Source organism: Mustela erminea, chromosome 8, assembly GCF_009829155.1.
Source record: "Mustela erminea isolate mMusErm1 chromosome 8, mMusErm1.Pri, whole genome shotgun sequence".
In the NCBI taxonomy this organism is placed as follows: Eukaryota; Metazoa; Chordata; class Mammalia; order Carnivora; family Mustelidae; genus Mustela; species Mustela erminea.
The window spans coordinates 32,061,643-32,205,821 of record NC_045621.1 but is presented as its reverse complement, the minus strand read 5'-3'; the positions used below and the strand labels follow the sequence as shown (position 1 = coordinate 32,205,821).

The 144,179-nt window shown below is 42.2% G+C and overlaps 1 protein-coding gene across 3 annotated transcripts; it reads right to left on the bottom strand.

Moving 5' to 3' along the window:
• Positions 1 to 68,491: 68,491 nt before the first annotated feature.
• On the bottom strand, positions 68,492 to 138,757 carry ACSL3 (acyl-CoA synthetase long chain family member 3). Of its 3 annotated transcripts, none has more exons than XM_032354964.1 (16): positions 138,475 to 138,757; positions 115,144 to 115,201; positions 100,060 to 100,476; positions 90,898 to 91,075; positions 89,511 to 89,620; positions 88,515 to 88,653; positions 85,974 to 86,124; positions 83,947 to 84,070; positions 83,429 to 83,500; positions 81,789 to 81,928; positions 79,595 to 79,767; positions 77,919 to 77,993; positions 76,511 to 76,702; positions 74,989 to 75,103; positions 73,189 to 73,346; positions 68,492 to 69,998 (listed from the first exon to the last, which is right to left on the bottom strand). In XM_032354964.1, the coding sequence occupies exons 3-16, from the start codon at positions 100,435 to 100,437 to the stop codon at positions 69,841 to 69,843; spliced, it is 2,163 nt and encodes a 720-aa protein (XP_032210855.1). In that variant the 5' UTR covers positions 100,438 to 100,476; positions 115,144 to 115,201; positions 138,475 to 138,757; the 3' UTR covers positions 68,492 to 69,840. The 3 variants fall into 3 exon arrangements, with proteins under 3 accessions (XP_032210855.1, XP_032210856.1, XP_032210854.1); XM_032354965.1 differs by having other exon boundaries at positions 115,173 to 115,201; XM_032354963.1 differs by lacking the exon at positions 115,144 to 115,201.
• Positions 138,758 to 144,179: the final 5,422 nt, after the last annotated feature.

Here is a 144,179-nt window from a genome sequence, read left to right as displayed (position 1 = left end):
GAATTATTAATTACATCTACTCTATGCCACAATGTTAAGAGACAGCAGTGTTAAAGAAGTAAATCCATCTTCCCCATATTTTCTCCTACTCTATGACTCGTATTTCCATGTTCTTAACAGTGTCTTTTGGAGAGCAAAACTTCCTTCTTATTGATGGAGACCAGTGAATCAAAATGTTTTATGGTTTGTGTTTTTTTGTATCTTAAGAAATTTTTGTCTAACCCAAGATCACAGAAATTTTCTCCTGTGAATTTTATAGCTTTAGCTCTTACACTTAGATCTATGATTCATGTCAAGTTAATTTTTGTGTGTAATGCGAAACTTATTTTCTTGTTGCGTAGTCCGACCGCTCCAACATTACGTATTAAAAAGACAATTCTTTTCCCATCGAGTTGTCTTGAAACCTTGATCAAAAATCAATTAATTATATGTGTAAGTCTATTTCTGAGCTCTTTATTCTGTTTTTTTGATCTATCAATCTTTGTATCAGTGCCAGGCTGTTTTGATAAATCCATTCTAAGCTGGCATTTTAAATGAGTCTAAGATTTCTGCAGTCCGTACTTAGCTGAGTGTCTCTAGTCAATTGAACATTTGGTGAAGGCTTTGCTTACCTCAGCCCTGTGAGGTAAAAATTACCATAACCATTCCATAGATAAGGAAACAGAAGGTCAGAGAGGCTAAGCGAATTGCCCAAGCCAGACCAAGAGTAGTAGGCTAAGGATTCAAACACAGGTCCGAACAATGCCCGAGTCCATTCTCTTTTTCCCTGCCCTTTGCCTCATTCATTGAGAATCAAGAAAGGGACTGAGTAAAAGTAGAAAAGAAAAGATGGGTTTTTTCCAGCTTTCTTTTAAAAAGTGAATTCCCGGGGCACGTGGTATCTCAGTCGGTGTAGTGTCTGTGTTCAGCTCAGCTCATGATCTCAGGGTCCTGGGAATCCATGCTCAGCGGGGAGTCTGCTTCTCCCTCTGCACCTCCCCCTGCTCCAGCTCCCTCTCTCTCTCAAATAAATAAAAACTGTAAAATAAAGAAATAAATAAAAAGTTAATTCCTACGTGGCCAGACGTAAATACAAGTGTGTATTTACAAACTGACTCAAGCATAAATGCTATCATGCAATTGCAAACTGTTTATTCTGAACTCATGCTATCAGAAACTTTGGGGGCTACACCAACCTTACTTACTTAGTATGTTCCAGAAGCTATCAGTGAAATAGTCATATTTTTATCCTATCTCCATATTGTCCTAGTAAAACAGTTTCCCTTGTGCTTATATTTACAGCTGATTTCTGATCTTGTTTTGATTTTTTTTTTTTCCCCTACCCAATCCCGACCCACAACTTTCTCCAGAGCTTTGAGTATTTTAACTTCCTGGTAACGTCATTTTCACCAAATGACCCTGGCCACACATCTCTGAAATTATGTTAGCAGCTTCTGTGACTAAACAAACTCGGTGATGGGATAAGAGCATCGTGGTGAGTCTCATCAGACTGAACGTAAGCCGGGAGTCCAGAGTTCTGACCCCACTCGGCCTCCCCCGTGCTACGTGACTGACTCAATTACATCATTTCTCTGTGTTTCAGTGCTGGCCCCTCAGGCATGTCAAGACTAGGATAATTAATTGTCTCCAGATACTCAGAAATGTCCCATAATCCACAAGGATAGCCATCTTCAGAGTAAGGAACAGAGCAGAACAAGATATGGGATCACCAGGCTGCAGGACTGGCCGAATATTGCAAAACGCAGCTCTCAGTGTCCAACCCTGATGTTGCTGTTCCCAGAAACCCTTTCTGAAAAGTTGTGTCTGGGAACTCTTGCTGTGGTCATCCTTTGTAATACCCTGAGTCACCGTCCCTGGACACATGCTTTGTAGCATTCCTAGCACTTGGAGTAAAACAGCACTGGGTATCTGCTAGTGCTCAAGAAGGTCTCCAGACCCCTCCTAGAGCACCAGCTGTGTCTCAGGGGCATGTGGCTGTGGGCAGGACATCACCCACAAGTGATTAGGATGCAAGAACTCGGCACTCTTAAAATTGGAGAATGCCTGATAAAGTTGTCATTAACTGGCCCTTGTTATTTATTCAGACTCTTTTTTGCCTGGTACTTATTTAGCAAATACTTGCATAGTGCCTGAAATGTCTCAGGACTGCTATAAACACCTCACAATTTTTTTTTCTTATTTAATCCTCCCCAAAAAATCCTGTGAGATAGGCTCTGGGATCATCCCTATTACATGGATAAGGAAACTGAGGCACGGAGTGGTTGGAGTAGCTTGCCCCAGATCACATGGCTAGTAGATGGCAGAGCTGGCCCCAGAAGCCAGAGCTGAGATTTTGAATACAGAGTCTTTGAGTCTCACCACCACCCCGCATGGCCCATTCTAGTTAACTGAGTGTCGCAGGCACAGCACTATGCCCTGAATCTGCAGGAGGTGAGAAAAGAGAGAGAGAGAGTCTCAATGTCTCCTGCAACCTGCAACCTGTTGGACACGGAGGACTGGGGCCATACCTGTACCTGGAAGAATCTGAAGAATCAGTTCTGGCTCTGAAGAAAGGCTGTTGAAAAAGGAAATCTCAGGATCCCAGAGTTTAGTTTCTGATAGGACAGATGTGGGCCACACAGGAGGGAGCTCAGGTCTGTCTAGACCTGAGATACAGACTAGTTCCTGCCCAAGATGGCAGCCCACGGGCTAAGGGAAGAGCTTTGTTCCCCACATCCAAAGAAAGGGCCTGGAATGGAGGCAGAGCCCATGGTCCTCCCCAACAATGGCTTTCAGTCTTCCCAAACCCAAGGGGAGGGGAGCACTTAGGGAGAGGGAAGGACAGAAGAAGTTTAACTGTAAATGAACTTGAAAGGTTCCTACCATCATGTGGGAGTAAACTATTTAATTACCAAACAGGGGCTGCTTGGGGAGACTAGAACAGCCAGAGGACTTTTTGTTACCTAAGAGTGACCAGAAAGGCCGTGGGATTGGCTCCCAGACTTCCACCCTGGGGCAGGGGAGGAAATGGCCCCAGAGAATGAGTCTGAAGAAGTAACAGGACTCATCCTAAGGGTTGCCTTGTGATGACACCCTGCAAGCCTTGCCTGTTCATCAGGAAATTACACGTGCAGAACGCTGGCCCCAGTGCCTGCAGCTGTTGAGTGTCCGCTTATCACAAATACAAAGCAGGGTTACAAAAACACAAAAAGACAACATATGGGGAGCTCCATGGCAGGATCTACCTTAAATTTAAGTTGAAGAACTGGAAGTGATTGTTCACAGTTTCATTCCGAGCACCTAGAGTAGAACAGTAGCAAGAATGTTCCAGGGACTCGTCACAGACGTTCTTATTTAATTTCCATAAGACCCCAGGGCAGGCTGTTCTGAGCACAATTGTATAAATGTAGAGAATGGGGTCTGAGAAGGCAAGGAGCTCATCCTGCTCCCACAGCAGGACACGGCAGACCTGGGATGGGCCATCCTGCCTCCCACTGAAATCATGCCAGACACGTACTCCGTTCCCAGGACGCACACTGCTCGGACGTCGCTGGTCACTTCCTCTGGCCCCAGCTAATAAAGGGGTCAGGACTGGCTTTAGAACACCACTGACAAAGGGTGCTCGTGAAGGGCTTTGGTGGGTCCAGTGGAGGAGGGCAAAGCGGACAGTTTTTTTTTTTAAAGTTTTGAAGCCCTTCAAAGATTTTCTTAAACCCTCTAGGTAACAGATTATAACACGGGGCCCAATAAAAGCTAAGAGGCAGACTATAGTTAATATAGTATTACATACTTGACAGCCGCTGAGAGTAGATGCAAAGCATTCTTCCCACAAAAACCGAAAAGTGAGCTGTGTTAACTATGTGAGGTGATGGATGTGTTAATTATCTTGGTCTTGGTAAACATTCTACCATGTGTATGTATACCAAATGATCACATGGTACCCTTTAAATATATACAATCATATCTGTCCATTATTCCTTAATAAAGTTTGACAAAAAGAAACCTAAGAGACAGAGCTGGAGTCTAAGTCACAGGACAGCCCAAAGCCAACAGGCCATAAGAGTCTATTTTGCCACAGCCATAACTGTGCAAGCAGTCAAGGTCAGCCCCGCTGGGCATGGAGAATGGGCAACTATCCAAGCACTGCTCCCCTGTTGAGGTCCTGTCGGCAGGATTTACCTACAGGATAACAGCTGGAACGAAAAGAAACCAAAACTAGCTCTTCATGCAGGGTAGCAACTGCAAAGAGGCATCCTGCTTCCTGTAAGAGATCAAGGAATGAAGACCTGGATACGGGCATGTGAAGTCTGATACCCAGAGCCATGCTAAGAGAGCAAGCATTCCTTCTGAGCTCAAGAAATAATTCACCCCTGCACATAAGCAAGAAGAGAGTGTCAGAAATGTTGATTCATACTGAACAGTGAGCATGAGGAGAGGAGAATGTACCCCTGCTCTGTCTGGGAATGAGGGAGTAATGGGGAGGGGGACGTGGGAAGTGAGAAAGCCACACAAGCATTTAGTCATTGTCCACCAGTTGGATGGCTTCAGAGCTTGGTGTCTTGAATTAATCTTTCCAGAAATTTCAACCAGACCCCATCACAATCCTGGCCCTGTGCTCCACTGTGCATAACCTAAATAAGTGATATATTCATTTGGTCTGTATCTCTTCATTTACTCATTCACTGATTCATGTATTCAAATAAGTACCTATATCCTACAACCTAAACAAACAGGTATTTTGTAAAATTAAAGGATCAAAACAATGACAAAACATTTATATTGATTATAAAGAAAAGAAGTCAAAATAAAAATTGGAATTGGACAACAGTGGCTGGCATTGGAACTTTGTCAGATCCTAGCTTCCTGAATAAATGATATTAGCTTCCTCTTTGAAGGAGACCAAACATTTGTCTACAGTGGCTCACACTCCTCCCGGCAGCTCAGACATGGGGCTATGATCCCCATCTCGTGCTGGATCATCATGGCGCTGCTCAATCCTTCAGCAATTGCCTAGTGTGAGAGCAGTCAGGCTCAGCCCTGGGATGACTCCATGACACAGGTAAAACCCATGGAAAGCCAGGCCCTCAAAGCAAGTCTCCTGGTGAAGTGAAACCATTTTATTTTTTTCCAGAAGGAAAAAAAAAAAAAAAGTCTGAGGCTCACTTGACAGTAAGTACCCTATTGCCTTTGCTATTATTTCTGGTGTAAAGAATTAAAATTTTTCCTAGAAGTGGAAAGGCAAATTTTACCTCTTCCATCAGTCTAGGAAAAGGCTAGTTAAATTATCCAAGCCACCAAGGCATAAAGAAAAATAATAATCACCACAGCAGTGAGGAATGAGTAGAAAAGCAGAGGGATTAAAAATACGGGTTCCAGAATCAGAGGTCTGCACTCAGGTCCTAGTTTCTGCCACTCACCAGCTGTGTGGTCCCAAGCTACTTATTTAACCTGAGTCTGCTTTGATGAAGGTTGTTGTAAGGACTAAATGAGATCATCTATAGACTTCGTATACTGTCTAGCAAGTACTAAGCACTGCATAACTTAAGTGTCAATGATTAGTCCTTACTGCGGCCAGGCAATGCTCCTAACAATTTTTTTTTTTAATGTTATGTTAGCCACCATATAGTACATCATTAGTTTCTGATGTAGTGTTCCATGGTTCATTATTTGCATATAACACGCGGTGCCCATTACAACATGTGCCCTCCGTAAAACCCATGATGGACTAATCCATCCCCACCCCACCCCTCTCCCCTCTGAAACCCTCAGTTTGTTTCCAGAGTCCATAGTCTCTCATGGTTTATCTCCCCCTCTGATTGCCCCCCTTCATTTTTGCCTTTCTTCTCCTAATGTCCTCCCATGCTATTCCTTATGTTCCACAAATAAGTGAAACCATATGATAATTGACCATACGATAATTGATAATCTACTTGACTTATTTCACTTAGCATAATCTCCTCCATTTCCACCCATGTAAATGCAAATGGTGGATATTCATCCTTTATGACGCCTGAGTAATTAATATTCCATTGTGTATGTGGACCACATTTTCTTTATCCATTCATTTGTTGAAGGACATCTCAGCTTCTTCCACGGTTTGGCTATTGTGGACATTGCTTCTATGAACAAAGACAAATTCTAAATGGATGAAAACTTCAATGTGAGATGGGACTCCATCAAAATCCTAGAGGAGAACATAGGCAGTAACTTCTTTGACATTGGTCAAAGCAAATTCTTACAAGGCATGTCTCCAAAGTCAAGGGAAACAAAACGAAAATGAAGTATTGGGACTTCATCAAGATAAAAAGCTTCTGCACAACAAAGGAAATGTCAACAAAACAAAGAGGTAACTCACAGAATGGGAGAAGATATTTGCAAATGACACCAGAGATAAAAGGTGTCAAGATCTATAAAGAACTTCTCAAACTCTATACCCAAAAAAACAAGTCAAAAAATGGGCAGAAGACATGAACAGACACTTCTCCGAAGAAGACATATGAATGGCTAACGGACACTTGAAAAAATGTTCAACATCATTAGCCATTAGGGAAATTCAAATTAAAACCACATTGAGATACCACCTTACACCAGTTAGAATGGCAAAAATTCACAAGGCAAGAAACAACAAATGTTGGAGAGGATGTGGAGAAAGGAGAACCCTCTTACACTGCTGGTGGGAACACAAGCTATTACAGCCACTTTGGAAAACAGTGTGGAGGTTCCTCAAAAAGTTAAAAAGTAGAGCTACCCTATGACCTAGCAATTGCACTACTGGGTATTTACCCCAAAGATACGGATGTAGTGAAAAGAAGAGCCATATACACCCTAACACTTTTTTTAATTGAGATAATAATTGCCACACCATAAAATTCATGATTTTAAAGTGTACAATTCAGTGGTTTTTCATTTATTCACACTGTGCAACTACTGTCACTACCTAATTCCAGAACATTTTTATTGTCCCCAAAATAACCCCCATACCCATTACCATCACCCTGCTCCTTCCAACCAAGAGCCTTCTGTCTGTATGGATTTGCCCACTTTCGATATTTTATAGAAATAGAATCACATGGTTTGTCTGGGTGGCTCAGTTGGTTAAGAATCTGTGCCTTGATTTTGGCTCAAGTCATGATTTCAAGGTTGTTGAGATTGAGCCCAGCTTGGGGCCCCACACTGGGCATGGGGCCTGCTTGGTATTCTTTCTCTCTCCCTTTCCCTCTGCCCCTCCCCCTATTCACTCTCTCTCTCTCCCTCCCTCTCTCTTTCAAAAGAAAGAAAAGAAAGAAAGAAAGAGAAAGAAAGAAAGGAAGAAAGGAAGAAAAAAAGAAAGAAATAGAATCACACAATATGTGGTCCTTTATGACTGGTTTCTTTCACTTGGCACAATGTCTTCAAAGTTCGTTCATGTTGAAGCTGATGTTAGGACTTCCTTCATTTTTAAGGCTGAATGATATTCCTCTGTGTGGATCTACCCCATTTTGTTTATCCATTCATTGGTTGGTGGATATTTATGTTGTCGCTGCTTTATGACATTTGCGAATAATGTTGCTGCAAATATTTATGTACAGGATTTTGTTCAAACATACATATTCAATTCTCTCAGGTATATACCTAGGAGGAGGGTCACTGGATCCTTTAGGAATTCTATATTCAACTTTTTGAAGAACCACCAAACTGATTTCCACAGAGGCTAACAATTCCATATGCTTGCCAACAATTTTGAGGGTCCCCTTGGCCATACTTGTTATTTACCTATATTTGATTACAACAGTCCTAGTGGGTGTAAAAGAATATCTCAGTGTGTGTGTGTGTGTGTGTGTGTGTGTGTGTGTGTGTGTGTGTGTGTGTGTGTTTTAAGATTTTATTTATTTATTTGACAGACAGAGAGAGGTCACAAGTAGGCAAAGAGGAAGGTGGAGGGAGGGGGCAGGCTCCCTGCTGAGCAGAGAGCCTAATGCAGGGCTCAATCCCAGGACCCTGAGATCATGACCTGAGCCAAAGGCAGAGGTTTAACCCACTGAGCCACCCAGGCACCCCCTCAGTGTGGTTTTGATATGTATTTCCCTGATGGCTAAAGATGTTGAGCACAGGCATTATGTTCATTTGTATATATTATTTGAGAAATGCTGTTCAAGATTTTGCCCTTTTTTTTTTTAACTTGGGTTGTCTTTTTACTGTTATGTTGTAAGAATTCCTTATATACTCTAGATATTAAACCCTTATCAGATACATGATTTGCAAACACTTTCTCCTAGTCCGTGAGTTGCCTTTTCATGTTCTTATTAGTGACCTTTGATCCACCAAAGTTTTTAATGTGATAAAGTTCCACTGATCTCTTTTTTCCTATTATTTCCTATGCTTTTGTTGTCATTTCTAAGAAATTGTTGTCCATCCAATGTCACAAAGATTGACACCTATGTTTCCTTCCAAAAATTTATAGTTTTGGCTTTTATATTAAGTTTTATATTAAGTTTCTTGATCTATTTTGAGTTAATTTTGTATATGATGTGAGGTAGAGGTGCAAATACATTATTTTGCATGTGGATACATTTTCCCCATTGAATCGACTTGGTACCTTTCTGGGAAATCAATTGACATAGATATTTGGCATTATTTGGGAGCTCTCAATGCTATTCCATTGATTTATATGTCTAGCTTTATGCCGGTACCACATTATTTTGAACTCTGTACCTCTGTAGTTAAGTTTTGAGATCAGAAAGTGTGAATCCTCCAGTTTTCTTTTTCTTGTTTAAGATTTTTGGCTATTCTGGGGTTTTTGTAATTTCTTATAAATTTTGGATTCAGCCTGTCTCTGCTAAAAAACAAAGACAATTGGAATTGTGATAGGGATTATATTGACTCTGTAGGTCAGTTTGGGGAGCATTGCCATCTTCATAATATCCAGGCTTCAAATCCATGAACACAGATGATTTTCTGTTTACTTATTTAGAAATATTTGATTTCTTACAACAGTGTTTTGTAGTTGAGAATGTATAAGCTTTATACTTTATCCAATAAGTTTATTACTATGTATTTCATTCTTCTTTGATGGTAAAGTAAAAGGAATTTTTTTTCTCATTTTATTCTCATTTTGTTCATTGCTAGTGTATAGAAATACAATTAACTTTACATAGCAGTATATTCTGCAACTGCATTGAATTTGTCTATTAGTTCTAACAGGTTTATTTTTAGTAAATTCCTTAAAAATGTTTTATATATAAGATCAGGTCATCTTCAAATAAAGATAGCTTTATTTCTTCCATTTCTATCTGTGTTACTTTTATTTCCTTTGCTCGTCTAATTGTTGTTTGTTTGTTTGTTTATTTGTTTACTTTTCTGGACTGATTCTGTACCATCTGTATTCTTTGTCTTGTGTGCCTGAAATCTGTACTTGGTTTGTTTAATAGTTAGCTGATGGGGCACCTGGGTGGCTCAGTGGGTTAAGCTTCTGCCTTCAGCTCAGGTCATGATCTTGGGGTCCTGGGATCAAGCCCCACATCGGGCTCTCTGCTCAGCAGGGAGCCTGCTTCCTCCTCTCTCTCTGCCTGCCTGTCTGCATACTTGTGATCTCTGTCTGTCAAATAAATAAATAAAATCTTTTTTAAAAAATGATTAGCTAATGATCACACAATGATTTATTTTCCTTAACTCCTAGAACCAAAAAATTTCCTAGTCATCATCACAGGATTCTGTGTGCAAGTTGGGGCACACCTTCAACACTCAGACAGGCAGTTTATGACTCTGCCTTAGCCTTCACTTCCCACTCACACAGAGCTTTACTTTCAGCCAGATGTGAGAGCCTACAGTCTATTCAGGTCTGTCTTAAGCACGCACAGCCCCCACGCAGGTGTGTGACTCTCTAGGTTCCCAGGAATGTGTCAGAGCTTTTCAAAACCTCTGTGAGAATCTCATTCTTCAGTTTTGTTTTGTTTTTTCCTTTTAAGTGTTCATTTTTGGTTTTTTGGTAAGTTTATTGCTGGCCCCAACCATCATCCACTGCCTCAGATAATCACAAAGTTAATCAATGGCCTCTAATTATTTCAACAAGTGCCCTGGTTTTCCTCAATAGACAAATTTGAGCTACGCAAAGAAAGACAACTTTGCAAAGAGTGTCTCCCAGGGAATGACTAGAAAGGTAAAATAATAGCAATACTCTGAAAATGATGTTTTAAAGGTGTTCTATGCCATTCTGCTCCCTCTGGTGGCTGCCAGGCTACTGGATTTCAGTGTGATTTCATTTTCAGGCTGTTAATTTTTCAGGCTACTGCAGAGTTGAAAAGCAGAGTAGGAACAGGATAACTTAAAACACCATAAAGCATGTTGTTCTTACTGAAATTCAGTCATTTTTCCTGAATAAACAGGCCCTAGATTGTGGCGAGCCTTTGGTTAATTTCCAGGGTTCTGAAAAAGTCAATTCTGACCATTTTTGCCAGTTTTCTTGATGCCTTTATCAAAGAAAGGATTTTCAGAGGTCTTTAATGTGCCATTTTCACTGACATCTCATCAGCCTAGTATTCTGAATGCATTATAGCACTGTGGTCAGAATTTGGGCTCCAGCAGCTAGACTGGGTTCAAATCCCAGCTCTACCAGTTACTAGCTATGTCACCTTAGTCAAGTTCCCCAACTTCTCTGCCTCATTTTCCTTCTCTAGGAAATACAGATATAATAATAGTATTTACTGCATCCGATTATAGTAAAAACTAAGAATTAATACATGAGGGTACCTGGGTGGCTCAGTCAGTTAGACATTCAACTCTTGATCTCAGCTTAGGACTTGATCTCAGGGTGGTGAGTTAAAGCCTTACATTGGGCTTCACGCTGGGCATGGAACCTATTTTTTTAAAAAGGGGGGGGGATTAATACATGAAGAAATCCTAGTATAGTGCCCAGCATATCGTAACAATTTGATAAATATTGGTAATATTGATGCTGCTATTATTGTTATTGTTATTATGTCATTCCTCTAAGCATTGTTAGGGGAAGAGCTATTATTCTGTCTGTTTGACAAATGGAGAAAGGGGAGCAGAGAGAGGGGAGGGAACTTGCCAGGGGTCACACAGCTACTGGTCCTGACTGTATTGCCACAAACCAAGATGTAAGGTGACCTCCAAGTTTATGTTTTCTTGTGCCACTGATCCACCATCAGGAAGTCAGGGAGTGGAGGCAAATATGACAGAAACTAGCTCTGTGCCTGCAAACACTGATCCCCTGAGAACCAGAGACTCCGACTGCACCTCCTCTTTTTAGTATACCCAGCAGAAAAGGGAGAGTGAAAGTCCATGTGCACCAGTGGTACAAAGTAAGCCCCGGGGTGAGTGAAGAGGGGGAAATGTGCAAATGGAGAAAGCGCTCTGGGAGTAAAAATCAGTGAGGTGAAACATCATGTTCTCCACATTGATCTTCACCCTTCCTTACCATTGACAGGAAGGATATTCCTTCATCAGTTCCAATTTATATTTATATCGCCACTTTCCAGGGTCTGGTGGCATCCGGAAGACATGGCTAGCCACTCCAAATTTGTTACCTCAGTGTGCACCCCACTATGAGGTCCAAAACCCTTGCAGCCCACTCCCTATGGTTGCCACCTCCTGCCATCTGTCCTAGGTGGTTCTATTTATCAAACAAATATTAAGCATCCTCTCTGGGCAAAGGACACATGCCGTGGGGTATGGGGGCTCTTCATTAGTGGAGGGGAGTCCAAAGATAAGAAACATCTCCAGCTTCAAGAAGCGAAGAGACAAGTAGAAAAATAAGGCAAAAGCTCAGCCAGGTGGAGAGCCATTCGTCCCAAGGGCCACCAGTAGGGTAGAAACCATGGGTCTCGTGGTTCTAAAGGAAGTACACCTTCATGGGTGGATTGGAGAGCCTTCGCCTTAATGCATGGCTAGGAGTTGAGTGAGAGTTCAGTGGGGTGGCAGGAGTCTGGTCCCGGCGCCTGGAGCTGCCTCATGAAAGCAGAGAACACAAGACATGGTCAGGCACACGCTGGGAGAGGGGGAGCCACAACAGATGGGGGCCTCATGCCATGGCAAAGAATGTGGGCACAACACAAGTGTGACTAGGGGGAACCTCTAAGAAATTGGAAAAGGGGAACCCCATGGTCATGTATGGGAGGTAGGTTACCTAACAGAGCAGGACTTTGAAGGTGGAGGAGGAGGGTGTTCACTTCTTCAGAGTACAGCATGGCAGTGGAAGCTGGACATCCTTTCCCACTGGAGGCAAGACTCTATGGGTCACCAACACTCAGGCATCCTTGGCCCCTCACCTGTCATGAACCAAAATGCTCTATGAGCCTAGACAGCTAGGAAACTGAGTAGGAATGGTGTAGGGGCCATTCAGGAGCTGACAAGTGTGGGATGCCTCTCCTGTTGGGTCACAGGAAGGGCGTGTGGCCCAACCAGCAAGGAATAGAGGCTATTGCTGTCCTTCTGGGAAGAGAACCAGGACAGCAACAGGAAGAAAGGAAGGGAGGAACTGGATGTGAGCGATATCATCGGGATGTACCAAAGGCGGAACCAATGGCACTTGAGTTTTTTTCTTTCTTTCTTTTTTCTTTTTTTTCTTTCTCTAAAACCATATTCGGGGCACTTGCAGACACTCCCAACACACCACCCACTCCACTCTACCCCCTCAAGTGGGCAAGTGTGTGGCATGAGAACATCACCTTCAGCGCATGGAAGATAAGCTTCCCAGAGATGGAAGAAGACTAATACAGCCTGTCATGTTCAGGCTTGGAGAGGAAGGCAGACCTCAAGAAATGAAGGAGCCAGAGTCTGGATGTCTGGGCTCCAGGTTACCCTTTACCACATTGGGGCCATGGCCAAGATCTCAGAAAGTGCCTGAGGGGGAGGACCAGGGCCTGTGAAGAGCAGTGAAGAGTATCCCGCCACGTGAATGTGGATTCAAGGAGCTGAGGGGCACTGCACATTAACCCAACACCATAACAGCTCAGGCGCAGGACACCCTTTGGGGACCACGATGCTTCCAGGTCTGCCAGGCACCTCACATGCTGTCTAGTGAGAGTGGGAACTGCCACCTGGAGCTCAAAAACTTTTTCCCAAATCACTTAGCCACTACCTGGAGCTGGTTGGTGTGGTGTCGGGGTGGGAGGAATCACCAATCAACCTACCATGAGGCTGGCCCAGGGCACATTAGGGCACCCTAAACAATGTGGGAAGACAGGAAGAAGATCAAAGGAAACATTAACATCCGGGTGAAGGGTGAAGTTAGGAGGATATGCTAACTTGGAATAGAAACGTGTGTTCCTTTTGGGAACAAGTGCCAACAGCACAAGACATAATCTGCCCCCTATTGCGCAAAAGCTCTTAAACAGTGAAGTTCCTCTGAGTTGCTATTTCCCTGGTCTTCCAGCTGTTCACCCTGGAACACTGCCTCTACCACCTCCCCCCCCACACACACATCTTCACCTTCCCTCTACCTTCAAGACCTGAGTCAAGTGCCAATCCCACAGCTGCTGCTTCTCTCCCCTCACCCTAAAGAGACAGCTCCCCACTCTGCATTCCAACAACCTTTGCTTATGGTCAATTTATGGCTCTGCAGATGGGTATCTAATTATCTTGCATGGGCACCCAGGTGGCTCAGTCAGTTAAGCGTCTGACTCTTGATTTCAGCTCAGGTCATGATCTCAGGGTTGTGAGAGGGAACCCCACACTGGGCTCTGCACTAGGCTTGGAGCCTGCTTAAAATTCTCTCTCTGCCTTTCCTTACCCTCTCACTCTCAAAAAAACAAAAAACAAAAACAAAAAAAAACTAAAACTCTTGCAAGGCAGTACATAGTATGTGTCCAGCAGGGTATAATTTCCTAGCAATAGGGGTGATACTTTATTCGTGTTTATTCCCCCCATCCCACAGAACCCAGCCCAGGGCCTAACTATATTTATATTATCTATTTATTGACCTGACTACTCAGTGTTTGACAGCTTTCTGGACAAAGTGCTTTCTCACAAATGACTAGAATTGTCAGAAAGTTCATATATCAGCCCAAAACTGTGTTCCTGTAGCCTCTAAATTTTAGAAGTCATTGCTTTTCTTGTTGTGACTCTCTTAGAATATTTTCCTCCGTCTTCTACACGATAGCCAACAAATATTTGAAGTCAGCATTCATCCCTTGCCTGCCCACCCTCTTCTTTCTCCTCTTAAACATACTCATAGTCCGAAAGGGGCTATAACGTAACTAGACACTAGAAAGAGAACAGGAAAAATGAAGTTCAAAGACAGAGAGCGCCTTGTTTTGGTTTGAGGTTTGGATGAGATCCAGCTCCCCAACTCTATGATCCATTCTCAGGGAAGAAAGACACATGTCCCTGGAACGCTCAGGGAAAATAGTGGAATTCTGTCACTGCCTCAAAGGGCACCAAAGGAAGAACAGGCTATACCTGTTGACAGGGCAGTCAAGTGATGCTTTCGGCTCCCCAGCGCTTGTGTGCAGTTTTCCTGGAGACCAATACTACCTTCATGGAGCCATAAAGACCTACAGAAGCATGTGTTTCACTCAAGAGACTATGGGACCGCAGGGATCATTGAACCCATGTCTTTCCATTTGCAGGCAAGAAAACTGAGGCCCAAAGAGAGGAAATGAATGAATAGTTATCTAAATGTATCCTCACAGACCTAGATTTCCATTGTCTTTAACTGGGCTCACCTCTGTCCTCAGCAATTACAATTTCAGGCGAAAATAGAATGGCTCTCCCTTCCCCTGTTCCCTGATACTTCACATCCTCACCAAAGTACAGACCCGCAAGATTAGAGCTAACAAATGCTTTAAAAGTTGTCAACTCTGAGATGTCATGTGGAGCCAACAGCTGATGCCAGTTGTCCTGATGTCCAAGTTCTCAGGTTCATAGATCATCTTCTTGAATGTTGAATATGTTCATTTATAACATATGCATGCATTGTATATTTTAATATGTATCAAATGTAATATTTCTAAAAGATCATAAAGGAAACTACATGTGAGTGACTTCCATCTACATTCTTTTCCTTCAAGCGAAGAGGAAAGAGGAAGACAAAACAAAAGGACCCTGAGAATTTTATAAGGTTTTGTTCTAGCAAAAAGGGGCATTTTGAGGCTGTTCAAACATTGGTTTTATTGCCATATAGTGTGCACAATACACATTCAGGACCCCTACTCCAGATATCTTTTACAAATGTTATTTAGTAAAATGTTTTTATGCCTGATAGATTAATGATGTATCATTGAACTAAACCCAAATACAATGTATCCATCAGAGATGTGAGAACAGCGTTCTCATAGGTCAGCAATGAGCCAAAGGCGGCTTTTTTTGTCCTCCTCTGCCTGAGCCTCATCTCATTGCCTGGATAGGTGAACAGGAGGGGAAAATCTAAGAAAAGAACAAATGGAGTAAAGCAGAGCAAGAGGAGAGAAAGCTGAAGAAGGAAACTCCATGTCCAGAAGAACACAAGGAAACACACGGAATAGCAGTTAAAATGAACACAATGGAGAGACGTGTCTCAACATGAATGTCAAAATATAATAGTAGAAAAAATAAAAATAAACTTGAAAATTTAAAAACAGGGGCACCTGGGTGGCTCAGGGGGTTAAGCCTCTGCCTTCGGCCCAGGTCATGATCCCAGGTCCTGGGATCGAGCCCCGTATCAGGCTCTCTGCTCAGTTCCCCTCCCTCTCTCTCTCTGCCTGACTCACTGCCTTCTTGTGATCTCTCTCTCTCTCTCTGTCAAATAAAGAAATAAAATCTTTTTTTAAAAAGAGGAAAATTTAAAAACAAAAATACATATTAGACCTTGAAAGCAAATTGCAGGAAGCTACATAGAGTATATTACTTCACTAAAGCTTCAGCATGCAAAACAATTTGTTCTGCATGGATATGAACCTAACAGTGAAAGTATGAAAAAACTGCACAGGAGTAGTGATCACCCAGTCAAGCTGGAGGTAACATCCCAGCAGGAGAAAAGAGAGGAAAGACAGGAAAGGAAACTAGGAAAGAGAATGAGGGTAGTGGCTTCGCTTGACTCTGCATGGTTGTGCTTCTCAAGCTGCGTGGGGACTATCCATGCATTTTCTGTATTATTAGCAAATAATAGACCTTTGTGTATGCCTAAAGTACTTCCTAGCCAAAAGAACTAAGTCAGTGTTACCCCCAAAAGAATTGGAATACCTGTCCCGCTGCCTCTTTCTTTCCTCTCCATCTCTCTTTTCTCTTTCTCACTATCTACTCATCCCTATACAATACATAGTTTACATACATATATATTAGGGAAAGGAAAGATTAAATAGTGGATGAGACAAGTGATAGATGATAATGATGACAGATAGAAGATGGATGGATAGATAGGTAGATAGGAGATAGGTATGGGAAGACAGGATCACTATTATATGCCAAGTGCTTTCCATGATCTCTTGTTTAATCCTTATAGTGACCCATCTTACAGATAAGATAACTGAGGCACAGAGAACCTATCTCACAAAGCTATCAGGTGGCAGACCCCCAATCAAGCCCAGGTGAGTGTGATCACAGCATTTACTGATCTTCTGAGCCATGATACTACTTGAACTAAAGAAGCCAGAGGCATTCAAGAGTTCCCATCCCTGGGCTTCTGGGTGGCTCAGTGGGTTAAGTACCTGCCTTCGGCGCAGGTCATGATCTCAAGGTCCTGGAATCGAGACCCACATCAGACTCCCTACTCAGTAAAGGAGACAGTATCTCCCTCTCCCTCTGGCCCTCTGCCCACTTGTGCATTCTCTCTCTCTCTCTCTCTCTCTCTCTCTCTTGCTCTCAAATAAATTAAAAAAAAAATCTTAAAAAAAAAAAAAAGTTCCAGTCCTGCCTCTAGAAATCCAGAGAGAGGAGAGCTTGAGAAATTTTTAAAAATTTTAAAAAATAAAAAGTAAAATAAAAACAAGTAAATAAGAATGAATGGGATGGACAAAATAACTTATTGTTAACAGAAAGGAAACCGCCACCCAGGTTCCATCTTCCTAATTTCTGGCTGCAGCTGAATGAGGTCCAGCCTTTTTCCTCACAGCACCAAGGAAGAGACATGCTAAGGAAGAGAGCACGTGTCTTCCAACACGCAAATAACTGCAGAAGCTTCTTATTTGTCACAGCCACGTGCTACAAATCTTCTGTCCTGTTTGACTCACATCAGTTTACACATCAACATCAAAATGTCCATGCTTTCCTGCACTACAAACCCAGTGTCTTGTGAACACTAGAAAGTTAGGGAGGCCTTCTTTGAAGAATGCTCCTTCCCTGGTTCCAGCATGAACACTTAGCTGCATTGCCCCAAAGGCTCAGGATCAAACCCCACCAGCAGCAATGATTCAGTAGGAAACCTCACCATCCTGATACTTTTGCAACTGCCTGTCTTTTTCAAAACCAACAGTGACGTCACATAGTAGGAAATAAAATACATTCGTAGAAAAATTTGACCTGAATATTTAAAATTCAAATAATAATTCTTACCATTTAGATGTGTGGAGACTTAATAGGCTTATTCTTATTTGAAAATTGCATGTGTAGGTTGTTTGGGATTAAGATTTTAAAGATACATACCGCTTAACCATCTGCTTTGTGTTTGCTCTTAACATTGAAGTTGTGGTTAAATGATACATATTTTACATTTAAATATTTGGAAACATGGCCAAGATTCATTAAGAAAAGCAAACATTTAGCTCCCCATTTCCTCTGACTAATTTTCAGAACACTTTTGTCTATGCCTTTCCTGGAGAGTGACCCTTCATCCCACCAAAGACAGATATGTTCATTTCAATGATTTCAAAGAACATCAGAAATGAAACTCATAGTGCCAGAATATAGGTATTACAGATGCTCCCTGGAGCACAGAACAAGGAAGTAGTTCTCTGGACTACACGGAAGAAGCTGAGCTCGCTTGGGCACATTCTCCTGCTTACAGAACAAGTCTTTGCCTGTATTACAAGACTGAATGGATGGGACATTTCTACAAGCATCACAATGTGTCATTTCCTTTCTTCCTCTTGCTTTGACCAGGGTCAATAATGCCATCATCTTGACTATTTGGGACGTAAGCAGTCCAAGCTGCATGCTTAGCTGATGATTATGCAACAAGGAAAGTTTCATTGTTGCAAGTTGTGGCAAAGATGTCTAGCTGTCCGGCAAAGACTTGCGCTTTCATCCTATTGTATAGAGATTCTGTGAGGAAATGGCTGTCAATCCAGAAAGATATTCCCCAATGCCTTTACGCTTGGTGAGGTCAGTCCTCATCAACAGAGCATGAGTGAAGGGATGAGTATCACATCTCAGATAACAAGCGGTAAGAAGCCAGTATGTTATCCACAAGGTGGAAGGGAGCTGGATCCCTGAATCACTCACTGCATGGAAGGCAGCATGTCCGAAGCCAACTTGGACTTCATATTCATATTCAGAAGCAGTAACTTCTATGGTGTTAAGCCACTGAAGTTTGGGAGTTTCACCGTAAAGCAACTCATCTGATTACTAACATGTGATTTCAATGAAAACCATCTCAAAACATAAAAATATCTCCCCAGCCAGTAAGTTACCTGGAGCCCTTGCCTACATGCTCTGCTCGTTAATGAAATGATGAGATTGCAGACCCCAAGGCTGTGACATCAGTGCCCCCTCACTAAGAAAGAATAACAAATTAACTTGAATCAGCCCCAAGAGGACCCCACAGTAGCCACTTCGGACAGTCCCCCCACAGTCACCCATGACACAGCACCCAGACTCAGAAGAAGAGCCCCCAAATGATTTCTATCTTTGTTTAAGAATAAAGTATGTGAAGAATACTGAGATACACAAATCATTCTGTTTTAAATTTCTGGAAGTCCCTTAAGCCCTCTGTTTTACCGCACTAAATAATGAAAGGCTTAGCTAAAATTGCCCTTTGCAGAAAGGTTCCCCCCCCCCCGCTTTTTTTTTTTAATATCTGGGCTTTTCAATCTGTTCCATCAACTTAGTCAAACAGGTCACAATTGAGATCAGAAGGAAAAAAGTCAAAAAGCCATTGAATTCATTTGGCACATGACCCACTGAGGAAATGGCTATGTAAATACAGCCCTAGCTTAAAGCCTTCTGTTTGCTCAGCTGTGTTTATTTAAATTAAATATTAGCCCTAACTAGGTCCAATATTTACCGTCTAACCTCCATTCTCTCACCTGAACTTGGGGTTCTAAGTTGTGGGCAAGTAGGACCAAGAAATTAAATACTTGTGGTATGCTTATTTTCACGTGAATTCAGGTGAATGCCATAAATTGGGGCCAGGGGTTCCAGAAACACAAGCCTCGGTGACTTGAAGCGTCAGCCTGTTTTGAAGCAAAGCCCAGTCAGTGCCTTTCAAACACTTTTCTAGTACTGGAGCCCGTATTTCTCAAGTAAGCTTACGCAGAACTCAAATAAGCCAAGGAGGCACATTCTGAGCTGCTGTAATTAAAGCCCCTCCCCTCACTGTTCCCCCTTTCCCTCTGGCATCCCTGGGGCTCCTCTGTCAACATCTGGGTTCCAAAGTCCCAACTCAGAAGAAACCGAGGCCCCGTAACATGCCCATAGCCACTTAGCCAGTGAGTGGCTGGGCAAGGACTGGAAAGCATCCCAGCTCCCAGCCCTGTACTCTTTCCACATGATGGGCAGGGGCTAGCTTCTTCTCTAAATATGTTCACGTCATCTCTGCATCCATGAGTTTCCTGCTTAAATTGGGCGCATTTCCAGAGACACTTAGCTTCTGGTTCTGAGGTCAGTTCATGCAGCCACTTCTGTCATAGACACCAGCATCCTGGTGTCCAGAAGTCTCATTCAAGGGTGGCTAGGAAGTCCTAGAAGTGAGCGCTCTCCATGCAAAGTGACACCCCTGCACACTCCCTTGCCCATCTCCTCCCTTATCTCTGAGCGCTGAGCAGGCCCCCAGCCCCTGCAAGGCCCTGCTTCCTTGTGTCTGAAACAGGAAAGTGAGGGTGCTGCCGGCTAGAGTGATGGGGCAGGGCACCTGGCAAACATCCCCATCAGTATTTCAACCCAAGGGCAACAGAGGAGCCATAGGAAATAAGACCCAAACATAATGTTCTTCTTGAAAACAAAAATGGGGAACAAAAATTTGGGTTCCTTGGTTGGAAAGTCGTGTTGTTTTTCGGTAATCTGTTCATTTCATCTCCGGGGTTCTCCAAATACTTGTGCTGTTTGAGCACCGCAGCGGGCATGTTTTCTCGTCTTTCAGTGGCAATATATTCCCAGAATTCCAATGGAATACATTAACTCAAGCCTCCCACCCCAGCTGCGCGTGGAGGGCTGTGCGTGAAGTGACACATGACTTGCGGTGTTCGTGCAGCAGCTCTGTAGACTGTGGACCTGGACCCTCTCCCTGCAGGAGACAAGCCAGTATATCCCATACACCAGTGGTTCTCAAACTTTAGTGTATCTAAGAACAATTGGGGGGGATTTTTTTTTTTAAGATTTTATTTATTTATTTGACAGACAGAGATCACAAGTAGGCAGAGAGGCAGGCAGAGAGAGAGGGATGCAGGCTCCCTGCTGAGCAGAGAGCCCGATGCGGGGCTCGATCCCAGGACTCTGGGATCATGACCTGAGCCGAAGGCAGAGGCTTTAACCCACTGAACCACCCAGGCGCCCCGGGGGGGGATTTTTTTTTAAAGATTTTATTTATTTATTTGTCAGAGAAGAAAAGAAAAGAGAAAAGAGAAACGAAAAGAGAAGAGAAGAGGAGAGGAAAGAAGGGGAGGGGGAGGGGTGGGGAGAGGAGAGTCGAGTCCCTCAAGCAGTGGCTCTCACCCTGGGCTGTATCTCTGGAGCCCTGGGGAGTTTATAAATGGACTTCAGGGGACCCATGACTTCCCTGAAGTTGAAGGTAATTTTTGTGTGTGTGGATATAGAGATCTTCCAAGGAAGATTCTTCATTTTCCTCTGATACCTGACCCACAGAAAGGAAAGACCCACCTCCCTCGAAGCTGAAGTACATAAACTCAAACCACATACATCTCCCCCTGTGTAACCTTCCAGGTAAACCTTTCCCTCGCACCCTTGTCCAACAAAAGCAGATATTCAAGGAGTTGAATCATTCATGGGACCCTAGTTGTCTTTTATTCGCCATTTGCAGGAGCAGAGAAGGGAGCGGAGAAGATCCTCAGAGCCTGGTATCTCTTTTACCAGATGAGAAATGGAAATCTAGAAGGTCGTTTGCCCAAGGTCAGCTCAGCTGGTAGCTGGTAGAGCCTGGGGTGGCACCTGCTAGGCATCACCTCCCACCCTGTCCTGCTGCCCCCCCCCACCGCCCACTCCTCCTCATCCTTCCCTAACCACCCCCACCCCCAGACCATCCAGGTCAAAACAAGTTTATCTCTATTAAGATGCAGTTTAGGTATCGGGAACACACAAGCCAGATGAGTATGTTTCCATGTACACGTACTTAGGAACAGCATTCCCTTCCACGGTCAAAAGTGTCCCAGTCTGAACATCACATGAGTTGGTCACCCAAAGCTTGAGGATCTGCTTACAATTTTCACTATTCTCCCTCAGTGGGAAAAATTAATCTATTTCTGATACTTCACAATTCCTTTCATGAAATTTAACAACTTCTATGCACGGGGCTTGCAAACCAGCTATCCACAGGCCGGATGCTGCTTGGAAATGTATCTGGGGACTCAGCACTTTTTTAAAAAATGATCTTAAATGGCTATTGGGCATTTTATTTAATTTGAGAAAGTTCACCAAAAAAGCCTGGATTTGCAGGTTTCTCTTAAAAAATTCTGCATGACAGAGGCCCCATTTCCTCCTGACTGCCATTCCCTGGCCCAGGCTTTTGGGTTCAACACAGCCCTGCCCCGAGGCCTCGAGTCTGTGGTCTCTCCATTTATGTGAATTTATGTATATGTGCTATGTATGGCTGAAGGCGAATGTTCAAGTACTGACCCCAGTACCTCAGAATGTAACCCCATTTGGAAATAGGGCAATGGCAAATACGATTAGTGAAGAGAAGGTCATGAGGCAGGGCCCCTAATCCAGTAAGATTGGTGTCCTCATAAAAAGGGGAAATTTAGACACAGATTTGGACATAAAGACACACACAGGCGAACCCCATGTGGATAAAAAGGCAGAGACTGTGGCAACCTGTCTACAGGCCAAGGAAGACAGCTCCCAACCACGCAGAGAAATGCCCCGCCCCACCCCCAATCCCCACCCTCAACAGAATCATCCAGGCCTTCATGTCAGCAATGCCAAGGCTGACATAGTCTGACAAGGCTGACATATGCCCCTGACATAGTCCGATGCCACAAAATAGGAGCGTGCCACATGAGCCACGTATCAGACACTCAGACTTGGCCTCAACTCATTTCATCCACCCCACGACCCCCAGGACACGAGGTCATTATCCCCACTTTGGAAACTGAGGTTGGCATCGAGATTAACGAACTTGCCATCATCCGAGCCCTGGAGTTCGGTCTCAGAGCCCTTGTTTTCACCCAGACACATGGGTCAGTGGGCTGAAGCCCAGAACAAACCAAACATTTCCTCTTTCCAACCCACATTTATTCAGGGGAGCATCTCTGAAAGGTCTCTCTTCGGCCTCAACTCGTGGAAAATACTCATTATAACCTCCTTTGTCACGCAGAGCCCAGCGTGTTCTGTCTGGCAAAAAGGGACTGGGACTAGATGCAATCAAGGTCCCCTCCTTCCGTGAAATCACCAGGCTAGGCAGGCAGCTCATCACGAAGCGGGAAACAGCAGAAGTGACTCCCAGGCTTTGAGCCTAATGCGTTCCTTCCTTAGGCAAATCGTGTTATAAATATTTGAGAAATGGCGCAGTCAGCCGGAAATGAACATGGCCTCCATCTCCCGGTTTCCCTCTGTAACCTGGGGCATATGCCCTGGGTCACATTTATACGTAAATAGCGGCTGGGATGCCGGGCTCCCAAGGGCAGTCTGCAGAGACCCCCTCTCCAAATAAGGAGCAGAACCCCTTACTCCACCAACCAGGGCTTCAGATCCGGGGCTCTTCCGTGGGTCTCAAACCTCGGTGCCGTCATCCCTGCTCCCTCAAATGGGGGAAATAATCATACGAACACAAGTAAGATGTCTGCAGCAGTGCCTGGCTCATAGTAACGGTTCAGTAAGTGTCAGCCATCATCAGTGAAGGCACACTGCTTTCTCCCTGGGTGACCTTGATCGGCTTTCTGATCTGTAAAATGGGAATCATAGGAAAAACACACTCTGCCGGCATCAGTATATTTTTGTGCGAATTAGAAGGAAATATGGATTCCAAATTACTGTGTGCATTGCAGCACTGTACAAGTGTACAGGTGTCCCTTTCCTGCCTCTGTTTTGGGGATAGGGACCGGGCTCCTCCAAAAAGGCATTAGCAGGAATGCAATACCCAGCTCTATCTCTCACCCTCCAGGGTAAGTCTTGGGACTCACCAGGCACATTCCAGAGCCTGCTTGGCCTCACATCAACCCTCCTACCACCCGATCGGTCAAGTCTCTTTCTCTCTTCAGCATGATTTTGTCCCAGGGCCCTACCCTGTCACTGGGCACTGCTCAGACCCATGCCTGGCTACCATAAGAGATTTCAGTAACTGCATCTCGGGCAAATGTTCCTGGAGCCCAGGTTCGGGTTTGGTTTTTTTTTCCCATCTCCGAGAGCTCCATGCCAATGTTCCTGTTCTCCCGGCAGCTTCCATCCTCCAGAAACCATTAGTTTCTTCACCTGTAAACAAAGGATGGATTGTCCAGATACCCTGCTTCACACTCAGGCCATAAAAAGCCATCTCGGACCCTTATGAAGATGGTCACCTCCCTCCACTACCTTCTAAAGATGATTCCCCGGACAACTGGTAACCCCATAGCCAGGCCGTCTCTTCGTTTGGGGGACCCTACTTGTTTTTGATACTTGGGGGCCCCAGATTAACTTCTATGAGAAAACACTATTTGGGGAGGGCTTTGGAGGCCCCAAACACCCCAGAAATGGTGTAAGTGAACCTGAGTTCTAGACTTCCGAGGATTCAATCAAAAGGACCCAATATTGGGGCACTTGGGGGGCTCAGTCAGTTAAGCATTCCCCTCTGGGTTTCAGCTCAGGTCATGATCTTAGGGTCACGGGATCGAGCCCCGAATCAACCCCCACTTTCAGTTTGCTTGAGATTCTCTCCCTCTCATCTCCTCCCCTCACCCCGCAATACCCCTGCTCCCTCTCATATGTGCTCTCTCTCTCTCTAAAATAGATAAATAAATCTTTTTTTTTTTTTTTTTTAGAAAAAGCACTCAATATTTTTTTAGAAAACCACAACTCTCAAACTCCTTGACCACCTGACCCCCTACTCACCTTGGTTCTAACTAAACGTTTAGTGAGGCAGAGATCACTGCACAGGGCCACCATATGGAAAGGAAATACATGAACGTGGCATGGGAAAGAGCTTTGACAAACAAGATGCACGATTATTAGCATTATCTGCTCATTCTGTCTTCCAGGCTGACTGTTCCAGAGAAAGCCGCAGAGACTGTTCACGGCGTTCGGAGCCTTGCCCGCTTTCTTCTTCTGACAGGATTCACCCAGGCACTCAGATCCTCCCTGTGAACTAGGACAGTGCTGGGGTCTGCACTGTCACCTTCTGCTTGTGTCAGGGCTGCAAACCTTGCAACAAGATCGCTGCAGGAGAGACGGAATTCCAGTCCTCAAACACATAGCATTGGACAAGCTGGCACCCTTCCGAAGGTGCCAGAAATGTGTGTGGGAAGGATCATTTTTAAAACACTTCTTGGAGGAGCGCCTGGGTGGTTCAGTAGGTTGAGTATCCGACTCCTGGTTTCAGCTCCAGTCCTGACCTCAAGATCATGAGATCGAACCCTGTATCAGGCTCTGTGTTCAACATGGAGCCTGCTTGAGATTCTCTCCCTCTCCCTCTGCTCATCTCTCTCTCTCTCTCTCTCCCCCTCTCTCTTTCTCTCTCTCTCTCCCTCAAATAAACAAATAAATAAAATCTAGGGGTGCCTGGGTGGCTCAGTCGGTTAAGCATCTGCCTCTGGCTCAGGTCATGATCCCGGAGTCCTGGGATGGAGCCCTACATCGGGCTGCCTGCTCAACCTGTTTCTCCCCCTGCCCCTCACCCCACTCATGCTCACATTCTCTCTCTCTCTCTCTCTCTTTCTCTCTCTCTCGTAAATAAATAAAATCTTTATAAATAAATAAATAAAATCTTAAAAAAAAATAAAAACACTTCTTAGAAATGAAGTCTAAGATATGAACTAATCAGGCAGCAACCAATGTCCAGTGTGGCCTTTACACTAGGGTTGGTTAGGACTTTTCTGTGAAGGACTGATAACTGCCTCTCCCCCACTAACAAGTTAGGAAGAAATGAGGCCTGAGCCTCGGAATCCTGGAGAGACCAGCAGACGCCTTAGTCTTCCCAGAGCTGAGAGGGTATGTGTCCCATCCTGATGGGATCTGGAGAGCAAGGTGAGGGCACAAAAGGAGCTCCCTAATTCCCTCAGAGGAAGGGCTTTGCAAATCCCAACAAAGCTTGCCCCTAGTTTCTATTGCTATGTAACAAACCTTCCCAGACAGTGGTCTATACGATACCAGCACATGCTTCTATCTCTCCTGGTTGCACGGGCTCCCCTGCAACCAGACCTGCTCCGCTCATGGTTGTCAGGGAGCAGTCAGAGATCATGTTGGAGGCTTGTCCGCTCACACGACTGGTGCCTGGGCTGGAAAGAACCAAGCAGCTGGGGGTTAGCCGCTAGCATTCCTCTGATAGCTCTCTCTGCCTCTGGGTGGTCTCTCAGCCTCTGGGTGGTCTCTCCCCACGATCCCTCCAGTGTGGTGGCTCAAGTGTAGGTCATTCTTAGGCAGCTGCTCTGCGCTGTAAAGGCACAGGGGAGAGGGAAAGAGGCAGAGAACTGGGTGGACACCATGTCGCCTGTCTGATCGAGCCTTGAAAGTTATGCAGTGATACTTTCATTGCATTCCATCGGCTAAAAACCAGTCCCTACACTGGCCCGCATTCAAGGGGAATTAGATCCACCGTTTGATGGAAGGAGTATCAAAGAGTTGCATGTTTTAAACTCACACAGTGGTTTTCAACCCCACTTACACCCGAGAATCCCCCAGGGAGCGCTCGATGCCCATGTCCCACTCCAGCCGAGGTAGACTCTCCCTCAGTGGAGCCCAGGCATCCGTCCCTCAACAACACGAAACCAAGTTTAAGAGCCACGGCTTTAGACAGACATAATTTGTGAAGGTACCTAAAACTTATGCCTCCTAATGCTCACTTATTAACCTCAGCAAACCCAACGCTGACCTTTCGTAATAAATATATTTTTTATTTATAAATAAATATATATATTTGATATATAACATGATATAAGTTTCAGATGTACCACATAATGACTCGATATTTGTGTACATATATATTTTGAGGAAATACACATGTGTGTATTAAGCTATGTGAATGCACATATCTGTAAATATTTCTACACGTAAATATCTCTATCAGGCTACCCATGGATTTACACTGATGTCTCCAGCTCTCACTCATCACAGCACGAATAGTTCCAGGCACCCCTCTGGCTCATGGGTTAGATTACATCCTTTTCCAACAGCAAGAGGCCTGGCTCCCAGCATCTGTTATCCACTTACTTGTTCAGTTCCAGTGTGTGTGTAAGTGTGTATGCGTGTGTGAGAACACCCATAGTGGCCTCAGAATTATGCTATTTGTCTATATTAAGAGATGATCACCACAATGCCTGGTTAGCACCCATCACTGCACAGAGTTACAGAAATTATCTTGAGATGAGAATGTTTAAGATCTAATCTCTTAGCAACTTTTCATATCTAATACAGCATTTTTTTAAGATTTTATTTATGTATTTATTTGTCGGAGAGAGAGAGAGAGAAAGCACAAGCAGGGGGAGTGGCAGGAGGGGCAGAGGAAGAGGCAGGCTCCTGGCCAAGCAAGGAGTCCGATGTAGGACTTGATCCCAGGACCCTGGGATCATGACCTGAGCCGAAGACTTCACTGACTGAGTCACCCAAGCATCCGTACAGCATTAACTACAGTCACCACGCTGTACATTGTATCCCCATGACTTATTTTATAACTGGAGGTTTATACCTTTGACTCCCCTTACCCATTTCACCAGCGCCCCCAGCCCCCTGCAATAAATATTTTTAAATATCCTATGTTTTCAATTAAAATTCATGGGTAATATAATTTGCCTGTACAGTTTGCCTATTTGCCAAAATAATAATAATAATAATAATAATAAATATAATATATAATAATAAAATAATAACTCGCCTACTTCCCAAAATAGCAATATATCAACCTAACTACCATAGAAGGTAAATACAGAAAGGTAATTTATAATATGGTGGGGTTAATGTGGAGCACAAACTCAGCCATCATACCTGGCTTGCTAAAATGTAACACAGAGGCCGCTGAGGGCAGGACGGGTTTTCAAGAAACAGGTACACAAGCCTTTGAAATGCGGAGGCCTGGGGACCACTCTGCAGTAGAAACCCTGCTAGGGGCTGCCTTCCTGGAAGCTTTCTTAGTCCAAGCAGCCACCCTGTGATCTAAGCACTGTACGCAGTGTTCCTTAGGCTCTGTTCAGCACTCCGAGAACATGCAGATTAGCATATCATATCTTTTCTGTAAACAAATCCTGGGGCGGGGGGAGTCGTGGAGGGAAGGGAGGGAAAAATGAAACAAGATGGAATTGGGAAGGAGATCAACGGAAAGAGACTCTTAATCTCAGGAAACAAACTGGGTGTTGCTGGGGGTGGGGAAGTAAGGATGGGGTGGCTGGGTGATGGACCTTGGGGAAGGTATGTGCTATGGTGAGTGCTGTGAATTGTGTAAGTCTGATGAGTCACAGACCTGCACCCCTGGGGCAAATAATACATTATATGTTAATTTTAAAAAATTTTTTTAAATCCTCCTAGTTTCAGCAAGACCCCTTGTCACACCTCATGTGCTTGAGAAACAGTGATAAGGATTTGTGATTATCCTGAAGGACCAACAAAACCAGGGGCAAAGAAGAACAAACGGTCTTGGTCTCTGAGCGTTGATGGCCTTGCCTTCTCCAGTCTTTCACAGCGAAGGGGGGAGGCACCTTTCATCCATCGGTGCAGGGATGGCTGGCATTCCCGGCAATGATACAGTAACAGGACTATCCCTAAGCAGGTGCTCAGACTCCACAGAATCGCGTGTCATGTAGTCAGACTGTTGCGCTCTGTGTAGAGTCCCCATGAATGTGACCACTACAACTGCACGCTAGCACGATGTGTTGTGCTGGGGACTCGAGCGCGGTGTGAGCTGCCTGATGTCATTAGTGTGACTTCTCCAAACAAAGCAACCCCTAATACCCTCTTCTCATAAGGATGCCATATTGAGCCCTCTTTAATGACCCCATCTTTTTTTTTTTTTTTAAGATTTTATTTATTTATTTGACACAGAGAGATCACAAGTAGGCAGAGAGGCAGGCAGAGAGAGAGAGAGGGAAGCAGGCTCCCCGCTGAGCAGAGAGCCCGATGTGGGGCTCGATCCCAGGATCCTGAGACCATGACCTGAGCCGAAGGCAGAGGATTAACCCACTGAGCCACCCAGGTGCCCCTAAAGACTCCATCTTAACTGAATTACCTCTTTGCAGGCCCTGTGTCTACACAGTCACATTCTGAGGTACTGGGGGCTGGGGCTTCAACATGTGAACTTGATCCATAATAGTAACCAGCTCTTGGGAAGCTTCTAAACAAAGCAAAGTTGTCATCTTCGACCCATTTTCAGAGTAATTGTGTTCCAACAAAACGTATTATATATTATTGAAACTGCACCCGCACCAACACCAGCATTAAATTTATATGTGAAATGGAGAGAGATTCTAGGCTCGGTTCATTAAAAACAAGTTTTACACTTACATGGATGTCCCATTGGACATTTGACGATTGTGAAGACTGAGAGACAATTCATGTGTGTGGGACTGAACACAGTCAGGCACCACCAGCTTCCCCCTACTAACTGCCAGTAACCCTGCTTCCATTATTGTGATGCTCAGAATGCCCCCTAGGGGCCAGAACTGGTTTGACTGAGGATATCGGATTTAAAGGAAGCCAAGGATAAATCACAACTAAATATTTCTCTTGTCAGTGAAAAATACTACCCCCTATTTTATTTGCTTAGCAAGTTTTGTTATTAGCATTTCTAAAATTGGGGGCAGACTATTATTGTATTTAATACTTGAGCTTAACTGCAGGGCTATGTGACTTTACCCAATGGAAAGTACCGAAGGCAAAGGGAATCCCAAACAAAAGTTGTTTTGCTTTTAGTCTATTCCAAATTAGCCACACCGATGATGCTGTCAGTTGGCCTAATAAATAGTCCAAAGTTGACAGCATGCAATAGGGGAGAAGAAGTTTTTCCCCGTGTTACATTCTTGGGAAGAAAAAAAAAAAAAACAAAAAACAAATTTGCCATTGATCAAATTTTCTAAAAATGTTTCAAAGTTTGAATGTTTACTTTGAATTTGAGGTCATATGTGTACACACAAGTAAAAAAAAACAAAGAACATTATAAAGAAAAAACATCGTTGTTTAACGAGTAATAATATTGTGCCCCAAATCCCAAGTAGGGCGAGCGGTGAAGCCAGCAGGTGGTGAAGTCACATACCCAGCACAGGTCCGTCTGACGCCAGAGTCATGCTGTCCACCCCCACACAATACAACATGGGTGGGGTATTTGGGAGAAGGACCAACACAACAGAGCCACACACTGTGGAATGCTCAGCATTTCTCCAACAAAGCAAGGGGACTTTGCTCTCAGGTAGAGCATGTGGGATGCTCCCTTAAAGCACTTCATGATCCATCACCTGTAGGTTCTTACTTATCTTTGGACAAGGCCTAAATGTCACTCAGACAATCAATGTCTAAGTCTAGAAGGGGAAAAAAAAAAAAAAAAGACATTCTAAAACATACATGCTTCAAGTACTCAGGCTGAGCCTCAACTTAAAAATATTTTAATGTTCAAATGCATTATTACCTTAATGGTTAGAGTTTTTTTTTTTTAAGATTTTTTTAATCTTTTTTTTTTTAAGATTTTATTTATTTACTTGAGAGAGAGAGAGAATGAGCAGGGGATGGGCAAAAGAGAAGGAAAATCAGTGAGCAGGGAGGCTACACAGGGCTCAATCCCAGGATCCTGGGATCATGTCCTGAGCTGAAGGCAGATGCTTAACTGACTGAGCCACCCAGGCACTCCTTTATTTATTTATTTATTTATTTATTTATTTGTTTATTTAATATTTTATTTATTTATTTGACAGACAGAGATCACAAGTAGGCAGAGAGGCAGGCAGAGAGAGAGGGGGAAGCAGGCTCCCTGCTGAGCAGAAAGCCCAATGCAGGGCTCGATCCCAGGACCCTGGGATCACGACCTGAGCAGAAGGCAGAGGCTTTAACCCACTGAGCCATCCAGGCACCCCCCAGGCGCTCCTTTAAAGGTTAGGTTTTAAATCGCCTGAAAATTAAAATATTATATTCGTGTTTGGATATTCCCTCCTCCAGCTCATGTAAGAGGTTTCTTTGTTGGGTCCTTTGAGATATGCCAAGGTAATTATACTTTTGCAAAGCTGGAGATAAAACCGCCCCACATGACCCAGTCTGTCCATCAAGATAATGTCCATGAAGACCCAGTCTACTCCTGTTCTCAGCATTCAGGAGTTTCTTGCCCAGAAAGAAGAGAGTAGGAAGCTAAAGTCTGAATGCTGTTGCTTTTTAACTGATTTTCTTTTGATTACAGCTATTGATTCTTTTATAGCACGAGAGAAATCATTTGTGGTCATGTCTATATGTTGAAAAATAACAGACACCTTCTAAAATATTAGCCAGAAGAGTTTTAATAGTTTCCATGGCCAATGTAAATCATAGCTCAAGTGATGACAATAATAGTTTGATACATATTTGTTGAATTAGCAAATGGATGGTATGATGGTTCAAAGCACATAAACACACTAGAAAAGTCAAAATGACCTGGAATAGTCAATATGGTGACAGACATGACAAAAGTCCCATCTGAATGTCATCTTCTAGGGGATAGAAAAGGGATTTTAATTTAGCCAAGGCATTCAAAACCATGTGTTTTGGATAATCTTCTTAGACACAATCATTATTTTTATTTTAAGTCGTTGAATGATTCTCAAGGACTTCATTCTGGCAAGAGAAAGACATTGTTTATAATTCATTAGATGCATGTTACAGTATTTTGTATTCTGTAATTTTAGCCTGAAATCCCTAGAGTCCCCACCACAGACTCTTCCCCCATGGTACTGAAATTTTCTAACAGTACAGGATTAAAGAACAGACTCTTCTAATGGCATGTGACCACTGCTGTGGGAGATCCCACACCTTTTCCTTGAGACTGGTACCCATAGGAGCACCACATACACATGTTACTCAGTATGGGTTATAAATCTACATAAGTTCAGAAAAATCGTGATCAATTAACATTGGACTTAATGAAGCCCTTTTTTTCTTCCACTTCCATCTCCTCCTAACACAGTCAGGGTTGCCTTCCATGACTGATGAAATCATGTACGCATGGTGGATTCATCCAGGTCAATGTCATGAGAAAAATACCCAAAAGGTACACAATTACAGTCTAATCATTGTGTCATAATGTATACAGACTATTATGCTAATTTGACAACAGCCAAATGGAATTTGAACAGTGCAACTCATCTTCCTTTCAGGTCATCCCTATTATACACCACCCTGCTGACCATCTGGCAATTGATTTCAGGGAATGATTGAACATTATTTCAAGCCTGCCCAGAGACCAAGGGAATCTGACAAAATGGAAATATAATGATTCAATTGCGGGCCTAACATTCACAGATTTCTAAGACTTTTAAAAATTATTTTTCTTCTCAGCACACATTTACTCAGCTGTTACGTTCCCTGCATGGGACAATATATCAGACATCAAAAAATGAATAAGGCTTGCCCCTCAAGAAATGCATCGCTAAAGCAAAGGAGAGAGAGTATACAATGACCTGTAACGTAACGTTGGTTGTTCACTAGGGTAGCCCCAACCAATGTCATTGTGAGTACGCTGGCAATGTACTTAGTCTAAACTTAGTGTGCTGTAAATATATGATACATAGAAGATCTCAAACAACTTGTTATACCTCCTTTATAAGCATTGCATTGTTACATGTTGAAATGATATTTTTAGGTATATTACATTCAGGAAAATATGTTTTTGAAATTAACTTTTGCATTGTTTTCATCTTTTTCAATATGGCTATTGGGAAATTTTAATTCCATATCTGGCTCAGGTTATACTTCTACTGGACTGCACTGATATGGTGTATGTGCTACAGAAAGACAATTGCACACAGAGGAAAAGGCAATAGATTCTGCTGGGCAGAGATTTTGAAATTTAATGCATGTTGGTCTTGAAGGGATTACTTTAGAAGAAGTTTGGGGAGAAAACCAAAATGGAAGAAATAGAGGAAACATCCCAGAGGCCTTAAACTCCTTGGCGAGTCTGTGGAATGGCTGGTAGACAGGGGTGAGAGAAGAAGGGAAGCCAATAGCCATAGTCTAGGCTGGGAAGCATATGGAGGATCCAGACAGGTAGGGTCTTGTCCAACCTAACAACGAGTCCAACTTGATCCAATGAACTAAGGAGCATCATCAAAGGTCTTTAAGCAGGTGATTGACATGATCAGGACTTGCTTGTTCTGGGAGCAGAGAAGAAGCTGAGGAAGGGAGAAACCAGAAGAGAGACCATTAGAAAATCAGTCCAGGAATAATGAGAACTTGAATAAGAGTGATGATGGGAAGGCAGCCATCAATGAGACACATCAGCTCAATCTCAAAGCACCAAATAATGTGGTGCTTTCTTTGAAGTCAGGACAGAGTTTACCCGCCAAGCTCATGCTTACTTTCTATCTGATAAATGCACTTAATCTTATTGTCAACCAATAAAATTGTAGAGAATTATATTTTTTGAAAGATTTTATTTATTTGACAGAGAGAGGGTCAAGGAAGAGCTCAAGCCAGGGCATGGGTGGGGGGAGGGGGAAGCAGACTCCCCACTGAGCAGGAGCCCCATCCAGGGCTCCATCCCAGGACCCTGAGATCATGACCTGAGCTGAAAGCAGACGCCCAACCTACAGAGCCACCCAGGCGCCCCTGCTGAGAATCATACTGATTTTCAGACAGAGTCTCTAGAATTCATAATCTCTACGTTCTTTAGGGCTTTCTTCTCATTCATCCTGAGTCCACAGAGGACGATAAGAGCAACTTCTTGCTAAGTCAGTGCACGTGGGGTACTTCCTCATGAGACAGGCTCGCTCTTTATCTCCTGCCGTGCCGTTGTTGCAAAAGACGAGTCCACGCAGCCAGCCCCGGACTTGACTTGCTCTCCTTCCACTTTCCTTTTGCACAAAGGCCACTGAAATCTGTCCTCTCATTCCTCTCTTGTTTACATAACAGCTACTTCGGTCTTCTGTCCTCTTTTTGTTTTCCCTTGGGGAGAACAATGCTACTGTCCCCAGGATTCATGAGAAAAAATGAAGAGTATAGTTCAATTAGCACTCGTCAGAGGCAAATATTGGAGTGTTCCAAGTAAGTAGCAAGACATGAAGCTAGCAGAAGTTAGTGGAGGCTGAGAAGGGGAGATGGAAGGCAAGGGCACAAAAATAGTTTAGCCCTGTAAAGAGAGCTAGAAAGAGAAAGTGAAATATTTAATTTTATTGAGAAGGAAATTAGTAGAGGAAGTGAGATTAAAATACACATGCATACACGTGAGTGTATGTCCATACACACCCACACACAAACATGAGATCCACTGACTATGGCTGTAAAAGTAGGAATCTTCGTTTTTTTAGTCAATATGTGTCTTCGTTCTCAAGAGCCTACTGGATGATTGGTATCATTTTCAAATCTTCACAGCAGCTTTCTGAATGGAACCTCCTAGAAAGTCATCTGTAACAAAACGTGAAACTGACTCATAAAGTGAAACATTCGATTTCCAGACATCTCAGTGTATGACTCAGTTAGCCAGACGACATGATCTGCTCATAAGAAAGTGTAGGGGATTCCATTCTCCAAAGTAAACACTCCAAAGTATTCTGTACTCTGTTACTGACCAACCAGGATATCCTAAAATACTGGTGGGGGCTGGGAAGTCAGAAACTGCCCCAATCAATCAGGTTTCTTAGTTGTAAGCAACAGAAACCAACTCTGGCTATATTAAGTTAAGAAAGAGAGAAAGAGAGGAAGAAAGGAAGAAGGAAAGAAAGAAGAAGGAAAGAAAGAAAGAAAGAAAGAAAGAAAGAAAGAAAGAAAGAAAGAAAGAAAGAAATTGAAAACATATGGAATAATTCACAGAAGTGATAAAAAAGTAAGTAGAAAAGTAAATAGAAGAAAAGCAAGGAATCAGGGAAGCTCTGGAGAACTAAGTAGCAGGAACCAAGGACAGTCTGTTCAGGGAGCTAACATCAAGATTCATCAGGTTACCCCATAATCCTCTGCATTACTCCATGTGATGTCCATGTTTTCTAGGGAAAGAGCTTTTTATCAGTGTAGTTCGAATCACCGATCCTCTTGTCTAGGGAAGACAAACTTCCTTGATTGGCTGTTCCTCCAAGCCTGAAAGCAGCAGAGAAAGTATGGTTGAGACTTCTGAATGGAAGAAGGCGTGTAGGGCAGGCAAAAGCAGCAGTGTCCTCTACAAGACCAGTACCCTTTCTGCGTGCATGCTATCCACCATCTTCACCCACCCACCCACATGGTTCACCTTCAATCCACTTTCTCCAAGATGCCTTTTCTGGATTTACAAGTCCTATCGACCTCTTTCACTTCTGAACATATTCAGTACAGCTAGTCATTCACACATTCATTCAACAAGCATTTTCAAGCCTTCACTATGTGCCAGGTACTCACTCCATGGTGTACCCATTTTTCTTCTGATGGTCCCACTCCTCTCCTTCATGTTTCAGGTATAATTGTTCACATTTGGGAACTCAATTAAGATGGTGCAGCATTTATTGGTCATTTATCAATCTTTGTTGCTAAGTCTCAACCTTGGACCAAATGCTCCAACCTAGATACAACCTCTGAAATTACTTTAAAAACCTGTACTACCCAACTACTGATAAAACCAAAGACCTTAGACATACTTGCAGGACAGATCAAGTCTAACTCTAAGTGATACAAGCAACGATCTGAGTTTACACTTAATTTGCTGTTATTCACCCCATCAATAAACAATACCATTGGATGTGTTTTTTGTATAGGACACTTTTCTACACAGAGCTGACATACAACAGCACACACTGATACACCTATCTCTGTTTTGTTAAAATAGTGAAAATTCCCATGGTGGCTAGTCAATAGTCACTGTCCTAAGCCTCCAGGCACATTATTACCACACTAGCCACATCCCCTTTGTTATGACTCCTCCCCCGAACCCCACCTTCTCACAGTCCAGTGACAAATGGTTCATCTTTGGCCCAGAACTCTGGTCTAGCCATCAAGCCAGTGTCTGTTCTGTTAGGTGCCCACACCATCCTTATCAATAAATATTTCTAATATCACCCTGGTTCTAAGTATGATGTTGGGGTTAAAGATGGGCAGACCTTATCTTTAAAGCACTTGCAGATAGAGTACTACTAGCAATAAAAACGAACAAAGTAGATAAATCTTAAAAACCTTGTGTTGAGCAAAGGAAACCAGACATAAAAGAATGCATATTGTATGATTCCATTTGTACAATGTTCTAGAGCAGAAAACAAATGAACTTTGATAATATAAATCAGAAGAGTAGTTCCTTGGGGTGGAATGGAGGAGGAGGGTGTGTCTAATAGCTTAAAATCTATTTACTTTGCTGTATGTGAATTATACTTAAAAAAGAGCTTAAAGTCCGATGAGGAAAACAGCACCTTCAAAAATTAGTTTAATGCTCATTAGAAAGCCAATGTCCCACAAGAGACACAGCTAGAACCTGCATAGACAAGTGGTTATGACCATTTTCTCTTGGGTTGTGCCCAGCTGTCCAGATTTAAATCTTGTTCGGTGTTGGGGTACCTGGGTGGCTTAGGGGGTTAAAGCCTGTGCCTTCAGCTCAGGTCATGATCCCAGAGTCCTGGAATGGAGCCCCACCTTGGCCTCTCTGCTCAGCAGGGAGCCCGCTTCCCCCCCACCGGCCCCCACTCTGCCTACCTCTTTGCCTACTTGTGATCTTTGCCTGTTAAATAAATAAATAAAATCTTTTTTTTTTTTAATCTTATTTTGTGTGACTGCAGGCAAGTTACTTTAGCTCTCTCAGCTTTCTCATCTGCAAAATGGTCACAATAACAGTAAGTATCTAGGGTTGTTATAAGAGTCGGATATATTACCCATTGAAAGCATTTAGGGCATTTGGTACATGGGAGGTATACAACAAATGTGCACTATTAATGAGATAATTATTGGACTTCACAGAAGGAGGTTGTGTCCCGCTGGGAAAGCCCTGAGAAGGAACATTTGGGCTGAGATTTGAAGAACTGATTATAAAATGTGGCCATGGTGAGAAAGGAGGACTTTTTATGTGTGTGTGCTCATCTGGCCACTCTAATCCAAGAATTCTCTGCAGTCTCATCTTCTCAAGCAAGGAAGTGATCTTCCCTTTGGCCATGTTATCACTCTCTTGACATGCGCCCTCATACACTTGCATTTATTTTTTTAAATATTTTATTTATTTATTTGAGAGAGACAGAGAGCATGAGCGGGGCAGGGCAGAGGGAGAGGGAAAGGCAGACTCCCCACTAAGCAGGGAGCCAGATGCAGGACTCCATCCAGCACCCTGGGATCATGACCCAAGCCAAAGGCAGATGCCCAACCGACTGAGCTACTAGGTGCCCCGACAGTTGCGTTTAATAAAAAAATTAACCAATTAGTATTTAAGTATTTACTTTGTATTTATCAGTCTTCTCTAGGAGACTAGAAGCTGTAGGTGGCCAAGACACTCACTTTTATATCCCCAGGTGTTAGCACAGAAACTTTCAGGAATTACTTAGCTGTAAATGAATAAATAATAAATACATCATTTATTTTATATAAATCAAATTATGTTTACTCCATTCGAGTCAACTTAAACTATGTTTATGGTGGACCAGGTTTCTCTGTGGGCATAGCCATTTTCTCCAGGTGAACGCTGGGCAAGTGAGTGAGGTCCTCTATAGGCCAGTGTCCTCACATGTAGACCAGAGTCATAAGAGTTCATCTCCATCGATTTGTTGTTGTTACAGACAAGGGAACGTTCGTAAAGCATTTATCACTGTGCCTCTCTCATGATAGGTGATCAAAAAATGGGGTCATTATCAGTGTCGAAGAGTCATCATCAGTCCCTTCACCCAAACTGGAGCACTACATCACTCCACCCAAGATGTCATTATGCCAAAAACATTAAAATCTATTAAAATACTCTTGACTGTACATATCATTCAATCCTTCTTCTCAAATTCCTCCCCCAAACCCAACTGGCAAAGTGTGGAATAAGGATGATCAGCTTTGTCTTCATTGTATACAGCTGGCCCAAGAATGCATAGCAAAGACATTTATCCCTGTAAGGGCCTGGTTAGCCAGAGGAAGCCATTTCCTTATAAACTTGGATTGACCCTGCCCTTCCCAGAGGAACTTACTCGCAAACCCCGGATATAGGGGTGAGCCAGGCTGGATGGAGACATCCAATCAATGGGGCCTGCACATATTTACTATGGTGAATTGAAATTCAATTGGCCACCCGCATTGCCCACCGAGCATGACTGTGCAGTTTCCCTGTGTGTTGCAATCTCATTGGCCACCTGTGGGTGGGCCGGGCTCAACCACCTCTATAAAGGTTAGTCTGTGAGGTGGTGGGGGGTGATCGTTGTAGGGGTAGTTGTTAGGAGCTGCGCTGCTGGGAGCAGTGGCTTTGGGGTCATTGTAGTCATCAGGAGTGGTAGTCGTCGGGAAGCAGCATCACGGGGGGGGGGGGGGGGGGGGGGGTGTCATCGTCGTCAAAGCAGTGTCGTCAGGGGTGGCATCGTCAGGGTCGCCGTCACCTCTTCATAAGAGACAGCCCCGACCAGTGGGTTTGATTTTCGATGCTTGGTGTGAAATAAAGCTTTGCTTGACTTTTGCTTTGCATCAATCTCATTCCTTGATCATGGACCCTAACAATCCCAATACCAACCTTTGTCTTTTTCCAACTCTAAGATCAAATTTCCTTTTTTTTAAGATTTATTTTTTGGGAGCACCTGTGTGGCTCAGTGGGTTGAGGTCTCTGCCTTCTGCTCCGGTCGTGGTCCCGGGGTCCTGGGATTGGGCTCCGCGTTGGGCGCTCTGCTCAGTGACGGGCCTGCTTCCCTTCCTTTCTCTCTGCCTGCTTCGTTGCCTGCTTGTGATCTCTGTCTGTCAAATAAATAAAATCTTTGAAAAAGATTTTTTTTTTTATTTTAGAAAGAGAGAGAGAATGCGTGAATGGGAGAAAAGGGCAGATGGAGAGAATCTTCCATCAGACTCCCCGCTGCGGGCAGAGCCAGACATGGGGCTTGATCTCATGACCCTGAGATCCTGACCTGAGCCAAAACCAAGAGACAGAGGATTAACTGACTCAGCCACCCAGGTGCCCCAAGATTATACTTTCTAATGCTTTCCAATAGTGAGTGTGTGAGTTTTACTAAAGTATTTTAGAATGTATAGAAATCTCACACCTACTGTATTTCATTTTACACTTCCATCAACCTTATTATAACACCTTTCAAAATAAAGTTAGAAAATGAGAAGATAACATAATCTGTCCCCACCTACACCTATAGCAAGGGTTAGGGCCAGGTTTCTAAATTCAAGTTTTCTGGCTCTGAACCTGACATTCTTTAGCTTCCAGTCTAGATGTCAGTTTCTGGAAATTTCTATAGCAGGGGAATAATGACCTCTCTGAGTGTCTTTGTATCTGGGTATGATGAAGCTCGATGTCTGACTTTGTCTGACCCCCAGGTCTAAGCTCCAGGGAAATCAGATCGTACGTGATAAGCACAGCCTGAGGCTTCGAGATTTTAATTAGCCACTGGCCTAGTATGAATTTCCTGCAGCAAAAGTTCAGCTGAATAAAGTCCAATCACCAGGCAACAAACATCATTGGAAAAACTCCCACCTTGAAGAGGTGGTGAAAGAGCCCATCACGGTAGTAGAGAAAAATAAAAGTCCTAGATGTGGGAGCCTCCAGGGTGGGCCAGCTCAGATGACCCGACCACCTACGGGGCTCCCCTTCCATTGTTTGTTTTTTTCCCTGCATCAAGTTATACTCAGTTTCAATGTGGTGACATCATTTTCTTTTTTATCCTTTATGAATTATCACAAAACATAATAGCATGCTTTACATACATATATACATATTCAAGTGTAATTGTAAGCTTTTTTTTTTTAAGGTTTTATTTATTTATTTATTTATTTATTTATTTATTTGACAGAGATAGAGGGAACACAAGCCAGGGGCACAGCAGAGGGAGAGAGAAAAGCAGACTCCCTGCTGAGCAGGGAGCCCAATTCGGGGCTCGTTCCCAGGACCCCAGGATCATGATCTGAGCCAAAGGCAGAGGCTTAACTGACCAAGCCCCCCAGGCACACCGTAAATGTTCTTTTAACCTTAATAAACATACTAAATTCTTCAGCGAGGAAATCAATGTGAAAGCTTCAAGCCATATCTGGGCATTCAGTAAACGCTTACTAACCTAGAATCTGCTGAAATACCTTTCCAGGTGCCTTTCAGGGCTTCACAAAATGGCACAAAAGCAAGCTTTCCTCCTAACTCCACCATGGTACTAAATATACCCACAAAGCAGAACTCTTTGGAAGCCCTAGTCCCTTGCCTCCCCGATTCTGATGCATCAAAACACTATTAGATAGAGTTTCAAAGTCAAAATAATCAGACTACTTTTCACCACCAACCCTGGAGAAATAAAACTGCAAACAACTCATTAGAAAAAAAGGCATCTTGATGGCTGTCCAAAATACTATATCACTATTTAACATTTTCTCTGGGACGCTTTCTCTCTAACTATTGGAGAGGGGGAAAATCCCCGGTTCTCTACACATAGATATGCATGGACCATAGGCTCAAATTTCTCACATGGAAGCCTTGACAGATCCCCCCTCTGAAAAGAAGGCCCACCCGGGCTGATGCTTCCTCATTTGCATTTTCCCTCCCCAGCTGCCTGAGTAAATGTCATGATTTTTAAAATGAAGTCTGGTTTTTTTTGCCCAAATCCAAAATGTCTTTATTTGCACCCTGGAAATGCTGACATCAATTGCCTTACAAATCCAGGGAGAAAAAATCCCAGTTAATTGTAGTTGACAAGACAGTAGCATCTCATAATGGCAGGCACACGGTTTGACGGCAAGGTGTCTGTTGCCATAGTTACTCGTAAGGTAAGACAACGGCAGCTCCAGAAATTAAAGTGTCACGGAAGGGAGAGTGACTGCATATCACTTAGCTAAATGCGCCCACGTGGCACCTTAACTGATTATTCCAGAGGGATGCTACCTTCCTCCAGGTGAAGCTGATAATCGGGAGCAATGGCCTCTGGGAGACCGATTTTCTCAGGGCTTTTTCTTCTAGATCCCAAAAGACTGGTGAAAAGGATCCCTTGATAATTCTTTAGAGCAATTCTTCAGCCTGTGCTCTTTCGACGTTTTAGAAATGGAATGTCACATCAGTTGACCACTTGAAACATTTTAGACTCTCTAATACCCGCTGCCTCCACCGCCAAAGAGGGACAAGCCGAGTTCCCAGTGACTTGTCCTATCTATACCATAGCAAGCGACCACGTCCGCCTTTTCCCTTAAATGGTTGGATTCTAAAACAAGCGCGCCGGGAATCAAAGTATGTATGTTCTTACCTAAGTGTATATTTTACCAACTTAAACAAATGAGACAAATTGATGAATGTCTTTAAACCATTTATACAGGAGCGCCTGGGCGGCTCAGTCAGTGAAGCGGCTGCCTTCCGCTCAGGTCATGAACTCAGGGTCCTGGGATCGAGCCCCATGTAGGGCTCTCTGCTCAGGGGGAGCCTGCTTCTCCCTCTCCCTCCGCTGTTCTCCCTGCTTGTGCTTGCTTTCTCTCTCTCTCTGACAAATAAATAAAGAAAATATTTAAAAACAAACAAACAAATCATGTATACACATACATGTGTCCACAATTTAAGGATTCTTGGTAGTGTTTACACAGTGCTTTTGCTCCCTTCCATCAGAGGAGAACATTGAGTCAGAAATAATCCATTTCCGGTTGGCCCAGCTCGTTTCAGATGGCTCCCAGAGCCATTCACAACTCCTTGGAGGCTTTTGTGAGGTAAATAAGCATAGAATACAATTTCTTTAGAAAAATAATGTTAAGTTTATTATATAGCAAGGAGAGAAGGAGTTAAAGTCTTAATGATAGAAATAATGCTCTCCCTATATAAGACTACACTGTGTGGTGAAAAAGAAACACACATTTTCTGTGATGGAATATACTAGAAGGCAATGAAATAGACTAGAAGGTCGGAGTATAATACTCACCAACATGTGCAGTGCTACCCTAATCCCACTACTTTTCCTAAGAGAAAGGGTCTCTACAAAAATTAGAATATAGGAATATAAAAACAAATGGGAAGCCTAGATTCCTCACAAAATCCTGCCTGCAAAAGGTATGATGTTTCTGCTTCTTATCCAGAAAAACAAAAATAATGTAAAAGAACTATTATTCTTTCCTATTTGGTACAAACTTCTGGGGAGAAAAATGCGCATTCGCAAGCATGCACACAAATCTACATATGTATGATGTATTCATAAGTATTAGCATATCACTGTGATTCAGGTCCCAGGATTCAGCGAGTCTAATATTTTTGTATCTGTCAATATTTCTCAGTTGCCTGGGATAACCTGAAAGTTTCAAGCCTCTTTTCCCTGGTGGCTCTGTGTCAGAGAAGATAAAGGAAAAGGAAATCAAAAGCCCTAATTGCATCAGCTGACACTGGAAGGGACAGCCGAGGGATCACAGGCGAAGGCTGGCAACCAGCCCCTTTTCTCACAGAGGAAAATTACCAGAGAAGAGCAGCCAGCGCCGGGTGGTCTCCTCTCATCTGAGACGGAGCAGATGAAGTTCTGCAAAGATGGGAGAGGGAAGCCCGGATTCTACCTGCAGGCCACCTGGTGGCTGAGCATCCCCATCTCCGAGCAGGTGGTACCCTCCCCCCCCACACCCTTTGGGACAGTGGACGGATGGACAGAGGGCATGAAACACTACTGGTCAAAAGCCCCACAGGTGCTTCCTAGAACAGCTGCAACACTAAGAGTCAACAGAAAAGCGCTCACAGTGTGGGTGACCACCAGCTTGTTGATAATACAGTTGTAGAACTGGAAGCCCCAGGAAACCCGGCGGCTTCTCCCGGTGCCGGAAGAGGTGAGATGCGGGGAGGCATGGTGGTCCAGCTGCTCGGACCCACAGGACTGCCACGACCAAGAGTAGAGGAAAAACAGAAGTCAACGGAAATATGGTGCTGCAGAGATAATAGAGAGTTCAACCTACTGTCCCAAAGGACATTGTTAGGAGCCTCAGGAGGGTAAAGACCCTCTGACTTATCCCCTGCTCTATTTCAGCTCCTAGTAGAGAAACTGGCTCATAAAGGCACTCAAAACATTTTACATGAATAAATGAATAAACAAATGAACGAATGAGACATTGCCTACTTTTAAAGAACTCTAATCATAAAAAAAAAGTTGAATGCGAGGGGCACCTGGGTGGCTGGGTCGGTTTAGCACCCGCCTTCCACTCAGGTCGTGATCTCAGGGTCCTAGGATCAAGTCCCCCGGTCGGGATCCCTACTCGGCGAGGAGTCTCCTTTCCCTTCCCCTCTGCCCCCTGTGAGCTTGTTCTCTCTCTCAAATAAATAAATAAAAATTTTAAAAAGGTTTTTATAAGAAGCTGAATGCACACTCATGGGGGATTCATGGGGAAGGAGGAGTGTTACAGCCTGGAGGAAAATACGATCTTTGTGTCTGTGTCATAGTTAGACCATGAACATGGAATATGGTCTGGTGAGAATGTTCTACTAACTGGAAATTTTTTTTTTTTTTTAAACTGGAAATTTTTTAGTCCACACTCATACCACCCTGAATGAGCCTGATCTCGTCTATTAACTAGAAGCTTAAATATTTTACTATTTGATTCTTATCTTCCCTTTATGGGTAGGAACCTAAGACACTCCTAGGAAAAAGGCAAATAGGGACAAATCGCACGAGGATCAACGCTCTAGGAAATGCAGTTTTGTTTTTTTTTTAAAGATTTTATTTCTTTATTTGACAGAGAGATAGAGAGAGAGCACAAGTAGGCAGAGTGGCAGGGCTTAGTCCCAGGACCCTGGGATCATGACCTAACCCAAAGTGCAGCTGTTTAACCAACTGAGCCACCCAGGCACCCCTAGGGGATGGAGTCTTAAACAGTGGAATGAAGGAAGCAGGCAATGACCAGTTGAAATAGAGCCCGTGGTTGCCCATATTCCATTTCAGGAGTTTCAGGCTCTTTGGATCTATGGCCCTAAAAGGAGAGAATCGTGCGTCGTTATTCTGGAACAGAGAAGAGGAACCACCGTACACCTTTATCCCTTCCCAAGTAGAAGCTACTGGGAGTGAGGTAGCGTCTATTTCCAGAGCTAAACCCAGTGGCACAGCTCCTTGGAAAGACCTTCGTCAGTGCCTGGGCAGCCGGTTCCACACTCTCTTGCCTCCACCCTAACCTCTTCTTGACAACAGACCATGTTCCAAGAACACCATTTCCAGACTCTATTCACAAATAAAGGGCAAAAAGACACAGTATTAAAGTTTCATCACCAAAACTCACGCCCCCACTTTAGGCAGATCAACAGTGCTAATCCTCTTTGACCCACATGGATGGCGACCCAGTCCTTCCGCTAGAAAAGCCAGCAGATTTCCAAATGGCTACTGAGCTCAGCCAGGACCCTGGACACTTCGTTCTCAGGCAAAATGAGTCGTCCATGGAAGACAAGTCAATTCTAGCTCTAGGATTGGGAGTCATGGAAGGCTGAATGGGCCCCGAAGGACCTTGGTGTCACCAAGGTTGTGTTTTCCAGCCGTCTTCAGTGGAACAGGCTAAAAGGGAAGGTTTCTAAGTGCTGGGAGGGAGCATGAAAAGGAAAATAAACAGAATGGGGAGACAGCTGGAGTGTGCATGCCCGAGTCCCTTCTGAACTTTGTACAGGGAGACCTCGCGTGTTCTCTCTTCCCGCGGAAGCGGGGACAGACGGACACAGCCCTGCCACAGGGCCAGACTGAGATAGAACTCACTCGCTCTTTGGAAATCCATGGGAATTTTTCTCTCTGGCCCGGAACCTGATACCCGAATATAAAGAGGGACAACTTTGTTTTCTCTTCCTTTCAGTTCCCATTATCAGTTTCGACACTTAAATTTCTTCGAATTCCCTCCCTGTCTCTGCCGTTCATAGCCTGCTTAGCTGCTTTGCCCTCTACCCCTTTCGCACCGAAGATGGGAAAAGAATTCTCAGGAGGAAAAAAGTATGACTTTCTCATCACAAAAACAAACTTTTGGCATTTGTCCTTAGGGCTTATCTTAAATAACATAACATGTTATTACACTTTCAATAAGTATTAAACATCAACGTTATACCCAGCCCTCTGCAGGAGATACCAAGTTGGCCAGAGTACAGATCCCGCTATCCTCGGAATCCCGGTGTTATAATAATTTGTTTATGTGCCTTAACATTTTCATATGGATAGGAGCAAGGCATTGTGGGAATGCAGTGGAATAAACCCTTAATTGTCCCTGGAGATATGGAGGAAATCTTCTTGGAAAGGGTGACATTTGAGCTGGCTCTTAAGGGATAAATAGTAATTCTCTATGCAGTCAAAAAAAAAAGGGAAGAGCTTAGAAGGCTAAAGTAAGATCATCTTAAAACAAGAGAAGATGAAAAATCACTTCTGTGTTCAGGAGACTGCATTCAACAGCAATCTAAGAGACGAGACTGTGTAAGTATGTAGAAGCCAGGGCAAGTCAGGGCAAGTTAGGGCAAGGACGCTCTCTATTTAGAGCCTTGGACCTGTGTCTCTAGGAAATTAGGGGAATGGAAGGGTTTCAAGTTACAAAGCAGCCTGATCAAATTTGCATATTAAAACAATTCCTCTAACTGTGATGATGAGGATAACTTGTCAGGGCAGGACTGGAGGCAGGGGATCTAGTGAGGAGGTACTGAGAAGTCCAGCCAGAGATGGGGAGGGTCTGTAAGGCAGTGGCTTAAGTTTGGAGAAGAGGGCTTCACCTTATTTGTGGCTCAAGTTCCCAAGGTAACTTTTTTCCCTAATATTGGGATGTGGAATCAGACAAGAGGATATCTACATCCTAAGGCAAGGGTTGTGTGTTTTCTTTGCTTATCTTTTTTTTTTTTAAATTTTATTTATTTACTTGACAGACAGAGAGCACATGTAGGCAGAGAGGCAGGCAGAGAGAAAGGAAGGGAAGCAGGCTCCCCGCTGAGCAGAGAGCCCAATGCGGGGCTTGATCCCAGGACCCTGGGATCATGACCTGAGCCGAAGGCAGAGGCTTAACCCACTGAGCCACCCAGGCGCCCCTCTTTGCTTATCTTTATTAAAAATTATCTCATCCTGAGCCTGAACTAGGCTCTTCCAAGGCAAGTGAGCGGTGGTGGTGGTGGCGGTGGTTTGTCATTGTTGATCATGATGGCAGTGGTGGTGGTGGTGATGATGGTGATGATGGTGACGATGGTGTTGACGGTTATGGTGTTGACGGTGATGGTGATGATGGTGATGATGGTGATGACGTGATGGTGACAACCCACGCAGAATATGAGAATAAACTTCAAACGATCCTGAATTAAGATTACGCACCAATTATTCTCTCAAAAGTTCTGTTTTATCTTCAGAAATAAAGTTACCATTATTAGTTGAGGCTGTTCTTGCCTTTCAGTTAGGATGTGCCCCAGGTAGAGGAAAGAAGGACAGAGCTATGGGCCTGACATGTACTTGGGAGGACAAGAATGAGATTTGGTCATAGTGATCCGAAGGGGCACGTGCACCCGAATGTTTATAGCAGCAATGTCCACAATAGCCAAACTATGGGAAAAAACCTAGATGTCCATCAACAGATGAATGGATAAAGAAGAAGTGGTATACACAGACACACACACACACACACAGGAATACTACGCAGCCATCAAAGAAATAAAATCTTGCCATTTACAACAATGTGGATGGAACTAGAGGGTATTGTTCTGAGTGAAATAAGTCAATCGGAGAAAGACAATGATCATATGATCTCTCTGATATGAGGAATTTGAGAGGCAGGGTGGGGGTTTGAGGGGTAGGGAGGGAAAAAATGAAACAAGTTGGGATCAGGAGGGAGACAAACCATAAGCGACTCTTAATCTCACAAAACAAACTGAGGGTTGCTGGGGGGTGGGAAGTAGGGAGAGGGTGGTTTGGTTATGGACGTCGGAGGGTGTGTGCTATGGTGAGTGCTGTGAAGTGTGTAAGCCTGATGATCCACAGACCTGTCCCCCTGGGGCAAATAATACTTTTTATGTCAATAAAAATAATTTTTTAAAAAAGAATGAGATTTGGCAATAATAACTGTATACCTCTTTCAAGTCTGGGAGTTTCCAGACTTGACTGATTTTTATAAATGGAATTAAATCTCCCTCTACTTCTATTCTGACTACAGCTAACCTCTTTCAACCATTTAAAATGTGTCACAAACTATTTTAAGCTCTTCATATGCACTTCATATGCACTATCTCCTATAATCTTTTTAATGGTCTAGGAGTAGGTTTTGTTACTATACCCATTTTGCAGAGGTGGAAGCTGAGACACAGACCCATTCACTGCCTTGCTCAAGGTCACACAGCTAGTCATCCACAATTCTCTGCAGTCTGGCCCTATTGACCCCAGAACTTTGGCTCTTTTCCTCAACACCAATACCACTGCTCTTACATGGGACAGAGATAGGCACAGAACCTTTGTGCACATTCATACTCGGATGACGAAGCCCTAGGCTGGCCAGTCAAATCATCAACAGTGAAAGTTCAAGGTTGCAGAAAGTGAGAGGCACACATTAGCTTCAAAGGGAAGGTCATTGCTATGTGGGGAGGGATCTTCCCCTGGCCACACAGAAATGGCTCCCATGCTGGCAACTGGAATTCTGTGAAAAGTCTGCTATTTAAAGCACTTTGCTGAGAGAGGGAAAAGCAAAGAACTCCTCGAATGAGGCACTCAGAGCTACTGGAAATCCCCAAAGACTCATGACTGACATGAGCATTTCTCCACCTCTGCTCTTCCCCCTCACGAGGACACGGGGCAAAGTCAAGTTATTAAGGGAGCAGGTAGAGGGAGAGGCGAACGGCAGAGACAGCGACTAATATGAAAGCCATAGGAAAGGTCCGCCGAGAAGACAGTAAGGAGCAGGAGACGGAGGCAGGCATCCAGAGGAAGTGGTTTTGTTAAGGCTTGCTAAGAGCAACAAAGGTTCTGGGAAAACTAAGGACCCCGTGGGAAGGTGAGTGACCCAGAACTTACAATATGTGCTTCTTGAGATCAGAAGATGTCTACTGACTATAACTTTTCAAATGGGAGCCCTAGTAGATAAACAAGGCTTCAAAATCTTAAAATCTTCGTGTGAGTCAAAATACAGCCTGATTCCCTGGAAAGATGTCTTGTCATGCCTCCGAGACTCCTTCGCTCCCCCGGACTTCAAAGCACAGATGTCAGGTTTCCAAACAGGCCAGGCTACCTTCGAAGATTAAAAGAAAAAGCAAGAGCAGGAAGAGATGAAAACCGCAGTTGGTGTGTTGTAAATGGGAATTGTCTCTGTAAGGCATGGGGCTGGTCTCAGCTCTGTGGGTCGCGTGTGAAAATCAAAATGATTACACCAAGTGCAAGAGACTGACATGTCCTCCACCGGCCAAACAGGTGGCCTCTGGCTTCACTGTTGCCCTCGGCCTCACTGCAGAAATGGGACTTGAAAAGACGAGAGTCTTCTGAAGTTGTTCCATCAGAGCCTCTGGGGTCGAAGTCATAGCCAGTGGGAGAAAGCCGGTTGGCAATGTCGCTTTCTTTAATCTGAGCTTTTTTTATTTTATTTTATATGGGAAATTCTCCTTAATCTTACAACATAGAAGTTTATTTTTAATCTTTTGAAAATTCCTTAAATTAATATTTGAGGACCAGAAATAGAAACATGCTATGTTCAAGAAATGATGGTGGATTTGTCTTATATTAGCTTCTCTTGTTTTCTTTTGTTTGTTGGGGGGTCTTGTACCCCCCGCCTTCTGAATCTCTTTCCTTGCCACTTTTATTTCTAATCTGTTTAGTGAAAGATGAAAGCAACCCCCTTTTGCAAATGAAACTGAGAGAAGATTCCTTTCTTCCGGTGAGAGTGTGTCCTCATGTCCCGGGTAGTTTTTCCACCAGCAGCAACCAGACGTGAGCCCAGCCACTGCCTCTCCTGGGAGCACCATCTCCTCATCTGCCCAACATCCAAAGGCACATCTGGAGCCCTAGCCATTCTTTAAGTTCAACAAGCTGAGATGGCTTCCAAACTTTTTGGGTAGAAAAGACAATATGTTAACACCAGAAAGTGTTCAAAGCCCTTCCACATGAATGTCACTGTGCATTTGCTATTGCTTCATTTTTTTAAAACTATCTGAATGGCTGAAAGCAGTGGACTCGATGGTCCTCTTAAGACATATATTTGCAGATTAGCAGAGCATCTACCCAGATCAGAACAGTAGCAGTCAGTGCATCCTCCAGAGGTACGATCCATGAGTCTAGTTTCCGATGCACAATCTGTTCCACTGGTCACTCACAGGGACTGGAAATTCCCAGGGCCGTGGGGTCCAATCTCTGCTCAAAACATGCTGTTCCAGTCTAGGTGTCCAACAGCTCAATGGCACTACACCAAAGCACCAGGGTGCTGGGCACTGCCATGGGGACGTTGTCACTCCCCTAGGAAACACCCTTCTCAAATTTTAAAGTACCACAAGACTCCAAGTGCCATCTGGCTGGAAACAGTCCTGGGCTATATTTTAATTCCCAAAGACTCATCACTACCTGAGATAGTCTTAAAGTCCTTAAAATACCTTGGCATTCCCAAGCCCTTATTCAGCAAATTTGGCGTCATGTATATTTCTAAGTGCAACTGACCATCCTGTGATTTCCCTCTTCCCCTCTGCCATGAGACAGACCTCATGCTCACGAGACACTGCCGTCATGGGTAGTATCTAAAGTGGCTTCTGCAATGCTCTATCCACCTAGGATGGTTTCCTCCTCTCTCTCTCTCCTGTCCCTTAAAGTCTTACTCCAACCACAATACCTTTCTCTTACTCCAACCACAATACCTTACTCTTATTCTCACTCCCTCCACTTTACCATTCTCCCAGGCCCTAGGTCTGCTAGTAGCACCGTAATCGCTGTGCACGGGAGCTTGCATTTGGGATCAAAGAGGTTTCTGATCCATACATAATTCTAGAGACTTTTCTCCCTGCGCAGTTTCCAGCAACAATGCAGACTTCTTGGTAACAGAGATAACTCAAACTGTGGAAGCAGACAGAGCTGAGCTCACATATTGCTTTGTTCATGTTATCACGTTTGCATGTTCTCAAAAGTATATGTTGAGCAACTTCTATACTTCAAGCCCTGTGTTGGGTGGGGAGGACTCAATAGAGAGCAAAACAGTTTCTGTCCTAACGCCCCGGAAGTTTCTGGTGGAACTGACGCAGCAGATCCTCCAAAGAATCTTCCGAATAATCGTTGAAACTTGCAATAAATAGTATGAAGATGACATACAGGTGGGACAAGAACATTTAAACGGAACGATTTCACTCGGTGTCTCTAGGGGGAAGTAAAGTTCAAACTGACACTGCCAGGGTAAGTACCAGTTGGCTGCGTAACAAGAGAAGGAAAAACTGGTTGTTGAGGAAAAGAACCTACATGTCCATCAGTAGTAGAATGAGTCAGAGAGAATGGTGGAGGCGAAGGGCCTGAGGTTAGGGAAATGTGGAGGAGAAACGGAGGGGACAGAGCAAAGAGAGAGGATGAATGGTGCAAGACGAGGCAAAAGTCACGGGCCGTGTCTAGGAGGCTTCTGATGATTTGGGATTTTTTTTTAAAAAGCAACAGGACATTCACATCCAAAATATATATTTCAGAAAAAACTCTTACAACTCAAAAAGGGGTGAACAATCACAAAGCAGGTCAAAGGCATGCCAGTTCGTGCCACAAAGGATGTCAGAATGGCCAACAAATTACACGAAAGAGTGCTCAGATTCATCAGTCATCAGAGAAATGTGGGTTAAAGCACAGGGAAACTTACTATGTAACCACCAGAATGGCTACAGTTGAAAATGCCACCGTATTTAGTGTTGGTCAAAATAAGAGGCAACTGGAATACTCTCACCCCCCCCAGGTGGGTGTGTAAATTTGCACAATCGCTGTGGGAAAACGTGTGGCGAGCCTACAAAAGCGACAGTTGTGTGTGTACCCTAGGAGGTATAAGCACATACCCCAGAATGTCCATGTCCACCAAAGGAGCCTTCGCAGCAGCTCCGGGTAGAACGGGTCCTAACCGTCAACAACTTACATGCCCACGAACTCTAGAATGAATAGATAAGTGGTGAAATATTAGTAAAATAGAACACCACGCTTCAGTGAAAAGAACAAGCTAATGACACACAGGACGTTGTTAAAGCTTACAGATGTGATATTGAGAGAAACGAATTAAATGGGGCAGGAGCATGACTCAGTCTGGGTGGCTCAGTGGGTTAAGCATCTGCCTTGGGTTCAAGTCATGATCTGCGGGTCCTGGGATTGAGTCCCATGCCTGGCTCCCTGCTCGTGGGGAGCCTGCTTCTCCCTCTCTCTCTGCCTGCCACTCTCTCAAATAAATAAATAAAATCTTGTAAAAAAAACATTTTTAATACAGAGGCGGGAAGCAAGCAATACAGGAAGGGACGTGCAGGCCAGCTGAGAGTAGGTCTTAAAGACTTTAGATGAACGAGGATGACGATGCCGTGAGGAGAAAGACCCTCCCGCCCCACAAGCGGGCGTAACCGACACAGAACAGTCCTGGCGTCGTCATCTGGGGTTTAGAAATTAGGCGGCAGATCTAAAACCCTCTGGAGGAGCTCCAAGTCTCCATCCAAGCTAAGCACGAGTCCCGCGCAGACAGCACACTCAGCATCCCGGGCAAGCTGGGGGCTCTTTCTTCCAGGCCCTTTAGATATAGCCCCCCAGTGGCCTGATTCCACCTGGCCTTGTTGCCCCTGACTCAGACAACGGGGCGACCTTCAGGGGCGCCCAGCAAATGCAGAGGAGAAATGAGCTGAATGAAGGAAAAGGGAAACTGACACGTGCCCGAGGTTAAGTCAAATGACTCGGTTTTCAACAAACCGTCACTCACAGCAAAGAATTCCAGTCAGGTCTTCAGGGCCAATGGCGGTGCTGAGGGACAGGTTTCTAGAATGCATCTGAGGGACATGACTTCTGTGGGACTACTTTCTCCTCTTGATTTCTGCAGCATTTTAGCAAAAAACATTCTTAAGACATCCCTCCACTCTTCCTGGTTTGGTGCTCACGGGTACGCTTTTGCTCCCTGCTGGGTGGTAAGCTCCCCGAGGGCAGACACCAGACCAGTTCATCTTGATTCCGCCCGCCCAGACCTCCCAAGCCACAGAGGCAGCAGGTGTCCCTGGAGCCAGGAGCGGCATGTCCGCTGCAGGACAGACCCTGATGGGGTGCGGCGGCAGGGGAAGCGGGCGGGGGGGGGGGGCGCCTTGCAGAGTCACATCGAGCCCCATCATCTGGGGCCTGAGTTATGACTGCTTCTCTGAGAGAAGTAAAAATAAAAATAAAATGTTTAAAATTCAAGAAGTCATCTCAGCGAAGCAGGGGCTAGGTGAAGACAGCCCTTGTGCCGGTATAAACAGCAGACGGCGAAGGATAGAAATGGAGCGCCAGAGAAGAGAGGCAAGGTCACCTTGCCCTTGGGTCTCATTAGTGGAAATAAATCTTACAGGAAAGTCACATCTTTTAAAGATGTTTGGAAGTTTCCTGGGTGATCATGAAAGCGCTGGCCGCAGTGTGAGGTTTTCGGAATAGACAGCGTCTGCCCTGAGAGCAACCGGATTGGCCATTAGGACAATGTGGGGTCAGGAGCTCTCTTCACTTCTCTAGCTGCTAATTAAGAAATCCGCTACATGTCAGGGGCTTGATGTTACCTAACGGGCTAAAGCCCTCCATGGTGATGACACTAACATTGGTGGGTCTTCCGGAGTTCATCTCGAACTGGATTTCCTGCGGTGATGAGATTAGATCGTGTTGTTCTTTGACAGTCTCTTAATGGACATATGGAAGACATGGCTGAGCGAGAGGATCAAAGGCTTTTACCTTCTCGCATTCTCCCTCCATCCCCACGGCCCCCACCAGCCCGACAGCCACCGTGTGCCCTCAGCCGTCTTCACCTGCACATGGCTGCTCTTGGTACGATGTGTGGGAATCACAGGGCCTGGCTGCCTGTGGACCCACGCCCTTCACTGCCATGCTCAAGGGAAAACCTCCGAGAGGGCAGTGTTGCAAAGATGTTTTGCTGATACAAATTTAGAGTCCAGCAGGTCTGGTTTTTGCCTCACTTTGCCCCTCACCAGGCTCAGTTAAGCTTTGCAACCCCATCTAAGCCTCAGTTGTACTCATCTGTAAAATGGGAGTAGTGATAGTACCTACCTCATGAGTGTTTGGGAATTAAATGAGATAAAGCATGTATACGGTTTAGTGTAGTATCTAGTTCCTAAGAAGCGCTAATGGCACTATTTTTATTATTCTCTGAGAATGTCTCTTTATCTGACCCTCTTTCTTTTATAGAGTAGAAACATTTTGCCATCATTACACCACCCAGGGAGAGAAGAAGGGATGTCTGCTTACAGAGGAAACTATAAATAAGATGGCCATACGTACTCTGAAAAACAATCTGAGGGGTTTGAAGTGGCGGGGGTGGTGGGAGGTCGGGGTACCAGGTAGTGGGTATTATAGAGGGCACGGATTGCATGGAGCACTGGGTGTGGTGAAAAAATAATGATACTGTTATGTTGAAAATAAATAAATAAAAAAAAAAAAAGATGGCCATACGTACAGATTTCTACGTTCAAGCTTAGAAGGTGGCTCTTTGATAGAGGCTAGTTAGGATCTCACAGGAGGCTCTAAGGCTCTACATAGGACACACTCCTTTAAATATCACATATCACTGGGGCACCTGGGTGGCTCAGTCAGTTGAGCATCTGTCTTTGGCTCAGGTCGTGATCCCAGGGTCTTGGAATCAAGCCCCGGGCCGGTTTCCCTGCTCAGCGGGGAACCTGCTTCTCCCTCTCCCCACTGCTCATGCTTTCTCTCTCACTATCTCTCCCTCCCAAATAAATAAATAAATAAACTATTTATATCGCACACCATTATGTGTTTACAGTTCTAAGGTAAACTAAGATCTTTGAAGGGTGCTTCTCCATCAGTCTTGTTCTTTCTACTGCCAATGGAGAAAGATCTCTCAGATTGGTGCCAGCATATTGCCTTAAGAAGAGCCAAGGCAGACACAAGGCAGTCAAGGCACATCCTCCAAGAAGAGTGGGATTTAACAAAGTTTGCACAATCGTCAACGAAAAAGAAATGGAGTGGCAGTGACCGTGACTCTTGGCTTTTCCCATCCCTGGTGAATGGAGTTATCTCACCTTGCCTACCGAGGATGCTCTAAATGGTATGATATGAGAGATGGGTGTTTTCTTTGAGGCTGACTGACCTCAAAAGAGAGAAGGCATGAAGTCATATCACTGTCGGTGAAGGACAGATGCATATCAATGTATATTAACCACTTGGGTCAGCAGAGTTGCAGTGACTGGTTCTGACCTAGGCCCCTGGGGTTTTTGACACAGAATCACTGGACCAAAGCACAGACAGTGCTGGATCCCTGCGCTCACGGCCCAGACAAAGTGGAAGAATGAAAAAGAAGAAGGCGGAAGTTTGCCGCGTGCTCAACAGAAGTCACCTTAAAACAAAAAGCCAAAAAAATAATTGTTCTCAGTTGTACATCGATTCTCATCTTATCATCTTCATTTAGATACAAACTTGTTGATTTAAAGAAACAAAACAAAACAAAAAAACGGAAAGTCATGGTCACCAAGGGTCACCAAGTTCTAGAACTTCATCCTTGTCTAAGACCTAGAACCCCTTCGTTTCTATGAAAATTAGGCAAATAACTCCTAAAACCCAATGTGGAGTCCAGGGCTGGTCATAATTACCTGGGAAACATTTATAAATTACAGACGCTGTGAGGTTACCCCATATGGACTGACCTAGAGGTATAGACGTGGGCCTATTGATTGAAGCACCCCCTGGTGACTGTGATGGGTGACCAACTTTGAGAACCCCTGGAATGGGCCATCTCCATGCCCAGCTTTATGGAATTTGCACCTGACTGCCATCTCCTCAGTAACAGTCCTCCTTATAATTCACCACTGGGAAGCCTGGAAGATAACGTGACACCAATAGCCAGTCTCTTCTACTACTTATCCACGAGTTTTCCTGCTCTTCTGCTGCAAAAAGTCCATTCCAACAATCGATAAAACTAAAAGGCAACTGACAGAATGGGAGAAAATATTTTCAAATGACATATCTGATAAAGGGTTAATATGCAGTATCTACAAAAAGCTTACAAAACTCAACAAACAAAACATACTTAATCTAATTAAAAATTGGGCAGAAAACACAAATAGACATTTTTCCAAGGAACACATACAGATAGATGGCCAACAGACTCATGAAAAAATGCTCAACATCACTCATCATCAGGAAATGCAGATCAAAACTACAATGAGGTATCACCTCATACTTGTCAGAACAGCTAAAACCAACAACACAAGAAACAACAGGTGCCCCTGGCCTTTACCTTGAGCTGTGTTTGGACTTCTCCTCTCTCGAAATGGAATCCAATGACTTGTTCTCATGCTAAATACTTTTCCTGTTGAGAATCTTATAAACACAACACGAGTTTGTCCCTGAACATAGGGGCTAAATGTCCAGAAAAACAGGGACACCTGGGTGGCTCAGTCGTTAAGTGTCTCCTTCATCTCAGGTCGTGATCCCACAGTCCTGGGATCGAGCCCTGCATCGGGCTACCTGCTCGGCAGGAAGCCTGCTTCTCCCTCTCCCACTTCCCTGCTTGTGTTCCCTCTCTCGCTGTGTCTCTGTCTGTCAAATAAATAAATAAAATCTTTTAAAAAAATAAACGTCCAGAAAAACAATCACTCCCATAGGTGCTCAGGAAAATTCCTAATGAGCCCGTGGAGTACTACTTAATAAAAGGAGAGAGAGAGTGCTGTATTTCAACTCTGTGTACGTGTATATTGTAGGAGAGGAGAGATTTTGAGTCAGATTTAAGCAAAGCAATAAATTAATCTTTTATTCCAACAAGGGAAAAAACAATCTGACCTTGTATCTAGAAGCTGGGGAAAAGACAAGCTTCTCTTTTATCATTTTGGAAAGATGCCAGGCGTGGGGATGCGGAAGAGGTAAGGAGGGCGGAGGAGTAGTTTTTCTTTTTTAATCACAGTTTTTAAAATGGTATACTAGGCCTTGTCAGGCCTAAACCTCCCTAAATCATCCTTCAGAGGAAAAAAATCCTGTAATCTCCCGTCCTCCTTTGTGGGGAGGAAAGATGTCATGGAAACCACGCCTGTGCCTAAAACAAGAGATGGTGACAATGATACGGAACTGTTTCCATGACTCCAAAAGGAGATGTTGGTCTCTACGTGGAGGCGTTTTATCAAGCATCAGGAACTTTCCCTGGGCTGAGTCGCCTGGGCCCACCCTGCCTCGGTTACTCTCTACTCAAGCTTTAAAGTCAAATTGCCCAGAAGCTTTTTCTTCTCCCCTCGGTTGGCAAAGATCCCTATTCCCCTGGATGTGAGCTCTTCAGACCGTGAGCAGCGGTTCTCATCAGCGGGGTGGGACCGTCTGGAGACATTTTTGGTTGGCACAGCTGGGAGGGAGGCATCTAGTGGTAGACGCCAGGGGCGATGTGAAGCATTCTGCAATGCACAGGAGGACCCCGACCAGAAAAAGATTATCGACCCCCAACTTCTGCAGCAGAGAGTTTGACAAATGTTGGGCATGTGAGCTGTGTGCTGGCCCAGCAGCGGGACTTGACACTGCTGATTCCCTCCTCCTTGGCCTTTTTCCTCCTTGGTCTCTAGGACACTACACTCTCTGGGTCTCCTCCAACCTCCAGGATCCATCCTCCAGTCACTTCCCATCTCCCTGACTTCTAAATGGAGGGGGGTGCCTGCGCTTCGTCCTTGGATTCATTCTGACTCCAGTCCATGTCCTTAACTGTCAAACAGACCCACCGGCCCCCTCCCACGAAAGGCACTTGGGCATTTCCCCTTGGACATCGCCAGAGCATCCCTGACTCACCATATCCGAAACGGAGTTCCTGATCTTTCCTCAAAACCCCTGCTCCCCTAAGGCATCTCTGCTAGCGGCCAGCTCAGCCTAGTGGCTCATGGGAGTAATGCTGCAGTGGTCCTTGATGCCTCTCTTCCTCTCAAACACTCAGCCAATCTACCATCAAATCCTGTTGACCCAAAATTTATCCAAACGTGACCGCTGCTGTCACCACTGATGGCTTCAGCTGCGACCATCTCTCACCCTGAACATCACACTGGTCCCTCTGCTTCCACCTCTGGCCCCTTCTCAGGACAGAAGCCAGAGGGATCCTTTCAAAATGTAAGCCAGATCATGTCACTTCTCTATTGGGAATCCCCCAAAGGCTCCTTCCTATCAATCCCAGGGTGGAAGCCAAAGTTCTTTCAGTGTCTTGATAAGGTTTTATATAATCCATCTGCTTCAAAATCCCCTAGTCAACCCCAACAGTGTGTCTGCGACTCATCATAGCCTACAACTCTCCCCTCTCTGCATCACCCTGGCCTCCTTACTCTTCCTGGAGTCTGCCAGTCAGGACCTTTGCTGTACCCTCTGCCTAGAATGACCTTCCCCTCAAGTCCCTATAACTTGCCCCAAGACCCTTTAGGTCTTACTGAAATGTCACCTTCTCAGAGAGACCTCCATGGCCACACTATTTAAAATTGTAGCTGCCCCACCCCATCTCCACTTATAGGTTTTAATATTTGTTCCATAGTATGTATCACCATCTGGCATGATACTTATTTTCCTTAGCTGATTTGTTATCTGATCCTCCCAACAGGATGCAAGCTGTCTAAGAGCTGGGATTTTTTCTTTTTTTATTGCTGTCCCCACAGTACGCAGGTAAGTGCTGTCTGGAGTAAATGCCCACAGTGATGAATGAGCAGATCCCCAGTTCAGCATCAAGATTGTCTAGGAACAGGGGGTGCCTTGTTGCATCCCTGACACAGGGTCGGGCTCAGCCCTCCTTTCTCTTCTCCCTATCTGACACTGGTCCCTTGCCTAGACCACGCACTGGACAAGAAGCTTTGGTACAAATTAAATGAAATGACTAATTGCATTTAATTTATTAGGAACCCAATCCATTTTTAATCACATTTCAGTCTGAATGCTTAAAATGTCAAAAAGCATCTTTGCCTCGGTGAAGGCTTCCTCCTGCTGACCTAACCGGTTTATCATTTCACCAGGACTCTGGCGGAGGCTGCAGAGCTCGCCCGAGGACAGGCTTTGAGCAGACTTTCTGCACCATCTTGTGGACAGTCTGGGAACTACACCTCCGGGCAGCCAACTGGGTCCCAGCGGGCGTGAAATGCGTCTACTGACTGGTCTCTTCACAGCCCCAAAGCCAGACGTTTCTCTTCCCCATCCTTTGACTTCCCAGACCGTCTTTGGCCGAGATGGTTCTCAACCTTTTTCAGGAGAAAAATGAATTTCCACGTGGCCCCTCAAGGACAACACTGAAGGCTTCTCGCGGTCTTGATGACTCCCAAATGGCTCGTTAATCAGCACCTTCATCCGGTTCGAGTCCCCGTGTCCGGAAACACGGTGGGTAGCATCAGTCGCTAAGATCCATGTCCTGCGATGCATGAGTTCGGTGACGTCAGGAGAGGCTCTCCCACCTTCGGCTCCCAAAACTCAGCCCTTGGGAGTTCTGAAACACGGGCATCTGAGGCTGTAGGTATAAAAGCTCCTGGGAGAGGCAACAGCTTCATTTCCAATCACACCAACCTACAGACAGGTGTTGAAGGGCAAGGGCAGTGGAAAAAGGCCTAGAAGAAAGGTCTGAAGGTGGACACTAAGGGGCGAGGCCCGAGGCAAAGAAAGGCAAGGGGGCCTCTAAATTCAACTTCACACACCTTTGCTTTAGTCCTTTTCAGTCCGACTGCGTTCAGTAGGATCTCACTACTTCTATTCTGTGTATTTGGGATTGGGGAGGGAAAAAGGTGTTAGATCCGTCTTAACTGGTGAAAACTCTACATTACCATCATCTATAAAGCAGTCCTATTACTCTCAAGAACCCCCAAACAATATTCACTAACTGCAGCCACCGAAGTCTGGAAAAGATTATAGACCAAGAAATGAGCACATGAATTGTTAGAAAGGAGCTTGTGCTTCTGAGGTGTGAGACTCCTTTGGCCAAGATTAGGGGGATTATTTTCATGATATCAATAAAGAAATGAAAGTGTGTGGAATTTTAAGTGAATTCAGGCTGTAGACCCCAATACCTGAATCACCGTCAGAAGGAGAAGGGAAGAGAATAAACATTATTATTAAGAGCCTATTTAAAGCACTATTGAGGCATATTACATACCTTTTCATCAAAATTACTAACTCTCTTCTGAGACCAGCTCTGTGTACTAGTAACTTAACCTCTCTGAGCCTAAGTCTTCTCCATAAAAGGATGCTGACTGAAAAGCAGTTCAATGATTCCTCAAAAAGCAAAATGCAGAATTGCCATATGATCCCGCAAGTCCACTGCTGGGAATGCACCCAAAAGAAGTGAAAGCAGGAACTCAAACAGATATTTCTACATCGATGTGCAAAACAGCATTATTCCCCACAATAAAAAGGGAAATGACTCAAATACTCATCAAGAGATGACTCTATGAACAAAATGTGGTATAAACATACAAATGATCATTATTCGGCCTTAAAGGGAACAGAATTTTTTTTTAAGATTTTATTTATTTGTCAGAAAGAGAGAGCACAAGCTGGGGGAGCCGCAGAGGGAGAAAGAGCGCAGGTTGCCCGCTCGCTGAGCAAGGAGCCCGATGTGGGACTCGATCCCACGACCCTGGGATCATGACCTGAGCCAAAGGCAGACATGTAACTGACTGAGCTGCCCAGCCATTGTAGAATGGAATAGAATTCTGATGCAATATACAACATGGGTGAACCTTGAAGACATGATTCTGTGTGAAATAAGACAAACACAAAACGACAAGTATGTACCGTCCCACTTACATGAGGTGCTGAGAACAGGCAAATTCAACTCACAGGGACAAAAAGTAGAAGAGATGATAGTTACTAGGACCTGGGGAGGGGCAGGAATGGGGAGTTAGTGTTCAGTGGGGACAGAGTTTAGTGGGGAAGATGCAAAATTTCTGTACATGGATAATGGTGGCCGTGGCTTGTCGTGAATGAGCTTAATGCCACTGAACAGTACACTTAAAAAGGGTTAAAATGTTAAGTTTGGTGCTATCCGTAATTTAGCACAATAATTAGAAAACCATGCTGAGTTACCATTCAGAGCCAAGTCTTTCTTTGACCCCCAAATCAATGTCCTTTCTACCAGATCCTCTCATTCCAAATGTGTTAAATTGTGGTTTTGTTAAGAATTACTTGGCAAAAAGTGTGAATAGATGTTGTAAATTAATTGGGTAGTTATATTGGTCCCTGAAGCACAGAAAGGAAAGATATTGCAATGAATTTTTCCAAATAAGAAATACTGCTTCCGGCTTTCCTCCTGAGCTGATTGCATTCTGGACCATGTGTCTCCCCTGGGGATGCGGGGGGTGCGGGGTGGGAGGGCAGGGCAGGCAATTTCTCCTCTTCTGTAGTCTTGATGAGAAAAGTCTCCACAATGTACTTTTTTTTTTCTATTAACAAAGTAAAACGACTTTTTTTCCTCCAATTTTAATTGAGATGGAACATTCCAGAACAAGAAAATATCATGCATTGGATGATGAGTAAGCCGGACATCATGGGAATGACAGTCGCAGGACGTAGCTATTTGCCAAAAATGTGACCTATGGGATTTAAGGACCATGTCACGCTGCTCCGCTTGGATGGTTTTTATTTGGATGAGATTAAACAACCAATTTAGTTTTTTTTTTTTTTTTTGAGAGGAAAAATGTCCAGCAAACCAGAGTATGGAGAGGGGGTTGTACGCAGCCATGGGGAAAGAGGGAAAGGTGCCCCTAACTTGGGGAACTCTGGGACTTCCAGAGGAAATATCCTAGTCCCCCTGGTGAACACAAAAAGAAAGAGATAAGGGGATACTTAGATGCCCCCGTTATGCTCTCACCTGGGAGGAAAGTAAGCGAAAAGGACTGCAACTTTGAAGACAAATGACAGAGTATGAGTCTCTCCACATGGGGCACTCAGTCTTATTTTCTTATCACTCCCAAATCCTGCCAAAGAGCATAGTCAAGACTAAAAATATAAAAGGCCATAAAAGGGAGGTCCGAATGGCTCTCCAGATGTGTGCGAATCCATTCTATGAGAAATCACGCTAGCAAGGACAGATAAAAATGCGATGGGCTTCCATGGTAAAGCTGACTTGATTGATAAACATATATTGAGCACATACCGAATAAAAGGTTTGGGGCCAGGTTCTATGGAATACAGAATCAACCCCTATCCCATCCCCATGCGAGATTATAATCTAGCTTTACATTTTTTTGGAATTTAGTCCCATCAACAGAAAACTATCCTGATTTGAATAGTTTAATTAAATAACGAGTAGCGAAGGGAGGAATTCCAGTCTCAATGGAGGGTTGAATATGTGCATTTAAGGTGCCCCCCTCTCCTTGGTCTTCATTAATATGGTAGCAAGAAAATGTTGCAGGACATAAGCCCCCCACAGTAAGGAAAATAAATGAACAGCTATTGTTGAAGGGAATCAACAAACGTCAGAGAGACAGAGGCTGGATGGAGGGATGTTAGAATAAAGATCGGAGGAAATCACGACTTTAGAGTCTGCATGGAAGGGAGTACCTTCCAGAAAAAAGCCAAACCCTCTGAGGAGATTGAGGGCTCAGACACAGCAGGAATGTCGAGATAGTGAGGTGAAGGCGTGTACAAGGACAGCTGCTCTGCCCACTGCGCTCCCTGGAAATCTCTGCCCCACCCTCCCCCTGCCCCAGGCTAATCACTAGAGTGCTCCTCAAGGCAAATCATATGGGGTCTGGAAACATCTCTGCCTTCTGGTATTTAGGATGCCCTCAATCTTGCAGAGGCAACCCCCTCCAATGGAAAGCTTTTGCCCACCTACAGGATCTTTTTTTTTTTTTAAGATTTTTATTTATTTATTTGATAGAGAGAGATCACAAGTAGGCAGAGAGGCAGGCAGAGAAAGAGGAAGGGAAGCAGGCTCCCCGCCGAGCAGAGAGCCCGATGTGGGGCTCGATCCCAGGACCCTGAGATCATGACCCCTGAGCCAAAGGCAGAGGCTTAAACCACTGAGCCACCCAGGCGCCCCCACATACAGGATCTTTTATTGCCTCGTGCTCCACTCTGAATGGACACAAGGATGAACTTCTAGGATAGAGATTGTTTTCAATAGTCACTTTTTTAATGACTCCCACTAATATAAAGAAAAACTAGGTTACAGACAAGAACTCAAAAAAAATGAAAACTCTCATTAGCAACTGTGCCCATAAAACGGAAATAGGATGCTATCTAAAGAAAGAAAATCATAGATCAAAATAAGAGCTATTGAAAAATTTTAAGATACTGCCAACAGAATATTCATTATAAGGTTTGGGAAAATAAAATCTACCCAAAATCAGGTCCCACACTCGAGAGATAAAAAAGATGATAGAAAAAATAAGAGACCTATAAAACTAATCCATGGATCTAGTATTAGCTAATAAGACTTCCAGGAAAAGAGAAATGGGAAGGGAAGAAATTGTCAAAGAAACAGTACAAGACAGTGAGAAGTCAGAGGTGGGAATGAGCGTTCAGGTGGTGAGGGAAAACGTTGCAAAGGAGTAGAGTTTTAGCTCAGCCTTGAAAGATGTGTGGGATTCTGACCAATGGGGAAAGCAGGGATCTCAGGACACAGCCTAGCAGGGCCCAGACCAGAAGAGAGCATGGTTTGGCCCATGAACCTGCATAGATTCAGGTCCAAGTACCATCTCGCCAGCATGGGCATCTCCAACACCGATCTATGTGGTATCTGTTGGAATCCCCATAGAAAGACCAGGGGGCCACAGTGCAAATTCTGCCTCCCTCCCTAGGAAATGGTTTAAAAGTCCAGAACAAGGGGCAGGAGGGGGCAAAGGAAACCCCCAGAGTGACTTTAAGTGGGCATCAGGCACCCTCGGGGGTCAAGGAAATGTTCTAGAACCAGATTGTGGCGATGGTGGCCCAACTCTATAAATTCACTACAGATCATTAAATTACATACTTATAATAAGGGAATAATAAGGGAATCTTACGGTATATCAACTCTACCCAAATAAAGCTGTTTTAAAAAAAAAAGAAAGGAAACTGTTGCCTGGGAAAACGTGGTCGTCATGTTCATCCGCGAACGGAAATGAGTGGAATGACTGAACGGGATAACCAGGTGGCCTACTCTGAGCCAAAATTAACAAAAATCCCTTCGCGGAGTACCGCGATCTCCCTGCCGGCACATATCCAACGTGTTCATTTCCACCCTGTCCCCGACGAAGCGCCCCGCCGGAGCCAGCTGCGGAGCGGTCACTGTCTCGCTGACCATCGCGGCAGGTGGGCAGTGCCATGCTCGGCCCCCAGCGCAGGCCCACAGCGGCAGCGGTGACAGAGCAGGTGGGCAGAATACCGGGAGCATCAGGGGTCAGCAGGGCAGGGATGGGGCAGTGAAGGAGGACACCCATTTTTAGGGCACCATCGCGGGGATGGATGGAGGCAACACACCTAACGTCCTTGGCAAAGTCTCAGTGTTAGCTGTTACAATTATTATTTTTCTGGAACTCCCAAGCGTGAGAATTATTAGTGTCTTACAGACCCTGGTTTCTCAAGAGGTTTTGCAATAAAACTGACATCATTTTTCTGTATCTTTTTTTTTTTTTTTAATCTGACAGAGAGAGAGAGATCACAAGCAGGCAGAGAGGCAGGCAGAGGAGAGGGGAGGAAAGCAGGCTCCCCACTGAGCAGGGAGCCCGACATGGGGCTCGATCCCAGGACACTGGGATCATGATCTGAGCTGAAGGCAGAGGCTGAACCCACTGAGTCACCCAGGAGCCCCATTTTTCTGTATCTTTAAAGCAAAAGAAAGAACAGGAAGGATTGGGGAAGAAGGAAGGGAGACCCAGCATAAAACTCTTGTTCCTCAAACTGCAATGTAAAATTCATCTTTTTCTTCCATAGCCATAATGCATTTTATGACATCAAGGGCATGCTGGTGACTGGGCATCGTGGGTGTCCTGCTGCGGTGAGTCTGCGTCACTTCCTCTACCTGTGACAATAGCATATTCTGCTGCATCAGGTTCCCACGACTCTCTAGGAGAAAGGCTCGGGGCCTGCGCTGCTTTGGGAAGCCAGGAAGCCGGGGACGGAGCTGGCAGACGTCAGCATGCACGGCGGCCGGCATCCCAGGGCTGGTGATTCACAGAAGGAGAATGGGGGGCACGGAAGCATCCATTATCTCCACGCAGTCCCTGCCGCTTCCTGTAAATGCTGCGGAGGAGGGAGGCGAGATCCACCCGGCCAAGGCTGCCTTGGGGCTCCCCACCGAGCGCCAGCAAGTCTCTTTTTGATTAATGATACTGTGTACGTTTTTATTTCCCTCATTGTTAGAGTATTCCTGGGAAGGGGAGGACAAAACAAGGTCCCAAGTGACTCAAAAGGCATATATGAGATTATTATTTATCATCAGGGAAAAAAGGGAGGGAGGGAGGGAAGGACTATGTGACCAAAAATCCTAATAGCTCACATCCCACACCTTCTTTCTCCTGGCCGCCTGCATTTTAGCCTGGGCAAAGGCTAACTGATGAAGAAGGTCCCAGAGCAAACGTTCTGAATCTCGGAGAAGACATCCTACGCCAGACCTGCGGAATGAAAGGAATTGCTAAAACCCCCGTGTCCTGGGGAATTTAAACTTACCCCAGGAGTCAGGATATACACACTCAATACAAAATAACAATTGGATTGCTTGCAAAACTTCTAAGGCTTGCTCCAGCACTTCCACTACTCAAGAACTGTCCTATACGTGAGTTTCCACTTATGCCCAAAAGTGTCAGTAAGGGCCCTTTGCTGTCACATTGATTGTAGTGGTAAACTCTGGAATAACCTAAAAGCCCAGAAGGAAAGATGATTAAATACATTATAATACAAGACACCTGGTTGGCTCAGTTGATTAAGCATCTGCCTTCAGCTCAGGTCATGACCCTAGGGTCCTGAGAACAAGTCCCACATCCCTTCTCAGCAGGGAGTCGTCTTCTCCCTCTACCTCCGCCCCCACTTGTGATCTCTATCTCAAGATCTCTCTCAAACAAATCTAAAATAAATCTAAAACAAAATAACAAGTATGCATAAATAAGTTTAAAAAGAACTGTATGGAGACAAAAGTGCCACATAAATAGGAAAATTCCAGTTGAGTGCTGAGGCAGTCAACACGAGAATTGATAAGATGAAAATTAACATATACAGAAAAGGGAAGGAAACACAAAAGAAAAAAATGTTTAATACAAGAGGACAGGGATAGATACTTAAATATCACATTATATCGGGGCGCCTGGGTGGCTCAGTGGGTTAAGCCTCTGCCTTCGGCTCGGGTCGTGATCTCAGGGTCCTGGGATCGAGCCCCGCGTCGGGCTCTCTGCTCAGCGGGAAGCCTGCTCCCTCCCCCCTCTCTGCCTGCTTGTAATCTCTGTCAAATAAATAAATAAAATCTTTAAAAAAAAAAGACAAAAAGAATGAAACCTTGCCATTTGTAAAGACACAGATGGAACTAGAGGGTATTATGATAAGCAAAGTCAGTCAAAAAAAGACAAATACCATATATTTCACTCATGTGGAATTTAAGAAACAAAACAGATGAACATAGGGGAAAGGAAGGAAAAATAAAGTAAGATTAAAAACAGAGTGGAAGGCAAACCATAGGAGAGTATAGGGAACTAACTGGAGGGGAGCTGGGTGGGGGGATGGGGTAATTAGCAGACGGTGGTTAATGAGAACACTTGATATTATGAGCACTGGGTGTTATATGCCAAGTGATGAATACATATGACTAAACTGAATTTAAATTTTAAGAGAAAATCTGTGAATGCAGAAAAACTTTCAGCAACAAAAAACTCGTATTGGAGAGAGACCCTATTTCTACAAGGTAATCCATGCAGAAAAAGTTTTAATCAGAGGCCCCATCTTATTGTGTAACAGAGAACTCACACGACAGGATTTCTCTTTACAAAGAACTCAGGATTGACAAGGAATCACCAAATGGAAAAGTTGCTTCTGAATGAATCCCACCAAGTCAACACTATTCAAAAGTATCAATCAATAAGGATGCTAATGGAAAGATTTGATGAAAAGGGTTCCAGAAAGTCTAAACTAGAAAAATGCATCTAACGTTCAACACATATATGCCTTGTGGTTATAATTTTGTTAATATTTTAATTTAATCAAGAAAGTGATTGAATGCCCATTCAGGGGCCCATGGACCCTTATTAAATATAAGCACTGGAACTGGAGATGATTTCCAAACAGATGTGACCTTGGAGTCTACATGCTTGCAAGTAGATCAGAATCAGAGGCAAGTTTTTGTTTTTTGGGGAGAGGGGGTCACATTGATGATACCACTTAAATCAGGCTATCTATATATATAAACATAGCCTGTTCTTATATCTTTTCATGACAACAGAGACCTGCCTCACCTAAAATCATAGGTGTTACTTAGTGTAGTATAAACATTAAGCTACCAAAGTTTAAAGTAACAATCTGAGCAGTTAATGACAGAAATGAGGCACAATTAATATTTAAGTTGATGCACAACACACGAAGCTGCTTTCTTACGGTTGCAGGATTCTGTACAGTGACCTGCTTTTATAGAAGTGTTGTTGCTATCAAGGTACATACATCTGTTTTTGTCAGAAACAAACATCAAGTGGTCTTGAAGGCAGGGAGGGGGGGTGGGTTTCTGAGATATCACAGCAGGCAACAATTCTTTCACAATTACAGGATTAAATGTAGGAATAAAACCCAGATTTATGGCTGCCATGTTGCTTTTAATTTCTCCCACAAATTATAGGATCTCTAATTCCATAATTTGTGAATATTTTATGTGTAGAAAACATCTTAACGGCACTAATTTTTAAATGCTGACAGCAGATAATCTGTGTAGGCACACCCAAAATAGAAAGGAGGCATCAGGAACGGTTAGAGAAACGGAGATCAGAGGAATGCTATCCAGAAACAAAGTAGGTTAAGACCAGAATTTCTAAAGTACAGTATTTGCCTTCAAGTGGATTGGCTAGGCCAAGAAAAGGAAATTCCCCAAACTCCTTTTTCAAAACAAGTATTTCAAGAATGTCAGTTTAAGTTTGACCTTATATTATAGAGACTTTTTTTTTTTGAGGAAAAAAAAAAAACACAAAATATTGTTTTAGTATCAGAAACTTTTTCCATATCTTTATTCTTCAAACTTGATGTCAATTTACAAATAAATAGTCCATACCATGTGGCTATATTGCTTCTTTATGATGTACACTTCTTTAGGCAGAAAACAGCAGTAACCAAGAATACATCAAAATGAGCTCCCAGTGAATAACCAACTGTTAAGCGTAGAGAGAGGACGCATTACATTTCAGCGTGGTCCAGCATGTACACTGTTAAAGTGGATCCCCTTTAAAACATCACAGATGTACATAATTCTCTTACAAAATAACGAACTCACAGACAAGAGATTTTAAGTTTTAGAGTTGTATCACAGGAAATAATTGCTTTAAAAACTATAAAATTTATTTTAGCAGCAAAAAAAAAAAAATTTATTCCAGGATAATCTTTAAACATTGCTGAAAAAATGCAAGCTTTGGAGAACATGGTATTAGATCCATTACTTAAAAAAAAAACAAAGCAGTACTTAATAGAGACCACTTACAGTTTTGTTCTGCTATTGGTAAAAACCTTTCTAATAAAGTTGAAGCTAAAAAATCCCCAGCAGGAGAGGTGGGGAAGGCTGCCGAGAGAAAAGGGGAGGTAGCCGCCATCAGCCCTCAGACTTACTGTCATGGGCAAGGCTGAGAAGTCTTATGTAACTTATTTCCAGAAAACAAGTTCTTCAGAATCATTCTTTTTAGGATCTATAGTTTGTTTTCAGATGTATTAGATTTAGCAACTGACTTCGACATTCTTCAAAGTTTTCCTCCCCAAGTGTCTTCAAGCTAAAACCAGTATTTTAATAAAATCCTCATTGTTAGGTGGTTGTTTTTGGTTTTGGTTGTTAAACCAATTGTTTCTTTTCGAAAAGTTCAGATGAAAAAGTCTCATTTTTCAAGTCACTAAAGATGGTGTGGGTCAGAGGAACTTGTTTGAAAGGGGACGCTACTTTATGTAATTTCATACTCTGCTGTGACATCTGACACCTGGCATCTGAGATTTTAGGACTGAAAGGAATTCCAAAAAATGAGAAAAATGGAACAAAATGCAAATTAAATCAGTCCTGTTAGAGGCTTCTGAATAGAAACAACTTGTATCCAGAATCAGTGATAAGCTGCATATTCATCTGACACGGTTTTCAAGTCCCGATTCCCTTGTCCTCTCCCTCCCTTTGAAGCACTGAACCTTCTTTTCTAAATACAACTTCTCAAAAATCATTTGAAAGCAGACATTCTAAAGCTAAAACGTCAGAAACGAATTCTCCACCCACCCCGACTTAATCTTCAGATCACAACATCCTGACAGAGAAGCTCTGTTTAATGCCTTTCATTGTTTTACTTCTTGGCAGTTTTCCCAAACTTTATGAATAAATTTAAACTATGACAAGGAAAAACACACTCAAAACATAATGCAAATATAAACAAATACAAGAAAAGTTTGAAACAGAGCACCATATGCGGTATCTCCAAATATGGTGTGTGTGCAACATGACCAAAAGCTACAGAGTCCTGGGTCTCAGCACTCCTACTGTCCTACCCAGATCTACTTCTTTGTTTTTGCCTTGTGATGCCTAAAGGAACTAAGAATTGAAAAATAACCAAGAGGACATAAGAAAACATGGTACCTATTTTTTTTTTTTTGAAGTCTTGAAGTCTTGATCTGAACACATCTTCATTGGTGCAACAGTACTCTTGATAATGCTCAAATACAAGACAAGCAACACATATGAAGACTTACCATGTACATACAAGCAGTGTTTTTAGAATCTTAACTTCCACAGTAACATAAAAACCTACAAATTAAATCTTAACTCACCTCAGTATAAAGTTAAATTCTCATATATCTTAGTACGAATGCCAGTATCAGAAACATTCTCCATGTTTCTGTTTTCTAGTGTAAAAAAGTTCTGTTTCATAGAAAGGATAAGGTGCCTTTTTAATAAGTTGCCAACACACTCTCTCTCTCACACACACACACACACCAGTGCAAACTATCAAGAGAAAAATCCTCATTTTGAAATGTGATAGATTACACATCTAAACTAAAAGCATCAGAGTGGACAGAGTAGCTTTCCATGATTGAGGTGCTATAAATATAAACAACTCAATGTACATATGGTTGATGTAATAAAGAATAGCTTTCTATCCTTTGCTTCTTAAATCCCTTAACTTTTGGAATTGCGTCCAACTCTTAAAAAGGTCTGGACATTTTCCTAGCTTCAAAGCTAACTAGAAGACCCTGACTATTCTGAGGGTAAGCCACTAGAGACTAATTACCCACCAGTGCTACACTTGCTGCGTTTCTTCTTTACTATTAAACATGACCCCCTAGTGCTATCTTGTTTCATGCAGCACCAATCAAACTTCCATTTTTTTCCCTATTAAAAAATAAATATATATAGAAGACGCTGTCAGGCATATATTCACAAGGTCTCAATTTCTTAAAACATAAGTATGGGTATATTTATTTCTCTCAAATGCATACAAGACAATAATTACACAGCAACAAATCTTTTATTCAACAATGATTTGATTCATAAGCGTTTGAATTTACATAATTTCACATCCATACCTTTGCATTTTTAAATACTGTAAGTAAAAAAGCCCCCCAAATAACCAGTTCTTATATTTCCTATTTATCCCTCTATACATCCAAACTTTAAAAAGTTACAAACTGAACAATATACAGAACATATAAATCATGTTTAAAAACTTGAGGTTTTAAAATCACTGTTCCCCAAAATGATTCAAAGTCCTCATGCTGACAAGTGCAGTCCTAGGTGGTAAGTTGGAAAGGGGGAAGAAAGAAGAGACAGACACCAGTTTGCTGTCTTAATGTTTTACTAATCCCGTCAGTAAGGACGCGACGTCAGGAGAAGGAACAGCTCAGGTTTACTACGAGGAACGGGGTTTGCCTCACAGCTGGAGACATGCACTTCAAGTATTTTCCTATTTGATCTGAGCTCCCTGCAGCAAACGATGCTGAAAGAGAAGAACTATTTTCTTCCATACATTCGCTCAATGTCCGCCTGGTAATGTGTTTTAAGCTCTTTACGTTTCAGCTTGAAGGCATCTGTCACCAGACCAGTTTCGGGGGTCCACGGTTCCGGGCTCAAACGAATTTTTACTGGAATTTCGAATTTTTCTAGACTCGCTGAGATGGTGGAAGGGTGGGGGGAAATGTAAATGCAGAGGCATAAAAAACGTGCAATTAAAATTCCTGGCAAACAATGTAACTTTTCTAAAGTCTTAGAGCGCCCATCAAAATGCACAACACCCCATGAATCTTGCTTCTAAATAAGCCATCCCTCAAAAACACTAGAAGTAAATAGATACATACAGATATGTATGAGAATTATAAAAGCAAAATTTTTTGTTTAAAAAATCTACATGGCCATCAATAGAGTAAGTTAGATTAATTTATGATGCAGGCATAAAATGGAATAAAATTCAGTCATTAAAAGTAAGATCTAGGGCACCTGGGTGGCTCAGTGGGTTAAGCCGCTGCCTTCAGCTCAGGTCATGATCTCAGCGTCATGGGATCGAGTCCCGTATCGGGCTCTCTGCTCAGCAGGAAGCCTGCTTCCTCCTCTCTCTCTCTCTCTCTGTCTGCCTGCCTCTCTGCCTACTTGTGATCTCTCTCTCTCTCTCTCTGTCAAATAAATAAATAAATAATCTTAAAAAAAAAAAAAAAAGATCTACATGGTAGGGTGTATAAAGATATTTGCGATATATTGCTAGGCTTAAAAAAATGCAGTTTTCGGATTTTTTTAATAGCAGATAAATGTTATGCACACAGATGTGTAGGACAACTATACACCAAGTTATTAAACTGTACAGCTCTAGAGGTTAAGATCCATGATTAAGGAAAAGCAAATGCCACACACCTACGTTCTGAGTTTATTATAAGGAGATCACTTTAGAAACCAAAAAGTAATAAAGTTTAAAGAGAATCTTGTCATCAAATCAGAATATTCAGCATAAGCTATGAGGACAGAATGTTTGCTTACTACTCTGTCTCTATATACTGCTGGACACCACTCAGAGTCTCAGTAGCAGAGGGCTGGACGCAGGGAGAGGGACAGAGACGGGGAGGAAAGGGAGAGTTTTCCAGCATTCATTCAACAAACATTTATTGAAAAAAATTACTGTGTAAAACGTTTTACTAAACACTCTTAAACACTCTTTAAGAAACCAGAATAGTTTCTGTTCTCAAGAGGTATAAAATCTAACAAGGATAAACAGAAGAACATCTAGCCATGATTACACACACACACACACACACCCCATACACACAGGCACACTTGCTCACTAAACTGAAGGTGTAAGTACCTTGGGAGCAAAAGAGATATATTAACTCTAACTTATAAACATAGATATAACGAGGTTTTCTTCTTCAAAGACTAAAGCTATTTCGGGAGAGTTCTCCTAGAGGGAAAACCACTGTGAGCAAAAGCAGCAAGGCCTGGACCTCAGAACTTATGGAATGGTTCTTGTTTTGTTGTGTTTGTATATATGTTAAAGCAAATATTTTTATTTTCCTTTTATTCTCCTATCATAATAAGTATTAATAAGCTAACTACGTATCACTGAATAAGAGCAAAAATCGCTCAAGGGGTGTGCATCCTCTTCTGCAAAAAAGGTTAATGTATTTTCAGCTGTGTGCTGGGCAGTTTTACTGCATGAGGCGGGAGTCTTTGTTACTGTCCTTACTTAGAAATCAACTATGCTCTCGGGAGATGTACATGGGTGCCAAGCAGACGAGCAATGATAGACTGGAAAAGTCAGTTTTATGTATCTACTGGCTTAGGCTAGTGTCCCCACTTAGTCAATAGAACTCTAACGCAATACACATTGTACATAAATGATTAAGTCTACAACCAGTTTACTTTATGTGAGGCAAACTATCCTTGATCATCTTAGCGGGTCTGGTTTGGTGGACTGAAAAGGCCGCAGGAGCAGAGCTGAGGTGTCCCCAAACAAAAACCAATTCTGCCTGTGGTCGGACTTCCAGCTGCTGCCAAACAGCCGCCCTACCGATTTCCAGCTTTGCCTAAGTCAACCCCCAAAGAGCATATAAACCAATTCTTCACAGTGAGTCTCTTTATAGATAACTACTAACTGTTTCTCAGGTGTAAACCTGATACAAATTTTGCCTAAGAATGAAGTTGGATCCCTTCTTCACACATTAAAATGAACTCAAATAGACCGTGGACCTAAATGTAACAGCTGAAACTATAAAATTCTTAGAATAAAAAATAGGGTGTATCTTTGTGATAGATTAGGAATGATTTCTCAGGACACCAAAAGCACAAACAACAAAAGAAAAAAAATTACCTTTTCAAAATTAAAACTGTTGTACTTTAAAACATACCATCAAAAAAGTAAAAACACAACCCACAAAATGGGCGAAAATGTTTACAAACTGCGTATCTGGTAAGGGCCTCGTGTCTAGAATACATAAAGAACTTATACAGCTCAGTAATAAAACAGCAACCCCATTTTTTAAAAATGGGCAAAGGATCTGAATAGACATTTCTCTAGAGAAGACATAAAATGGGTAATAAATACAAGAAAGGATGCCCAACATCATTAGCCACCAGAAAAATATATATCAAAACCAAGAGATACCCTACTGCATACCCACTAGGATGAGTAGAATCCAAAGGATGACAGTAACAGGTGTTTCGGGGATGTGGGGAAACTGGAACCTAACACCAGTGGGAATGATAAAATGATGCCAAAATTTTAGAAAATAAGTTTGGAAAATACTTGGAAAAAATATTCTGGAAAATAATCGAGGACTTTCTTAAAAGGTTTAACAAAGTTGACAAAGGCCTAGCAATTCCACTCTGAAGTACCTACCCAGGAGAAAGGAGCCCGTCTGCACAACCCCTTGTACACGAATGTTCACAGCAGTATTATTCAGTAACCACCAGAGCGACCGACTGCAGGCTCCCCCAACACACACGCAAAAGGACACATCCATAAAGCCACTACCAGCACATTAACAGTGTAGGAAATGCAGAAAAGAGTCCTGGGAAGTTGAGGATGGGCCGGGGTGGCCAGGACCCAGCTGAGAGGAGGAGAAAAAGAGTGAACCCAGAAGACAAAAGCTAAAGGGACAAGGACAAGGACTGGTGCATGGGGGTCATGGGAGCACATGATAGGCGAGTGCTCTGGAAGGGCCTGTGAAGTCTGCTCTTCTATCTAGCTGTAGGAAAACACAGTTGGTTTCTGAGCAGGAAATGACATCACCTAAGCCGTGTGACGGCAGCACAAGCGAACGTGAGCACTCTCTTCCCTTCCCGCCTCAGTCCTCAGTCTGTTTCACAGCCACTCACCTGAAATAGCAGCTTCAGAAAGCACTTTGAGGACCTCGTTTTCCATTTCACAGCTGTTACACAGCTCCTCCCAAGTCCCGTGAAGTCCTTTCTTTCGAGCGAGTTCTGTAAGTTCCTTTTGGTTTGGCACAACAAACCCAATGACGTAAGAATGATAACTGAAATACAGAAAGGACAAAGGGGTAAGGATCTCAACGGCACTGGGCGGGAGCTGCAGTCACGATTCCACCAACGCTGCTGTCATCGATCCACGACTGCACTAAAGAACATACGTGACGCCTATTTGGTACTTAGCACACTCACCTCACGCCACTTCTACTGCATGATTCATAGTATGTTCAAGGCTCTGATAGAGTTCCCTGCTAAATAAACCTTCATCTGATATTTAATGACAAATTTCAACTATGTGTGTTATGAATATTCCATTTATACATTTTTTAAAGAAAATTACAAATATTAGAAAATTCAACTCTTAAAAAAAATCAGTAATTCACATTAACAGGTTAAACAGAAATTAAAATTCATGTAAACAGAAATTATATCTAGGGGCGCCTGGGTGGCTCAGCCAGTAAGCATGTGACTCTTGATTTCAGCTCAGGTGATGAGTTCAGCGTCGAGACCAAGCCCCATGCCAGGCTCCACATTCAGTGAAGAGTCTCCCTGAGATTCTCTCCCCCTCTCTGTTTCCCCCTCCCCTGCTCATGCACTCTGTTGCCCTCAAACAAATAAAATCTTTAAAAAAGTTAAAAAAAAATTTATATCTCAAGAAATTTGGCAGCAAATCAAAGTAAAGTGGTTACATTTCCTTTTTTCTTTTGTTATCACAAGAACGGTTAATAAAAGAGCTGTAGGTACACCTGCCAATGGCAGTAAGAAATGGCAAGCAGCATCAGGAAGAGAAGGGTAGTCTGGTTAATATCACACAAGTAAAAGCCAGAACTGTACTACCACAGAAGAAAACATCTCTTGGCTAATTGAAGGGCAGAATAATTTATAATACAATGTAGTTAATCTTTAAAGTCTGTTTCAAAATTGGTTCTTCTGATACCAGATTTTATCTTTTCATAATAATTATTATGTCAACTGCTGCAGCAAGCAGCAGCACGAAGTAACTGATCATTAACACTGGCCACAGAGTAGCTGATCATTAACACTGGAGACATTACCATAAATACTGTTAGGGAAAAATGTCACCAGAGTGCCAATCTAAATTTCCAACACATTTCCCAGGAATACATTTCCAGATTTTTAACTTTAAACTCTACTTCCCAGCTGCCTTGTATCATTATGGACTAGATATTATAGGAGTTAAGCCACAGCTTAACACAGCTTAAAGCAGAGCCCCCCCTCCCAGCCTTGGTGAGGGTCCCAAGCAGGCTTAAGTCTAGTGCAAGGTAGTAGGTGTGGAGCAGGGTCCAGCTTGAAGACTATCCTCCAACTTCCTTCTCTACTCCTCTATGCCCTGGGCTGTTTCTGGGAAGCTTCCCAGTGCGGAAAGACGTGTTGCTGGGGATGCCAGGACAGCAAGAAGGAGCACTGGACTTTCTTCCCCTCCCGATCACACAGGACACCGCAGTGAGATGTAAACAGAAAACAGAGAGAGAGGAGGATGAGGAGGGTAAGCGTCCCAAGGACAGAATCAGTTACTGGCTTTCCTGAGAAGAGGCCACTCCCAGGGACAAGAGATACGAAGGAGGAAGAGTTCTTAGTATAGTTTTAAGAAGAAGATTCATCTAGGAAGGAAATGCCAAAAACACACAAAAGGTTTGAAGTAAAAGTAACAGAATTCTACTTTCTTACCTGTTTGCATATGCACAAATGTTATCTATAAGGGAGAGGTTCTTCAGGGCTGCCTCTACTTTCCCAAGAGAAACATATTCTCCAGCCTGCAGTTTCACAAGGTCCTTCTTACGATCTGTGCAGGACAAAGGCCAGGAGGGGGCACATGGGAGCACAGAAATATCTTGAATACACATGAATATTGGCCATTCCCGAAGTAATTTGCTATCAATTAAGTTTATTATAATAGTTACACCAAAATTAAAAGTACACAGTAAATTAGGCCCTAATTTCAGTACCATTAAATAAATTCTTTCAAGAAAGAAAATCAGTTTCTGGTCAAGAGTCCCTCCAGGACTTCGAGCATGTTTTGCTGAACAGGTATGTTCCCTATGACATATTAACACCAGGAAGGAGAAGAGTTCTCAGTGAGATGTGAAAGCTCATGTGCTATCTGGAGAGAAACATATCCCCTCAACACAGAATGGTAATGGTAAGGGTCAAGCCTGTCCAACCTGCTGATCTGGAAAGAATTCCCACCAAGTGAGGCCTGGGCAGAGTCTCTAGGAAAGAAAGGCGGTAGCCAAGTGCACTGGCCCTGGTAAACAACAGATAGGTAGGTCAGCCTGAACTTCCGCAGCACTTGGGGGGAGGGAGGGGCTGGAGGGGGAGGCGGAGAGGTGAATCTGGCTACAGAACAGAGGCACTGAACCAAGCCCCTAGCTGCCACTAAGAGTTTTTTAGCAGCAAAGCAGCCCAGTGAGATCAGTGCTGAAGGCTCAAGCGTGTATTTAAGGGGGACAAGCATATCCAGAGAGAGAAATTACTTGCAACAGGGTGACAGAAGGTGTGGACCTGACCTATGGTCATGGTGAGAGGGCAGAGAGAAAAGAATGATTTTTTTTCTTTTTTTTTTCCTGGTGCAAAATGGTAGTTTTATTAAACCACGGGGACAGGACCCGTGGGCAGAAAGAGCTGCTGCCAGAACAGAATGATCTTGAGGCATGTTTCACCTGGTAAATCAGCAGAACATGGGTAACACATGGGGAGCTCACTGAAGAGTCTCAGCTCCTCCCAGGTTTCTAGGTAGCATGACTAGGACAGAAACACTATTAACTGAGAAAAAGAATGTTAAGAGGGAAGGCAGGGAGCTATTTTCTGCCCCATGGGTCATAGTACTCCCAACTGCCAGGCCTTCCTTATCTCACAGGCAAGGCCAAGACATGGTTCCAACAGGAGAGCCGTGTCCAATAAACTTTAGATACCAAAGAATACAAAAAATAAATATTCCCTACTAAGAATTTGATTCCTTCAGGGTTATCTAGTAATTAAAAATATCACTGCTATTGAACAGATTTTGAGATATCCTAAAATGTCAAGCCTTAAAATTTCTTCACAGTCTCTATTTTATATTCCAGAGATATACACTTATCTCTTTTGCAAAACTGTTTCAGAAACATCCATTGTCGGGGGGGTATATATACATATATTTTATATATATTAAATATATATATGTATTATATATATATATTAGTTGGCTCACCAATAATCTTTAAACAACCATCAGGGTCAAACTCCCCAATATCTCCAGTACAGAGCCACCTCTGTCCATTTTCATCTTCAAAGAAATCAGCTTTCGTTTTTGCTTCATTTTTGTAGTATCCTAGTGTCACATTTTGGCCACCAATAAGAATTTCACCCCTGGGGTGTGGTTTATCAGTATTAAAGTATCCACCTAATAAACACAAAATAATTAAGAGTTAATTCTAAATTTTTATTTCTATATACATCATGTGAAAATTAGAAACTGTTAGTTTCTATATAGGAACATCTGATTTTAATCCAATTAGAGTTTCCCAAAAGGAAAGGAGGCAGACAGTATAAATGAACAAAACTCATTAATGTAAAACTAGGTGCAACATTTCAGTTGCTTACACATAAGCACTGACACTTTTAAGCTACTATTCCAAGCAAACATTACACTAAAAAAATCCAACACCTGTGGTATAAAATAATCATGTGTACTACAAGGTAAACTCCTTTAGAGACTCTGTGGAGATTCTTATATACCTGATAAAAGTACTAAATCATGTATTCAGTAAAACACAACACTGTAAAACCAAATTACACTATATTTAAGAGATTTATGCTTTATAAAATTCAGAATGACTCCAAGTTTAAATCTGTCAACCATTTTCACTAATTCTGCTAAAAGAGGAATGAAAAATGGCATCAAACCTTCAGAATATTTATTTTGTATAAAGGAAAAGTGAAACCAATCACTAATAATCTATACGCACTGGCAGAATCAAATGCAATTTTTAAAAAAGTGATTAGTATTTAAATGGCAAAACAACAGATTTTATGAAATCATAGTAAAAATTTCCTTCTGATGATTACAGATTGAAATCATCAGGGAAAAGAAAAAAGAAAAAATATGAAAAATCCTGTTTCAGAGATTAAATTTTATGATTTCTGCTTCTACAAAATAAACTTATGATCATTCCTAATTTACTAACATCGTTTAGCAGATTTCAAGTTTTTGCCATAATTCTGCATTGCATTCATGTAATAAAATAAGCAAAATAAAAGCAATTATAACTTTTCAGAATCATTCTTGAAACAAGTAAATCCAAGTATAGCTCTAGATAAAAGAATTCTATTAGACAAAAAACAAGCACTTGTGGGTGATTTATATCCTAAAGTAAGAAAATAAAGCACAGTTCTAACTTTAAGGTTAAATATTATATAGATTAATGCTCTGCGGGGGGAGGGGAGGGGTAGGAGGTCAGGGTACCAGGTGGTGGGTATTATAGTGGGCACAGATTGCATGGAGCACTGGGTGTGGTGCAAAAATAATGAATACTGAAAAAATAAAAATTAAAAAAAAAATAATGAATACTGTTATGCTGAAAATAAATGAAAAATAAATTTTTAAAAAATGTTATTACCTTCCTCCCAGTTCTTTAATTTGATTTCACAGCAAACTAATGGTGCTCCCACTCTGCCAGTATTGTAGTCCCACACTAAGATACAAATGAAAAAAGGTATTTGATTACAGTGGTGACTAAACAGCTTCATTTTTCTACCAAAGATGATGACTTATCCCAACGCTCTGACATCCCCAGAGAATCTTTAAAAGCAGGAGTCACAAACTGGTGAACCACAAGCTATGGGGCCCACACAGGGTTTCTTTTTATTCTGACTTGGTTATACTGACATTTAAACTCAAGCCATTTTACACAGAAGTGTGGACCCTCCAGGAACAACAGGGCCCGCATCTCCAGCACAGCAACAACTGGGGTCCCCGTCAGACGGGTCATGCCTGCTCCAGCTCCCCTACATGCCTGCCTTACTCCCATCACGGATCTTCTTACCTCAAGGCCCCCTTCACTCCGTGAAGCTGCCTGGCTCATGAGTCTGGAGACCCTATCCTCAAGGATGATGGGTCCCAATGGTGTACACCCACTCCACTTTCTTGTCAGACCAGAAGGCTTCGCGGTACATGCAGCCTCTACAACCTTCTCCCGTCTATCACTATTTCAGAAGGAGACCTCTAAAGCCTCCTGGACAGCAGCCTAGGCTATCATCCTATTTAAACTCATAGGTGGGAATTCAGAAGACCAAGTTGGAGATTAACTTTCAAGGATCTGGGAAAAGCACACACCACTATTGTGAATTACTATTTCATCATGTTTCCTCTTCAAAGATCATTCAAGTATCAGAAAGAAAAGGTTGATTATTTAATAACTTATAGGTTGTTTTATTTACAACATAAGCTGTAACTGATTAATTACATTCAACACAAATTTTAAAAACAGAAGCCATAAGGATCCTCAGAAGGAACCAGAGAAGCACGTAATTAAGACTTTTATTTCCTGCAAAACAAAACTTAGAAATAGCTTCCAAAATATAGAAAAAAGGAAAATACATAAGCAGTGTACGATAAACCTGACATAAGAAAGGTACACAGAAACATTCAAGGTGAACAAGGAAAATGATCAATTAGGAAGTTTAATATCTATCAGTATCTAGAAAATATAAAGTAGCTCTTCCAAGTACTGAGAAGCAAAATAACTGTCCTCAATAAAAGGGACACATGAGGCACTCCGGGATTCAACTGGGAACCACTTGGGTAATGGATTGCCTCGTCAATCATGTCACCATGATAAACCCTAGAAATTATATTCTTTAAAACTGAATCTGGTTTTCCTCTCATTACACAGACCACCCCCATAAACCACTTCCGAGTTTGAGCTTTAATACACATACCTCAACAACTGTACAAAACATTTTTTTCTTCACAAAAAGACACTTAATAACTGAAATAAAATAAATGTATATAATACAGCCAATGCTTGTTACTAAAACTTTTCCAGAACTCTAAGTAGCTTTTAATGTAACATATTATAATCTAACATGAAACTATCAATTACTGACTACTAGATGTATCCAATACATTCTAAACGCTATCAATAATCACAGTACTTAGAATTTACCATCATTCTGCTACACAAATACCTTAACCACTTTTATCCTTCATACTGCAGAAAAAACCTATTACCAAAGAATGCCTGGAGGTGCACCCCAGCCTCTTGTTGGACACACCACTTTGAAGAACACCAACCTTCTGTAATTGTTCCCGCACCGCAAGATTCAGTCAGTCCATATCCCTGACCAACGGGACAGCAGAAACAGATATTCATGAATCGCTGTGTGGTTGCAGAGAGTGGAGCACCTCCACATAACAGAAGCCGAATATTTCCGCCTAGCAAGCCTCGGACTTTTCGGAAAATAAACCTTAAAAAAAAAAAAATCAGAGAATTTGAAGCTGAATGGCATTCTCCAAGTCATTCAGACTAATCTCCCAATTCTGAAATGTGAGCTTCTGGGAGTCAGGCTCACCCAAGGCTACAAGCCAATTCAAGAGATTCTCTCACCCACTACTTAAACCTTAACTTTTTTTTTTTTTTTTAAGTTTGGCCAAGTAAAAAAAGTAGCATTTTCTCTTAACTTTTCGAGTTAATATTTGAATTCAAAATTGTTAGGTTTAATTTTATACAGTAATGACAAACTCATGTTTATGGCCAGAGCAATTAGTTTTATATTATATAATAATACACATATTGAGGGGCGCCTGGATGGTCAGTTAGTTAAGCGTCTGCCTTTGGCTCAGGTCATGATCCCAGGGTCATGGGATCGAGCCCCATGTCAGGCTCACTGCTTAGCAGGAGCCTGCTTTTCCCTCTCCCCCAACTTGTGCTCTCTCTCGCTATCTCTGTCACTATCTGGCTCTCTAATAAATAAAATCTTTTTAAAAATACACATATTAATACTGAATAATCCTGTTGTATCTTCATAAAATTTAGCATTAAAAGCAAAACATTTTTTTTGCTTTTGCTTACTTCATGGGAATGTGTACGTATTGGGGGCACCTGCGTGGCTCAGTCAGTTAAGAATCTGACTCTTGGTTTTGACTCAGGTCATGATCTCAAAGTCATGAGATCGTGAACTCAGCCCCATATCAGGCTCAGCACTCAGAGTGGAGTCTGCTTAGATTCTCATTCTCCCTCCCTCTTTACCCGTCTCTGCATGCACCCACATTCTAAGTATTTTTTGAAAAAGAAATGGGTACATATTTGTACAATCTCTTTAAAATTTCACTGGTTTCTGAAGTGTTTATTGTTTTAGAATGTCCACTAAATTAAAAAAGGAAAACAATTCAAACATCTAATTAAAATGTTTCTGAAAAAAAAAGAAAAAAAATGTTTCTGAAAATACACTAATAAAAAAAGACTGCCTATTAATCATCTTTTTTTTAATATTTTATTTATTTATTTGACAGACAGAGATCACAAGCAGGCAGAAGGGCAGGCAGAGAGAGAGAAAGGGAAGCAGGCTCCCCACTGAGCAGAAGCCCAAAGTGGGGCTCAATCCCAGGACCCTGGGATCATGACTTGAGCCGAAGGCAGAGGCTTTAACCCACCGAGCCATCCAGGCACCATGCTTAATTAATAATCTTTATCAAAAAGGGGAAAGGGTAGGGTTTTTTTTAAATAACTCTGAAAAAGAAGACCAAGTAGCAATCATTTTTATATCTCACTCAGAAGTTAATTAAAATAAGTCAAAAAAATATAGTTTCAAATAATGTGGAGCATGTAAAAACTACATTAGTACTGCCATAAAAAGGGGCACCTGGGTGGCTCAGTTGATTAAATGACTGTCTTTAGGCTCAGGTCATGATCCTGGAGTCTCAGGCCTGAGTCCCACATCAGGCTCCCTGCTCAGCAGGGAGTCTGCTTCTCCCTCTGACCCTCCCCCCCTCATGCTCTCTCTCTCAAATAAATAAAATCTTTTTTAAAATTCCCATTAAAACAAATAAAAAGTCATTATTATTTAATTTCTAAATTATTTTATAACTAAATCTACTCACTCAGCACTACAAAAACAAAAAATAATAGTCTGTGGTAAAACCTATCGTGTAACAGTTTAAACGCAAAACATTTACTTCTATTTGGTTGCCATTTTATATTCATAGTGAAATTAATTTAAAAACAAACACTATTTCTCAAAGTAACTAAAATTACATACGTATCCACAGAAAATAAAAGCACACTATTAAATATAATAAAACTGTAAGTGAAACATTTTTTCAAACACTGCAATCTATTTTAATTGCTCATATTCTTATGCAAGATGAATTTTTAGAGTCCCTTCGACTTTCTAAAACCAAATTATTTCTTTTAACTATCTCAATTACCTAGTCTAGTAATATGAACAAAATGGTTACGTGACACCAAAGAGAGAAGGAGTCCACTGACCTGTCACACAGTGGAGTACCATGGCCTTTGGAAATCTGTTCCATTTTGTAATTGTATGCCAGAATAAACAGATTACGTTGGAAACTACTCATTTCATTCACTTTATTCATGACGTTCTTGTAGATCCGATCCATGATTTCCTAGATGTATAAAAATGAGTTAATAAAGTCAATAATGTTATCAGCTGCCTTACATATTATATCTTAACATCAGATAAATATTTCTATCAGTATTGAGGCTTTTAGAAGATATATTATATCAGGAACAAATTTTTAAAATAGAGCCACAACTAGTTTAAAAATGAGGTTTCTGTAAAAATAATTTTTCAAAGGACAAATATACCTAGATGTTCATGGGGGTGAAGACAAAAAGAAATAAAAGCCTTAGGTCAGTAACACAATCAGTACTGATTTTTTACATGGCTTTGCGTATCTTATTTATTTTGGAAAACTAAGCTTACTACATAAATGAACAACCATTAAATAAACAACTATATGAAATGGTTTTTAAATTCTCATAACCTGGGGCGCCTGAGTGGCTCAGTGGGTTAAGCCTCTGCCTTCAGCTTAGGTCTTTATCTCCGGGTCCTGGACTGAGCCCTGCATTGGGCCTCTGCTCGTCAGGGAGCTTGCTTCGCCCTCTCTCTGCCTGCCTCTAGGTCTACTTGTAATCTCTTTGCCAAATAAATAAATAAAATCTTTAAAATTCTCAAAACCCTATAAAAATACAGAGAGCCACATTCTTTGCTCACAAAAGGACCACAGGGTTATTTTGGTTGGTTGGTTGTCTTTTAATGCTACACTCAGAAATGTTCCCTTCTCTGCACTGCATTTTGCTTGTGAGCCCTATGACTTGAAATGGTTTTCCCTCTATAATTTTAAATTGAATTTAATTTTACATGAACTAAAAGTTTACATGAACTAAAAAGTAAAATACTACACTAAGGAAACTATACACCCACAGAAACTATCAAACTATTGGTCTTTTATATTTGGAGTAACTATGTAACTCTGCTTGGACTGGAGTACTCAGGTACTCCAGTACCTAAGTAACGATGCCCAACACTTTCAAACAAAATCAGGAGTCACATAAGACTTAAAATTCAGGAGACAGAAAATTGTTACCATCCCACTTCTACTCAACCAGGCCCCTGCCCATGCCAGGTACATTAGGCTACACAGTGCTTCTCAGGTAATTCAGAGGCACACTAAATTCTCTTGTCACTTTTTTTGGTGACTAGGCCAGACTGTTCCTGGGGACTCAGGAGGTAATGGCACAATTTGTTTAGAGGAGGAGGAAGTGGTATCAAACCTTCCACCCTACCTCCTGCCGGGCTTCAGGTTTCTACTAATATCAAACATATCATGAAAATAATCTGAGTAAGAAGCGACTTAGGGAAAGAACCCGATGATGTCATAGGGAAGCTGAAACCACATTCAGTCAATTTTAAAAATAGATAAAGCTAAAAAAGAAAAAAAATAAAGACAATGAATCCAATAGAGCATTAAGGCAATATAATCAATAAGGAATAAATTCTACATTAACCACCTTGTCAACAGTTATCTTTTAGCCTAGCATTTAGGTTGTGTAGCAGATGACACATCTTTAGTACTCAACATTAATTAATGGTCAATTCTTACCGGAACAGCTGCCATCAGTGTTGGTTTCAACATGGTTGTATCCCCTTTGCTTCCTTTTTTTATTTTTGAGGACTAGAGAGAGAAAAAGTGATTCATATAAACTATTCCTTATCTCAGAAATTTGTTGGAATTCTTAGACCAAAAAGTGTATTATAAATTCATCATTATTTACTTATTGTAAAAACAAAAAAAATTAAAAATAATTATTTTAAATGATTAACTGCCATCCTTACAATATGTTGTCATACGAATATAGAAAAATGTGTTAAAAAATTGTAATTTTCTGGGCGCCTGGGTAGCTCAATGGGTTAAGCTGCTGCCTTCGGCTCAGGTCATGATCTCAGGGTCCTGCAATCAAGTCCCGCATCGGACTCTCTGCTCAGCAGGGGGTCTGCTTCCCTTCCTCTCTCTCTGCCTGCCTCTCTGCCTACTTGTGATCTCTGTCAAATAAATAAATTAAATCTTTAAAAAAAAATTGTAATTTTCTTAGTATCTGAAGTCACAGACATTTAACTTACCTGATCTGCTAAGGTCTGTGGTGAAGAGTAGCCAATGCGGCATCCGTGAGAAAGGCAGACAAGCTCAGCACTTAATTCTAAAACATGGGCCAGAGGCAGATATCCAATATAAACGTCTTCCTCTCTAAAAGAAAAGGGAGATGTAAAAGCAACTGTCAGGAGTGGTCTCTGCTGGAAGATACTGCAAAGCGAGCCCACCCACATGGAGAGAGGGAGGGAGATCGAGAGAGCACACGTGCACATGCATGTATGGGGGAAGGAGGGGGAGGCAGACAGATGCTGGGGGGAGAGGTGGTGACAAGTACAGTTCAACCTAAAGCCCAGGAGGCAGACATGAAGGAAGAGTCCGTCTCCAGGGCCACTTGAAGACGCTCACTAATTACAAGTGTTATAGGAACAACATGCAGAAGACAGAAGAAACAGGGGCTGAGGGGCCAAAACATGAAGCGTTCTTCTACAGAACAGAGGAAATCATCCAAAGAGAAGTGGTCTTTAAAAGGTAGAGGGGCTGATTGCCTGGGTGGCTCAGTGGATTAAAGCCTCTGCCTTCGGCTCAGGTCATGATCTCAGGGTCCTAGGATGGAGCCCCGCATCGGGCTCCCTGCTCAGCAGGGAGCCTGCTTCCTCCTCTTTCTGCCTGCCTCTCTGCCCACCTGTGATCTCTGTCTATCAAATAAAAAAAAATCTTTAAAAAAAAAAACCAAAATAAAGCTTGGGGGGGGGGGGGGCCCAAATAAAAAGTTCCAACAGAATCCAAAACTGCTGGCCACAAATCTTACAACAAAGATTCCTGTTTGGAAAGTTACTTAGAAATAATAAATTATACTATATGTAAGAAAATGTGTATGTCTGTATGTATTTCAAGAACTGCCCCCACCCCAAAAAATATGAAGGGCAAAGACTAACCCAGGAAACTACTGCTTTTAATTTTTTCTGAAAACTTATCCATTCATAAGAGAAATCTCTCCATCCCTAAATTAAGTTCCACAGTAACCTGTGAGTATAATTTCTGTTCTTAAGGGCATCAGAGGGCACCTGGGTGGCTCAGTGGGTTAAGCCTCTGCCTTTAGCTCAGGTCATGATCTCAGTGTCCTGGGACCGAGTCCCGCATCGGGCTCTCTGCTTGGCAGAGAGCCTGCTTCCTCCTCCTTTCTCTCTCTGCCTGCCTCTCTGCCTACTTGTGATCTCTGTCAAATAAATAAATAAAATCTTAAAAAAAAAAAAGAAAAAAAAAGAAAAAAGAAATACCCCAGCACTCCCACCACACCATATCAGTCATCAATACGGACTCCTCTACTACCTGTCATGATCCCATCTGGCTTCCCCCTCAGTCTCTTCCCTACAGTATGCCTACCCTGCCACCGTGGCTGCGGGAATTGGCCTTAAAAATAAGAGAATGAATAAAGCTCGATAAATACTGGAACAGATGAAGTTATTTGTTCACCTGAATTATAACATGTTTAGGTATAAAAATGACTACAGCGGAGCCTGGGTGGCTCAGTCAGTTAAATGTCTGCCTTCAGCTCAGGTCATGATCCCAGGGTTCTAGGATTGAATCCCATGATGGGCTCCCTGCTCAGCAGGGAGTCTGCTTCTCTCCTGCCTGCCATTCCCCCTGCTTGTGCTTGCTCTGTTTTTCTCTCCCTCCCTCTGTGTGTCGAATAAATAAATAAAATCCTTTAAAAAAAAAAAAAAAAAGACTATAGCAGCAATACTATCAACTGATTATTTAAATTAAGGAATTTAAGTCAGATCAAGTTTACACTTTTGAAGTAAAAAAGTATTGATATATAAATGATATATACATTATATAATGATATATAAAACTATATATTAAACCTTACAACATTAACTATTTTGTAATTAATTTTAAAGTCCCTCTGATTTTTTTTTTGGAGGAACTCCTTACTGCCAACAGACTCCGAAAGACTAATTTAGCCACATACCACTAAATGGCACAAACCACGTTACTGTAACAACCAGCATCAACAAGGGACGACTTCATATGCATCGACCGTGTGACATACCCCAGTCGTGGAATCCTTTCCGCCATCCCAGTTATACCAGCAATAATGTTACTGTGGGAGATCATGACTCCCTTCGGAAGTCCTGTGGATCCACTTGTATACATGATTACTGCAATATCTAAGGGCCCTGGTTTGCTAAGAGGTTTGTTTTCTGCATTGGAGAAAAAAAAAAAACACACACACTTCTGAGAAATGCAGTCATAGCACCCATTTTTTTCATAATCATGTTTAATAACTCAATTTGACAACCATGAATTATATTCATTCAGAGGTCAACGAAAGAGATGAAGTTCCCACACATAAAGAGACGTATATTCTACTGAGATAAACAAGCCATAAATCTATAATGTAGTAGGAGATAGGAAGAAAAATAAAGACAAGGGGAGATGACAGCAGAAGTATTTAGATGGAAAAGTCAAGAAATGCTTTTCTGGCACGTTGGTGTTTTAGTGAAGACCTGGATACAGTGAGGAAGGGAGCCATGGAAACCCTAGAACTGGGAGACTGTCTCAAATAGTAAATAAGTGAGAGCAAAGGCTTTGACGTAGGAACCAGGACCGTATCTGGCAAAGCCTTCAAGGCCACGCTAAAGACTTTGGATTTCACCTGGAGTAGAAAGCAATGTTGTTTTGAACAGGGGCTTGTCATCACCAGCGACAAGGGTCACTTCGGCTGCCACACAGCTGCCTAACTTGGGGAAGAAAGGCAACAGGGAAACAAATGGCTATTCCAACAATTTCACCATGAAGGAAGTGTGGTTGGGCTAGGGTACCCAGACACTTGTTAACAACTGTTCTCCGCCTCATGGTGGTGAAGTGGACTTGGCTACAGTCTGAATCCTGGATTCAAAGACAGTGTCCTCCACCTGCACAAACCTAAGGACAGCAACCCACATCCTGGAGGTGACACAGCAGGAAGGCAAAGCGAAGCGGGTCATGGGTGGCACCCCCTGAATTAATCTTAGACCGCCTCTAAGTGTGGACTTCTTTTTTTTTTTTTTTTTTTTAAATATTTTTTTTTTTAAGATTTTATTTATTTATTTGACAGAGAGAAATCACAAGTAGATGGAGAGGCAGACAGAGAGAGACAGAGGGAAGCAGGCTCCCCGCTGAGCAGAGAGCCCGATGCGGGACTCGATCCCAGCACCCTGAGATCATGACCTGAGCCGAAGGCAGCGGCTTAAACCACTGAGCCACCCAGGCGCCCTAAGTGTGGACTTCTTAAATAAGTGGCAGAAACAATTTTAAACATATTGCTGAGTGAACCTTCCTTTCCTACAGGCACAGATCTATTTCATGACAAGGCGTTATCTTCATTCCAGTCCTTACTTTCCAGCCTGCCGTTCACTCCTCCATCCCACACAATTCCCCACCACCTCCTAGCAACTGCTCTGGGGTGGGCCTCCCGCAATGCCTGTGTCATCTGCTCCTCCAGGGCACCTGTCCCGTGCCGACGCCTGCCTCCAAGAAAGGCTCCTTCATGCGCCCTCATGACACACTGCACACCTCCGTCCTTCCTCTGACCCACCCTCAGTTGCTTTTGGAGACATGGCTTTCTGTGGGTGACCTCACCTTCTATACTTAAAACCCAACTTCTAGCTTCTAAATCTCTAACTCCAGGGACGCCTGGGTGGCTCAGTTGGTTAAGCAGCTGCCTTCGGCTCAGGTCATGATCCCAGCATCCTGGGATCGAGTCCCACATCGGGCTCCTTGCTCCGCAGGGAGCCTGCTTCTCCCTCTGACTCTGCCTTCCACTCTGTCTGCTTGTGCTCGCTCTCGCTCTCTCTTTGACAAATAAATAAATAAAATCTTTAAAAAAAAAAAAAGAAAATAAATAAATAAATCTCTAACTCCAAACTTACCTCCAGAGTACATGCCACTCCCCACTAAATATCCGTGTCTGAATGTCCCCTAGCACTTAAATGTCCAATGATAATGTCAGCAAAACCCCATTCCCAAGCTGAGTGCTTACATCTAATTTATCACTGAGTTTCAGTTTCCAACTATAAAGGAAATATCGTACCAGCATCCCAGCAGCTTTTAGGATATTCCTTGATACCCATACGCTTTCTAACACTTTGAGACTTATCTGAGAGTAGGAACTTCCAGCATCACCATGCCTAATGTTCAGGCGCATTATAAAAAGATGCTCCCTCTGGAAAAAGGCAGAGTTGGAGCAGGGAACGAAGGAGGGGATCCAGGTCTAGCCACTCCAGCTATCTGTACATAATTACAGATGATCCACATAGGACTAGTTTAATGGCATTGTTTAGAAAACTAACTTCAAACCACTGAAAACTATCTCAAAAGAGAAACGGGAAACCTGTATAATGTTCTCCCTTTAGAACAATAAACTAATGTGTGTATTCTTCCTTAAACACTACTTTGAAAGGAGAGAAAAGTATAGCTAGAGTGACCTTATTTCCCCCAAGTGATGGGTCTAGAAAAATATTTGTTCCTGATCTGACTTCAGGATCTGGAACCACTCCAGAGAACACGGTCACTGCAAAATGACCAAAAGAACTGGGAAGGTGCGCCATACCTGTGCTGGCCTTGGCTCCCAGAGCCTGCACCGCAGCCATCGTGTGCACAATGACGCCCTTGGGAAACTCGGACCACGTTGGTGGCTTACCATCCACAGTGATGATGTGCCGCAGGCGTGGGACTAACGAAACTATATCCTGGAAAAACATAAGCACTTAGTATGCTCTTCGCTGCTGTTCCTCAGGAAACAACTTAGCAAACAGTCCAGGACACAAGAAAAGTAGTTTACCTTAATCTGTGAATTACTAATTTCTCGCCTTCAAAAAAAAGGTTAGGGGGTACGCTGGTATGAACAGCACTCTTTTCAATGGAGAAACTGGTCTGACATTTCCAACAGCTATTTTATAGCATTAGATTTACTGTGTATGCCCCTGTTCTTAGGTAAAATCTTAATCAGCAATGTCACTTCCTTACAAAATAGGCATATAAACATAGGCCTCCTGAAATACAGAGTAGCCACAAGTCCTAGGTTTTTATGAGGCTCATAAAGATATGTGGGGAGGGGGGGAGGGAACTCACAAATCTGGGTATTAAAAAACCCAGCAGATATTACTGTTTTTACTGGAAGTCATCTAGGCACTTTCAAAACTTCTTTCTCCAACAGTTTATCATAGAAGTCTCTTTCTTCCCTTTAAAAAATCCTAAAAATTCATAATTACTCAATGCTTCAGAAATAAATGATTACTTTAGAAACAACCCTTGAAAATTATAAATTTACTGAAAACAGACTAGAAAACAAATGAGCGTAATAAAGAAAAAAGGTAATTCCTTCACCTTGGATACCATGGTAATGATCTGTAACTCTGCACTACTTATACATAAATATGTATGAAATCTACTTTTTCTTTTCTAAAGGCAAGGAAGAAAGTAAGGTATTCCTAAAAGTTTACAAAAATATTCAGGATTTTAAAGATCATAAAAGTATCAGTATTAGAGCTCATGACAATGAGAATGCTTAAGTGCTGGACAGTTATAAAGTAACCACAATCCTCACCTTCAACTTTGTTTGCAAGAGTTCTTTACTGGTAATGATATTGGTCACTTCTGTTTCGTTTAATCCATGAACAATAGCTGGGCCTCCTAGAGTAGCATACAAGGTAACAACTACAGGGAAAAGAAGGGCAAAGTCATGTATTTGCACATTTCATGAAAGTGCTACATGTGAAGTCTCTGGAAGTAGTCAGGAATTCTAATGGTATACTGAACACTAAATTGTCAGATCCACAGTTTATTATGTAACTGTGCTATTAGCTAAATTATTTCAATATGCTAATAAATATGTCCACTCACCCTTTCTTACTTCCTTCAACATTTCCAATATCTTTTATTATGTAACTGTGCTATGATTAGCTAAATTATTTCAATATACTAATAAATATTATGCCCACTCACTTACCCTCATCTACTTCCTGCAAGATTTCCAACATTTTAAAACAAAAATTTTACCTTTTATTTCACCTACAGACATTACTCTGAGAGGATGCCACAATGGAAAGAATTATTTCTGACTCCTAAAATGTCAAGCCTTAGTTGTTAAATACTCAGTACTAAAATATGAAAAAGAATAATAATGTAGATAAAGATAATGTACTGAGTATCAGGTTGAAGGTGTTATGGGTTAAGAAAGTAACATCAAGAGGTGGCAGTACTGCTTATTCTAGTAGAAAACTTGAGAGAAACATTCTTAGTCATACTGAAATTTAATCATCATCATGTGGACTTTTATTTACTTGCTGCCTAGCTCACAGAAGTCAGACTTAAAGTGACTTTAAGAGGTAATTATTTTGAAGCTTCCCAAAAAATGCAAACTATAAACCCAAGTCTATGAAAACAAAACGGTTTGTCAGTTTAAAAAACCAGTGGAGACATTTACAGCAAGAAATCTGATAAAAATAGCTCTTCTGTTCCATCTGAAAGGTAAGACAATGTCCTAATTAACATCCCATTATGGCACCAAGATCTGTGAACTAAGCTTCAGAACTACCTCAAAGTCTGGGGGCATCTGGATTGCCACTTAAACCACGGTATAAAAAATCCCCAGTCATTTCACCTGGCTCATGGCTCCGAGTAGTGCAGTTTTAGAGGTCAACTGCTACTACCAAGAGAAGAGGGGACAAAGTGACACTAACTTCACAAGAGGATTCCTGAGAGAACCAGCAGCATAATCAAGGACCCACAGGCCTGGTCAGCAAGGCCCCACAGCCCCTATTAACAGGCCTACACGAACTACACAATTTGTTCCAAAGTAGACCTAGAAGTTGTAACAGAACGGTCCCCTGATTAGATGCAAGGTGGCAATTAACTTCAGAATTTTAATTTCTAGATAATGAAATATTTATAACAACATCCTCTCTCCCACACAGATCAGAAAGCCCACGTACGCTGAAAATTATACATAAAGCACGCCTGCGCAGCAATCATCCATTCGGCTCTGGTTTCACAGAAGATGGCGATGTTGGTCTTTGGTTTCTGACCCAACATCTGTAAACCATTTCCAAAATTAAAAGCTCTAACGAAGACATCTTCATAGGACAGCCAATTATAGTTTCCAAGAATAACCTGATAAAATAAACACAAAACATACAAATACCTTTTAATATAACCAAAATATTACTTCCTAGGAAGAAGCCAAGATTTGTTCCATAATGACAAACCAGTTATGTTTGCATGTCACTTAACTATTTTTTCTAACACAAAGCTAGAAAGTAAATTTCAAATTAAAAACTTCTGAAAATTAGTTTTGTTTTGTTTTGTTTTTATATTTCCTATGACCAATCTTATGCTAAATCTTTTATTGTGGGGGGGGGGTCTTCAGAGTTTGACAGGATTTTAAAGGTTAGCTTTTTTGTCAAAAGCTTATATATCAATAATTCATTTATACATCATTTAAACAATTTAGATGTTAGCTTAAAATTTAGCCTAGCACCAAGTATTGATACCAAAAATTTACTTTCCCCCCTACTTATGAATTCCCAGATTTCAATATCAATATGATTTATGAACAGAAACTGGCTAGACCCAAGATAACAGACATATTTATGGCTGTTCAATGTGAATGGTTCTCTTCTGTACTGAACTCTAAACAAGTCTCTGTTTATGCAGCCTCCAGGACTAGTTTCAATAGTCAAAGTCTTTCTGTTGAAGCCTTAAATGCCCACTGACACCATTGGGCTTTCAACATTTCATTTGCGCTTACCATAAGTAAAGGTAACATTAAGTGTTCATTAGTTATAATCCTCTTTAAAAACTGGCTAGCTTACTTTTCTTTAAGATTTTCTCCAACTGAGACCATAAATCCCCAATTACATACAGACTGCATTAAAAGCTCCTCACGCGCGCTCGCGCGCTCTCTCTCTCTCTCTCTCTCTATATATATATATAATTTCCAAACATGGCTGTTTCACTCATATGTCTCATATACCTTAACCAAATTCATTTCCAAAAAAGCATCCAACATTTCAAGAGAGCTCTACAAATAAGAGATTGGATAAAATTGTGGCAGAGGCGAGTGGAGGGGGCGGCGGGGGGGGGGGGGGGGGGGGGGGGGAGGAGCAGGTAGAGAGGATATATACTGCCCTCTAGTGTCCTATTCCATAATGGACTTAGGGAATAAAGTCTGTCTTTGATGGATAAGGCAACTGGATTTAAAGTATTTATTTAAATTCACAAGTACCAAACTCTCACCCTGCTCTGCACCCCCATGAAATGCTCAGCACGGGGAGCTCCAGTAACTTCAAAAGGAGCTCTGTGAGGGTGAGAAGACAGATGAGAACTTGACCAAAATGTGCATGAACTGGATTATAATTAAGAATTTTATACTCCAGGGGCGCCTGGGTGGCTCAGTGGGTTAAGCCGCTGCCTTCGGCTCAGGTCATGATCTCAGGGTCCTGGGATCGAGTCCCGCATCGGGCTCTCTGCTCAGCAGGGAGCCTGCTTCCTCCTCTCTCTCTCTCTGGCTGCCTCTCTGCCTACTTGTGATCTCTATCTGTCAAATAAATAAATAAAATCTTTTAAAAAAAAATTTAATTTAAAAAAAAAAAAAAAAAGAATTTTATACTCCAAAGATCAGCATGAGCTACCTCTTAAGATTCTACAACCTAAATGATGAGCTTTGTAAGTTTCAGAGAATGTATATACTCTGGAAGGTATTATCTACATAATCCAAATCTTTAAACCCATATGATAGGGCCACCACTGACAAAGAAATCAAATCACGGGGCACCTGGGTGGCTCAGAGGGTTAAGCTTCTGCCTTCGGCTCGGGTCATGATCCCAGGGTCCTGGGATTGAGCCCGGCATCGGGCTCTCTGCTCAGCAGGGAGCCTGCTTCCTCCTCTCTCTCTGCCTGCCTCTCTGTGTACTTGTGATCTCTGTCCAATGAATAAATAAAATATTTTTTAAAAAAAATCAAATCACGAGTTTAATTCAAATGTAACTAAAGGGAATTTCACTTAATTCTTCAAACCACTGAATCTCCTAGTAGTGATCTTTCCCATAAGGATTACATTTCAAGGCCCCTACCTATCCCCTAATTTTTACTTTTGCTGGAAAAAAATCCCAATTCTAACTCTATCCCCCATGGTTAGCTTAAACCTGAGATTAAACTCATTTATTTATTCCCTGTCCATAAGGCTGAAGAACACCCAACCTCATTCTATCCAAGATCATAGATCTCACCACCCAGGAATCCAGTAAGGACTCCCCGATCTACTCATTTTCTCACCCTCTGAAATGGCTACTTGAAACCTTCTCTCTACTCAAATATCCTCTACCCCCAGTCCAGGTGATAAGGTGATAATACTGTCTCATACATCACTGAGAAATCAGAAATTCAACAGAAATGCCCTTATCTTCTTAGCTCCAAGTTCAATAACCTACACACATCTGTACTCCTAATGCTTCACAGTCCCCCCCCTTATGGTATTATAATGGTTGAAGTGTCCCTAACAAAAGCCAAACTTAGAAGAACTTTACTTCAAAGCACTTCCCAAATTTCTATCTCCAGACACCTCTACTTCCACACTCAAGTTCAAAAACCTTATGCTGGCCTACAAGGCCCTAACAGACCTAGCCATGCCAGTGTCTCTGTGCTCCCATCAAATCCTCTTCCCCAGACTTACCACCCCTAACTCATGACTTCCTGTAAATACAACTTTGTCCTTTCTGTCCTTCAAACAGGTTGGGCCAAGGCAGGAACTAGAATGAGGTAAGAGAGGTACCACGGGCACAAAATTTAGAGAAGTACTCACTCTCAGGATTTCAATACTTTCTTCAACTTTGTACCTCAAGTGCCTCACCCAACTGGGTTTATTCCAGCTTTAGAGCCAGTGGGCACACACCTTGTCCCACAGTATGGAAGGTTCATTACCCAGATCTTCGCAAAGTTGACTCCCCTGCTGTGGGCATCCACTTAGCCATAACCTACCAAGAGAGGCTATCCCTAATCTCCAATCATCTTTATGTCTTCATACTAGTTATTTCATCTGTTAACTTATTACTGTCTCTCTTCCTCCCATACAAATATAAGACCCATGAGAAGAGTAACTTCTGTGTCCTATTCATTACTGTCTCCCTAGTGCCGAGAACAAAGCACCTAGCATAAAGTCAGCACTCAGTAATTATTTGCTATACACATGGAATGAACAGTGTAATTAAACACCATTTCAATTCACTTTGGGCCCTGAGAGAGTCTTCTGACCCCTTTTTCCTCCAGGAGCCTCATTTTTTTTAAAAGACTGCTCTAAAAAAAAAAAAAAATCCGTATCCATTTAATCTTTTAACCTCTATAACTACTTCTTTTCTGGTCTCCATTCCACTGCACACATCCCTTGCCTACTACCTCTTAAATATTCTTGCTCATGAGACACAAGTATGTTCAATTTTCCCAACTCTGAGTGAGGCAAGGGAATGACTCGAGTGGCTATTGGAAATGATGACCAACCATGGCACCCCTGAGCAGATTCCTCATTTGCAGAGGTAGGGGGAGAGTTAAGACTGGCCCTATGATTGATCACTTCCCTGTCTCATATTTAATTGCTTGTATTTTTAGTCTAGGACAGGTGTGACAATCACATGGCTAAACATCAATGTTACCACTCCGCCCACCAGTGCCCCAGAGGAACTTAATCATTTACTTTGTTCAGGAACAGATAAATTTAGATGCTTTGATGATGCTAATGATGAGGGCCTCTTACCTCAGAAGATAAACTATAAAAATAAAACCGAGATAACATGAAGAACATTCTGTAAAATGAAAGCAAACAAATATTTCACCATTCAGGAACCTGAAGAATGAGAATTAATAACGATCAAGTTTTCAGGTAGCTGAGGTATTAAACAGTGCAAAAACGAGGCCTTTCTTTTCTTGGAGCCACTCAGAATAGAAATACTTCCAGTTACACACTTCCCTGCTGTCTTCAACCAAGTACCCCCAGCTTCATGGAACCTTTCTCTATGTTAATGAAGATTATTACAGTTCACCCTGAGGGAGCCAAGGGGTGAAAATCTTCAGCAAGTCTGGATGGTTGGTGGTGATCATGAGAAGGAGGAGGGTGGCTAAGCTTTGCCAATGTTCACTCTGGGCTAGCAAGCATACTGCAGCAACTCTCACAGAAACTCCTAAGCCAGGGTTACCCTTAGTATCCCTATTCGACAAGTGAGAATACTGAGGCATCAAGAGAGTCGGCAGAACTTGCTCAAAGATAACAAAAATGTCACTGACCACCTAAGTAAGTGACAGGACTAGAACAGGAATCAAGGCAGACTCATTCCAGTATCTAAGCACTAAACCACAACGCTCCGACTGCTCCACAGAAAGGAGAAGAGATGTTACCGGGCAGGTGAGGAAGGTGTCCTGATTAACACCCTAAGACCCATTCAACTGCTGTTTGTGAGTGCATTATTGTGGGGGCAAGAGTGGAAGTAGAAGACCTGGTAAAAAGGGAAGGGGGGCTCTAAGGGGGAAAAAACTCCAACTTCCGGTTTTCAAAACGAAACAAACATTTAGTACACGGTAGGGTCTTTAACAAACAGAGGCTGACTAGGAGAGGAACACGTATGGAAAGGAACCAAACTTTTGGCTGGGGACAGTACTATAATAACGAAAACACAAGCCCTGGCCAAGAGACTGACCACTGGTTTTCACATAAATTAAAATGTAAATGTCCTAACCAGTCAGAAAGTATCATATACACATAGGACTCTGGAGCAAGAACCAACACAAAAGTAGGCACTGAACAGAAATGAGTACTTCTGTTATCGTTCTGGATCAATTTACAAGGAATGTCACAGTGAAATCTTCTCTAAGCACTGTGATTATATAATCCTTACTATTTTCTTCCCTGTCATGTGTGTAAAATATGTAAGAAAAAGAATTCTAAGTGTTTCTGGTAGTTACTACATGTTAGAACCAGCCTTGTGCTCCTTTCCATTTCACTGTAAACTTATTTTTACTCTTTGCAACCTTGTTCTATTTCAGCTACATGTATTTTAAAGATCTCTGGACACCAATCCTTCACTGTTCTTTATTTCCAAGGACCTTGGTACAATGCATTCGCAGCTGGGAAGGCTGCCTTCAGGAGCTGCTGACACACATTCCAGGTGCTAAGCTCTGCTGTATTTTCATAAAGCCGAAGGAAACAAGAAAAAGCTTGCCAAGCCTCAAGAACATGGCAGCCTCTGCTTTCCTGCCTCTCTGTGCCCCGCCGGTCCACAGACCGGTCTTAGTGAAGGTGAGAGCTACACTATGGTAGGTGTATTTACAGCAGAATCACCACTGTCTTTTCTTCTGCTTATCTTCCCTTGGGAGCTCAAAACAGACTTATAGGATAAGATGAAAATAAAGCTTCAGCATTCATTTAATTGAAATAAATGTCCGGGAATCTTTGATTCAACCATATCAGATACCTTCTGGGGTTAATCCCTAAGCTCAGCCCCCAAAACAGGAAGAAAGGAAACTTGTAGATATTGCTATACCACTAGCGGGCTTTCCCAATTTAAGATTATCTTCCAGTATGTGAACTATTAATGACAATACATTCATAGGAAACACGCTTGCGCGCCAGTCGGTAAGCACAGCAGAAACCACACGAGCCTAGGCAACACCACTCTTACTATCTACTTAAGCACCAGTTGTGAAAGTTCCCTTTTTACTCTATCAAAGTAGATGCTGCTTCTGCCAAATACAGTGTATAAACAAGAAACCAAAAGGGGGGAAGCCTAGCTTGTTTATAACACCCAGCTGAAGTACTCACCATTCAGTTTGCAAACCACGACACCATTGCAACACAGACCAAGAGAAACTCAAGTCACTCTCTTCTTGAGTAAGTCTAACAGAAACCATTTACTTCATTCACTATACAGGAAACCTAAAAAATTTTACTTTCCCAATAAGCCTAATTTCAAACAGGAAAAATAACACTTTTTATATTAGAGGTTATATAAAGACTTCCTCAAAGAGTCTGATGAAGCACAAATCCCAATTTGAAAGCAAATGTCAATGGCAGAAAGATCTGAGAGTGAGATCCTGTAGACAAAAAAGGCTGCTGATTTTATAAAGAGGTTTTTTTCAGCTTCTAACTTCCCTATTTGAGTTCAAATATGTTGAATAAACGATGACTACAAAGCCACCATGGGCATGACAGGAAGGAAAAGGCCACATACACAAACACACAACAGGGAAAAATACTCTCCTTGTATACACTGTGTTATCTGGCCACATTTAAAGAACAACTGTGAAAGCTCTAGATTTTATTACGTCCTAATTACACTGATAAACTGAATTAAGAAGGAATTTCCTATTCACCATACTGATCTCCTTTTTACATACTTGGAAGCTTAGTTTGTTGCTCTAAGTGCTGAATGAGGACTGAAAAACAGTGCCAGTCCCATAAAATGCCTGTAATATGGGGAAAAATTAGACCTCCTGCTAACAGAGAACTTCTGTTACATATGCCCAGATTAAAAACAAGGGAACCCAATCTTTTGATTCAAATAGGATTAGACCAAGAAACAAAAAGGAATGTTTTAAAAGAGGAGGCATACAAGTAGAAAACTTCAGCAACTCAAAAAGCATAGTGTTCTTGGTACCTTTTCTAACTACCAGATCTCTCAAAGACAAAATCAAGAATGGTATACCCTAAAAAAATAGCAACTCAATATGACAAAAACTCAGATACCATTATGACATAATGTTTTACAAGTTATAATCTATAGGTTAGACAAAAGGAAACAAACATGCTTAACTACATAACTTCCAATTTCAAGAAATGTGCTATTAAATCTCCAGACAGACCTTAACAGAAAAAAAAAAAAATCATTTAAGTGAGGCAAAACTAACTCAGCACAAGAAATAGAGAATATACCTTAAAAATCAAGGGACCAATAAAAAAATACATAAATAAATAATAAGTCAAGGGACTATACCATTTCTCCAAGCCACTTTTGAGACTGCAAAGTGGCACTGTTAATGTGACAGGCAAAGCGAGATAAACAAGCACAATTTAAGGCAAAACAAGATAAAAGATCGTTTTATTTAAAGGGGATGGACACTTACAGATTTTGCTGACTGGAGCTAGAATAATGCTTTAAATTTCTAGGAGTTACTGGCGTTAACTAGCGTTAACTTGCTTGCCATCTCCATGTTTGAAAGAAAAATACTCCAGAATTTGTAGGAGTAAGTGCCAGTTTAATGGGCCAATAGGGCCCATTATTGTTAAATACCACCGTTCAATACCAAATTGTTAAATACCATCCCCCTGGCCCTGCAGTCACAGGAGAAATTGTAAGTATTTCATTCCTGGTGTGACTATTTGAACTTTCCTCTGATACCTGAGCGTTCCTTCATGACTAACAGAAAAAAGGCAGCTGGAGTCAGGATATAGGTGGAAAAAAGGAAAAACAACTTCACCTACACACATAATAAACCTATAATCTGACCAAATTATCAATCAAGCGAAGATAACTACTGATCATCTTACTGTCTCTAAAAAAAATTTATCTTCAGAGTCATGACTCCATATTCAAAAACAGTATTTCCGGGCGCCTGGGTGGCTCAGTGGGTTAAAGCCTCTGCCTTCAGCTCAGGTCATGATCCCGGAGTCCTGGGATGGAGCCCCGCATCGGGCTCTTTGCTCGGCGGGGAGCTTGCTTCCCCCTCTCTCTCTGCCTGCCTGCCTCTCTGCCTACTTGTGATTTCTGTCAAATAAATAAAAAAATCTTTAAAAAAAAAAAAAAAAAAACAGCATTTCCGTGCCATTTCTCTACTCACTATCCTTCACAGTGCTGCATTACCCCCATATGTCTCTGAAGTCACTCATATAATTCTGACCACCCAATTCCCAAGATAATGCTAATATAATAAAACTAGAGCATTTACACTAGATACCACAACTGTTCTACTTACACGTGTGTGTGTGTGTGTGTGTGTGTGTGTGTGTGTTATGTATACATACATTCAGTTTATCCTCTCAACAACTCTGAGAGCTGGCATTTGCTAAGGAGTGTGGAGCAAGACACTAGGTTCCAGTCCTGGCTTTACTGCTTCTAGCTGGAACGTCGGTGCCTCTGTGGCCATCATCCGCAAACAACAGTAACATAACACGAACTCATTGGGCTACTTTAAGTCTTAAATAAGTTGGTACATATAAAGAACTTAAAACTGCCTGGCTCATAAGAAATGCTAATAAATATCAGCATTAATCATCATCTTTGTATGACAGATAGAGAAACTGACACAAATTTGTTAAATAAGTAACTTTTTTCAAAGTCACACAGCCAGTAGGTGGCAAAGCTGAGATTCAAACCCATAGTCTGGATCTGGAATTCAGGTTCTTAACCCCTATATTATACTGCCTCTAAGGGTGTCTTACCCCATTTCAAACCAACAACGGCAGGTACTACTATCTATACTGGTGAAGAGAAATCCTTAAAAAACCATGCAGCTGCCACTACCGAAGCACCAACGCATTAAGCACCCAATGGAACCTACATTAAAACCAGAAAAAACAGGGTGCCTGGGTGGCTCAGTGGGTTAGCCTCCACCTTTGGCTCCGGTCATGATCCCAGGGTCCTGGGATCGAGCCCCATATCAGGCTCTCTGCTCAGCAGGGAGCCTGCTTCCTCCTCTCTCTCTCTCTCTCTTTCTGCCTGCCTCTCTGCCTCCTGTGATCTCGGTCAAATAAATAAATAAAATCTTTTTTTAAAAATAAATAAAACCAGAAAAACCCAGAACCATCTCAAGCACACACAAGTTCTTGTAGTACCAACAGGGAATAAAGTTTCAGACCCAAAACTGCTCAAGACAGTCTATTCCAAGCTGTGGTCGACATTTAGGCTCAGTGGGCATTCTGGCCAGTCTGAAAATTCAGAACAAATCCATGCGGGAGAGTACAGGAGATCAGAACACGGTCCTCTGCCCACCCTGGCAGATTGCTTTTCCTGCCACATCAGCCACATGGGACGGCAGCAGGCTGTCCTTGTCCCTTGCCACCACTTCTGAGAGAACCTTTCGCTCAGAAAGACAAAGGCAATGAAATATCACCTTACCTTTTTAAAAATTTTTCCATTTGGTTGTACTTCATCTTCCTCATTTAAAATTTCACGTGTTCCCAAGAGTCTTTTGTCCTTAAATTTGTTTTTTGCATACATAAAAACTTTATCTAGTGTATCACATCCAGGGTATAATACTGAAGCCAAACCATCCAAACTGTTAATTGATCTGTATGCAGACTCAGGTTTTGAATTTACAGGTTTTGCTTTAATTTTGTTTGCTTTTTCTTGTCTTGTCTCAAACAAAAGATAATATGGGATGTATGTTAAAACAGTATAAAGTGACATCAGAAAATGTATGAAATACAGAAGAATGGGACTGATGGTCTGTTTTAGCTTCATGGTAGATGGTTTTGAAGACACGTGGTTATTCATAAGTGCTCAAAAAAAGTGGAATTAACGGATTTCCAGAATCTAGAAGGAAGGGGGAAAAAAAGGTATTAGTTCAAAATCATTTTAAAATAACTGTAAAGAAAAAAATCTTCATTTTAGATACGCAAATGATATTTTTTTCCCCAATCAAGCAGCAGCTGGTACTGGCCTCCAGCAAAGTCCAGTCCACTCCCAATATGGTTGGGTGAGTCTCTTACAACTAGCAGCAATGGAAATTACCACAGAGAAGTTTCTACATCATTCTGTAAACAGGTGATTTTTCCAACCTAACTCCAAGTGTCCACAACACTTCCCAGGGGTGAGAAGAGAGCAAGCCAGAAGACTAGAATCAAGGCCAAAAATGTACTGATTTCCTGCTCATCCCTCAGGGATGGCAAGTGCTTTGCAGACACACCATTCTCCTTCCTCATGGCCCTGGCTACCTGCTCAATAATTACTGCATTCTTTCCCAGTGGGCTCCACGCTCTTGCTCTAGGTGGCAACAAGCAACTGGTGTTGGCAAAAAACATAGAATTCACTTCCCAAAGTGGTATTTTTCAGTTTGGCAGGCTAAACTTGTGAAGCAAGAATGCAGTAAACTCTGACCATTTCTACTTTGCATTCATCAGATTTACTGACAATCTCCTATGTGTTACATCCTACTCTAAGTACAGGAACTACAACAGTGAACAACAGTCTCTGTCCCTTCCCTCTGGGAGCCTAAAATTCACTGGGGGAGGAAGATGCACAAACGTACATATAAAGGCACACCCAGTGATGGTAAATCCTCAGAGGAGAAGTGAACCCAGAAAAGGGAAACACAAAGTGAATGGGCGAGGCCAGAGAGGCTAGTAGTACAAGGGTGGTCCACAGGAGTCTCTCCAGCCAGGGCTACCTGAGCAGAGACTACCAAAAAGAGGGACAGTGGGCCATGTGCCTTTCTGGGGGAAAACTGAGCACTCCAGGCAGAGGAAACAGCCTCTGTGTGGTAGGTACATAATATCATTTAAAAAAAAAAAAAAGAAAAGAAAACCCTGCTAATTATTCTATCCAGCTCCAAATCCAGGGTTATGATTTCTAGTATTCTCATCTCCTACCCCCAACTCCATAGTGGAGAAGTTCTATTAAATTCACATGTGGCCAAAAAATGTGAGGAAACATGAGGAAGCTCTCTACTGCAGGCACAGCAGGCCAAGAATAATACCAGGCACCTGTTAGGTTATGAGAAGCTGAGGCAGGGACTAACTACAGAGAGAGAGCGAAGCTCCACACAGAGAAGACCAGAGGCAACAGTGCAGGCCAGGGCCCCACTCACAGAAAAGACAAGCTGATGTCCATGCCCCTGGCTTTGGAACAACGGCACACAGGTTCTACACAGGCCGAAGCAGGCCATAAGCACAGAGAGCCCCTCAGCAATCCCTAAGTGGACTGACTTTAGTTAGAACAGAGAACAGGGAAGCTCAAGCTTCATGGCACTACAGAAAACAATGGAGACTTTGGTGATGAGCAATTAAGATGAGGCTGGTGGTTCCAGGATAGCAACAAGGAAGAGTAGACCAAACAGAAGTTTAACAGAATCAGGGAGAAGAGAATTGAAAAGAGCTCTTCCAGAGTCAGGGCCACCAAAGACTGGCCTCAAATAACCCCTACAAAGGCCATTTAACTGACTCACACCATGGGGCAATTTATAGCCCAAGGCTCTGTTTAACACAATAACGCAATCAGCTAGCTATCAGTGGAGAATAATTGCTGGGTGTGAACCAACAGAGACAGACTTAGCAGATTAACAAGATCAGAGAAAGAGACGGTTCAAGAGTGCTACTAAAACCGGCTGCCAGGGCACCTGGGTGGCTCAGGTCATGATCTCCGGGTCCTGGGATGGAGTCCCACATCGGGCTCTCTGCTCAGTGGGGAGACTGCTTCCCTTCCTCTCTCTCTGCCTGCCTCTCTGCCTACTTCTCTGCCCACTTGTGATCTGTCAAATAAATAAATAAAATCTTAAAAAAAAAAAAAAAAACCGGCTGCCATCCCCTAAAGAGGGCCCTTCAAGGAAACCCTCAGTGTTCCCAAGGCAGTGCTCACTGAGGAGCAACATCAAAGGATGCACACTGGTTGGGCGGGGGGCACCTAAAATGCCAGTCAAGTCACTAAAAAGACAAGCAAGCAACACAACAAGCCAGGGAAATGGGGAGGGAGCACTCAACATTCAGAAATGCTATAAAAGATCTTAAATGTGCAGTTTACAACAAAAAATTAAGAGGCATGCAAATAAACAGGGAAGATCCAAACACAGGAAGAGAAAGCAGGCAATAGAAATTGTCCTTCAGAGGGCCCAAATGTCAGACGTGCACAAGACATCAAAGCAGCTATGAAAAACATGTTCAAAGAACTAAAAGAAATCATGCTTAAAAAATTAAAAGTCCAGGGGCGCCTGGGTGGCTCAGCTGGTTAAGCATTTGCCTTCGGTTCAGGTCATGAATCCCAGGGGTCCTGGGATGGAGGCAATCAGGTAAGAGAAGAGTTGAGATAATCCTTTACTCCTAAGACTAAGGTGACTAAAGTGTGTGACGGAAGCGGAAGTCAACAGCTGGGATTTCCAGCTCCTGATTGCCCAGAGGGTGGCAGCAGCTGCTGCTCCTCCAATCCTCCCCAGTAACTGAAATCTTTAAATACAGTGCCGTGGTTTCTGTTATCTGAACCCTGGAGAATAAAGCCACGAATCAGAGGAGTTGCTGTGAAAGAAGGCAAAAATGGTTTGGGTGCCTTCAACAGAGACAGAAATGCATCAGCAGTGGGATGGCCGGTGGAAAGGAGATGAATACAAGTCTTGAAAATGAGAAGTCTGAGATGCCGATGAGTCATCCAAATATATAAACTGTGAAGATTAAGAGGGACCAGAGCCAGAAGCACAAATTTTAGAGCCATACTCAGATGAAGGATGAGACTGTAAGAAATCTCCAAAATCTGGGACGCCTGGGTGGCTGAGTTGGTTAAGCAGCTGCCTTCGGCTCAGGTCATGGTCCCAGCGTCCTGGGATCGAGTCCCACATCGGGCTCCTTGCTCGGCAGGGAGCCTGCTTTTCCCTCTGCCTCTGCCTGCCACTCTGTCTGCCTGTGCTCGGGTGCTCTCTCTCTCTCTGACAAATAAATAAAATCTTTAAAAAAAAAAAAATCTCCAAAATCAAGTTCAAGAACAGAAACTTTGGAAGGAAACCAAAGCCCAGACTGAGCATGAAAATCCCGGTGGCAAGATCAATAAAAGTTGAACCTGGAGAAGGCAGTGCTGTGAACGCCAAGGGTTGGGACAAGGACAGAGGGTTCAGAAACATCAGATGCAGCCTGCATGTACCAGCCACATGCAGTGAAGACATTTTATTGTTCCAAAAGCCTCTGAGAAGACTTCACCCTTTTCTAAAACAGAGTACAGAACAAACCTCTGGCCAACTGCATCCTATTAGCTGAAGCGGTTGTGGAAAATCTACAGAACTAAGAAATAGTCACGGTGCTCTACTATGTTGCCCATCTTACAGTGTCAGCTTTCAGAAAGCAAACCTGAAAATTAAATCTGTTCATCACTTCCTTCGCAACTTCTAGGTTTACAGTTCATGTTAAGACGGCCTCATCCATACCAGGGTTACACTAATGGTCTCCTGTATTTTTTCTAGTATTTGCATCACTTACATTTTTTTTTAATTTTATTTATTTATTTGACACAGAGAGAAAGATCACAAGTAGGTAGAGAGAGAGGGAGAAGCAGGCTCCGCTGAGCAGAGAGCCCGATGCGGGGCTCGATCCCAGGATCCTGGGATCATGACCTGAGCCGAAGGCAGAGGCTCTAATCCACTGAGCCACCCAAGCGCCCCCATCTTTTAGATCTTTAATCACTATGGAATTTATTTTTCTACACTGTCTAAGGAAGAAAGCTTTTTTCTTCCAGATGAACTACCTGAACTGCTTATTAAATAAACCACCCTTTTCTCAATTAACCAAAATGTCATCTTCAACAATAAGTCCTTGTTCAGAACTGGATCTGTTTCTAGACACGATTCTGTTCCTTGGTTGGACCTGTCTACTGCTTTGCCGTGCCTCCAAATACAGTAGATTGATAGCAGTGCTTCTCAACTGTGATCCACAAGACCAATTATACCAGAATTACCTTTGTGAGTATTTAAATAGAAGACTCTTCAAACATCCTGTCCCCTCTTCCTTCCCTCCCCAATACCTATAAATTGAAAAACTCTAAATAGCAGACTAATTTTTTAAACAGCAACCATGTAAATTTTATGTACACTGTTTGAGAACTTCTATTTTTAGTATCTAGTAAGACTCCCACTACACATGTTCTTCAAAATTTTCTTATCAATTCTTACAGATTTATTCTTTTACATAAATTTTGAAGAGTTAACATTTGTCTGGCGAAACAAAGTGAAAATCAAAAGGAAAACAAGATTCAGGAAAAAAAATACACAACAGGTGTTAGGAGCAGACAAGGAGAAAGAGCCACATAGGTATCCGGGAGAAGGGAAATTCCAGGCTGAGCCCAGGAAGGATGGGGGACAGGGAAAGAGGACGACGAGGAGGACAAAGAGGGCATTGTAGAAGAGTGGGGCCAGATCCCAAAGGGCCTGGGACCACTACGAGACTGTATTGACCTGAGTGAAATCACCTGTTACCATCAAAAGGCCAACTGTGGCTGCTGCAGGACCAAGGAGACCAACTGGGAGCCTTTGCAGGGAACAGATGTGAGATGACCAAGATGTAGACCAGAATGAAGATGAAGCAGTGAGAAGGGACCCTAATCTGACTCTGTACTGAAGGTACAGCCCTAGGAAGAGTAAGAAAGAAAGGGGGGTGTCAAGGTGTTTGGCCTGAGATAATGAACCACCACTGAGCTGCATCACTAACTAACGAAAGGAAGACTGCAGGAGGAACAGGTCTGAGCGAAGCACAGTTCAGTTTTGTTGAAAGCAACTCAGACAGTGATAGTATTTTTGGCCATGAGAGTGGCTGGCATGCCTAAGGGAGTGGGAAGTACAAAGAGCAGGTTCTGGGGCAGATCAAAATTGAGAGGCCTGGGGCATGACAAAAAGGGTCAGTGTCCACAAGAAAACCAGACGGGTAGAGTAAAAGGAGGAGGACACTGATCAGCTATACACATTACCTAACAAGTCAGCAAAGATGAGGTCTAAAATGTGAATCAAAGCCTCAGTAGAGGAGACTACACACTCATCAGGATGGCTACTAACAAAAACCAACAAACAAACAAAATAACAGTCCTAGCAAGGATGCGGAGGTAGAGAAACTGGAACACTTAAAATTCTGCTGTTGGGAATGCGGCATGGTGCAGCAGCTACTGAAAACAATATGGCAGTTCATCAAAAAATTAAAAATTAGAAACGGATTACCGTATGATCCAGCAAACGCACTTCTGGGTGTTATTTCCAAAGGAATTAAAAGCAGGGGCTCAAATAGGTATTCGTACACCCAGCTTCATAGCAAAGTTATTCACAACAGCCAAAAGGTGGAAGCAACCCAAATGTCCACTGGCAGGTGAACACGTGAACAAAATGTTGATAAAGACACACAATGGACTATTACTTAACCTTAAAAAGGAATGAAGTTCTGATAGTTCTGATACATGCTACAACATGCATGAATCTTGAAAACATGACACTAAATAAAATAAAGCAGACACAAAAGGACAAATAATACGTAATTCCACTTACAAGAGATGCATAAAGAAACTGGACTGGATTGCCAGGGACTGAGGGGAAGGAGGGCTGGCAAGATGTGTTTAATGTGTATAGAGTTTGAAAGAGCAAGAAAGTTCTGCAGATGGATGATGGTGATGGTCCACAACAATGTCTACTTAATGCCATGAACTATACACTTAAAGATGGTTACACTGGCAAATTCTGTTGCATGTACTTTAATACAATAAAAAAAAAAAAGTGTGAGGGTCACTGCTGACCTCGAAAATAGCTATGATAAGGATCAAAGCCCAACTGGAATGTGCTTAGGAAAGGGGAAGAGCACTCTACAGAGGAACAGAGAAATGGATACTAGGACAGGACAAAGCAGATTCTTTGGTTTTCAAGATAAAAGACAGTGGGGCGCCTGTGTGGCTCAGTCAGTGAAGTCCGCCTTCAGCTCAGGTCATGATCCCAGGGTGCTGGGATCAAGCCCTGCATCGGGCTCCCTGCTCAGCCGGAACTCTGCTTCTCCCTCTCCCTCTCCTGCTTCCCCTGCTTGTGTTCCCCCACCCTGTGTCAAATAAGTAAATAAATAAAATCTTTGTTGGCGGGGGGAGATAGTTACAGCTTGTCTGCATACTGATGGCTATAACCCAGTAGAGGAAAGAAAAAGATTATACAGAAGTGAGGGTGACACGCAGCACCCAAGTGAAGAGGATGGCTGTGCACAGAACAGGGACACAGATGCATGTGGGTGGTACCAAGAGCCATTAGAAGATTCTTTTCTGAGTGCTTCTATTTTCTCAGGGTAATCGGAAGAAAAATCGCTGACTGAGAGAGGAAGAAAGGAAGGTATTAGAAAATTAAGTAGAAAGAAAGTATTAAGCAGTCATCTAGGAGAACAGGAAAACAGGGAAGGAGACAGTAGAATCACTTGACAGCTCCTAAGGCCCACCTGAAGGTGGAGTCCTAGATGTAAAGGAAGATCTAGTTGTGTGCTTCCCAGCCAAGTTCAAATGATGGAGCACAAATGGGAACCAGGCAGAGAAGCAGGTATTAACCAAGGAGAGGGTTTTACCAGGCAAGTACCGAACAAAACATGGGGAGGGGAGGAAAACAAGGGAATGAAGACTATTTCCATGACTGATCAGGGAGATTTAAGTTGAGGAAAGAAGGATGGCCCCATAAGGAAGGAAAGGTTTGTGAAAAGGAGATAGGATCAATGATGCAATCAGATCATGTGTGGTGACAGAACTGCAGATGTTGAGGTACTAAGAGTGAGTAAAATGGAACCACAGGAGGTAATGGGTTGAGAAGAATGCTTGAAGTTGGTATGCAGAAGGCGGCATACAGTTACTATGCACGGAGAGGTCCAGGTTGTAATGATGGAGGAACGGGTAGCAAAGGCAGACTGGAGTAGGACATCTTTTAGAGAAGTATTGAGGGATGTCTGGGTGTTCGGTCGGTTAAGCAGCTACCTTCAGCTCAGGTCATCATCTGAGCGTCCTAGAATCTAGCGCCTACACCAGGCTCCCTGCTCCACGGGGAGTCTGCTTCTCTTCTCCCTCCCCCTCTGCCTGCCACTACCCCTGCTTATTCTCTCTCTCTCTGACAAATAAATCAATCTTTAAAACAAATCTTTAAAAAAAAAAAATTTAAATTTAAAAAAATTAAAAACTGTTGAGTGTTGAATGAAATCAAATAGGAAACAGAAATTAAGCAAGGGAATCTGTATGTTTCTCAGCTTGATACAAAACAGGCTTGGGGGGGATCCTAAATTTTTTTTTTTTTTTAAATTTTGTTTGTTACCATACAGCGCAATATTGGTTTCTGGAGTAGAATACAGTGATTCATCACTTACATACAACAAACAGCCAGGACTCATCACAACCAATGTCCTCAATGCCCATCACCCACCTAGGCCATCTCCCACCCACAACCCTCCATCAACCCTGTTTGTTCTGTATCCTTAGGAGTCACTTACGGCTTGTTTCCCTCCCTCCTTTTTCAGAAAAGGGGTTTGAAACATGCACACACAAAAACACATGCGTAAATACACACATATACTAGCCTTGGCGCTGCCGCCAGTTACTATGAGACCTTGTCTAAGTCAATAAATTGTTAATTTTCTTATCATTAATGATGCTGGAATTCAAGTAAACCTATTTTAAGACTAAACTCTACTGATGCCAAGCACTCCCAGATCAATCTTGGAGTACTGGCAATCATCAAATATTGAAGAAGTAAATGAGCAGAGGAACCCAGTTCTAGTCCTGTCTTCTATACAAGACACTCTTCTCCTTTGGTGGGGGCGGGGGGAGGTAGGTAGTGCAAGAATTGCCATGCTTTAAAACAAACAAACAAACAACAGGAAGATTTCTAAGGTCCATTTCCAAAATCCTAACATTTTCCAATCAATTCATTTTGAATCATGTGAATACACTATCTTAACAACAGCAAAAATACTTTTTAACACACAGTCGAAAGACAATATGGATGGTCTGTGAGAATATGCCAGTGTTTGATGGACTGATCGAACAAAGACAGAAGGGCTAATACCTGGGTTAAATTTCCTGTCAAGTTCAGAACTACTTCAAGCCAACCAACACATAGAGACCCACACACGTTTTAATGCACTGAGCAAGGTATGTTTTCATATATTCATCCTGAACTCTTGCATCTCTAGCCATGTAAGAACAAGAGCCAAGTACTGCTAGATGGTACACTTACTTATGCAGATAAATGTATAAAGTCTAAGGTCTACACAAAAAAGCAGCTCAATCTTTTTACACACCAGAATGTCCCTTCACTCTTATTTGGGGCAGTCAGGCTTAACAAATAAAAACAGAAGATACCCAGTTAAACTTGAATTTCAGATAAACAATCAACAGATTTTAGTGTACATATATCCCAGGCAGTATCTGGAACATGTAGTAAAAAAATTATTTGGTTTTTATCTGAAATGCAGATTTAACTGACTGCCTTCTGTTGTATCTGGCAACCCTAATCCCATCCCCAGTCTACCACGAAGTGTGACAATTAATTAGGATGACAACCACTCTGGGTTGCCCAAGACTTTGGGGTTTCCCAAAACACAGGACTTTCAGCACTAAAACCAGGAAGTTTTAGGCAAACCTGTCACCCCACAATTAACCATCTCATGGAACAGGCAAACAATTTACAGCCCGGATTCTACCACTAGTTAATTTTGATCTTTTGTTTATGAAATAACTTTTCTGTGCCTTATTTTCCCATGTCTTTCATCATTTATCTAATCTGCAAAATTTAAAGTGAAGATAAAATGGAATGCAGAAAAAAATAAAGGACTCTGGAAAATGCAAAGGCAATATAAGTGCTAGTTATTAGTATAGTTGGTTTAGGTACAAAGTTCTGTTTATGTGTAATTTCTTTTTTTTTTTTTTTTAAAGATTTTATTTATTTGACAGATAGAGATCAGAAGTACGCAGAGAGAGAGAGAGGAGGAAGCAGGCTCTCCGCGGAGCGGACAGCCCGATGCGGGGCTCGATCCCAGGACCCTGGGATCATGACCCGAGCTGAAGGCAGAGGCTTTAACCCACTGAGCCACCCAGGCGCCCGTTTATGTGTAATTTCAAAGCAATTTTACTTACAGAGTTTAATTTACATACTTTATATAATCTACTGAAGGTACTATCTATCACTTGCAATACTAATTTGCATATAAAAAGTTCAATAGACTTGTTCCTTTTAGACAATAAGCTCTTGGTTTGATGCTGGCCCTCCCCACTTACTCATTATGTAACAGGGACAATTCCCTTTAACATTCCAGAGCTTCAAGTTCACTGTAGAACTGGGGAGATGGTAATAATAAGCCTCACAAAACTCCCTTTGGGAACAAAGAAAGCAGGTGAACACACTCTACATAAACTACAAAATACAACGCATGTGTTGGTAGCACTTTAAATTCACTTATGCCAAACTATGTATACCAATACCAGTATTTTTCTTTCATCGTGATTATTTATACTCTCACTGATTCTGAAGATACTTAAGTCAAATGTATGCTCACTGAGACCCTAGGCCATGGAGCCAAACAGATGGAGTCTGACACTTAGTTCTACTACTTACTAAACGTCACCTTAGGTCAACTGATTGATTTTCTAAGCCTCAATGTCCTCACCTGTAAATGTGAAGAGTGTAAAGACCACAAGGAGTACTCAGCAGCTAGCACGTGTGAAGAAGGGTGGTGTGTCTGCTTCACAGGAAGCACGCCAGCCTCAGCTGCGGGTTGCCATTACGTTTCAGGTTTCAGGCATTTAATATTCTAAAGGTTAGAAGAACCCAAAATCATAGATCCACCCATAAAATTCCTTACAGAATAATAATAAGTAAAGAGAATAAGGATACTTAGCACATCTTGCATTTGGAATTGGTGTGATTCCATTTAGCATCTCTAGTTCACTAGTAAACTTTGAGGATTTCTCTCCATGAGCTTCAGTTAGATGATGACAAATTTATTTGTTTAGGAAAACATTTATGAAGAATACTTTTTTCTCACAGCTAGTACTCCATACTAAAGTTTAAATATCCTGGGATTTTATGACACAGAACTACTGGATCCCACTTTGTGGATCCTACCCCACACCTAAAGGTAAAGAACGCATGTGTGATGTAATTCAGGACCAACTCTGTTTAACCAACTCCATTTACCAGACCTCCATACCCTTAAAAAAGAGTTGATCCTCAAAAGACTTCCCTAACTCTCAGGGGTTTTATAGTCTCATCTACTGCTAATAACCTCATGCCAAGACTCAGCAACACACAGGGGAGTCAGAAGTGGTTCTGTTGTCCATTCATCAATCCTATCATGTGGTAGATCCCCAAACACCCCCCCACCCAGAAAACTCACACCACATGCATGGGCTCTTCCTCATCTAAGGCAAAACCTATTACTATTCTTTCTACTCACTTTCCAAACCACGTAACTCCCCTTATTATATCCAAAAGAAGTGACAGGAATCCTCTATATAGAAGTGCAGCTTTTTATCCTAGAATTTTGTTTAAGGTTAATCCATTGAAGGGAAATGAGGGGAATGGTATGCTCAGTCATCATTATACTATTCAAATGGTTGGGCAGAAAAACTAAACCTTAGGAGCCCTACTTCATAGCACTATTTTGACAAATTCATCAGTGTGTCCTATCCAGCCAAGAAGTAAATGCCCTGACTATATTGTAACAATACTGAATAGGACCATTTAACCCTCTGTAGTACTAATTCCTTACTTATTCCAATTATCTCCAAAATGTTCATGAGAGCCACCTATATAAATATTTCAGAACATGAACTATTAGATTATATAATGACATCAGCCTAGATGGTTGGTACTTGAAGGTCTTATTAGTAACTTCAACTCAATCCAGGTAAGTACTTTATTTAGTATTACATGAAACTAAACCTAGGAGAGTAGATTGGTTGATGGCTCAATTAACAACTTCACTTTTGAACTTAACTATTTTCTTCCCTACTTTAAAAACAGAAAATGAAATTAAAGAAAATTCAAAGGCCAGAGGCTAAATAATTGCAAACATATGAAATATATCAGCAAAAGTAACATGCTTTAAAATAAGAAAGAACACTTTTGAGGAGACAGTTCAGGTAAATTCAGTCTTTGAGAATGTAAAGGGATTAACATGTCAAAATTAAGATTTTCAGGATAATTTTAGTCTCCACCATCTAAATCTATCCAATCTATATCTATACTTAATTTAAAGAATTTATAAATTGTTCAGTAAGATTCCTTAGCTATTTCCTTATTTTTTCCTCAACCCTCCTCAGCCCAAAAGCCCTTTCTCTCTATCTTGGCATACTGTTAAGAACAAAGTAAGGTGAGGCCCAGATGGCTCTGTCAGTTAAGCTTCCACGTCTTGATTTCAGCTCAGGTATCATCATCTCAGGGTTGTGAGATCAAGCTCCCATCAGGCTGGGCATGAGCTTGCTTAAGATTCTCGCTTTCCCCTTCTGCCCCTCCCTCACCTTTCTCTCTCCCCTGTTTAAAAAAATAAAATAAAATAAAAAACTTAATAATATAAAACACAAGAACTGTTAAGTACATTGTAGAAACATATAATTACAGGATAAATAACCTGCATCACAACCAACATTGTATCAACTTCGTTATCTATATTATCTAAACCTCAAATAGTTAAGAATAAGGTTTAAACATGCAATACTTCCTTAGTGAATACTTAGTCTTTTGCTGTTTTTCACTTTATTCATATAATCTTATTCTATTTTTCCTTAACTCTTTACAGAAATTTTCTTGTTCCCACCAACTATTTTACTGCTAATATAGCTTTTCCGGAACAAGAGCTATGAAGACACGGTCTTCCTGTCTCTCCTCCAGTCTCCAGTGCGCCCAGCTTTCTGGCCTCTTGCAGCTTTTCTGTAAATGTTCAAAAACCTAGATTGTGTTTTAAAAATAGAAGGCACAAGAAAAAGGAATCTTCTAGCTTCAACAGCTATGAGAACTATCTGACCTTACTCGAGGAAATCGTTTAAGTTAAGCCAAAAAAAAAAAAAAAAAAGAAGAAAGAAGAAACACCAGCAAACCTGCTGCTGTCCTCATCTCCTTCCAAACTTCAAATCTAGATCACTTTCACATGGGAATGAACAATATTCTGAATAATTTCTCTCTACTGCATGGGTATATGCACCGATAACCCCTTCTGCTACCACCTGAATGTGCAACACTGGATAAAGGTGAGTGAAGTCCTGAAGGCCATCAGAACTTGTCTACTCCAGGAAATATTTAAATATAAACTACCAGAATCATGAACAAAATACACTTTAAACCAATATACCTGAACACCAAGAAAAAAATAAGAATAATGACTTACTGTGCATCTCTAACAGTTAAGACACTAGACAATACCTATGGTAATGGGTTTACATTCATTCATGTACAACTCTATTTGTTAATGTTCTTCTTCAAATTCTACAGACCCTTTTACAGTTGACTAATGCCAACAGCGTTAAAACAAAACTTTGTAATCAAAATCTGCTTCTCTAGATTTTTTAAGAGCTCAAAATACTACACTATGAGCATCACAAAAGGACATGTTCACATGCACATCCGCTCAATTTTTCCATCATTTCTGAAGTCACAGGCCTTCTGAATACGCACAGTTCCCTACATGGAACACCATGCAGTTCTAAGTTTTAGAATACAAGATACCAAGTTCCTCAAATCCTCTGTTACATTCCCTTTACTTCCCAATATATTAATCTGTATAAAGCGACAAATGTCCTTTCCCTTTTTGGGGTACCTGATCAAGTCTAGGCAAACTAATGAGAGATAAAGTTACTTCTGTCACTTTGCCATAGCACTTTTTCCCCAGGAACCACTCACCACTTCCTCTCCCCTAAGTAGATGTACTAAAACTCCAAAACCACTTCCCTGTCTACCCCAATCCAGCCGAGCCTCTATGAAAGAAAAAACTGACTGCAATCATCTATAAAAATGCCTTACTATTTAATACCCATTATTTGATACACAGTACTTTTTTTTTTTTTTTCAGGTAGGCTCCATGCCCAACGTGGAGCTTGAACTCACAAACCTGAGATTGAAAGTCACACACTCTACCAACTAAGCCAGCCAGGTCCCTCTACACGGTAAATTACCTTTGCAATTTCAATTACTTTGTAAATCTAAACTCTACTGGGCCATTCTTAGCTAGAAATTCCAAGTCTGGAGTTTCCAAAACCCACTAAGCACCAAAAGAAATTTGTAGAGAATCTACTGTGTTCCAATGTATTCACTTAGTGACTTCAAAGCGCGCTTCATGTGGCTAAATATACAATTCAAGAAAATGTAGGCAAAGAAATGTCTAAAATAAAGTGAAGGCACATCAACAGACAAGGAATCTTCTCTTTCCATCACACCTGCTTCATTACAAGATGGTCACCTCAGATTTGCACATAAAAAGGACTAGAAAGACAAACTCCAAACTGGTAAGGGCTGGTCCCCTCATAGAAGAATCATGGGAACAGAGAAGTTACCCTTTTACTTACAGACTCCTAAACTGTTTAGTTTTTAATAATAAATATAATATTTACTTGCATTCTTTTAAAAAATCCATAGAAAACAAAGATTACTCAATTTGACCAATGTGGGCAAAGATGGGGGGAGGGACAAAAATTCTGAAATGAAACAGAAGATAAACATCAACACTCATGATTCTAATTGATAAAAATGCTTATTGCTTGCTTTTATAGTCTCAAAGCATTTTATCAACATGGATTATTTCCTGTAACAGTTCTGGAAAGAATACAACCTGCCATATTCTAGCCCACCACACCATGAGTAATATGCAGAACTTGCTGTAGGTAACAAAAAACCCACTGCTGTTTCCCAGGCCTGGAACCTTCAACTTGGTTAAGATGTTCAGTTAGGAATTTCAAATAACACTAACACAAATTTAAAATGACCAGCACATTCTGAAATGGCAATACCACTCTAATTAGTGCTAAACTTCACAAAATCGATTACTGAGTTCAGAAACGCTCAGATACTTAAAAATTTGAGAAAAGATCAGTGATATTGTTGAATAACATGGCTTAATGTTCCAATGCATTTGTATTCAATTAAAATTAGTATAAAAGCGGGACGCCTGGGTGGCTCAGTTGGTTAAGCAGCTGCCTTCGGCTCAGGTCATGATCCCAGGGTCCTGGGATCGAGTCCCACATCGGGCTCCTTGCTCGGCAGGGAGCCTGCTTCTCCCTCTGCCTCTGCCTGCCTCTCTGTCTGCCTGTGCTCGCTCGCGCTCTCTCCCTCTGTCTCTGAAAAATAAATAAAATCTTTAAAAAAAAAAAAAAAATTAGTATAAAAGCTATCTTCTCCTAACTTTCATAATTCTATAATCACCAAGTGGGAAGAATTAAAAAAAAAAAATTTGGCAGTTTAGACACACTCGGTTTTAACTTAAAACAGTTTATGCTTAATAGGAGTATTCTGTAATTAAAAAATTAACTTTTTACCAGCTGACAATGGTAGGAGGTGCTAGTACCTTCAAAATACATGCCTTTGATTCACTACCTGTCAAAACAAAAAAAGACAAACATTACTACTTGTAGTCTAATCCATCAGAGCCAAATTATCAACCTTTTCCTGGAGATACTTTTACTTCCAAAAACTCAGAAAAATTTCTGCTTTTTTTAAAAACATCATCTATCACACTAGCAAATGACATTTTATCATTAAGCTTCATCAAAAAAAATCTTATTATGTATCCCTACACACCTATTAGAATAGCCAAAATCTGAAAATACTGGTACCACCAAATATTGGCAAGAATACAGCACAAGAGGAACTCATTAATTGCTGGTAGGAATGCAAACTACATGGCCACTTTAGAAAACAAGTCTGACAGTTTCCTAGAAAACTAAACCTATTCTTTACATTATGATCCAGCCTCCTGGATGAACTGAGTCCCCCTGGTATTTACCCAAATGAGCTAAAAGCATATTATGATTAATTTAAAAAAAAAACCTACATAAAAATATTTATATTGGCTTTATTCATAATTGCCAAAACTTGGGGCGCCTGGGTGGCTCAGTTGGTTGAGCAACTGCCTTCGGCTCAGGTCACGGTCCCGGAGTCCCGGGATCGAGTCCCACATCGGGCTCCCAGCTCCATGGGGAGTCTGCTTCTCCCTCTGACCTTCTCGCCTCTCATGCTCTCTCTCTCACTGTCTCTCTCTCAAATAAATAAATAAAATCTTAAAAAAAAAAAAAAAAAAATGCTCATCTATAATTGCCAAAACTTGGAAGTAACTAAGATGGCCTTCAATAGGCGAATGCATAAACTGTGGTCCATCCAGACAATGCAGTATTATTCAGCACAAAAAGAAATGTGCTATCAAGCCACGAAAGACATGGAGGAAACTTAAATGTGCATTACTAAAGGAATGAAATCAACACAAAAAGGGTACATATACTTCTTAATTCCAACTCTGTAACATTCTGGAAAAGGAAAAGCTATTGAGGACAGTAAAAGGTTTCCAAGGGTTAAGAAGGAAAATGGGATAACAGGCAGAGTACAGAGGATTTTGGGGGTGGTAAAACCGTCATTATATATTTGTCCAAACCCATGGAATGTACAACACACAGAGTGAGCCCTCAGGTAAAATAAGGACTCCAAGTGATAATGGTGTTATCAATATAGGTGCACTGACTGTAATATATGTACCATTCTGGTGTGGGATTATTGATAATGGGGAGGCTGTGCATACTTTAGGTCAGAGGTATATAGGAATCTCCCTGCCTTCTGCTCAATTTTGCTTTAAACTTGGAACTTCTCTAAAAAATAAAGTCTATTAAGGAAAAAAAAAAAAAGGTACATCCAAAATTTTGAAGGCACATATTGAGTTTCTTCTCTCATAATGGTAGTGGTCAAGAAGAATAATTACTAAGATTTATAAACAGTATTTCACTGTGTATACAACACTTTTATCCACTAATCTCAATTTTCTTTTTTTAAGTTTATTCATTCATTTGACAGAGAGAGAGAAACAGAGACAGAGAGAGTACAAGCATGGTGAGAGGCTGGGGTAGAGAGAGAAGCAGACTCCCCTGCTGAGCTGGGGGCCTGTCCTGGGGCTGGATCCCAGGACCTGGAGATCATGACCTGAGCCAAAGGCAGACAACCATTTGAGCCACCCAGGTGCCCCTCAACGATTTTTTTTTTTTTAAAGATTTTTTATTTATTTATTTGACAGAGATCACAAGTAGGCAGAGAGGCAGGCAGAGAGAGAGAGGAGGAAGCAGGGTCCCCGCCGGGCAGAGAGCCCGATGCGGGACTCGATCCCAGGACCCTGAGATCATGACCTGAGCCGAAGGCAGCGGCCTAACCCACTGAGCCACCCAGGCGCCCCCCCCCCAACGATTTTTTAAATTGCCTGTGAAGCAGGAAGGTTTGCAGTCATTACAGGCTTAAAAAAAAATAATTTAACATCAGCCCAAACTCACAGGGTCTGTAACTGGACTTAACAGTTAAGTATTTCGACAAAATTTAGCGTATCACTACTCATAATTAACTTTCTTATTCTCTGTCAAGGCAGCCAAATATACTTTAAAAAAAAAAAAAAAAAAAGGAGTAGGCCTTAAAACCAGATAACCCTGGGTCTAAACCCCCCCTTCTTTCTCATTTGTTTAGAGTCTTCTAAACAAATTCATTCATTCATTCATCCATTTATCCATCTATCCATCCAGGTAGGGGGAAATCTTACAAATTTACCTGCTATTTCATATGCCAGTTTCCTCATACATAAATAGGGATGAAAACATATATATATATATATAATTCATATCCAGAATATTTGTTGAATTTCTATAAATAAAACACAACTCAGTAGAAAAAATAGGCTACATATGTCCTTGGGAAAAAAACCTAAATGCCCATTAACTATGAAACTGTCTCACTATCAAACACAAATGGAAACATTATCATTTCCCCCATCAAATTTTTTTATTAGAATAAATGGGGCACCTGGGTGACTCAGTTGATTGGGCGGCTGCCTCCAGCTCAGGTCATAATCCCAGGGTCCTGGGATCGAGCCCCACATCAGGCTCCCTGCTCAGTGGAGAGGCTGCTTCTCCCTCTTCCCTCTCCCTGCCACTCTGTCTACTTGTGCTCTATCTCTGTCAAATAAATAAAATTTAAAAAAAAAAAAAAAAGGGAAAGAAAAAAACATCACAAGTATTGGCAAGGATATAGGAAACAAGAGTGCTCTTGGCTTTGTTGGGGGAAATGCAGTCACTTTGGAGAGCAATTTGGCAGCATCCAGCAAAGCTAAGGATGTAAATTCCTACGACCTAGAAAACGCCTCCTAAAAAAAATTTGCCCTGGAGAAATTCTGGCACATGTGCATATTTTATTTTGTTAATTAACACGAAAGGTCCTAGTATTTAACTGGCCCTTAATAAATGTTGAATCTCCTCAACAGCTAGTTAATGAATGAATGCCTACTTGGCTCCATACCCAATGCTACCCACTCTGGAAATGTGTCCATAGGCCTCAAAAAGCTCCTGGAACCAAGTACTGAGATAAAAACTACTGGGTAAGGAGATAGGCTGTGTTAAGGAAACAGGCAAATGAGGTCTTCTGTAAGAAGGCCAAGGAAGGCTGACTAAGAACTGATTTATTTAACTAAGAACTGAGTGGATCCACAGATTTTTGACAAAGGACACGAGAGAGGAAACTACAGGCAATTAAAATAGCATCTGCGAAAGCACAGAAGCACTGGAGAACTCGTAAGTACCTGAAAGCAGCCTGACAGATGATCCCAGAGGCATCAGGCCCTAAACCCTGGAACCAGCAAAAGCTACCTTTCTTGAGAAAAGATCTTTGTAGATGTGACTGAATTAAGGATCTGGGGATGAGAGCGCAGTATGGGATTCAGCTGGTCCCTAAATGCCACCACAAGTATCCCTGGAAGAAAGGCAGATCTGACACCCCGAGAGGGCAATGGGAGGACAGAGCAGAGCTGTAACATGCTGGCCTCGAAGTCTGGACCCAGGCCACAGAATGCAGCAGGCCCAGCAACTGAAGAGGCAAGAACAGGTTCTTCTCTGGAAGGGGCAACACTCTGCCGACGCCTGATTTCAGCCCAGAAACTTCTGGCCTCTTTTAACTGTAGGATAATCAATTTCTGTGGTGCTAAGCCACCAAATCTGCAGTGTTAGAGCAGCTCTGAGAGGAAGCAAAGGCAAGAGCTCACTGGCACTGCCCTATATGCCATACTACGTGCTAAGTGGTTTAGATATTACCCAACTCTCTAAAGAGCCATCTAGATTTGTATGCAGAACAGCCACCCCTCATACTGTTAAATCTCACACCAGTGTGGGGAATTTATTGATGGAGGCGGCGGGGACTAGAAACAGAAAAATCAGAATCAAAAATCCAGAGAGAATATGAAGTTCTGGATCACCAGACATTTGACAAAAAAACCCATCACAATGAAAGACAGAGATGAAAACTGAAGTGGGGGGAGCTCGATGGAAACAGTCGATGCAGGAAATAGAAAGAATACTTTAAATACATGTGACCCATCTTCCAAAAGATAGGAGAGGCTATTAAATTGATGAAACAAAACTGGGGCACCGTACAGGATTAAAAATAATAAAAAAAAACAACTCCTGGAGGTGCCTGGGTGGCTCAGGGGGTTAAAGCCTCTGCCTTTGGCTTGGGTCATGATCCCAGGGTCCTGGGATCGAGCCCCACATTGGGCTCTCTGCTCAATGGGGAGCTGCTTCCTCCTCTCTCTTGCCTGCCTCTGCCTACTTATGAGCTATCAAATAAATAAATAAAATCTTTAAAAAAAAAAAAAAGAAAGAAAAGAAAAAGCTCTTGTTAAAATTAAGAAGAGTACCTGATATTAAATTTAAAAGTCAACAGATATATTAAGAAAAAAAGGCTCGGAGTATTTTCCCAGAAAGGAAAGCAAAATCAAAGAAGTAGAAAACAAATCAAAAAAGATTTTTAAAAGGTTGTACCTGGGGCGCAGAGGGCTATAGGGAGTCTAGGGCTCTGAGGGTTCCAACAGTCCAGGCTCGGCCACTCACCAAAGGCAGAGGTAAGGAAATAAGAAAGAAAATATATTTCAGAAAGCCCACACCAAGAGACAGCAGGCTGATGTTTTAAAGACTGCCTCCAAAGTGCTGAAAATACTTCCAGGTTTATATAGGAAAATGTGCGACAAAGGTCAGTGCGTATTTGCAGGTGGGCAGTCAAGGTCAGGTGGATCGTTGTCTTGGGATCAACCACACAGGTAGGTCTTGCTGGCTCAGGACAGTCCTTATTGCTTGAGAGGGGTAGTTTCGGTTCCCATCAAGAGATGTTTTGTGCAAGGTCTTTTGCCTGAGTTAAAGAGATAAGCTGGAAAGAAAAACTTAATTAGAAACTTTAAGATCAAAATGTAAGTAGTCAAAGTCCTTTTTCAAGGTGCTGAATTAATCCAAAAGACCAAGAGAACAAGTTTCACAAAAAGGAGTTCTAGAAAGAAAGAACAAAGAGAATGAAGAGGCAGAAATTACTGAAACACTCGGCAATAATGGACGCTAGTCGTCAGACTGAAAGGGCCTGCAGAGTGCTAAGCAGATGAGTGGGGGCAAAAATAACTTACCTCTAGACACAGCTTTGTGAATTCTCAGAGCACTCAGTTTAAGAATATCCCAAAAGCTTCAAAACAAAACAAAAACAAAACTAGCTCACCTACAAATAAGTAAATTGTATAACTGATCAATACATAAGGATACTTTACAGAGTGAAAGCAGGTGCTATGAGATGTAATTTGAAAGTGTCCCAGACAAACCTGGATGTACAGTCTCCCTTCCTATGAAGGAGTAAGAATCATACTGGCCTCAGATGTCTGCAACCCAGGAAGGCTATCAAGAATGCCTTCAAAGTTTTGAGGGAAATGAATTTTAAACTAGAATTCTACTTCTAGCTAAATTCCTGATGAACTGCCAAGTAGAATAAGAAAATACTCAGAGATGTAAAGACTCAGGAAATTCATATTTTGCAAACATACTCTGATGAGACTACCTTAAAAGTCCTCCACCACGTGCACACAATGACAGTATTTTTAAAGACAATTTTATTAAAACTAGAACTGCCCTACACTTCTGTATTATTTTACAAGAGATAGATCCTACAGGTTAAGGGGTTAGGGGCTTAGTCCCGCAAGACTATTCCCCACTTGCTAGTCATGAGTCACCAGCTGGTTACAAACCAGGGATTCCCACAATCTCCTCCCCAAATTCAATAATTTGCAAGAATGGCTCACACAACTCAGGAACACCCATTACTTACATTTATCGGTTTATTATAAAGAATACAACTCAGGACAGCCCAAGGGAAGATATGCATAGGGCAAGGGATACAGGGAGTAGGAGACACAGCAAAACTTCCAAACCCTCTCCAGGTGTGCCACTGTCCCAGCACCTGGCCCAAGTCACCAACACGGAAGCTCAACAAACTTCGCCGTTCATGAGTTTTTATCTCCAGCCCCCTCACTCCTCATAGGAGGTTGATGGGTGGGTCTATAAGTTTTTTTTAACATTTTATTAACATATAATGTATTATTTGTTCCAGGGGTACAAGTCTGTGATTCATATATTTTGAGTCTATTTTTGTGTGCAGTTTAAGGAAAAGGGTCCAGTTTCATTCATCTGCATGTGTCTGTCCAATATTCCCAACACCATTTGTTGAAGAGACAGTCTTTTTTCCATTTGACTTTTTTTCCGCTTTGTCAAAGATTAGCTGACCATATAGAGTTGAGGGTCCATTTCTGGGCTCTCTCTATTCTGTTCCACTGATCTATATGTCTGTTTTTGTGCCAGTACCATACTGCCTTGATTATTACAGCTTTGTAACAGAGCCTGAAGTCCAAAACTGTGATGCCACCAGCTTTGATTTTCTTTTTCAATATTCCTCAGGCTATTCAAGGTCTTTTCTGGTTCAATACAAATTTTAGGATTATTTGTTCCACTTCTGTGAAAAAAGTTGATGGTATTTTGACAGGGATTACATTAAATGTGTAGACTGCTCTAGGTAGCATAGACATTTTCACAATATTTGTTCTTCCAATCCATGAGCATGGAATGTTTTTCCATTTCTTTGTGTCTTCTTCAATTTCTTTCATAAGTGTTCTACAGTTTTCGGAGTACAGATTCTTTGCCTCTTTGGTTAGATTTATTCCTACATATCTTACGGTTTTGGGTACAAATGTAAATAGGACTGACTCATTAATTTCTCTTTCTTCTGTCTTGGTGGTGGTGTATAGAAATACAACTGATTTCTGCACACTGATTTTATATACTGCCACTTTAGGGTCTTTAACCTAATGGCTGGGTCCTTCAGGTGACCAGCCCCATCCTGAGGCTATCTAGAGAACCCCATCCTAAGCTGTTCATTAACATAAACTCCAGATGTGATCAAAGGATGTATTTATGAATAACAGAAGACTCCTATCACTTGGGAAATTGCCATGATCTCAGGAGCTCCGTGCCACTAGTGGGGACAAAGACCAAATATATTTTTGTATTACGCCCAGGATTCTGTTATCATTCTCTTATTAGCAGTTTAACTGGGAGGGAAAGGTGTGATCATGTCAGTGTATACATTTAAAAAATATATATATCCAGAGCTCCGGGGTGGCTCAGTTGGTTAAGCAACTGCCTTCAGCTCGGGCCATGATCCTGGAGGCCCCAGATCCGAGTCCCACATCGGGCTCCCTGCTCAGCAGGGAGTCTGCTTCTCCCTCTGATCCTCTCCCCTCTCGTGCTCACTCTCTCTCTCAAGTAAATAAGTAAAATCTTTAAACAATAATAGTAATAATAATATGTATGTTTAAATAAATAAAAAAGTATAAAAGGAAAGTATCAATTATCAAAATTTTTTTTAATTTATTTATTTGACAGACAGAGATCGGAAGTAGGCAGAGAGAGAGAGAGAGAGAGAGAGAGAGGAGGAAGCAGGCTCTCCGCAGAGTGGACAGCCCGATGCGGGGCTCGATCCCAGGACCCTGGGATCATGACCTGAGCCGAAGGCAGAGGCTTTAACCCACTGAGCCACCCAGGTGCCCCCAATTATCAAAATTTTTAAAAATATTTTATTTATTTATTTGACAGACAGAGATAACAAGTAAGCAGAGAGGCAGGCAGACAGAGAGAGGGAGTAGGCTCCCAGCTGAGAAGAGGGCCTGATTCCAGGCAGGATCCCAGGACCCTGAGATCATGACCAGGAGCCAAAGGCAGAGGTTTAACCCACTGAGCCACCCAGACACCCCACAATTACCAACTTTAAAAGGAACGTCATACTCACAAAAGAAAACTTCTTTAACTTAATGTATCAGAAACCAATACCAAATACGAAAGGTATTTTACGACTAAAGTAATATATATCAGAAACAAACACCAATTACAAAAGGTAATTTCAATTAAAGGCAGGAAGGCCAGCTGTAACCATCATTACTGGATTTTGTTAAGAAGGCTCTAGCCCTTATGACCATTAGCCACATGTAACTACTGAACACTTACTTGGAAGTATGTCCAAACTGTGCTCTAAATATAAAATATACATAGAATTATAAAGCCTTAGTATGGAAAAAAATATAAAACATCGCAATAATTTTTATGTTGATTATATGTTGAAACAGTATCTTGGACACAAGTAGTCCCCCCCCCTTTTTTGGGGGGGGATACCTTCCAAGACCCCGAGCAGATGCCTGTAACCACAGATAGTACTGAAACCCCCAGACACTATGTTTTCTTCTATACATACATACCTATGATAAAGTTTTATTTATAAATTAGGCACAGGAAGAGATTAACAATGTTAAAAAGAAAAATACAAGCCTGAAATGGCATCAACTTAAGCCAAATCACTGTACACAGACTTAATACCTAATCTTGCAGTTTCGACCTCAAGAAATGTAGTCTTAATGGGTCAGTCAGGAATTTTCTGAGCCCCATCAATGAGGTATGTCATTGGGGCATTCTCCACACACACCCCAAAGAAAGAGGAGTTACTCTGCGTAAGACTCCCTGCCATCCCCATAAGGGAAGGTGATTTTCAAGAGAACAATCGTCTTCTATTGTGCATAACTTTCTCACCACACCCTCTTCCACCTCTTTCTACGACTCCTTGGATCTCCCCCTCTACTTGCTAGATGGGATGCTGGCCAAGTCAGGATCATTTAATAAAATCCATTAGGTCTTCAAATTTACCTGAATGGATTTTGTTTTTAAACAGCAGTAATAGAACAATTTTAACAAGATACTGTAATAAAAGGTCAACTATACTGCAATTAAAATAAAAAGCTTAATAAAAAAGTTATATGAATGTACTCTCTTTCTCAGAACATTTTACTGTACTGTACTCCCCCTTCTTGTGATAAGAGACAATAAAATGCCTAGGGGATTAGATGAAGTGAAGAGAGGTGAAGGAAGTGGATGCTGTGTGGCAGGCAGCCTTAGGCTCCTGCTGACCTTCTAAGAAAAGGACAGGAAAAGGGGAGCATTTGCTTCTGGACCACAATTGACTGAGGGTAACCAAAACTACAGAGAGAGAGAAACTGCAGATAAGGGGGTACTACCGTATGCTGGATTAAATAAAATATATTCAAGTTACTTGTTTCTTTTCACTTTATTTAATATGTCTACTAGAAATTTAAAGTTATATACACGGCTCACTATTTGTTCCTCTCACTGCATTTCTTTTAGAGAACACTGCGGGAGAAAAATAAACAGTATGAATACTGGAAAAGGAGAAACAGAATCTTCATTATTTGCATATGATTGCCAATCTGACAAGAAATCCAAAAGAATCATTGAAAGCTATGCAACCAGAGACAGAATTCACTAAGATATCTGGATACCAGGTAAATAATAAAAATCAATAGTTCTTCTATATACCTGTAGTAATCAGTTAAAAAATGAAAAGACGGGAGTGCCTGGCTGGCTCAGTCCATAGAAATGAAACTCTTGATCTTGGGGGTCATGAGTTCAAGCCCCAAGCTAGGACTAGTTTATATTAAAAAAGAAAAAAAAAAAAGTATGGCTCAGTCGGTTGGGTGTCCAACTCTTCATTTCAGCTCAGGTCAAGATCTTGGTGTTGTGAGATGGAGCTCTGTGTTGTGCTGGGTGTGGAGCCTACTTGGGATTCTCTCTCTCCCTTTCCCCCTCTGCCCCTCCTCTTTTAAAAAATGAAAACAGAGAAGATCTTAGTCACAATAGTAAAAGCAACTTTAAAATACTTAATACACACATCTTGCTTAAACGTATGTATGTAGAGATGCCTGGCTGGCTCAGTCAGAAGAACATGCAACTCTTGATCTCTGGGTTATGTGTTTGAGCCCCACACTGGGTACAGAGATTAATAGTTAAAGTCTTTTAAAAAAGCAATGAACATACATATGTAATTATGAATGTACATATGTATAAAATGCTACTGACAGACACTAAATTAAAAGACAGACTAGTTCCTGAGTAGAAAAGATTATAATTCTGCCAAAATTCATCTACAAACCAAATACAATCCAAGTCAAAATCCTCATAGGACTTTATTACTTGTTTTGTATGATCACTTGATAGTAATTCCAAAGTTTATCTAGAGGAAAACATTTTAAGATTTGCTAATAAAACTTGAAAACAACAATACTTAATGCATACTTACCTATTAGATGTCAAAAATAACACTAACTGTTCTGGTATAGAATTTTAAAACCAGAAAACTGTCACGGGATTTTTGTATTGGACCATAGTGGCATTTCAGATCAGTGGTTAAAAGATTATTAAGTTAAGCAGCATTAAAGAAAACTTGGAACTGAGCCAATGGGTGAATTTAAATCTTAGAAAGATGAGAAGCATATCTGTGAAACGAATAACCTGGCAATTCCTCTCTTCCACAGCTCCCACATCCCAAAAGTGATTTGTTCCTAAGCATTTTTTCTGACTATAAAATAATCTCCAGTGCTATCATGGTAGCCTGTCACACCCTATTGCCTGGCCTGCCACTTTCAGATAGAGAAGCAAGGGTTCTGCTGGAACTCTATGATGCCCCTGGCTCGCATCTCCACCCCAGTGGACCACTGCAAACATGACATCAATACGGACCCAGCAGCCTATGACCTAGGAGGCCTGTATCAAAAATATGGACATGCTGATACAGTAATATTCTCTACAGAACTTAGAACTGGCACTCAATTAAAACAATCTGAGAGAATTAAAAGAAGCTGAAGACTGCCAATGTAAACTTGTCCTTCAAGATTCAGTTGAAGCCTCTAGGAGAGGTCCTCCTCAGTGCCACAGAGCTGTGTCAACCTCTCTGTGCTAGCACTCCATTCCTGTCAACACAGAGGCATGAGTAAACACACAATGAGAAAACTAAATAGCGTAACAGATGCAGTACAGGAAAACAGGAGGAAGTTGGAAGTGAAAATGAAAAATAGAAACACAGAGCAGAGAGAATGAGATCGCATTTTAAGCAAAGCAGCTCACCAAATTTGTTTTTTCATAATGAATACTTTGGGTTATCACTGAAAAGAAACCAGAAAAGGACTCCAGGTATGTAGACATTAAAATAGCTCAAGTGAAGCATGAAGTCCAGAGTTTAGGGCAGTAGTTACAGAAGAAGCAAGACAATAGGATATGGGGAGATGTGAAGATTAAGCTTTAAAAATTAGTATTCAACATTTCTAGAATGGTAGGAGACTTGCAACAGACACAAGAATATATGAGGAAGAGCAGATACATAGGAGAGTGCATGAGGATCGCGCTGGATGTTCAGTGTGTGGGAATGACTAGAGGAGAGATTCAAGATACCGTCAGAAATACAGGACTGGGGCTACCAACAGAGCAGCAGATGTAGATTTTGAGAGTCATCACTGACCCTATCCCTATTTAGAGTGGAAACCATGGAATGCCTCAAATACAGTGTACATTCACTTGTAAAAAGATGAAGGACAGACACTATAAAAGCCAGTTAGAAAGGTAAAGAAAGCAAGAACGGTGTCCTAGAAACCAAAGGCAGACAATGAAGGTTGATGAGGACACTGTCAGGGTGTCAAAGGCTTTTAAGAAGGCAACAAGCATGGGTATCTGGGTGGCTCAGTCGGTTAGGTGTCTGCCTTTGGCTCAAGGCCATGATCTCAGGGTCTTGGGATCAAGCACATCAAGCTCCCTACTTAATGGAGAGACTGCTTCTCCCTCTCCCTTCCCCTCTGCCCTCCTACTTGTGCACATGCATGCACACTCTCTCTCAAGTAAAGACCTTTGGATTAAATAAAAAAAAAAAAAAAAAAAAAAAAGGCAACAAGAGGTTACCATATCAAAGTTCAAGAACTCAGGCTGGCCTGAGACAAATCTATCACACTTTCTTATCTTCCTTACCAGGAAATTTCTAAATTATAATCTGTACATTATTACTCAGCCAGCTAGCTATTCAAATGCATATTTTATCAACAGTAAACCTACTCTTTCAGAACTCCTGAGCTCCCACTAATAAGCACAGACTGGTCATTTCGTGTCAAGGTGTTGCTGGCCTTCCAAAATTTGTTTGGTGTTAGGTTCAAATCTTTCAATTCAATTTAATAAACACTATCTCGTGTCCTTTACTGTGCAGGGATACGCAGACTGATTCATTCAGTGCGAAGCACTGGGTGTACATCAGTAAGTAATACACAAATACACTTGTCTTCATAGAGCTCTCTTTTCTAGTGGAGGGATACTTAAACACAGCAACTGCCCCTTAAAGAGCCCAAAAGAAACACATCTAACAAGGTAACAAACACCTTTATTATCTCATGAAGCCTATTTGAAATCAGTAACAAGAAACACAAAGCTATAATTAATCACCTACAGGTAACGTGCCTATCTGCCGACATCACACAACATAAACATTATTAACTTAAACATGCATAGAGTCAGCTCTCAGTTATCTGTAAGCAAACTACCCATGCATCAAGAGCAATTCCCTAATACTGACTCATGTTTCTGGGTTATATACCATCCGAATTTCTACCGTATAATATTCTGATACATGATATCATGTAAAAAATATACAGTTTAAGACTTTTACAAACTGGGGTGCCTGGGTGGCTCCATGTTAAAGCCTCTGCCTTCGGCTCAGGTCATGATCCCAGGGTCCTGAGATCGAGCCCCGCATCAGGCTTTCTGCTCAGCAGGGAGTCTGCTTCCTCCTCTCTCTCTGCCTGCCTCTCTGCCTACTTGTGATCTCTCTCTGCCAAATAAATATTTTTTTTTAAATACTTTTACAAACTAACTCAAACATTACACATGCCAGCTTTACTATATCCCCATCTTTTTAACGATTTTATTTATTTATTTGAGAGAGAGATCACAGGTAGGCAGAGAGGCAGGCAGAGAGGTAGAGGGGGAAGCAGGCTCCTGCTGAGCAGAGAGCCCGATGCGGGGCTCGATCCCAGGACCCTGGGATCATGACCTAAGCTGAAGGCAGAGGCTTATATGTCCCCCATTTTTCAAATGAACTTGCAGAGACATGCTCCTTAAATCCAATAACCTTCAATCCATTTCCCGGAGCCAACTAACCCAAGCTCTTCAAACTCATCCCAAACTCAACTCATCCCCAAAGTTGCCCCCAAACTAATAAGCCTCCGAACAGGGCCTAGTTTTTTTATCTAGGAGCCCACTCACTAAACTTCAAAGATCACAACAAGCCCCTTTTGGTAAAAATTACTGGCATTCCAAATACATGTACCTTTAATATTGTGTATATGTACTGTGGTCCTAGCATATCATAAACCCTATGAATCATGCATAAAATGTAGAAATTACTATAAAGAAAAAGTTTCTAACATTTCTTCACTGCACCGCAGAGATGGGATATATACACACCTGGAGCACAGGTACCTTGCAAGGCAGACCTCACCCTGATCCGAAAGAAACTGGAACTCAGAGGTTAAGAATTTGCTGTGGTCACAAAACTAAAATGAGGCAGAACTAGATTTGGGGATTTAAGTAACACTGTGGTCACAAACCTCAAGCCCTTCGTCACTCCTCTCTACCACACCAATCTCCTTCCTTACACCTGGGGTCTCATGAGCTCCCTCTCTGACCTCACACCCCACTTCCGGTCAGCTACTATCTCCCACAACCTTCCCACCTTGAGATGGTACCAAATAAACAGGTATTCATTTTATACCTCAGGAAAGTGATACACAAACTAAACACTAAATTTCTGAGAAGAGTGCTATGCTGTCAAAATAAGCATGGGTCCACAAAGACAGGCCTAGTTTCAGGGCAAATGATGAATACAAATTCTTAGACTCTAGCACACTAGCAAATGGAAAGTTATAATACAAAGGCAAAAGCACTTAGGAAAATATTCACCGTGGATATGTAAAAAATAGTAATAATGACCAATGTATTATGGTCCATGTGGTATAATTTCAATAATGTCAATCTTGTTTACATTAAAATGTCATCATCTACAGTTCTAAGATTAATTAATTTTAGTTCATTCTGGTCTCCTATGGAATTAAAATAAACTCCGTATTTCAACTTAGAAAGAAGTCCAGAGATCAAGTATGGAGAGCAAGTCAGTCTCGAATGGAAAAAGAGGAATTTCTGGTTGTTTTACTGTTACACTAAAAAACTCAAGATCGGGGCACCTGGGTGGCGCAGTGGGTTAAAGCCTCTGCCTTCAGCTCAGGTCATGATCCCAGGGTCCTGGAATTGAACCCCACATCGGGCTCTCTGCTCAGCATGGAGCCTGCTTCCTCCTCTCTCTGCCTGCCTCTCTGCCTACTTGTGATCTCTGTCAAATACATAAATAAAATCTTTTAAAAAAAAATCACCAGGGAAAAATATTTTTAAAAGAAAATCCCCAAGGTCAAGATCTAGAATGAGGATTACTGCAATCCTGATGAAAGTAAAGTGAGTAAAAATAAACTTCTGTGGCTCAAGAACTTTTTATAATGTTGGCCAAAATAACAGTGAATATTTTACAACCCAGAAACATCAATGCAGAAACATGAGCTGTTACATATCTACAAAATCAATATAGAAAATAATTTTCAAAAGGTTAACTATTTCATCAGTCAGTGTAGCTAGTATCTAATAAAACCCATGCAAATACCCCAGTGAATTCCAAGGAGTAAACACAAAATAAACTCAGAGAGGGAAATGCACAAAGCTAATGAAGTTTCAGAGAAACCAAAGAGAGAAATATGGCATAGATAACAAAAAAGCAGATCATTAACACTACTGAGCAAGAAAGGATTACAGGCAAGGAAATCCAAACTCCAGAAAAGCTAATGGTGTGGAGAATGCCACAATGCCAGGCATAACAGTCATCATGGTGGCACAACTGGAAACAACTTTAACTCAGAGCCCACGTGTTTCTTCTCACTTTCTGGCTGCTCAATCTCCATTCCTACTCCTAGAACCTTCCATGCATTCAGCAACTACTTTCTGAATTGAAGGAAACAATGAATAAATGAGATCATCTAAGTTCTTACCTATCTCTGTTCTCCATGCCTCTGCTCTTTGCTTGCCCTCTGGGATATGATTCATTCTCAAAGCATCCCTAGCCCCCCTAAACCAGCTAATGCCTCAATTCTATCTGTCAGTACCGTTCTTCCCCAACTGCCTGCGACATCCCATCTGAGTACCATCCTCAAACACAACTCTTTCTTCAAATCAAACTCGTGTCTTCTTTCGCTAAGCAAAAGACCTTTCCTGGTTACTCAGGGCAAACATGACCATTCTAGCCTCTGTATTGCTCACTCTACATGAACCACATCTTGTCTGTATTCTCCTATAGACTGAAATTCTTGTCCTTAAGAAATTATTATTTCCTACTCCCCCTTAAATAATGTACACTTTTGGTACAGGTGGGTGGCTCAGTCAGTTAAGCTTCTTCAACTCAGGTCATGATCTCAGGATCAAGCCTACATCAGACTTCCTGCTCACAGGGAGTCTGCTTTTCCCTCTTCCTCTGCTCCTGCACTCTCTCTCACTCTGCCCCCAAGTGTGTGCTCTCTAACAACTAAAATCTTTTTTTTTTAAATGATGTACAGTCCTATCATATGATGGGCTCCCTCACACACTGGATTCAGAATAACCCTGTTATGTTTACCAAAAAACTGCTTCTGAAGGACAGAAAAAACAAACAAAACAAAACAACAACAACAAAGAGGCACAAGGAACTTTTTGGCAGTGATAAACATGTAAACTACCTTATTATGGTGATGGTTGTACAGGTGTATACATGTATAAGCTCAAACTGTATGCATTAAATATGTGATTTTTCAATTAAAATATAGAGAAAGGGAGGAAGAAAGGAAAGACAAAGAAAACTGGGGAAAAAAAGAAAAAAGACAGGAGGCAGAGAAATAAGGCAAGCAACCAACACAGGAGGTCACCTGTGTACCCTAAACTACCATCTGTATCTCCCTCAGTGCTCGTAACTTCGTAAGGTGAGAATTAAAATATTTATGTTAAAGAAACTGAAATGAAAAGGGTTAGAAAGGTTAAGAAACCAGATCAAATTTACACAGAAAGTTTTATACACAGGACTCCTCCACTCAACAGCATAGAGGTGATGATACAGGATAATGAGTGTATTTAGAAATGCTATCTGAATCATTATTAAAATCGTATTACAAAAGGTATTAAAAACAAGAGGAAACTCTTAAATTACTTGAATGAGAAGTACACCATGTCAACCTACTTTCAATGTACTTTCTAAATACCAGAAAATTAAAGCACAAGATAAATCCTAAATTACTGATGTTACCCAATTTTCTAGGATTTATAATATCTCTTCCCAATCTCCATTAATAAGACCTTACAATACATTAGACATTTCTTTGAAGTATATTTGTATATGAAAAGATAATAATGCTGTTTCAGAAGAGAAGGCAATAATAAAAGGTGGATAGACTTAGAATATACTGCATACTCTAAATAAAATTAGAATGGTTAATATTTATTGATCGTTGACTCCATGCAGGCACTTACCCCATATAAACCCTTATAACAATCGACAGGTACATTCCATTATGATCTGTATTTTATAGAAGAAGCTGAGTCACAGAGATGCTAAACAAGTTGCCCAAGGTCACACAGCTATCCAGAAGTAAATCCAGGACTCAAATCCAAGCAATCTTTTTTTTTTTCTTTTAATTTCTATTTTATAAGATACAAAGTGAGAGAGAAATCACAAGCAAGGCGGAAGGGCAGAGGGGAGAAGCAGACTCCCCACAGAGAAGGGAGCCCTGTGCAGGACTCAACTCAATCTCAGGACCCTAGGATCATGACCTGAGCCTGAGGCAGCCACTTAACCAACTGAGCCACTCAGGAACCCCAAATCCAAGCAATCTTCTCCAAAGTCCATGTTCCTACTCACCAAATTACAATGAAAAAGACACATTTTAGAGAAAAATTATTAAACAAGCATTAAATACAGAACTGGCCAAATAAAAAATAGATTGACAAAAACTTCCCAAGAGGAAGCACACGTGAATTATCCCTACAGTCACTTACGGAATTTAAAATGAGAAGATACTAGGCATCTATCTAAAAAATTGCCTAAGAACAAAAAATAAATAAATAAATATGAAGAAAGTCAAACAAAATTAATTAAAAGAAAAGTTACTAAAAAGAACTTTAGAGGAAAAGCAGCCACTGTGGTTTTGTACTACAACTATGAGCCAAAGTAATACCTTAAGTCAAATAATGACAAGATTAAAGGGACTCAGAGATAGGATATACAGAAGAAAAAGGAGTACGGGAGGACTACAGTGTCAAAAATGGAATTAGAGAAGGAATGGTGTTTAAGAATACTCATGCTAGTATTCATAAGAACAAAACAACAACAACAACAACAAAAAAGGCAGCACAGCAGCAACCCAAAGTTCTACCAAGAGAGCGAAGACGAAACAAAATGCGTTGTAGTCCTAAAATGTCACACCCTATCACAGTGAAAATAAATGAGCTAAACAGACATGTACATACACACTCTGATGAAACTCAACTGATAAAACCACGATTAAGTGATAACAAGTGAAAAAAGTTGTTGCACAATCATACAATACTAGGTACTTGAAATTTTAAAACACATAGAACAGTATTATACACCGCTTGGGGATAATAAAACTGTAATGAAATGCCTACAAATAATAAAATTCAGATCACCAAACTCAGATTAGTGGTTAACTGGAGGATTTGGGGGAAGGGAGTGGGTTTAACTGGATTAAATATTATGAAATACTTTTCAGACATACAGAAAGCATGTCTTTTTAACAGAAGGAAAGGAAGAAAATGTATCAGATTATAGCATCCCAAATTGCTTTATATTCCCAATCCAGAAAATGCCAAAAGGGCAATTATAATGATCCCTGAAGGAATGCTGAAGTAGGATTCACATTCAAGTACAAGAAAATTCCAGTTAAATTCCCTCAATTTAGGTTGTTACTCTTTATTTATGTCCGCTCTGTAAGAACAGGATGGGGGGTGGGAAAATAAACTATGTGTAATTAAAACAGATTAACACTGTCCCTAAATGTCATCACAGCTCCTTTCCTAATAAATTTTGTCTTCAGAGGTCAGTAAGAACTGCAAGCCTGTCACCCCAGACAGGAGGTACAGTGCCTGGGCTATAAGAACATGGATGGACTCTGGAACCGAACTGCTTCAGAGGAGATCGAGCACACACACAGACTAGTCACTTTAGGTTCTCTGTGCCTCAATTTCCTTATCTGCGAAATAAGAGTGATTAAAAAAAGAAAAAAAATCCGTACCTATTATAAGTGAGAAGAAAGTAGGAACAGTGCCTGACCAGAGGAAGTACTGTAATGGCGTTGGCTAGTAGCCTTATTCCAAAGACCAATCGTCTAGAAGAGGAAAAACAAAGCTTTGTAGCAGGAAAGTGTTAATTGTGGTTACTTTCTAAGTTGAGTAGGGGACAAAAAGGCTGACCATGACAAACAGAAAAATGGACAGCTTTTCACCTCTTGAGCAATGTTAGGATAGCAAGATAAGCTTTTTATTTTTCTAATATTCTTTGATATTATAATATCTCCAATATGTACATATTTGTAGACATACACACCTGGACCAAATTCAAGACAAACTTTCTATTCCCTGGCTCCCTTGTTCCCCTCAGCCCAATTCATCAACCACGTTATCAGGGCGCCTGGGTGGCTCAGTGGGTTAAAGCCTCTGCCTTCGGGTCAGGTCATAATCGCAGGGTCCTGGGATCGAGCCCCGCATCAGGCTCTCTGCTCAGTGGGGAGCCTGCTTCCCTCTCTCTCTCTGCCTGCCTCTCTACCTACTTGAGATCTCTCTCTCTGTCAAATAAATAAATAAAAATCTTTAAATAAATAAATAAATAAATAAATAAATAAAAGGTAAAAAGAAAAGAAGAGAAAAAGACTCAGGTCACTATTACCGCCACTGCAAAGACTCCCCTTCTTCCTTCCTGCTGTCTGTACTGGTTATACCACACTGCAATACTTCTGTCCTTACACCTTCCTTGCCTACACCATATAATGTTCATACAACTTACTTCCATCAACCAAGAAGAGCTGAGAACAGAGACTATCAATCATTTTCAAATTCCCAGTGTCTTGCAAGACAGGCATTAAATAAATATATGAATGAATAAAGCAGTCTCCCTACATATAACAAATACAACAAGGGCAAGCAGAAACCTGTAACTCAGGTGGTTTATCCAAAAGGTTATTTAGCTATCTTCAGTTCTATTTAAGAATTAGCAGATCAGCTGAACCCTCTGAATCATCTACCAATTCATACTTTATCCCTCAGAGTAGGAATTACAAGTATGTATGTAAAACATATCCCAGTGAAAACAAAAGCTAAACTTTTATTTAAAAGATTTTATTTGACACAGGGAGAGGGAGAGCACAAGCAAGGTAGAATAGCAGAGCAAGAGAGAGAAGCAGCTCCCCCTCCTCCCCAAAGGAGGGAGCCATGTTCGAGGTTCAACACCAGGACCCTCGGACCAGGCAGGCAATTAATTGAGCCACCCAGGTGCCCAAGAAGCTAAACTTTTAAATGAAAAAAATTAAGTCATTTAAAATGTCAGGGGAAAAGAAGTAGTCTAAAAACTGTTTCTTATGAAACTAAAAAGAGCATGTAGAAGAAATCACAGGACAATGTTTATAATGTCTCCTTTTTCAGGAGAAAACAATAATCACAAGTCAGACTGAAGTACATACCCCATTAAGGTGGATGAAATCAAAATTAAATCACACATTAAATCAATTTCACACAAAGCTTCTATAGTGAGGTTTTGTAAAGAACCTATCGGGTCAGCTAAAATTGAGCTCGTTTTTTTTAACAGTTCTTGGTAATTTTTGGAAAATTGCCAAGCCTCCAGGATAAAGTACTGACTAGTGTCAGATCAGTTACGAGCCTGTCTTGGGTTACTACAGAAAAGGTGTCCCTCCTCCTGGCTAAGGCTCAGGCCTCATTTGGATCCCACCCCCTTCCATCTTCTCAGGAACTTTGCAAAAATAAGCAAACACTTTTCTCATCTGTATTCAACCTCTCCCTTTCAATGAACACCTTCCCATCAGAATTTAAACTTAAATGATAAAAAAATCAAAACTCTAGAAAGTTTCCTGTTCTTGCTATCTCCATTTTCTTCACTTTCTACTTGCTTCTGCTTCCCACCCATCAACATCACCTGCAAAAGGGCACTCATGACCTCGGAGTCGCTAAATCCACAGGACATTACTCAATTTCCCTCTTAGCTCCCCCACTGGCTGCAGGGATACCACTCCAGCTATGGCTCCCACCTGAGCCAGGTTCCCCAGCCACTCCTTCCATCTCACTTGCCAAGCTCAGCCTCCTCTACCCAGCTCCAGCCCAGGCCTCCACCTGTTCTCATTCTAGCCTCTCTACAGACAATCTCACCCAAGCCCAGGAGTCTACATCACCTCTGTATGATGGCTCCAAGACAGTAAACTAGTAATCACTGTACAGCTTCTCCCAACTATTAATCACCATGTCTGGCAATTTTACCACCAAATTTCCTTTTTCTCAGTATTTCTCCTGGTGATACAAGGCTTTTAAAAGGATCAAATAGGCTAACATGAGTACTTTGAAAAGGCTGGGGGGAGAGACGTGACTTAAATCTGAGCATTACTATTCACTAAATTTAAATCTCCTTGAAAACGGACTTTGTCAAATTCACCTTTTTACTTATTCCACATGGTACACCTAGCAGTGTTTTGCATGCAGACGGCATTTCAGTATATGTACGGCAATGAATTATTTGTACTGGCTTAATACACATTCAACTGAAATATTCATGTACTTAACAGTTTGTATTTCCCAAACCACATAATCATTTTGTCTCCTAAGAGGTGAGAATTTTAAGTCAAATATAACTACCCTGGATACTTCTGATAATCATGATGCTACTTATCTCAAGTTAGGAAAACCTGTCACCTTCTTGGTCTGGCTTTCCTGAAAACATCCAACTCCTATCAAGTCCAAAGTTTAGATAAAGATTCTTGGTTCCCAAATATTCACGCTGGGAGGGGAAAATTTAAGTACTACAGAACAGTTAGGCTGTAAGGCAGATTGACTGCTTCAAAAAGCTCCCGATCTCATTTTCCATGTAACATGAGCTGGAGTGGTACTCTGAGCAGGATCAGGCACGGTGAAATGAAAAGAACATCAGTGTTCAAAAGTTCTCAAACTCTTGCATTAGGCACATTTAATTAGAGACTCAGAATGCAAGATTGTAAAACCTCACCATATCTATTCAAAAAACTCCCTACTTTCCATCTAAATCATAATCCTCACTAAAATCTTCAATCACACACTTCTTCTTCATTGCACTTCTCATAATTTGTAATTAAGTATTTATCAGTATGATGATTTGCTTCTTATCTGTTTCCTACATGAAAGTAAGGATCACATCAGTTCTGTACAGCACTATATTCCCAGCCTTACACAGGACCTAAAATACAACATGAGTGAAAGGCTCTGGCTGAGCAATTAACTGAATGAGGAATGGAAATAGTCATTTAAGCAGAACCAGACAGCAGGGAAGCACAAGATCCTGAGGCTTTAAGATCTGACACACACTCCCACCAGATACATGATTTTCCGCTCATAATTTACCCATCTTTCATTTCTTTCAAACCTTCCTTCTTCCTTCTTCAAGAAGGGCATTTTAGACTCAGAGTATTTCAGCTTTAAATCCTGTTGAAATATCTTAAGAAATCCAGTAACAGAGACTTGACCGCACGAGGTGATTTGTCACCTTGACCCTTCCCGTAAAAGATAGCCTGAAAAGTCTAAAGAACATGCCACAGTGACTAAAGCAGTCTTAGTCATCCCCAAGGTAAGAACCGCAGAGGAAGATGCCAGAAAACAAAAGAATAAAGTGTGCAAATGACTACCATCTCGTAACACCTCTTCCCTTCAATAACCTTCTAATACACTTTCAGACAACAGGGCAACAACCTTCAGGACTTATCTTCAGAAACAACAACAACCTCCCAGGACTAATCTGGAGAAACAAAAAAGGTTGTGATAATCAGGAATCAAGGTCATCAAACTACAGCTCTCCTGGCCCACCCCTCCCCCCCACCCGCAAAAAAATTTCACGGTGGCAACTATTCAGCCAACCACCAAGGAGAGGCAGCATAACACAAGTGGTTAGATGCAAGAGCTCTGGGTTTTAACACAGGCCGGTCTGAATCCCAGCTTCTCTTAACATGCTGGGATCTGGGGCAAGTTAAGGCGTCCAAACTGCAGTTTCTCCAGCTGTAAAATGGGAATAAGCATTACCCTAGAGGGCTGTTACCTGTGTGAAGGTACTGTGCATAAAGCACTTAGTACGGTGCCTGGCGTGTAATAAAGCCTCAATAAAATGTCAACTATTTGTCACTGTATGCAGCGGTGATCGCTTTCACACAGGCCTATTCCTCCTCTAGCGTCCATAGGATTCTAAAGATGTTGCTCTACCTTTCTATTTTTGAGGGGTCATACATGCAATAGTTTAGAGCACATTTTCTAAACGCAGACTGGATAAACCAGTTACATGTCTGCCTCGGGATGCTCACCTAGGAAGCGGGCCTCATCGTCCCTCCCCCGCAGGACTGCTGAGAGCGCGAGCACCACCTCGGCGCGACACATTCTGTTACTGATGTATTAAACCGCACTTAGGGAGAAGTAAACCTGCAACTCTCAACCCCAACCATCGGCCAATCCTAGCCCCACCAGCACCCATCGCGGCCACAACAAATAACCAAGGTCGCCCCGGCTCATCCATCCAATTCCTCCCCACAGTCGGCGGCCACACACACACCCCCCGCCGGCCCCTCCAGCAGGGTCTCCCGGAACCGCAGGGCTCAGATTCCTCGCAGGAACGCGTCAACGCCCACCCAAAGACAGACGCCAGCCCCCCATGCCGGCCGCCCCCACAGCGCCGGGAGGGACGCGGGGCACCCTTCCTCCCCCGGACCGCGCAGTCACCCGGCTGCCGTTCCCCCCGCTCACGTGGGCCCTTCGGCCCAGGCCCCACGTCACCAGCTTCCCAGACCCACGGCGGCGCCTCCCACCCTGCCCGGCTTTTCCACACACACACACACGCACACGCACACGCGCGCACACACACGCCGCGGGCCGCCACGCAACCCCCGCGGCGCACAGCCCCGGGGCCTGGCTCCGCGGCCACATCCGGGCCCCAACCCCGCGCCGCCCTCGGGCTCAGCCCGGCCGCACGCTGAGGCCGCGCCGCCGACCAGCCCCCGCCGCTCCCACAACGGGCGCCACACTCACCGCGACGCCGGAGCCCCGGTTCCTCCAGCCTCGGGCCCACGCAGGCCTGGCTGCGCCCCCAGAGCATTCACGCCCCGTGCCGCCTCTTGGGGACCCTGGCGCAGCCGCACTGTAAGGGGGCCACCGTCTGCTGTCCCGGCCGCTGCCGCCGCCGCCGCCGCCGCCTCGTCCCAGCCCCGGCCGGGGCCACAATCCCAGCGTCGCAGGCCGGCGCCGGCAGACCAGCGTCTGTTGAGCCGAACCGCCCGGGACGCGCACCCCCGGCCGGCGCTCGTTGCATATGCAGAGAGGCCGCCGCCCATTGGCCCGCGGGCGGTGGCGCGTGCGGGGCTGGGCCTATCGAATTCCGGCGGGGGAGCGCGGCGCGGTCGGCCAGGGGCGGGACGGGGTTACTACGGGTCGTTCGCGGAGCCGCCGCGGACGGGACCCAGCCGCCACCGGCCGCGGGGTGGGCACCCGGCCGGCGGGAGGGATCGCACCGTGGCGGCTGGGGGGAGGGGAGGCGGGCTCGGCAGCCGCGACGTGGGCGGAGGGCCGGCGGCTCCGGGAGGGTCTGCGAGGGGGCTGTCTCTCCGGGGGGAAAAGACCGCCCCTCCCCTCGAAAAATAACTAGAAACGCAGTTACTGCTGTGATGTTTAAATCTGAACACAGATCATGAAATGATACGCATATCATTTTCATTCTTAACTGGATCATTTATCCTGTTCTTGCACACATTGTTGACAAATTTTGTAAAATAAAATGATTTTCGGAAATATCTGAAGCGAGAGGGACTCCCCAAGATTCAAAGCAGATTCCTCTATTACTTCTCTTGCTTTGGCTTCACTTAACCCAGCAAATAACCCATCTTCTGTAAATGCATGCGCTATCTATACAAGATTGATATTTGTTGTCATAAGGCTAAAGTTTACTCCAAACTATTGTTTTTGGACATTCTACTTCTGAATCTAGAAGTGTTACTGTATTTTAAAGAATTTATCTCATTTTAAACACCACAAAAGGAAAGAAGACCTGGGTGCGGGTACACGACCTCCCCACAAGCAAACAAATGCAAACCAAAACACAAATGACTAAAACAACGACCGCAGTGCTCTATAAAAAAGATGACTTTCATTACCCTAGTGGTAGGAGGGTTGGGCTTTTTCCTTTTTTTTTAACCTAACGAAATATTTAGTTGGTCTGTTAACAAAATTATAACATTAAGTCAGATTTGATACCACAGGAAATAAAACTGATTTGGAGGGTTTGGGTTTTCTTTTTTTTAAGCAGTGAAGGAGCTAGAAATAGCTGCTTGAATAGTAAATCTCCCTGCCATGCAAAACTTCTTTAAGTGGGTGAAAGGTGACGTTTCTGAGCCAGCCTCAGGCTAAAAGCAAGGGCGCACTTCCCAAGAGAATTTCTAAAATCAGTGAAGGCGTCTGAACTTGAACTAGGGTGGAGTGATGGTGCACAGAGCAAAGAAAGCTCACTCACTTTGGGCCCCAGGCCAATTTAGCTACCTAAAGGAATGGATACCTGATTCAGGCAATCTGTTCCTCCACTACAAAATGTATTCAGCTGCTGCAAATCTATAGAGATGCTATCAAAGGATAGACCCTGAAGACTAAGAGAATGCAGAATTATCTAAAAAGATCACTAATGGGGCGTCTGGGTGGCTCAGTGGGTTAAAGCCTCTACCTTCGGCTCAGGTCAAGGTCTCAGGGTCCTGGGATCGAGCCCCAAATTGCATAGGGCTCTCTGCTCAGCAGGGAGCCTGCTTCCTCTTCTCTCTCTCTGCCTGACCCTCTGACTACTTGTGATCTGTCAAATAAATAAATAAAAATCTTTAAAAAAAATAAAAGACCACCATTTTTCTGCATGCAGAGGGAAGTACAGTACAAGTGGTAGTAGTTCCAGGGTGCCCGGGTGGCTCAGTCGGTTAAGTGTCTGCCTCAGCTCAGGTCATGATCCCAGGGTCCTGGGATCCAGCCCCGAATCCGGCTCCATGCTCAGCGGGAAGCCTGCTTTCCCACCCCCCTCTCTGCCTGCCTCTCTACCTGCTTGTGATCTCTCTCTCCGTCAAATAAATAAATAAAATCTTTTTAAAAAAGAGAAATGGTAGTTCCAAAACCAGAAAAGCCTCTAGGAAAAGAAGTAATTTCCAAGTGAGGAAAGTAAATATAAATACATATGTATATGTATATATCTTAGGAAAACCAGTATTAAATGTTTTTTCCATCAATAAGTACGAAGCAGACTAATAGAATTCTAGCAACATCTTCACATCTTTCTTCATTATCTCTTTCTTATATTATAAAATATGTGTGTATATACATACATATATATATGACATATTTTTTAAAATATTTTTTGGAATTAAAATTCTAAATTCTCACCTTGTTAGCTTAAGCTAAACAAATGTAATTTTTCTAGTCTCTAGAAGTTTTGCTTTTCAAACAAAATAATACATATACAATTGCTTTTCTTTTAGCAAAGTTTTCAGTATGTTTTTATTTTTATTTAGAGCTTTTGAGAGTTATGGAATTTGGCTTCACTTTCCCTCTTTTTGGAAGAACTCAGTTCAGAACTATAACGGCCAATGAAATGAAAACATCCAACAGTACCTTTTATAATTTTGTTATTTCTCCAAATTGCAGGGGCATTCAGGGAGATGTCTTTGTAATTCTCCAGAACACTTAATGATCTGTTTTATGTGAAGGGCCACAGAAATAGTCTGTGACCACATGGCAAACTACTACTAACATTTTCCGTAATCATTATAATGTAAAACCAGGGCCCGCCAGTGTTCAGAAGTTTAACAGAAACCTTTTTGTTCTTTCATTTCTGGGGATTGAGAAGGAGTTGGGGGAGCTGAGGTAGCAGAGGATACTCTATGTTTGAGGCAAAATGGTTCTGACCTGAAGGAGCAAAACACTCAACAAAAAACTATGACGATTATTGGCCTCACATAGAGATAACTCAAGAGACAGGTCAAGTCCAAGATGGGTCCAGAGACTCTGCCATGTGACTGAGGATCTGAGCTTTTACCATCTTTCCCTCTCAGTATATCGGCTTCATCCTTAAGCCATCTTGGTCACAAGTGGCAGACGCAGTTTCAGGTGTCACATGAAGACACAACAGCATCTAGCCAAAAACTAGGGGCATCTTTCCTAATGCCACTTCTTATTAAGGAGGAAATCCTTTCTCAGATGACTCAGACTGATCCTGAAGTCCTATTGGTCAGAATTGGGTCACATGTTCACATTCTAGCTGGAAGGGACCCTGAGAAAGTGTTGGCAGTTTGGGCCTTTCTATAGGAAAGCAGACACTGTCAACATGGAAACAGCCGCGGGAAGGAATAAGTGTGGGAAAGAAAGCCCCATCAGCAGTATCTGCTGCAGATAGCACCTGAAAGTACCCATCTCTGACTAAAAGTGCTCAAACAATAAAACCGTCTGTTATCTCACTTAAAATGTCCGGAGGAAGGCAATTCCAGGGTTGCTTCAAAGGCTCACTGGTGTTATCGAGAACCTACTCATTCTGTCTCTTAATCCTGCCATGCTCAGCGTCTACAGTCTCTACCTTCTTGGTTACAAGATGGCTGCCATGGTTCCGAGCTTTATGTTCACACAATATTTCCAAAGCCAGAAAGGAACGGTAGCTTCTCCTACATGTCAGTATGTGTTTATTGTGGAACTCCATCTTTCCAAGACACACTCAGCCCACTTCTCCTAAACCAATCACTGACAAATGAAATGGCCCTGATAAACTTAGCTCACTCAGACATCCTCTGCCAGGGCTGGGAGTGGATAGTATAGCAACTGGACACATGGCATTCTCTGTCCTCTGGTTCAAGCTATATGAAGGGCATTTTAAAGGACAGGGCCCCACCCCAAAAGAGGGTCAACCTCAAGTTGGCTCTTCAGCACCACCTTTAAGAGGCCTTTAAGAGTTTCATCAGGCAGAGACGCCTGGGTGGCTCAGTTGATTGGACGACTGCCTTCGGCTCAGATCATGATCCCAGAGTCCTGGGATTGAGTCCCGCATCGGGCTCCCAGCTCCACGGGGAGTCTGCTTCTCCCTCTGACCTTCTCCTCACTCATGCTCTCTCTCACTGTCTCTCTCTCAAATAAATAAATAAGATTTAAAAAAAAAAAAAAAGAGTTTCATCAGGCAGAGGGTACTTGGCTAGTTCAGTGGGTAGAGCATCAACTTTTGATCTCAGAGTCATGAATCAAGACCCACATTTAGTGTAAATTTTCCTTTAAAAAAAGAAAACGTTTTATCGGTACTTATGTACTTATGGAGAATGAAGTATCATGACAGGACCCATGGATCCTGTAGTCACAGGCTTGTCGTTGCTACTCTGCCATAAGATGAGTCCCTTGATGGCAGAACCGTATTATGTAAGATCCCACCATAGCAAATTAGACACTCTCTGAGCCCTCAGATTGTGGTGCTGCCAAGACTCAGTGGGCAAGACTAGCATATCCATACACAGACTTTGTATCAGCCCCAGTATAGTCCAGTAACTGCCCTACCCACTGGTAGGAAGAAAGCCCTGGGGTGGAGATTCCCATTTGCATACACTGCATACATATGAATGATATGATATGTTCAGGGCACCAGTAGCAGCTACTACAGGTGGGTAATCAATTGTCTGCCACTTATCCTTTTGCTAAAAAAAAAAAAAAAACTGGAATGTATTTCAAGGAATTTTCCAGTTACTGAATTTCAAGGAAAGAATCAGGAGAATTCTAGGAGGTCTTATAGTCCTGTCTTTGCAAAGGAAGCCCTTCTTTGCAACACCAACATCAGATGTGGGAGGAATGTGCGTGGTAATTACAGGGTCAGATATCACAGTGGGATACCCTCAAACCCACTCTAGACTGTAAAGATCTCTAAGGATTAAGATTTTTAATGTCTGTGTCCTCAGCGACACTGGATTGCATCACCACTATCAGCACATTCTTTCTTCAATGTAAACTAATTTAATTTTGTTTCACTTTAGTGATTAAGAACCTACCACTTTCCTTGTGCTTCATATTCATGAGATAAGTTAAAGTCCTCTTTTACTTTTTATTTTAGAGATTGAACAATCTTTTCTTTTCTTTTTTTTCCAAATGCCCTATCTCTATCCCTTTTATCATTTTTATTGTTCTTATCCATTCTTCATCATTTGGGGGACAAAACATAATACCTAAACTTTAATGAGGGCCTGACAATTGTAAAATACACTGAAAGAATCAATCTCCAGCCCTTACTCAACCAGAATCCATTAAAATAGGCTAAAATTAATTCGCCTTTTAAAGGAACAACACAGGGGCGCCTGGGTGGCTCAGTGGGTTAAAGCCTCTGCCTTTGGCTCAGGTCATGATCCCAGGGTCCTGGGATGGAGCCATGCATCCGGCTCTCTGCTTAGCGGGAAGCCTGCTTTCCCCTCTCTCTGCCTGCCTCTCTGCCTACTTGTGAGCTCTGTCTGTCAAATAAATAAAATCTTAAAAAAAAAAAAGAATGCAGGAGCTTATTAAAAAAAATAAAGTAACAACACATACTCTCTCATTCCTAGCTCATTTTGATTAATGATAGTTTCTAGTTAAAGCAGTTAACATTTATTAGCTACACATTTGTATATGTCTAAAAGTCTCTTCAAATACATTCTTGGGCTTGACTGCTGCTCTACATGGGTGTCTTTGCATAGATAGTTTTAAATATATTTTTTAAA

Bases quoted from the DNA above. Each gene is read 5' to 3' on its own strand.
- ACSL3 (XM_032354964.1), bottom strand. From the start codon at position 100,437: ATGAATAACCACGTGTCTTCAAAACCATCTACCATGAAGCTAAAACAG. The intron at 86,125-88,514 runs GTATGGCGCACC...TCTCCAATGCAG, and splicing joins GGGAGCCAAGGCCAGCACAG to AAAACAAACCTCTTAGCAAA. The intron at 73,347-74,988 runs GTAAGAAAGTAG...TCTGTATTTCAG, and splicing joins ATTTGTGCATATGCAAACAG to TTATCATTCTTACGTCATTG.